Source organism: Stegostoma tigrinum, chromosome 11, assembly GCF_030684315.1.
Source record: "Stegostoma tigrinum isolate sSteTig4 chromosome 11, sSteTig4.hap1, whole genome shotgun sequence".
Lineage (NCBI taxonomy): Eukaryota > Metazoa > Chordata > Chondrichthyes > Orectolobiformes > Stegostomatidae > Stegostoma > Stegostoma tigrinum.
In genome coordinates this window covers 68,322,661-68,444,556 of record NC_081364.1, presented here as the reverse complement: position 1 = coordinate 68,444,556, position 121,896 = coordinate 68,322,661, and the positions used below count along the sequence as shown (strand labels likewise).

At 44.5% G+C, this 121,896-nt stretch overlaps 1 protein-coding gene across 1 annotated transcript; it reads right to left on the bottom strand.

Annotated features, from left to right (window-relative positions):
• Positions 1-2,378: 2,378 nt before the first annotated feature.
• LOC125460617 (FYVE, RhoGEF and PH domain-containing protein 5-like) lies at positions 2,379-104,686 on the bottom strand. The gene is made up of 20 exons (XM_048548274.2): positions 103,224-104,686; positions 87,707-87,821; positions 85,549-85,607; positions 85,410-85,440; positions 83,264-83,415; positions 71,315-71,474; positions 58,471-58,558; positions 49,830-49,880; positions 48,640-48,698; positions 46,385-46,456; positions 41,557-41,625; positions 38,442-38,525; positions 35,237-35,316; positions 30,261-30,360; positions 25,436-25,576; positions 22,359-22,461; positions 13,894-14,027; positions 13,435-13,563; positions 6,001-6,155; positions 2,379-3,452 (listed from the first exon to the last, which is right to left on the bottom strand). The coding sequence occupies exons 1-20, from the start codon at positions 104,603-104,605 to the stop codon at positions 3,416-3,418; spliced, it is 3,201 nt and encodes a 1,066-aa protein (XP_048404231.1). The 5' UTR covers positions 104,606-104,686; the 3' UTR covers positions 2,379-3,415.
• Between the last annotated feature and the right edge of the window lie 17,210 nt (positions 104,687-121,896).

Below are 121,896 nucleotides of genomic sequence, written 5' to 3'. Positions count from 1 at the left end.
TCTGAAGTGTGAGGTGATGCACTTGAGCAGAACAAACAAGACAAAGGGACCACATGATGAATGGTATGACGCTGGAAAGCACTGAGATTCAGTATGTGCATGTACATCAATCCTTGAAAATAGTGGGGCACAGTACAGTGGCCCTTGTTATCACCACTCCCTCACAATGCTGGGGACCTGGGTTTGATTCCACCCTGTGGTGACTATGTGGAGTTTGCACATCTCTCCCTGTGTCTGCATGGGTTTCCTCCAGGTGCTCCAAAGATGTTCCGGTTAGGTGGATTGGCCATGGGAAATGCAGGGTTACAAGGATGGGGTGGGGGAAGTGGGTCTAGATGGGATGGTCTTCAGAGGGTCAGTGTGAGTTCAATGGGCTGAATGGCCTGCTTCCACATTGTACTGATTCTATAATTACATAAAGTAAGGTGATGTTGGAACTGTATAAAACATCAGTTAGGCCATTACTTGAGTACTGTATACAGTTCTGGAATCCATTATAGAACATAGAAAAGTACAGCACAGTACTGGCCCTTCGGCCCACGATGTTGTGCCGTGGAATAATCCTAATCCAAAAATAAAATAACCTAACCTACATTCCCCTCAATTCACTGCTGTCCATGTGCATGTCCAGCAGTCGCTTAAATGTCACTAATGACTCTGCTTCCATGACTACCACTGGTAAACTATTCCATGCGCTCCCAACTCTCTGGGTGAAGAACTGGACACAATATTCCAATTGTGGTCTCACCAGGGTTTTGCAGAGCTGCAGCAAAACCTCACAGCTCTTAAACTCGACCCCCCTGTTAATGAAAGCCAAAACACCATCTGCTTTCTTAACCTTATTCACTTGAGTGGCAATTTTGAGGGAGCTATGCACTTGAACACCAAGATCCCGCTGTTCTTCCACACTGCCAAGAATCCTGCCTTTAATCCTATGTTCAGCATTTAAGTTTGACCTTCCAAAATGCGTCACTTCACATTTATCCAGGTTGAACTCCATCTGCCATTTCTCAGCCCAGCTCTGCATACTGTCAATGTCTCGCTGAAGCCTGCAATAGCCCTTGATACTATCAATGGCACCTCCAACCTTTGTGTCATCAGCAAATATACTAACCCACCCCTCAACCTCCTCATCCAAGTCATATATAAAAACTACAAAGAGCAGAGGCCCAAGACCAGAGTCCTGCAGGACACCACTCAGCACTGACCTCCAGGCAGAATACTTACCATCTACAACCACTCTCTGCCTCCTGTCAGCCAACCAATTCTGAATCCAGACAGCCAAATCACTCTGTATCCCATACCTCCTGACCTTACGAATTTTATAGGAGCGATATAATAGTACTGAGGGAAATTTACCAGAATGTTGCCTGGGCTGGAGAGTTTCAGTTTGAAGAGGGGTTGGGTTATTTTCAGTAGAGCAAAGGTGACTGAGGGCAGACATGATTGAGATGTATAACTTTTGAGTGGCATAAATAGGTAGACAAGAAGGAACTTTTCCCCTAGATGGAGGATCAGTCAGGGATAGAGGTTTAAGGAAAGGGTCAGGAAGTTTAGAGGCGATGTGAGAAAAGGTTTTTCTCACACAGGGTGGTGGGAATCTGGAACTTGCTGCCTACAAGGATTGAGAGAGGCAGAAACCCTAATGACACTGAAGAAGTATTTCATTGTTACTGTGATGGCAAGGCATTTAAGCCAATGGTCCAAGCGCTAGAAATGTAGAAAATAGGAGCAGGAGCAGGCAATTCGGCTCCTTGAGCTTACTTGGTCATCCATCATTTTGGCCAATCAGCAAGCTAATTTTGCCTTCCTCCCAAATCCCTTGATTATTTTCGCCATAAGAACACTAGCCACTTCTTTCTTGAAAACACAATATTTTGGCCTAAAAATGGGATTAGAATAGTTAAGTGCTTATTGACCACTGCAGACCCAGTGGTCTGAATGGACTTTTTGTGTACTATCAACCTCTATGATTCTAACTTACTGGTTCCAACCAGACCATGACATAAATGTGGCAGTCCCAATTTTTAAAAAATCCATACACCTGACAACTGGTCAGTTGGCTCAAATTAACTGTTGAGTATAGGCTGTCCCTGTGTTGTGGATGGGTACCATTTTTGAGTCCATCTGCAAGTTGATTTTGCACACAAGTCTGAAAACAACAGCAGATTGTATGTTGGATCTTTAAAATTACATCCCTGTATGTTTTGGGATGACATACCCAGCTCTGGGAAACACAACAGTGAGAAACCGAAGACTGCAATATACTTGGATTTTATAACAATGATTATTTTCAGAGTTGATAGTCAATAAATGACAACATGATTTAAAAATGTTTATTGATTCTAAATATTTTCCTTTTCAGATTTTCTCATTTTTCTGAACATTTGGTCATCAGGTGTTGGCATAGCCTACAGTAGCCTGTGATCACCATTATTTATAATAATATTATACATTTACAATTCCTGCTCAGCCATTGTCAGGACTTCATTTTGAATTCCACTTCTCTTTAGTGCACTTTATTAAGTTTCTGCTGTCTTAGAATCTCTAATATGTAGAGGACCACTTTACAAGTTCACCAATGCAACCCTAATCCAGAGGGCTCAGCTTATTTCTAGAGAGCATTAAGACACTGACCTCTCAACACCAAACCCATCCCTTCATCCGCTTCTGATGTAATACAGTCCCGAGGAAGAGCTTTGCTGTAGTTCCAATCGAGGGATGAGAAACTTGACCTACTTTGTACACGCAAACCTAATTTATCTTGATTGTTTATCCAGCAAGCTAAAAATAGTAAAGTTCTGTCTCGATATCAAGACAACTCAAACCCCCTGCAAAAGCCAAACTATACTTGCTGGTCTCTGTACGGTGGGGGGTTACTAGACCCCAATTGCTTCACAGCATCCACACTGTCTCAAGAGGGATTGCACTTGGAAGTGACTGATACCTGCTCTCCCAGCCTCACTTTGATAACTACACACTCTGCCACCTACACCCTTCCCTACTTCACCATAAACCTTATTGATTATCCAGGGTGGGGAAATCATTCGCTCATCAAGATCTGACTAAGCCTCAACCACCCAGTGGGAACATTTTTAAATCCGATATCAAGTATTTTAATTTTCCAAGTGCTCCAGGCGTAGGTAATGCGAGAGTTGGTTTCTCCTTCTCATATTGCCGAGTGAAGGACAATTTGTTGCATTAGTTGTTGGAAGTGTAGTACTTGTTTAATAGTGAAGTCAGAAGAAAAATTGACTTGTGTGGAATGAACAATTGAGATGACATGGTGAGTACAGTCAGAAACTTTCCTTGCAGCACAAGACAATTAATTGCAGTGAGTCACAACTGTTTCCTCACATCTCCACTGGGGGACAGAGCAGAAAGAAATATCTCACACTGGCAGGACCCACAAATGCTATAATATGGTGGCTTCAAACATGGCTTCAATCCATCTGAAACACAAAATACGACCACAGTTCAACAGATACAGTGAGCAATTAGTGAAGTGAGAACAAATGTTAGAAACAGTAACGAGCCGGTTCCACTATTCAATAAGATCGTGGTTGATTTTGTGTCCTAACTCCATATGCCTACCTTGGGCCCATATCCCTTGTTACTTTGTGCTTAAAGAAAATTAGTCTTTGATTTAAATTTAACAATTGCATCAACATTGGTTGTTGTTCCTGGAACAGAGTTCCAAACCTCCACTACACTTTGCATGTAGACATGCTTGGGTAACATCTATTCTGTATGGTCTGGCCCTAATTCTTAGACTTTGCCCCCGAGTTCTAGAATCTTCAATCAGTGGAAATAGGTTACCTTTGTCTAATCTTTCTTTCCATGTCAACATGCTGCAGACATTGATTAGATCAACCCTTAACCTTCCAAATTCTAGACAAAATAGAGGCCTAATTATCTAATCTCTCATCATGTAACCCCTGAAATCCAGGTATCCTTGTAAATCTGCATTGTATTCCCTTCAGGGCCAAAACACCCTTAAGGCGTGGTGTCCAGAACTGCTCACAATACTCTTAAGCGAAAAAGTATTTTGTATAACAGCAGTATTTCTGTACTCCAGCCCCTTAGATATGAAGGCCAGCATTCCATTTGCCTTCTTGACTAATTTCTGTATCTGTTCATGACATTTTAAAGAGCTATGCATGTGAATGCCCAAAATCTGTTGTACATTCACTAACATTTAACATTGTGACCTCTGAAGAAATTCCAAGCTATCCTTTTTTTTTGGTCTGAAATGCAAAACCTCACATTTGCTTATGTTAAAATCCATCTGCTACTGCTTTGCCCAATCACCTAATCTATCAGTGTGCAGCTGGAGGAACACAGCAGGCCAGAGGAATATCATTTTCTGAAGAAAACGTCAACTTTCCTGCTCCTTTGATGCTGCCTGCCTGCTGTGTTCCTTCAGCTCCACGCTGTGTCAACTCCAACTCCAGCACTGGCAGTTCTTACTATCACCTAATCTATCATGGCCTGTTGTAATTTTATGTAGTTGATACTGTCTGCAATGTTGCCCAAATTCTGTATCACTAGCAAATTTGGATAAGTGACTTCTAATGCCATTATCCAAATTGTTGACGAATATTGTGAAATATTGAGACCCCAACAAAGATCCCTGTAAAAACCAGTCATGTCCTACCAATTAGAATATTTACCCATTATTCCAATTGTTTCCTGCCACTCAACCAACTTCCAATTCCAAATCAGCAATTTGCCCTCAGTTTCAAGGGTTTCTATCTTAGCCATCAATCCCCTGAATCTCTTGTGTGGGACATTTTCAGAAGTCTTCTGGAATTATCAACATCCATAAACTTAGCTCTATCCACCACCTTTGTCACCTCTTCAAAAAAAACAGATTTGTTAGGCACATGAAGCCAAGAGCATAAATGCTTGCACTGCATGCACCCTGGAGGGTGACATGGTGGCTCAGTGGTTAGCATTGCAGCCAAATAGCGCCAGGGACCTAGATTTGTTTTCAGCCTTGAGTGACTGTGCAACCTCCACACAGACATTCTCCATGTGTCTGTGTGGGTTTTCTCCCACAGTCCAAAGATGTGTAGGTAGGTGAATTGGCCACGTTAAATTGCCCATTCTGTATAGGCTAGGTGGGCTAACCCTTGTAAATACAGGATTACAGGGCTAAGGAAGGGGCTGCCCTTTGGAGGGTCAGTGCAGACTCATTGGTCTGAATGGCCTGTTTCCAAACTCTTTCCATGAATGTGTTGGGAACAGGATGTGGTGAATCATCTGGACAGGAGTGGGCTGCAGCCAAGTCGAAAGAAAGAATTGTCCATTTAACGCCCCCCTCAGGAGTGGGGCAAACAGCATCCATTGTATAAGTGTCCATTCAGTATCACACCTCCTGCCAAATTACGGTCTTTTCTAAAAATTTATGCAAAGATACTGGGTCTATGGACTGGGTGGTCAGCCATCACCTGGCACTGTCAAGAAAAATGGTGAATCTGGCTCCAACTTGGTACGGGGAATGGTGAGACTTTGCCCAGTCGGCATCCTCTTTTCCAGCTCCATTTTGTGTTGCAAGCCCGGAGTAGTGCCACCACTGTCCTCCCTATTTGTTGCAGCCTATGTATGCACTGTTCAGGTATTACAAGGTATTTAAGATCCTGCATCTTCCTGTAATAACACCAGTCAGACTAGTGATTTTTAGTTCTTCTTTTTGGTCAGGTAACATGCATGCCAATGTCTTATTCTGACTGTCGAGCATTCATATGTGAAACCAAACTATGGTATCTTTTTTTCAGTTTTGCACTGCACTTCAGTCTGATTGGTATGGGGGTCTACATTCGGAGCCGGAAAGACTGACTGTGTGGCAGCACATCCCAGCCCATCTTAAGCTCAAAGCTAAATGTGAAAACATGTCAGAGGACCTCAAAGTGAAGAAAGCACAGATCTCAATTCTGTTTTTCAGTATGTGCTCCTGGTCTCGGCTGAAGAACCTTGCTGGGTAAGAGCAACACTTACCTCTGTGCTGTGTGTGTGTCCTCGGCTTTGAATGTGTAGTAAAGGACGTTCTTGTGGTGAAGCTGAAACAGTACACTGGGTCCAGAGTGGTCATCATCCTTTGATCCCTTGACAGTAAAGCCCAATAAAGGCAAGCTCTCTGCAGCAACTTTGTTCTGTCACAACAAGATGAGCACACTCATGGTAAATTTTTATTGAAGCATTCCAACCTACGTTCAGTATCCCAATTATACAATTCCCATTCTTATTTTACAGTTCTGCCCTGGTTTTTCCCCCACCGTGTCCTTCTGCAGCCCTCGGGTGTCTCATTCCAACACTATTTACTCTGGCCACCACCCCAGCGTCAGCTACCTGGGTATCAAGCTCTGAAATTCCCCTACTTAATCTCCTGGATTTCAATTCCTTCTCTGCTAAAAGTCTGAACTTTTTTTAAAACAAACTTTTTGATCAAGCATTTGACCACTCCTCCTGAGAACTCATTCTTTATGTCAGTGCTAGAACATAAAACATAGAACGTTACAGTACAGCACAGGCCCTTCGGCCCTCGATGTTGTGCCGACCTGAAGCCAATCTAACCTACACTATTCCATGTATGTCTATATGCTTATCCAGTGACGACTTAAATGTACCTCAAGTTGGTGAATCAACAACCGTTGCAGGCAAATTGTTCCATTCCCTTACTACTCTCTGAGTAAAGAAACTACCTCTGACATCTGTACTATATCCTTCACCCCTCAATTTAAAGCTATGCCCCCTCGTGCTCGCCATCACCATCCTAGGAAAAAGGCTCTCCCTATCCACCCTATCTAACCCTCTGATTATTTTAGATGTTTCAATTAAGTCACCTCTCAAACTTCTTCTCTCCAACGTAAATCTCCTCTGCACCCTTTCCAAAGCTTCCAAATCCTTCTTATAATGCGGTGACCAGAAATGTACGCAATACTCCAAGTGCGGCCGCACCAGAGTTTTGTACAGCTGCAGCATAACCTCTTGGTTCCGGAACTCGATCCCTCTATTAATAAAAGCTAAAACACTGTATGCCTTCTTAACAGCCCTGTCAAACTGGGTGGCAACTTTCAAGGATCTGTGTACATGGACACCGAGATCTCTCTGCTCATCTACACTACTAAGAATCTTACCATTAGCCCTGTACTTTGCCTTCCGGTTACTCCTACCAAAGTGCATCACCTCACACTTGTCTGCATTAAACTCCATTTGCCACCTCTCAGCCCAGCTCTGCAGTTTATCTATGTCTCTCTGCAACCTATAGCATCCTTCGTCACTATCCACAACTCCACCGACCTTAGTGTCGTCTGCAAATTTACTAACCCATCCTTCTATGCCCTCATCCAGGTCATTTATAAAATGACAAACAGCAGTGGACCCAACACCAACCCTTGCAGTACACCACGAGTAACTGGTCTCCAGGATGAACATTTCCCATCAACTACCACCCTCTGCCTTCTTTCAGCAAGCCAATTTCCGATCCTAACTGCTATATCTCCCACAATTCCATTCCTCCGCATTTTGTACAATAGCCTACTGTGGGGAGCCTTATCGAATGCCTTGCTGAAATCCATATACACCACATCAACCGGTTTACTCTCATCTACCTGTTTGGTCACCTTCTCAAAGAACTCAATAAGGTTTGTGAGGCACGACCTACCCTTCACAAAACCGTGCTGACTATCCCTAATCAATTTATTCTTTTCCAGTTAATTATAAATCCTATCCCTTATAACCTTTTCCAATACTTTACCAACAACTGAGGTAATGCTCACTGGTCTATAATTACCAGGGTTGTCTCTACTCCCCTTCTTGAACAGGGGAACCACATTTGCTATCCTCCAGTCGTCTGGCACTATTCCTGTAGACAATGACGAGTTAAAGATCAATGCCAAAGGCTCGGCAATCTCTTCCCTGGCTTCCCAGAGGATTCTAGGATGAATCCCATCCGGCCCAGGGGACTTATCTATCTTCACACTCTGTAGGATTTCTAATACCTCTTCCTTGTGAATCTCAATCCCAACTAGTCTGGTAGCCTGTATCTCAGTATTCTCCTCGACAACATTGTCATTTTCTAGAGTGAATACTGTTGAAAAATATTCATTTAGCGCTTCCCCTATCTCCACTGACTCCACACACAACTTACCACTACTATCCTTGATTGGCCCTTAATCTTAGTTTCGTCATTCTTTTATTCCTTAAATACCTATCGAAAGCCTTAGGGTTTACCCTGATCCTATCCGCCAACAACTTCTCATGTTTCCTCCTGGCTCTTCTGAGCTCTCTCTTTAGGTCTTTCCTGGCTACCACATAGCCCTCAAGTGCCCTAAGTGAGCCTTCACATCTCATCCTAACATAAGCCTTCTTCTTCCTCTTGACTAGAGATTCCACCTCCTTCGTAAACCACGGCTCCCGCGCTCTACAGCTTCCTCCCTGCCTGACAGGTACGTACTTATCTCGGACACACAGGAGCTTTTCCTTGAATAAGCTCCACGTTTCTAACGTGCCCATCCGCTGCAGTTTCCTTCCCCATCCTATGCTCCCTAAATCTTGCCTAAACTCATCGTAATTGCCTTTCACCCAGCTATAACTCTTGCCCAGTGGTATAAACCTATCCCTTTCCATCACTAAAGTAAACATAACAGAATTGTGGTCGCTATCACCAAAGTGCTCACCTACTTCTAAATCTATCACCTGGCCGGGCTCATTACCCAGTACCAAATCTAATGTGGCTTCGCCCCTTGTTGGCCTATCTACATACTGTGTCAGGAAGCCCTCCTGCACACACTGGACAAAAACTGACCCATCTATAGTACTCAAACTATAGTGTTCCCAGTCAATATTTGGAAAGTTGAAGTCCCCCATGACAACTACCCTGTCTCTCTCACTCCTATCGAGAATCATCTCTGGAACTATTCGGAATCCTATAGAAAACTCCCAACAGGGTGACCTCTCCTTTCCTGTTTCTAACCTCAGACCATACTACCTCAGTTGACGAGTCCCCAAACGTCCTTTCTGCAACTGTAATACTGTCCTTGATCAACAATGCCACACCTCCCCCTCTTTAACCATCTTCTCTGTTCTTACTGAAACATCTAAATGCCGGAACCTGCAACAACCATTCCTGTCCCTGCTCTGGCCACAACATCGAAGTCCCAGGTACTAACCCACGCTCTAAGTTCACCCACCTTATTCCGGACACTCCCGGCATTGAAGTAGACACACTTCAAACCAACTTCTTGCTTGCCGGTGCCATCTTGCGTCGCTGAAACTTTATTTTGGACCACCCTACTCTCAACCTTTTCTATAGTCAAACTACAATTTTAGTTCCCATCCCCCTGCTGAATTAGTTTAAACCCACTCGAATAGCCTTAGCAAATTTCCTCCCCAGGATATCGGTACCCCTCTGGTTCAGGTGAAGACCATCTTGCTTGTAGAGGTCCCACCTACCCCAGAAAGAGCCCCAATTATCCAAGAATCCAAAACCCTCTCTCTCCCTATTCCTCGCCGCACTAGCACGTGGCACGGGCAACAAACCAGAGACAACAGCTCTGTTCGTCCTAGCTCTCAGCTTCCATCCTAGCTCCCTGAATTTCTGCCTTAAATCCCCATCTCTCTTCCTACCTATGTCATTGGTGCCAATGTGGACCACGACTTGGGGCTGCTCCCCCTCCCCCTTAAGGATCCCTAAAACACGATCAGAGACATCACGCACCCTGGCACCAGGGAGGCAACACATCAACCGTGAGTGTCTCTCGTCCCCCCCCAGAACCTCCTATCTGTCCCCCTAACTATGGAGTCCCCAATGACTACTGCTCTGCTCCTCTTCCCCCTTCCCTTCTGAGCAGCAGGGATAGACTCTGTGCCAGGGACTTGTGCCCCACTGCCTTCCCCTGGTAAATACCCCCCGCAACAGTATCCAAAACGGTATTGTTGAGGGGAATGGCCACAGGGGATCCCTGCACTGCCTGCCGGTTCCCTTTCCGTCCCCTGACCGTAACCCATCTGCCTTTTTCTTGTACCTGAGGAGTGACTACCTCCCTGTAATTCCGCTCAATAACCCCCTCTGCCTCCCGAATGATCTGAAGTTCATCCAGCTCCAGCTCCAGTTCCCTAGCGCGGTTTTCAAGGAGCTGGAGTTGGGTGCACTTCCCGCAGATGTAGTCAGCAGGGACACTAGTGGTGACCCTTACCTCCCACATTCTGCAGGAGGAACATTCAACTGCCCTGACCTCCGTTCCCATTATTCTAAATTCCCAAGACTTAAAAAATAAAGAATAAAAAATAAACTAGTTACCTTACCAATAAGGCACACAGAACCTTTTTTTTTGGTTCGAGGAGGAGGATGGGTGGGAGACACTACTTGAGTAGTGTTTCAGGCAACGCAACCACAAATATATTACCTCACTTACTCACCAGTCCTCATCTATGTTTCTTTTGAAGTGCTTTGTCTTGGTTTGCTATATAAATGCAAGTTGATGTTGTTGGCCAAGATGCCATATAAATGCTAGTTGTTCTTGTTGTTGGCGGCCAGGGATTGCTCGCCCATAAAAACAGCAGCTTGTGAATAGAAGAAACCTGAGTCCCAGCTTGTGCTGGAATCCATTGGAACTGGCTCGGTTCAGAGGAGTGCAAGGGAAGTGGCATAAGGTACAAATCCCTATTTGGTGGAAGAGTAATCAGATAATGTTACCAGTGTCCTGGGGCTAGAACCTATAATGAAAGGACACAGGCTCGGCAGGTTAGCCAGAGCCAACAAAACCAAGACACCACAGTTCAGGGAAAAGTGATAAAAATGAAGGATCCGGGCAAAAACGCCAAAGATCAACCTTTGTGGAAGTGGCAGACTACATCAAGCACCCAAAGGATCGCCTGGCCAGTGTGAACTCCTCTACTTAGGTATAAACCTTTATATTCTGAGACTGATCAGGGAATGTCAGAGAAACTTAATGGATGCGTGCAGAGATTTTAGTCTTGTATGAATTGCATGCCTGCTTTTAACCCTTCCTTGTCCGAATAGCTGTGTCTTTCATTATTTAGCCAGAGACCCTCTTGAAAACTGTTAGCAGCAACCAGAGAGAAGGATGATGAAAAAGAACCATAGAACTACTTTTCCAGTGTTCCTTCCATCATAACTCATTTTTCTCCTGTTTCTGTGTGTATAATAGGCTTTTGTGTCAACCTGGGTCTGAAAAATCAGGTAAATTGGGACGTCATTGCATACTTTTAAAATCTTTTAACTTTTGTGATGACTACAGGGCTTGATTTCCAGCACAATATTCCCAGTGAAGTGTGACATTTCCGAAGTACGACATGTGTTTCCGGGTTCATAAAATTCCCTACATTGTGGGAGGAACCATTCAGCCCATCGAGTCTGCACTCGTCCTCTTAAGGGCATCCCAACCAGACCCACTGCTTCCCCCAACCTATCCCCGTAACCCTGCACACATTGGCTAATCCGCTAACCTGCATGTCTCTGGTCTGTTGGAGGAAACTGGAGAACCTGGAGGAAACCTATGCAGATGCAGGGGGAATTCACATGGACAGTCACTCCAGGCTGGGATCAAACCTGTTTCCCTGACACACTAAGGCAAAAGTGCTACCAGTCACTGCCACCCACACCATCGGAAAAGCTTCCATTTTACTCATGGACATTAAAAATGACATCAAAAATGAATGATAATCTAACAATAATCCCCACATCACCTGACGCAGGCTCAAATCACACATTGCAAGTTTATTTACTAAACATGAGCTTTAATTTTCCTTACTAATCTCTTGCATTGAACCTTGTCAAAAGCCTTTTGAAAGTCTAGATATAAAACATCCACTGATTTCACCCTTGTCCACTCTACTGGTCACATTCTGAAAAAACTGAAGATTTGACGAGCATGATTTCGCTTTGGTGAATCCATGCTGACCAGAACCAATTCTGACAGTGCTTTCCAAATGCTCAGTTATTGCACCCTTAACTGACTCGCGCACTTTCCCCGCCACCAATGTCAGGCTGACCTGCCTATAATTCCCCATTTTTACACTCTCCTTTTTTTAAAAGAGTGGTATTACATTAGCTATCGTTCAGTCCATTGAAACTGTTCCAGAGTCTGCAGAATGCAGGAAAATGATCACCAACACATCTGTTATTTCTAGGGCCACTTCCTTAAGTATTCTGGGATGCAGAGCATCAGGCCCTAAAGATTTATCAGGTTTTCCCAATATCATTTCCTGAATAATAAGTATTTCCTTCAATACCTCCTCCATGTTGACCCTCTGTCCCCTCGCATTTCCTGAAGATTATTTATAGCCTCCTTAGTGAAAACAGATTCAAGTATTTGTTCAACTGGTCTGCCATCTCTTTGTTGTCCATTACGAATTCACCTGATTCTGACTGCAAGGAACCTACATTTGTTTTCACCAATCTTTTTGTCTTAACATATCTATAGGAGCTTTTGCAGTCAGATTTTGTTTTCCACAAGTTTACTTTCATATTCTGTTTTCCCTTTCCAAATTAAACCATTTATCTTCCTTTGCTGAGTTTTATATTTCTCCCTGTGGGGATCCCGTTGGAATGCAGGGACCTTGACATGGAAGATTGATTGGCTGGGGGCCAGGTGCAGCAGGGAAGGGACACCTGGCAACCAGTCCCCTTAGTGAAAACTGGAACTGACCCAGCAGCAGAGCTCCAACCACCTGGAGAGAGGGAGAGAGAGAGAGAGAGAGAGAGAGAAGACAACCAAGTGCGAGACCAACCTTCATCAAGAGCATCAGAGCTGACTACACAGCCTGGCCAAGTGTGACTGCGTGGTTAGTGTGTTGTCATAGTCTGGTAGCCAGTACTAATTTAGATAAGGATTGTAACAAAGACTTAATTGCTCTTTCAATTACAACATTAATGTAAGAATCGGACATTTTACTGCAAAAGAGAGGGTTTTGGATAATATTCAGCCTTTGTATCTTCAGTATGCTTTATGAATAAATGTGTCGAATTTCAAGTCAACTTTTGACCATTTTGTTTGTGTCACAAGTACCCAAGTAAGATGCGTTTACATAGAATCTGGCTGGAGTATGCAAAGCAGGGACTTAGATATGCTGTATGTGAAGATTTGTATGTTTACCCAGTTGGCTTTAATTCATTGCTAATCCCAAGAAACTACATTTGCAAAACCTCCGCTCACTTGTCTATGTTCCTTTCTACTCTCTTTATGTCCTCTTCAGAATTTACTTTCCTACCTATCTTTGTGTCATCTGCAAATGTACCTGCCGTACCTTCAGTCCCTTCATCCAAGTCATTTATATGATATGTAAGAAGTTGAGGCCCCAGCCCTGATCCGGGTGGGGGGGCGGAGTTGAGGAGTAAAGGGAGAAATAAGAGAGATGAAAGGAGAAAGTAGAGGGGTAAAGGAAGAGAATTGTGCTGACAGTACTTACACCACTCGCTCTGTATGTGTACAGCACCTTCTCATGGATGACAAACCAGAGTTTCTTCCAATGTCTCTTGTTCCTCTTACACCTCTGGAGATATCCACTCATTGACACTCCCTCGGCTGAGGCTTCAACCTGACAAGCACCAAATATCTCATTAGAAAAGAAGGCAAAGAACAGGGTTTGGGTCAGTCTGACATAGGGAGGGCTCTCCCCCTTCAAGTTCAGTCTCAGAGAGAGGTGTCCCCCCGCCCCCCACCATGATCAGTCTCTCACACACATAGAGAGGTCTCCCCCGGGGTCAATCTCACACTCAGAGAGAGGGTTCCCCCAGGGTCAGTCTCAGGGAGAGGTTCACCCCCCCACCAGGATCAGTCTCACACATTGAGGGAGTTCCCCCCCGCCACCCCCTCCCCTGTTGGGGTCAGTCTCACGTGGGAGATAGGTGTTGTGCGATTGGCCTACCTCCTTCAGAGCCATTGGAACCCTCTTCTGTTTGCGGAGGGAGGATGTGTGGAAACTGTGAAACACTGACGAGATGGTAGTGCCTGGTGAGCGAGTGAACAACGATGCGGCCTTTTCATTCACTGTCATTAATTCTGCAGACAAGATTCAAAAGGCATGTTCAAGTGAGGATGGCTAACAGGGTGGTGACCGTGGCATTCGGCACACTTGCCCGCATCAGTCAGAGCATCGAGCACAAGAATTTAGATCTCATATTACGGCTGTACAAGACATTGGTAAGGCCACATTTGGAGTACTGCATACAATTCTGGTCACCCTGCTACAGGAAGGATGTCATTAAATTGGAAAGAGTGCAAAAAAAAATTTACAAGGTTATTACTAAGACTGGAAGGTTTGAGTTATTAGCAGAGGTTGGATAGGCTGGCACATTTTACCCCTGGGTGTAGGAGGCTGAGGGCTTACCTTATAGAGGTTTATAAAATCATGAAGGGCATGGAATAGGGTGAATAGCCAAGGTCTTTTTCCCATGGGTGGGAGAGTCTAAAGCTAGAGGGCATAGGTTTATGGTGAGCAGGGAAGTATTTAAAAGGCCTGGAGGAGTAACCTTTTCACACAGAAGGTGGTGTGTTTATGGGATGAGGTGCCAGAGGAAGTGGTAGAAGCAGGTATAATTACAATATTTAAAAGACATTTGGACCGGGTACATGATAGGAAAGGTTCAGATTAGATTCCCTACAGTGTGGAAACAGGCCCTACGGCCCAACAAGTCCACACCGTCCCTTGAAGCATCCTACCCAGACCCATCCTCCCATAACCCACACCCCCCTGAACACTACAGGCAATTTCCCATGGCCGATCCACCTAGTCTGCACATCTTTGGACTGTGGGAGGAAACCCACGCAGACACGGGGAGAATGTGCAAACTCCACAACCCAATTGATACGGGCCAAGCACAGGCAAAATAAGACTGGTTTAATTTAAGAAACCTGGTTGGTGGACAAGTTGGACTGAATGGTCTCTTTCCGTGCTATATGATTCTATGACTCTATAATAGTTATAGCATAGAATATAGTCATTCTGCCAGTCATTTCACTGCTGGCTGTCTTCAATAACCAACTCCTGCTCCCCAAACTCTGCCAATCGCTTTCTCTTTGGATAACAACCTGATGGTCTTTTGAAAACAGAAATTATTGGAGAAACTCGGCAGGCCTCTTGGCATCTGTGGAGAGAAAGCAGAGTTAATATTTTCGTATCAGAGATAATAGGAACTGCAGATGCTGGATAATCCGAGATAACAAAGTGTGGAGCTGGATGAACACAGCAGGCCAAGCAGCATCCTAAGACTTTGTTATCTCTTAATATTTTGGTAGTAGTTTGGAAAAGCCGGTATATATGTTGATAATAGAGAATGGTGGAAGGAATCCATGTGAAGTGTCCAGCAGATAGCAATTATGCTGATTGGCTGTTGGGTTGAAGATTTGCATTGGCACAATCAACTAAACAGGACTATGGAGGAAGTGTTGTCAAGGAATGGTTGTGGATGCACCAGGCGGTAAAGAAGGTAAATGGTATATTGGCCTTCATCTTGAGAAGTTTCGAGTACAGGAGCAGAGATGTGTTGTTGCAGTTGTACAGGGCCCTGGTGGGGCCACACCTAGAATAGTGTGTGCAGTTTTGATCTCGTTTTCTGAGGAAGGATGCTGTTGCTCTCGAGGGAGTGCAGTGAAGGTTTACCCAGGCTGATTCCAGGGATGTTGGGACTGACGTATGAGGAGAGATTGACCAGGTTAGGACTGTTTTGGCGGGAGTTCAGACGAATGGTGCGAGGGAGTGGGGAATCTCGTTCAGGCGAATGGGGTGGTGGGGGCGGGGAATCTCGTTCAGACTTATTGAATTCTAACAGACTAAACAGGGTAGGTGCACGGAGGATATTCCTGATGGTGGGTGTGTCCAGAACCAGGGGTCATGGTATGAGGATTTGGGGCCAACAATTTAGGATGGAGATGAGGAGACATGTCTTCACCCATAAGAGCGGTGAGCCCGTGGAATTCATTACTACAGGAAGTAGCTGATGCCAAAACATTGAATGTATTCAAGAGGTGAGTAAATATAGTACTTGGGGCAAATGGGATCCAAGGTTATGGGGAGAAAGCAGGATTAGGCTATTGAGTTGGATGATCAGTCATGATTGTGAAGAATGGTGGAGCAGGCTCAAAGGGCCGAATGGCCTCCACTTGCGCCTCTCTTCGATGTTTCTATGTCAGCAAGGAAAAGGAGGGGAATATGTATCTGGTTATAGCATCCTATTGGAGGTGGGGGTAATGGCAGCTTTTGATTTTTTATATGTAGATGGTAGTGAGGACAAAACTGAGGACCAGGAGGACCTTAATGATGTCGTGGGAGGGAAGAGAAGGGGTCGAAGCAGAAGAATGGGAAATGGGTTGGATATAGCCGCACACCCCACCTACCCCTGCCCGCCCCAATCAGAACAGCTTTAGGATCCTCAGCTTCTTTGTGAAATAAAGGCCTGAACCATCACATTTACCAACTCCTCCACCTGGCTGGAGTCGTCCTCACTTTGAGCAACTTCTCCTTTAATTCCACCTCCTTTCTTCGGATCAAAGGTGTGCCAGTGGGTACCTGCATGGGCCCCAGTTCTAGCTGGCTCATTCTGGGCTATGTGGAACATTCTGTTCCAGTCTTACTCGGGTCCCTCTCAACTCTTTCTGGTGCATCAATGACAGCAATGTTGGTTTCTTCTCTCATGAAGAATGGAAAAAACTTATTAATGTTGCTTCCAATTTCTAGCCTGGTCTCATCTTCACCTGGTCCATCTCTGACTCCTCCCTTCCCTTCCTCGACATCTCTGTTTCTGGGGATAGAATGGCCACTAATATCCACTACAAACACACTAACTCCCACAGTTAATTACTTTGACTATACATCCTCACACCCTGCTTCCTGTAAAAACTTCATTCCATTCTTCCAGTTTCTCTGGCTCTGTCATATCATACGATGTCACCTTCATGGGGCAGGCTTGGGGCTTGAGAAATATTCATCTTTTTCCTCAACTAAGGATTCTGGGTCATGAGGTTCAGAGGGCTCTCAGCTCATCTGATCCATTTCTTGCACTTCTGCCCTCACCTCTTCTCTTCCCTCCCACAACACCAACAGGGTCTTCTGGCCCTCACTTTCCACCCCACCAGCATCCACATCTAAGGATTTTTAGTTGCTATTTCTGCCACCTCTAGTGAGATGCCACAACCAGATACATATTCCCCTTCCCTTCCTCATCAGTCTTCCACAGGGACCATTGCCTGCAGAACACCACAGTCTACTCCTCCTCTACTCCCAACATCACCCCACACCCCCATGGTACACTCCCCTGCAATCCTCCTCCCTCTTCATTATCCAAAGCTCTCTAGTCTACTGTAACATGGTTTCCTTTACACTGGGGAGATGAAATGCAGACTAGACAACCACTTTGTGTAAAACCTACATTTCTTCCTCAAAAATGACCTCAAACTTCCTTTTGCTTGCCACTTCAACATTTCTGTCTTGGGGTTGCTGCAGTGCTCCGGGGAAGTTCAGTGCAGTCTAGAAGAACAGCGTCCCATCTTCTGCTTGATGACCCTGCAGTCTTCAGAACTCAACGTCGAATTCAATAATTTGATAATCTGACCACCTTCCTTGATGTCCTTTACCTACCACCACACTTCAGGCCCCATAATGACATGGGCTGCTTTCAGCGGAGGCAAGCTATTTTTACCTAATTATGATCCCACTATCTTTTGTTTTTTTCTGGCTTATCCATTATCCATTCTTTTGTCCACCTGATTATTTTTCTCTCTCTCCGGGCTCCATCTCCAACTATTTGCGCACTCCTTCCCAGTCCTCATCCTCTGTCCTCGATAAGTATAACACTTTTTTTTCATAACTATTAATAGTTCTGAAGAAGGGTTACTGGACTCAAAACGTTAAGTCTTCTTTCTCTCCACAGAGTCTGCCAGACCTACAGTCGTAGAGTCATACCATGTGGAAAAAGGCCCTTTGGTCCATTAGTCACGCCAACCATGTTCCCAAACTAAAGTAGTCCCACCTGCCTGTTTTAACCATATCCCTCCAAACCTTTCCATATTCACGTATTTATCCAAATGTCTTTTAAACGTTGTAACTGTACCTGCATCCACCATTTTCTTTGGCAGTACATTCCACACACTAACCTCTCTGTGTAAAAAAAAGTTACCCTTCATGTCAATTTAGAATTTTCCTCTTCTCACCTTAAAATATCGCCCACGTTTTGAATTCCCTCACCTTAAGAAAAAGACCTTGGCTATTCACCTTATCTACGCCCCTCATGATTTTATAAACCTTGATTAGGTTGCCTTTCAACCTCCTACACACCCGTGAAAAATGCCCCAGCATATCGAGTCTGTCCTTATAACTCAAACCCTCCGTTCCTGGCAATGTCCTGGTAAATCTTTTCTGAACCCTCTCCAGTTTAATAATAACCTTCCTATAAGAGGGCAATCAGGACTGCACACAGCACTCCAGAACAGGCCTTACCAACGTACTGTACAACGTCAACATAACATCCCAACTCCTCCTCTCAAAGGTTTGAGCAATAAAAACAAGCCTGACTGCTGAAGTTCTCCAATAATTGCTGGCTTTGTTTCAGATTTCCAGCATTCCTAGAATTTCTTTTATCTCTTTTGCAAAGCTATGACTGTATTTACCTGCATCACGCTTTGACAGGACAAACAAAGCAAGGTAATACAGTATAATAAAATGTGAGGCTGGATGAACACAGCAGGCCCAGCAGCATCTCAGGAGCACAAAAGCTGACATTTCGGGCCTAGACCCTTCATCAGAGAGGGGGATGGGGTGAGGGTTCTGGAATAAATAGGGAGAGAGGGGGAGGTGGACCAAAGATGGTGAGAAAAGAAGACAGGTGGAGAGGAGAGTATAGGTGGGGAGGTAGGGAGGGGATAGGTCAGTCCAGGGAAGACGGACAGGTCAAGGAGGTGGGATGAGGTTAGTAGGTAGGAGATGGAGGTGTGGCTTGGGGTGGGAGGAAGGGATGGGTGAGAGGAAGAACAGGTTAGGGAGGCAGAGACAGGTTGGACTGGTTTTGGGATGCAGTGGGTGGAGGGAAAGAGCTGGGATGGTTGTGTGGTGCAGTGTGGGGAGGGGTCGAACTGGGCTGGTTTTGGGATGCGGTGGGGGAAGTGGAGATTTTGAAGCCGGTGAAATCCACATTGATACCATTGGGCTGCAGGGTTCCCAAGCAGAATATGAGTTTGCTGTTCCTTCGGGTGGCATCATTGTGGCACTGCAGGAGGCCCATGATGGACATGTCATCTAAAGAATGGGAGGGGGAGTGGAAATGGTTTGCGACTGGGAGGTGCAGTTGTTCATTGCTAACCGAGCGGAGGTGTTCTGGAAAGCGGTCCCCAAGCCTCTGCTTGGTTTCCCGAATGTAGAAGAAGCCACACTGGGTACAGTGGATGCATATACAGTAATTCTGGAGTACTGTGTACTGTTTTGGTCACCCTGCTGTAGATAGGATATTATTAAACTGGAGAGGGTGCAGAAGAGATTTACAAGGATGTTAGCGGGACTGGAGAATTTGTGTTGTAAGGAGAGGGTGGGTCCTTTTTCCCCTGAAGTGTTGAGGTTGAAGGGTGACCTTTATACATGTTTATAAAATCATGACGGGGATGGATAAAATGAATAGCAAAGGTCTTTTTCCTAGAGTAGGGGAGTTCAAAACTGGTCAGTGTAATTCTAAGGTGAGAAGAAAGATTTAAAAGGGACCTGTGAGGCAATTTTTTTTCACACAGGGTGATGTGTATGTGGAATGAACTGCCAGAGAAGTGGCAGATGCAGGTACAATTACAACATTTAAAAGGCATTTGGACAGGTACATGAATAGGAAAGGTTTAAAGAGCTATGGGACAAACGCAGGCAAGTAGGACTAGTTTAGTTTGGGAAACTTGGTCAGCGTGGATGAGAAGGGTCTGTTCATGTGCTATATGGCTGTGGGTCTATGATTCTATAATGAACAGTAAGATTCTGGGAAGCACCATGCATCAGAGGAATGTTACTGTGCATGTCCATCAGTTCTCAAGGTGTCGGAACATGTGAATAAACAGTTAAAGCGCACATGGCATGCTTACCTTCATTAGTCAAGACATCGATTTAAAGGACAGGGAAGTTCTTGGTTAGGCCACTGCTGGAGTATTGTGTGAAATCCACAGTATTAATGTGACAGCACTGGAGAGGCTGCAGAGACGTTTTGGTTTTCCTTAGAGCAGAGGAGACTGAGAGGGGACATGATTGAGCTGTACAAAATTATGAGGGGCACAGTCAGGGTAGACAGGAAGAAACATTTCCCCTTGATGGTGGGATCAATGACCAGGGGAAATAGATTTAAGGTAAGGGACAGAAGGTTTAGAGAGATGTGAGGAAAAGCTTTAATACCCAGAGGGCGGTGGGAATCTGGAACTCACTGCCTATAAGGGTGGTAGAGGCAGAAGCCCTCGTAACAGTGAAGAAGTATTTAGATGTGCATTTATGATGCCAAGGAATACAAGGCTATGGGTCAAGTGCTGGAAAATGGGATGAGAATAGTTAGGTAGTTATTTTTGATGGGTGCAGACTGGATGCGTGCTATAGATCGCTCTCACTTTATGACACACTCCCAACAGTCTGTTCCTGAATCTAACCACTCACTGCAATCAAACATGTTTCCTCATGCAATCTTTAGTTCTATTTCCATTCATCTTACATCAACATCATCAATTCTTTCCTGTTCCTTCTATCAACTCTGTCCAGACCCATTCTGGTTTTGTATACCTGTATAAAATCTCTCCTCAGCCCGCTCTTCTCACTTGAGAGAGGAGCTTAGAAGAATAAGAGGAGATCTGTTAGAAATCAATATTCCAATTTAGAAATTCTGACAGGGATTGACGGAATAAACACTGGAAAGATGTTTCCGATGACAGTGGAGTCTGGAACAAGGGATCCATGGTATAAAGATACAGGGTGGGGCATTTAGGACCGAGCTGATGAGAAATGTCCTAACCCAGAGTGGGCTGAACCTGTGGAATTCTCAGTTGCAGAAAATGGTTGAGGCCGAAACATTAAATGTTTTCAAGAAAAATTTAGATAAGAGTTCTTCGGGCTAAAGGGTATGGGCAGAAAGCAGGATAAGGGGACTGAGTTGGATGATTGAAAATGATCATTTTGAATGGCTGAGCAGGCTTGAAGCGCTGAATGGCCTAATCCTCCAATTTCCATGTTCCTATGTTAAAAGAAAAGTTAGTTGCTCCAATCAGGTGACATAACAGACGTTCCTCATTGCTGGGAATCTCCTTAATGAGTTCATATACTTTCGAAAGTATGGCACCCAGAACAGGACACAATCAAGTGCTTGAGTATATAATACAGAATGCATTAAAGAGGCCATGCGTTATATTGTGCCCTCCCAGCTTTTTCACATTGCTACAAGCCTTCGCCCCTGCCCCCCACAGATGACAGGGAAACAATGGCCGAGTGGTATTATCACTGGACTGTTAATCCAGAGACCCAGAAAAAAACTTGGAATTAAGAGTCTAATGATGATCATAAATCCAGTGCAGATTGTTGGGAAAACCCAGCTAGTTCACTAATGTCCTTTACGGAAGGAAACTGCTATCTTTACTTGGTCTGGCTTACACGTGACTCCAGAACCACAGCAATGTGGTTGACTCTTAACTGACCTCTTGGCATTAGAATTAGAAATGGAATTAGAATCCCCATAGTGTGGAAACAGGCCCTTCGGCCCAACAAGTCCACACCAAACCTCAGAGCATCCCACCTAGACCCATCCCCCTATAACCCACCTAATCTACACCTCCCTGAACACTATGGGCAATTTAGCATGGCCAATCCACCTAACCTCCACATCTTTGGACTGTGGGAGGAAAGCGGAGCATCCAGAGGAAACCCAAGCAGACACGGGGTGAATGTGCAAACTCCACACAGACAGTCGCCCAACTCTGGAATTGAACCTGGGTCTCTGGCGCTGAGAGGCAGCAGTGCTAACCGTTGTGCCACCGTGCCACCCATTAGGGATGGACAATAAATACTGGACTAGCCAGTTATGCCCTCATCCTGTGAAATAATTAAAAAGTCGGAGGAAGTGGGAGAGGTGGGTACAATTACAACATTTAAAGAACTTTTGGACAGCTACATGGATTGGAATGGTTTAGAGGGATTTAGGCCAAACACAGGCAGATGGGATTAGTTCAGTTCCAGAAAATTAGGCTGAAAGGCCTGTGTACGTACTATGACTCTATGACTCTTCCTCCTCCAGCATAACAGTGTCCTGGCTCCTCCCTCATATCACAGGACTCCCTCACCACTCCCACCTCTCAAGTAATTGCTCACCTCAACCCTGTGCTATGAGATACTGGTATTACCTTTTCTCTTCAGCTCCCTGTGGCACTGGTCACACACTCTGGCCATCCTGCCTTTCAGATACTTGAGTGGATACTTGTTCCTGGAACATGTTCGACATATAACCTGCAATAGGCAGACCAGAGAGATTGTGAGTACAACTATATTTGCTTTTACTCTCTAAAAGTCCTACCTCCAGTCTTTCCCCTCCAAAGCTTTGCGTCCTTTCAATGCATCATACCTCCCAATGCCACCTTCACCCAAACTCTATGTTTAAATCCCTCTAATTAGGTACCTGCCCCTGCCACAGTATGGAAGCAAAATCACAAATGGCATCTTGTGTAATTGACAAGGATTAACTTTCCTTCTTTGTCATTTTTAACCTGTCTATAGCACTTGACAAATTGACCACAATCAACTTGCTTAACACATCTCTCCTATGGTCCAAGATAATAAAATGTGAGGCTGGATGAACACAGCAGGCCAAGCAGCATCTCAGGAGCACAAAAGCTGACGTTTCGGGCCTGGACCCTTCATCAGAGAGGGGGATGGGGAGAGGGAGCTGGAATAAATAGGGAGAGAGGGGGAGGCGGATCGAAGATGGAGAGTAAAGAAGGTAGGTGGAGAGAGTATAGGTGGGGAGGTAGGGAGGGGGGAGGTAGGGAGGGGATAGGTCAGTCCAGGGAAGACGGACAGGTCAAGGAGGTGGGATGAGGTTAGTACGTAGCTGGGGGTGCGGCTTGGTGTGGGAGGAAGGGATGGGTGAGAGGAAGAACCGGTTAGGGATGCAGAGACAGGTTGGACTGGTTTTGGGATGCAGTGGGTGGGGGGGAAGAGCTGCATCCCTTCCCCTCCACCCACTGCATCCCAAAACCAGTCCAACCTGTCTCTGCATCCCTAACCGGTTCTTCCTCTCACCCATCCCTTCCTCCCACACCAAGCCGCACCCCCAGCTACCTACTAACCTCATCCCACCTCCTTGACCTGTCCGTCTTCCCTGGACTGACCTATCCCCTCCCTACCTCCCCACCTATACTCTCTCCACCTATCTTCTTTACTCCATCTTCGGTCCGCCTCCCCCTCTCTGCCTATTTATTCCAGCTCCCTCTCCCCATCCCCCTCTCTGATGAAGGGTCCAGGCCCGAAACGTCAGCTTTTGTGCTCCTGAGATGCTGCTTGGCCTGCTGTGTTCATCCAGCCTCACATTTTATTATCTTGGAATTCTCCAGCATCTGCAGTTCCTATTATCTCTCCTATGGTCCATTTGGGTGGGACTGGTCTCACCTGGTTCCATTCTTGCTATTGCATCATAGCTTGAGAATCATCGGAAATGGCTCAATTTCCTGTTTCTGTACCGTTAACTCTGCTCCCCCATGAAATTGTCCTTGACCCCCTGCTGCATCTCATTGGCAAAGCCTTTCAACTATAGACTGTCAATTTTCACATGTACACTAATGACATCCAATCCTACGTCTGCCACCGCCTCCATCAGTCCTTACACTGAATCTAAATTGTTACATTGCTTGTCTGACATTCGATATCAGATAAACAAAAACCTTCTCTAATTAAACAATATCAAAACCATTTTCTTTGCTTCCTGCCACCAGCTCCAGATCTCTCCCTGATAACTATTTGAAGCTGATCCAATGTGACAAACAACTTTAGAATCAAAGAGATCTACAACACACATAAAGGGCATTAGGCCCATCATGTCCACCATGACACCAGTCAAGACAGACGCATTACTAATCTAATTCCATTCTCCAGTATTTGTCCCTTAGACTTGTGCCTTGGCTTTGCAGGGGCACATCGAAATACTTCTTCGATGTTATGAGGGTTTTGCCTCTACCACACTGATGGGCAGTGAGTTCCAGATTTCTACCACCTTCTGGATGAAAATGTTTTTCCTCGCATCTCCTCTAAACCTTCTGCCCCTTACCTTAAATCTATGCCCCCTGGGTCATTGATCACTCCATCAATGGGAAAAGTTTCTTCCTGTATATCCCAACTATTTTCTACATCTCAATCTCCTCCTCTCTAAAGTGAACAACCCCAGTCTGTCCAAACTCTTTACAATACCGAAAATCTCCAGCCTAGCCAACATCCTTTGGTCATATTGGACCCCAAGCTGATTTCCAATCACATATTTGTTCCATCACTCTGACCACCCATTTTCAGTTGTATGAAGTTCCTCAACTTCACCCCATCTCAGCACATTACCTGCTGAAACCCTCGTTCCTGTCTTCATTACTTCGGACTCAACTATTCCAATCCTCCTATATTTTGCTGTCTGTAAACCTGAAGTCACCAAAAACCTACCACCCTTGACCCCTGTCAAATCCTGTTTCCCAACCAGTTTTGAGGAAGGGTCACCAGGCCTGAAACGTTATCTCGGTTTTCTCCTCCACAGGTGTTGCCAGACCTACTGAGCTTTTCTAGCAACTTTGTTTTTGTTGCTGATTTACAGCATCCACAGTTCTTTGGTTTTTACACTGATTCCTGGTCAAGCAACACTTCCTTTTCAAAACATTACTCCACATTTCCAAATCTCTTCATGATCTTTCCCTCTGTATCTCTGTAACTTCCCCCCAGCCCCACTTTCTCTGATATATTTGTGTTGCTCTAGATCAGGCCTCACGTGCACCCCGGAATTAAACCACTCCCACTCTAATCTCTATAAATCTCTATGACGTTGTGCCTTCAACACTGTGCCTTGAGTTTCCTCTTTAAGTAACCTTTGGCCTCAAATTGCCGTTCAAAGCAAAGTACCACAGATGCTGATGATTGGAAATAAAAGCAGAATGACTGGAGAAACTCAGCATCTGTGGAGAGAGAAAAATAAAGTTTATATTTGAGTCCAGGGACTCTTCTGAAGAACAGGCCATTCAAAAAACAGTCAATTCAGATTTGAAATGCTAACTCTGTTTCTCTCTCCACAGATGCTGCTAGACCTGTTGAGTTTCTCCAGCCATAGTTCCACGTCAGATTCTATTTGCTCCAACGAATCATGTTGCTACATTTCACTTATGTTAAAGTCACTATATAAATGCATGCAGTAGTTTAAGTGGCTTCTGATAGGGCAATGATAGAGTTGACCTACCTTCCCACATGCATTGCAGTGTTGACGTCTCCATGTCAGGGAGAAGTCACTTGAGCAGATCATACACATCCCCACTCGGGAGTCAGGGATCAGCATTGGAGGCTTGGCACCCAGACCGCTGTCAGTCTTCTCTGAGAACAGCTGGAGAAAGGGCACACAGTAAGGACAGCCATTAAATTCACAGAGATCTTGGGAGGAAACAAGATTGTAGTTGGATCAGAGTACAGTGAACACAGAGGGCTATAACTTCAAATTGGCTCAGAGTCCAGACCATTGTCCTACCCCATCATCAAGAATGTGTGTATCTGTTTCTTCTGGAAGTGTGACTGATTTTGCAGTTCAGTGGGAAAAATGGGTCCCACATTTTAACCATCAGAGACAATGGGAATTGCAGATGCTGGAGAATCCAAGATAACAAAGTGTGGCACTGGATGAACACAGCAGGCCAAGCAACATCTTAGGAGCACAAAAGCTGACGTTTCAGGCCTAGACCCTTCAACCTGAGTCAATAGATGTGAGGCTGAAAAAGAATAGCAGGTTAGACAGCGTCAGGGGAGCAGGCACATCAATGTTTCAAGCTGTCTGACCTGCTGAGTTCCTGCCTACTAACCAGAAATGACTGAGAGATTCAACTATTTTCTGACAGGTGGTTGACATATCTGAAGTTTTCTTGTGTGGCACAGAAGGACTGCTAAAGGTCCTTCTTCCTGGAGATTATTTCCCGTCAGCTTTTGTGCTCCTAAGATGCTGCTTGGCCTGCTGTGTTCATCCAGCTACACACTTTGTTATCCCACATTTTAACCATGTTGTCTTAGCCTTGGCTCTTTTTCTAGTTGCAACATACGACAGGATCAAAAGGATTTGGCAGTCTAGCCTGGAGGAGCAATCTCAGAGATGTGATAGGACATTTACTAAAGAAACGCAAGCAGGTATTGTCCATAGTCATCAGTTCTCTGCTTGTGCATTATTTTCTGGCTTTCCTGATGCTGTGATCCTGTCGGATGCCCTTGGGGAAAAAGGTCAGGTGTGTCAATCCTCAGTCAAATAGGAGTTACCCCATCCTTTAATGCAGCAGCTCACTCACCAACTGTGTCAGCACTCTAATGCTTCTGCACAGCTCACACCAGGCCTGCCTCCTTATCAGAAGACAATAAGGATGCAAATGCTGGAAACCTGAGTCGATAGATGTGAGGCTGAAAAAGCATAGCAGGTTAGACAGTGTCAGGGGAGCAGACACATCAATGTTTCAGGCTATCTGACCTGCTGTGTTCCTGCCTCCTCACCAGATCTGACTGTGAGAGATTCAACTATTTTCTGACAGGTGGTTGGCATATCTGAAGTTTTCCTGCGTGGCACAGAAAGACTGCTAAAGGTCCTTCTTCCCCACAATACACAGAAAACATAAGAAATAGAGCAGATCATTCTGCCCATTAAGCCTGGTCCAACAGTCAATGAGATCATGTCTGATCTTGGGTTTCAACTCCACTTCCCTACTCCCTATATCCATGGAGTTCCTGAGAGATCAAACATCAGCACAACTCCGCTTTAAATATGTTCAACGTTGGAGACTCCACAACGCTCCAGGGTAGAGAATTGCAAAGATTGTCAACTCTTTGAAAGAAACTTCTCATTTCAGTTCCTAATCAGTCCCTAATCTTTGTGGGAAGATGATATCATAAGATGGATGCAATGGAGACAGAAAAACTGGGAGAATGGGAATGGAGTCCTTCCAGGAAGCAGGGTATGAGGAGATGTAAGGTCAAGGTAACTGTGGGAGGCAGTGGGTTTGTGGTGGACATTGGAGGACAACCTATCATCAGAAATGCAAACAGTTAAGTCAAGAAATGAAGGGAGGACTCAGAGATGGAACAGGTGAAGGTGAAAGCAAGATGGAAACTGGAAGAGGTAAAGGGAACTGCAGATGCTGGAGAATCCGAGATAACAAAGTGTGGAGCTATATGAACACAGCAGGCCAAGCAGCATCTCAGGAGCACAAAAGCTGACATTTCGGGCCTAGACACTCCATCAGAAAAGGGGGATGGGGAGAGGATTCTGAAATAAATAGGGAGAGAGGGGGAGGCGGACTGAAGATGGATAGAGGTGAAGATAAGTGGAGAGGAGAGTATAGGTGAGGAGGTAGGGAGGGGATAGGTCAGTCTGAGGAGGATGGACAGGTCAAGGGGGCGGAATGAGGTTAGTAGGTAGGAAATGGAGGTGCAGCTTGAGGTGGGAGGAGGGGTTAGGTGAGAGGAAGAACCAGTTAGGGAGGTGGACTCGAGCTGGGCTGGTTTTGGGATGCATTGGGCGGTGGGGAGATTTTGCAGCTGGTGAAATCCACATTGATACCATTGGGCTGCAGGGTTCCCAAGCGGTTGCTGTTCCTGCAACCAACGGGTGGCATCATTATGGCACTTCAGGAGGCCCAGGATGGACATGTCGTCTAAGGAATGGAAGGTTGATTTAAAATGGTTCGCCACTAGGAAGTGCAGTTGTTTATTGCGAACCGAGCATAGATGTTCTGCAAAGCGGTCCCCAAGCCTCCACTTGGTTTCCCCAATGTAGAGATAGCCACAACGGGTACAGCGGATGCAGTATACCACATTGGCGGATGTGCAGGTGAACATCTGCTTGATGTGGAAAGTCATCTTGGGGCCTGAGATGAGGATGATGGAGGAGGTGTGGGGGCATGTGTAGCACTTCCTGCGGTTGCAGGGGAAAATGCCAGGTGTGGTGGGATTGGAGGGGAGTGTGGAGCGGACCAGGAGGTCGCAGAGAGAGTGGCCTCTCTGGAAGGATGGAAAAATGTCTTTAGTGGTGGGGTCAGATTGTAGATGGTGGAAATGTCAGAGGAGACATTTCTTCAGCCAGAGAGTGGTGGGCCTGAGGAATTCATTGCCACAGAGCACAGTGGAGACCGGGCCATTATATGTCTTCAAGGCAGAGACAAATAAATTCTTGATCTCTCAGAATTAAGGGCTACGGGGACAGTGCAGGGAAGGGGAGTTGAAATGCTCATCAGCCATGATTAAATGGCGGAGTGGACTCGATGGGCCGAATGGCCTTACTTCCACTCCTGTGTCACATGGTCTTATGGACTAAGGGGATTCTCTTTTGGCGGCGGTAGCTGTGGGAGTCGACTCCTAGAATACACCTCCTCCCATCCACCTTCCTGCAAAAATTCCATCCGCTATTCTCAATTCCTTCGCCTCCGCCACATCTGCTCCCAGGATGAGGCATTCCACTCCTGTACATCCCAGATGTCCTCGTTCTTCAAGGACCGCAACTTCCCCACCACAGTGGTCGAGAACACCCTCGACCGTGTCTCCCGCATTTCCTGCAACTCATCCCTCACACCCCGCCCTTACAATAACTGCCAAAAGAGAATCCCCCTAGTCCTCACATACCACCCCACCAACCTCAGGATACAACGCATCATCCTCCGACACTTCCTCCTTAACTTTAGGTCCTAGAAGCTGTAAGGTGCCTGAACAGAAAATGAGGCGTTGTTCCTCCAGCTTTGTTGGAACCCTGTGACAGGCCCAGCACAGAAACAAGGTGGTGTCTTGAAAGGGCAGCATCTGAAAGGCCAGAGCTATTCCCAAGGACAGTGTGCTGGGTGCTCTGCTAAGTGGTCACCCAATCTGTTTTTGGTTTCCCCACTATAATGGAACTGCATTGTGAGCAGCAAATGCAGTAGACTAGATTGAAAGGAGCACAGATAAAACACTGCTTCATCGGGACAGTGAGGGAGGCAGGAAGGGAAGGGGTGAATACTACACCTTCTGCAATTGCATGGGAAGGTGACCTGGGAGGAAACTGGATGAGGAAGTGTTAGAAGTGATTGAGAAGTGGACTAGATTGTTACAAACAGAATGGTTCCTGCGGAATGCTGACAGTGATTTAAACCTTCAAGTTTGGGAGAAATCATATCAAACTTAGAACGTTAACTCTGTTTCTATCTCCACGGATGCTGCCAAACCTGCTGAGGTTTTGATTTGATTTCGTTTGATTTGAATTTTGATTTTTGATTTATTATTGTCACATGTACTGAGACACAGTGTTATTTTGCATGCAAATCATATCTTACATAAGTATATCAGGGTAATAGAACTGAATACAGAATATAGTATTACAGCTGCAGAGAAAGTGCACAGAAACATCACAGTCTGTGTGTTTTTGAACAACCTCATTTTTGCCCACATTATAACACAGTTGTCACCTTGTTGCCCACTGCCTGAACCCTGTCTACATCTCTTCGAAACCTCTCTGTGTCCTTCCTACAATTTATTTTCCACTTAGCTTTATATTCTCAGCAAGTATAAATGCAGCTAGGGGAAGGTGGTGGGATTGTTATAATGTCATTGAATTAATCCAGAGGTCCTGGCTAATACTCAGAGTTCAAGTCCTACCATGGTAGTGAGTAGAATTTAGTTTATAAAGCTCAAATATAAAACTAATCCCTGTGATGGTTGACATAGCAGTTATAATTGATTGTTTATAAAAACCCACCCCATTTGTGCACATTCTTTGAGGAGAGAAATCTTCCATCCTTACCTTTTCAGCCTACGTGTGACTCCAGACCTATAGCAACATGGCTGACTCTTATCTACGCTCCAAAATCGCAAAAGTTGCCACTAGTTTGAGGGCCATTTGAGATGGGCAACAAATGTTGATCTTGCCAGGAATGACAATTTTGCATTGAGGAATAAAGAGAACAAAATCACTTTGTCTGTTTGCCTCACACAATGAAATGTTTGCTAGAACTATGATCTGTATCAACACCGGGAAATAATGATGATAATATGATCTCTATTGCAACACTAACCTCAGCATTCCCTCTCAGGCCCAAGAGTGTCTGTGTCCTCTGATAATCATCTACTACTTTGCTGATATCAGCTAGCCACTCATCGCGCTCTGTAGAGGAACTGACAAAAGAAAAGTTGGATCAATCATGATTGACTAAATAAAAAAGAATTACTGATATCAAACTGGACACACTCTACAATTGTTTCAACTAAACAAAGCCATACATTTCTCTGAACAGAGTAAACCTGCCTGGTTTACAATTTAAGCAATGCCTGGCAGTGAACTGTCAATCATCATTAGCTGTTGCATTCACCTGGGCAAGGCCTCTACCAATCAAGTTCCATTTTCTATCAATCAGCACTCTCTTGTCGTACAGTGTAAAATATTGGATTTACTCTTTATTGGCATTCCTATCAATTTTCTTGATGAGTGGAAGACAAAATGTGTTAGCAAAATATGCTTTTTTCAGCAATAATTCAGCACTATATTACCAAACAACTAGCTGACTGCTAATTCATGGTGACAAGTTCTTGCTGGAATTTAAGAGATAATGAGCTTATATCGAGATGGACTACAGCAGCTGTTGCATACCAAGAAAGATAAAATCTAAAGACAGGGTCCCTGTTAACTACGTCAGGGGAACCTAATTCACAGCAAGCATTAGAAGCTAGCAAGAAGATTCCTAGCTGTAGAGCTGACTGAAAGACAAAAAAGGTCTATTAAAAGTTGCTTCCAGATTGAATGTAAACAGGAGAAATAACAAGATCTGAGTGACACCTAAGGACAGGACCAGGCTGATTAGTTTGTAAGGAACAATCTTGAGGGATTAAGTGTACATATCAGTTATTTAAAAAGTGTAAAAACAAAGATGAACTGAAAAGAGAAAAGCCCTAGAAATATGTCATAGTCAGCATACGAAAAGGAGAATCACAGAGGAAAGGTAAGGGGAAGCATCTTTTAGATGAAGTATTGAGAAAAGTTAATGGGTAAGACTAACTTTGAGTTTGGATCATGGTAGGCAAGGACATCCAAGTGGAATGTATGACCTCTCATATGACAGGACCCTACTGGTATCTGCCATGACCAAGTGTGCAGGAAGAGGTCTAGCTGCACAAACCTGAGCTCCGGGTTTCAGAGCCCCAGTGGCAGCTGGAGAGACAGTGGCACATCCGCAAGACTGGGAGGTATGTGGGTTTTATGTTTAGAGAGGTGATGGGACAGGAGGAAAGAAGGGAACAGGTGAGCACAAGGCAGTCAAGGAGAGACAGGCAGGAATCCCCTGGGGTCTCCTTACAAATCAGTTTTCTGATTTGGAAGCTGAGGAGGGTACTGGTTCCTCAAGGGAGTGCAAACAGTGCCAGGCTTCTGGCGCCATGAGTGGCCTGACTGTACAGGAGGAAGGAGAAAGCAGGAATGGTAGAGATAAGTGATCCATTAATTAGGGAAAGAGACAGGCATTTCTGCAGCCACAGATGAGACTCCAGGATGGTGTGTTGTCTCCCTGGTGCAGGGTCAAAGCCATCAATGAGCAGCTGCAGGGGTTTCTGAAGCATATGGGTGTCAAAGCTGAGGATGTAGTGCACATTGGTACTAATAATATTGGCAGAACAAGGGATGAGATCTTGCATCAAGACTTCAAGGAGCTGGGCAGTAATTAAAATTGTGGTTTGGCCACATTTGGAGTACTGTGTACAGTTCTGGTCACTACATTACCAAAAGGATGTGGATGCTTTGGAGAGGGTGCAGAGGAGGTTCACCAGGATGTTGCCTGGTATGAAGGGTGCTAGCTATGAAGAGAGGTTGAGTAGATTAGGATTATTTTCATTAGAAAGACGGAGATTGAGGGGGGAACCTGATTGAGGTCTACAAAATCATGAGGGGTATAGACAGGGTGGATAGCAAGAAGCTTTTTCCCCCAGAGTGGGAGACTCAATTACTAGGGGTCATGAGTTCAAAGTGAGAGGAGGAAAGTTTAAGGGAGATATGCGTGGAAAGTTTGTTACACAGAGGGTGGTGGGCACCTGGAACGCGTTGCCAGCGGAGGTGGTAGAGGCAGACACGTTAGCGTCTTTTAAGATATATTTGGACAGGTACATGGATGGGGAGGGAGCAAATGGACACAGACCGTTAGAAAATAGATGACAGGTTAGACAGAGGATCTTGATCGGCGCAGGCTTGGAGGGCCGAAGGGCCTGTTCCTGTGCTGTAATTTTCTTTGTTCTAAAAAGCAGGACTTCTCGGTGCCATCTGCCAACAACAACAGAAATGGAAGAGAGCAGATAAATGCAAGGCTCAAGAGCTGGTACTGGAGGGAGGGTTTTAGATTCCTGGATCATTAGTATCATGTCTGAGGAAGGTAGGACCACTACAAGCAGGACCGTCTGCACCTGAATCAGAATGGGACCATTGTGGGAGGGTTTGCTAGTGCTGTCAGCAGGAGTTTAATTTGCTTCAGCAGGGACAGGGAACACAGTGTGTTATTTTAACAGCAAAATCATATAACTTGGTAAAGGAGCTTAGGCAGAAGGAATTCAGCCACGTGGTGTCTCAAAGGCGTAAGGTGAGGCTGGATGGCCTGTACTTGAAAGCTGGAAGTATTAGAATAAAGAGAGATGTATTAAGCATGTGGATTGACGAGTCGAACTGCAATGTTGTTGTCATCACAAACTTGTTTGAGGGATAGGAGTGACAACTCAATATTCCAGACTACAGGATCTTCAGGCAGCATGGGGGCAGGCTGTAAAAGGGTAGATAGTATCAGATTATTAATTAAGGAGTCAGTTACTGCAATAAAGAGGATATCTTGGAAGAGTCTTCAAATTAGGCTTTGTAGGTAGAGTTTCAGACTTAAAAAGCAGGCAGTCCCACTTATAGGAGTGTACTGTAGGCCTTAAAACAGACAGCAGGCTGCTCCTGGCCCATAACCCTCCAAACCTTTCCCATTTATGTACTTTTCAAATGTCTTTTAAATGTTGCAATTGTACCTACTCCTGCCACTTTCTCAGGAAGTTCATTCTACAAGTGAACCACCCACTATGCAAAAAATTTGCCCCTCATCTTTTATAAATCTCTCTTATCTCACCTTAGAAATGTGTCCCCTAGTCTTGAAATCCCCCAATTTAAGAAAAAGACACCTACCATTAACTCTATCTATACCCTTCATTATTGTATAAACTTCTATAAGGTTGCCTCTCAACCTCCCAAGCTCCAGTAACAAAAGTCCCAGACAATCCAGCCTTTCACTATAACTCAAACCTTCCATACCCAGCAACATCCGAGACTAATGCCAGGAATGAGGGATTTTAGATACAGGGAAAGACATCATCGCTCTTTATTGCAGTAACTGAATCCTTAGTTAATAATCTGACACTCTCTCCCCTTTTACAGCCTGCCTCTTTTCTGCCTGAAGATCCTATAGTTGGAATATTGAGCTGTCAGTCCTATCCCTTCCTCAACCAAGTTTCACTGCTCTCTTTGAGATGGGTAATCAGCACAGACATGATTAGCCTCCTTCTTACCATAAAATTCTATGATTACAGAATTTCTACAACCCCAATATTAATTGGGATAGTCATGGTTAGAACTTTTTTTTAATTTCAATATGTAGATGGACTTAGAATGGACGGTGCAACAGTGGACCTAATTCTGGCGTACAAAGCCAGACAGGTGTTTGAGGTAGCAATGGAGGAATATTTTAGTGATAGTGACTATAACACCATAAGTTCATTATAGACAGGAAAGATGAGGGTCTGCAGAAGATTTTGGATTGGGTAAGGCAGAAATTATTAAAATAAGGCAGGAAGTGGCCAAAGTGGATTGGGAATAATGGCTGCAGGATAAGTCTACAGAACAGTGGGCGGTGTTTAAAACTGGTACTGGGGAGAGTACATGCAACATTGGGGTGAAATGTAGGAGCAACAGAGAACATTGGATGTCTTGGAATATTCAGATCTGGATAAAAAGGAAAAGAGGGCATACAATAGGAACAAAGGCAGTAAATCAAAAAATCCCAAGTGGGATATAAAACGTGCAGGGGGATCCTTAAGAAAACAGTTAGGAGAGCAAAATGTGGATATGAAAAATCATGGCAGGTAAAATCAGACAGAATCTCAAGATATTCCACACGTGTATCAAGGGGCAGAGAATAACCAGATAAAGAGTAAAACCCATCAGGGACCAAGTGGGAGATCTGTGCTTGCAGTCAGAGGACACTGGTTGTGTATTAAATGAATATTTAATTCCTATGAGTCTTCACTCGGGAGAAAGATGTTGCAAGTACAGAATTCAGGAAGATGGATTATATGGTCCTTGAGCATTTTGATACATGAATGAGGAGGAATTAGAAGCTTAGGCAGACTTAAAATTGGACAAATCCCCAAGTTCAGATGTGTTGTTTACCAGGCTGCTGGGAGAGATGTGGGAAGAAATCAAGGGGCCCTGACCCAAATTTCTAAACTGACTCTAGCCAAGGAAGACATGCCAGATGGGTGGAAGACAGCTAATGTGGTTCCAGTCTATTAAAAAAAAGTGTGGTTGAGATAGACCAGGGAACAATAGACAAATGAGTCTAACAACAATGATAGAGAAACTACTGGAGAAAATTCGAAAGGAGAAATTTAGAGAGGTAAGGTTTAATCAGAGGTAGTCAGCATGGCATTATCAGAGGGAGATCATGCCTAACAAATTTGGTAGAACATTTCGAAGAGATGACTAAATGTTTAAATGTGGATAGTGCAGTTGATACAGTTAATATGAATTTCGCACAACCTTTGACAAGGTCCCACATGGAAAACTGATGAAGTAGGCAAAAGCTCGTGTGATCCAGGGTAACTTGACAAGATGGATCCAAAACTGGCTTTGTGATGGGAGATGAATGCTGGAATAATTCATCAATTGTCATGTCTCTTGCTTCACGTTTAATGTTACATTTTTATGAGAGCGGCCTGATTAGCATGGAAACCAGGATTGATTATTTTGTCATGGTATTGCAGTTACCTGGCACAGAGTGTGATGGAGCCTCGCACACTCTGGATCCTCAGTAGCTTCTCAGTCTCTTCGACAGGCACTCTGTTCACCTGCCAATACAACAAACGAGGGAATCAAGGCTTCAGAGCATACATCTTGAGCAATCTTCCAGTGATAACACCTATCCACAGCACTCTTCCAAAGGAGGTATCAGGAAAAACCTGTGACTAGCACAGCACTAGTCTGGCTCATTTTGTACACTTCAAAATGAAGAAGAATGTTCAATTCCATGTATTACTGTCTCTTTTTCATCTGGGTCTAGTAAGATTCCAAACTAGGCTTCTCTTTTCCCAATAAAATCCAACTCCTCCCCCTGCTCCTTGTCACCTAACTCCCAACATCCCCACATCCTTCCATCTGTCACTATATCCATATTGTCTTTATGTACACCCCACATCTTGGGCGTACATCTTGTTTTGTAATGTCTTTTTCTCAAGTGTTGTACCAGTTCATTTACAAACTTGATTTCATATTCCCGATGACGCATGAAGCAGTGCAATTAACATGTTACTGGGAATGGCCAATCAGATCTCAAGTTTGAGAGATTTGGAATTGTTTGCGGCACAGAAAGTGAAAATTCAGGTAACCGAACCCCTGACAGCAGCCTGCTGAGCATTCCAGTCAATCTCACTCTGCTCAGTCACTACACCTAACCATAAACATAAAACTAAACCCTGACCCTGAATCTAACCCTAACCTAACTGTAAACCTAAAACTAAACCCTGACTCTTAACCTAACCCTAATCCGAGCGTGAGCCCTATCTCTAGCTCAAACCCTTACTCTGGCAGTAACATTAGCATTAGACCTTGCAAGTCTATCAAACTTTCAGTTGAAATCATTGATCATTTACTATTCCACTACGACAAATACTCTGGTTAAATAAGGCCCAATCAAAACATTTTGAATTCATAGTACAGTTCAATATTCTTACCACTGATAGTCTGGAAAGAAATTTGAAAGAGATATCTAGGTTGGTTATCCTCTGTGAGACTAAAAAGGCAAGGTGGGGCATCTGGTATCAGGTCTATGTGGGAAAGCTGATGTAATATGTTTCACAGTCTGGGACTCTGGGTCATCTTTCAGCTCTGACTGAAAGTTGGTAAGACCCGCACAAAGTCTCCCTGTATGAGTTAACCTAACAAGAACTTGCAAGCTAGTGTCCTCAAGACAGCAAGGGATCACTTGAAAGTGTCACCTTGGCCTGAGAACTAGGAAAACATTGAAGTTCACATGAAGAGTGAAAAGGACACCTCTCTCTGAGGAAAATTTGATGTGGCCTGAAATTCTGGGTGATTAGTCCTTGTGGTAGAGAGAAATTTCAGAGTTTTGTACTCCATAGTGCTAGAGACAATACTGGTCTGATTGTTTCACTCTATCATTCTTGTTAAACCAGGAAGTTCTAAGTGGTTACTGTTTCATACAATAAACCTGCATTTAACCTGATAGTAATTCAAAATTAATTTAAATCTAACGCAAAATTGAAGAACAGTTAATGGCACAAAGTATTGATTCAAACCGCATTCCAACAATTACTTGTTGTAGAATAATGTTGGATTCTGGAACAATTTACCAGATAATCAGAACATATTGTGAAATTCTTTACATGCAGGTAAGAAGATGAAAGACTGAATGGAATTCTCACAAAAGTATCCATGCTGATCTCTGGATGCAGCACAGCAACAAATCATAGTGAGCGCACATGCCACTGAGGAACAAAGGCCTGAGGAATGATAACCCAAACCCAACACTAAGCTCATGGTGTACACAGTAGTAGTGTTATCCCTGGAGGAGGCATGGACAATGCCCAGCAGATATCTCAAATCCTCAGGGAGATATCCCCAGTGATGGCTCCGCAGAATCCTGCAAATCCACTGCAGGACAGCACTTCAAAACAGACCCCAGTCTCATTGTTAATCAGCTGCATTGGCCAGATTGCACCTTCCGCATGCCTGCCATGAAACTTCCAGAACAAGCTCTCTGTCTCTTTCCAGAGCTCCATCACAGCAAGCAAGCCTCCCTGAACAATCACAATACTCTCAATGATTTATGTGAATGTCCGGACTGACAGTGTCCAAATTGGAGATGAAAGGAAAAGGCAGGGTCAAAGCTCACACAGTAGGAAGGAAAAAGCCAAAGCCCCAAGTAAACTGTCTAGCTGTCTGCTCAAACATCAATGTGATCATTGTAATGGATTCAGTGAGAGGGACCTGACAGAATGCGAGTTTGCTGATTGGAACTATTAACCTGGTCCAATCAGGGACCCCTGGCTGATAGATAGAAACAGGAGCGTCAGAGGTTCCATTCATTCTAGGAGTTGGCTCTGAAGGGGTCAGGTCAGTGTCAAGAACTTTCTACATAAAAATAAAGGATGATATGGGGACAGGGCACCTCTGTGGAGTTATTTCAGTATCTAAGGGACAGTCATGTCAACACAGATTCCTCAGAATCAAACACACCACAAGCAGACTCGAAGGAATGCGGACGGAATGACCTCCAAGTTCAGGGTTTCAAACTTCTCATGTGAAACGTTTGAAGTAATGTTTGTTTGCGGTACTGACTTCTTTAAATGCACGGTTACAATGTAATACTGAAATTTTCTACACCTCACTGTTGTCTCTGAATTGCTAAAAACAAAATGCTGTTGAATTAGAGCAGCAGACTGAAGAAATATTCTTGAACAGTATATTTATTTAGGCAGCCAGTTAAAAATCATAGCTTTTATAAAGCCACATTGATGTTTAAGATGTCACATCAATATCTTTCTTGTCCCAGAGTGGGAGTAGGATTGAAATGTGGCTGGGAGGGGGATATCTTCTCCATAAACAGTATGGTGTTAGACAGAAAAGACACCTCTGGTGATACTCAGCTGCTCCACGGTCTGAAATACAATGATTAACTCAACCAGCACTTCTGAGCTATCCAGGTCAGATCTTCCTTCAGCGTTAGAGCTGCACCCATATCAGGCAGGTGCAGAGTTATTCGTTGTGGGGCTTCCAGCTTCTGACCTGCTCTTGTATTTTATGACTGGTTTGTACTCTCAAGCTCCACACTCTAATAGAGTATAATAGAATAATCTCTAATATCTCCTTTGTTTCCTTCCAGTTCTCACACACAAGTCGGGGTTCTATTCTACGAATTATTTCTCCAGGTGGCAAGGGGGAATCTGTCTCTTACCTTCATGCCATGGAGCGGCAGTGTCTTGTTCAGTTGATATTTCCGGCTATGCTGGGGCGCAGTGTACAGGAATATGTCACTGAGCTGTGGAGGAAAATCAAATATTACTGACACTGCCCCGTTACGGTGCGTGTCAAATCAGGGGTTTCAAACACAACACTAAGGACCAAACACAATTACAGGAAGGTCAGAGGGTAGCTGAGAGCTGGGGACATGGCAGGGCCGGGGGGAGGAGAGAGAAGGCACTCATTAGGAAGTGAGGAGTGGGACACCTGGGTCCTTTTGTCTTTACCTCAATCACTCACTATCCTTATTCATCCATTGTGTGCTTTGAAGACCTCGTGTAGTGATCTTTCTCAAAATTCCTCTCAATGATGATATTTGTCGCAATTCCAGATTAAAAAACAGGAATTGCCTCAGTTCAGTGTGATGTACCTAACAGTGGGGAATACAATAAGAACACAGAGCCAGGGGGAGAAGAGGGGCAAGTGAGGACCCTGTGACAGGCAGTCAGCGTCACTGAGAGGAGCTGGTCACCCTGTAAGTGACAGTCAGCCAGCAGGGGGCAGCTGTCAGAGAAGACCACCAACTTGATGCTGGTGGATCTGACCAAGAACGTGCGGGACACACACAGGGAATCTATCCTTGAGAGGATCGACCCTGTCTAGACACAACCAGAGGACCCAGTGACAGGCAGTCAGCACCACTGAGAGGACCAGGTGAGGTGAGGATCCTGTGAGAGGCAGTGATCTGGAGGGGTTGACAGCAGATTGCACTCCATGTCCTGATTGCTGATGGAAACAGTTAAAGTTGGCAAGCTGTACGATGTCTGTAGCACCCTCTGTAGACAGAGTGCTGTGTGGAAATAGCCAGACAGCGGGTGAGATGAGGACTCTGTGATGGGCAGGAGGCATCAATGAGAGCAGCAGGTGAGATGAGAATTCTTGGAGCAAAGCAAACAGATCACTAACAGAACAAAAAGGTATGATGGTGCTGGTGTTGGACATACATGTGAATTAGTCTCAAGTGAGCATTTTGCCACATAATATCTTCTACAAGGAAGTGCCCGCCCACCAAGTCCTTAACTTTGAAGATCCTAGGCCAAATGTCCTTGACTGCTGAAATGTTCCCCCACTGAGAGGGATCATTTGTATCTGGCGATTGTTGCAGAGTGTCCATTCATCTGTTGTCATAGCATCTGCATGGTTTCACCAATGTACTATGCCTCAAGGCATCCTTGCCTGAAGCGTACATGATATACAATGTTGGCTGAGTCACAACCTCTGCAACACATGTAAGCTTCTTGACATGGATAGTACCATCACACGTGGGAACATCACCCACCACATGCAGAGCAGACACTCATGTGACTCAGCCAATGTTGTCGATCTCATTCGCTGCAGGCAAGGATGCCTCGAGGCATGGTACATTGGTGAAACCATGCAGATGCTATGACAACAGATGAATGGATACTCTGCAACAATCGCCAGACACAAATGTTCCCTCTCAGTGGGGGAACATTTCAGCGGTCAAGGACATTCGGCCTCGGATCTTCAGGTAAATGTTCTCCAAGGCAGACTTTGGGATACACAACAACCCAGAGTCGCCAAGCAGAGGCTGATCCCCAAGTTTGGTGCCCATGGGGACAGCCTCACCCAGGATCTTGGGTTCACATCACATTATAGGTGACCCCGCCACACTACACACACACACAAAACTCTCTCTCCCACGCGCATGCACACAAACACACACTCTCTCTCTCTCTCTCTCTCTCTCTCACACACACACACACACACACACACACACACACACACACGTGAATCTATGGAATGAATTGTTATTTGCAAATGCATTTTATTTTGTTCGAAAAGCACACAATTTTTAGTCAGTAAATGTAATGCCTTATAAATCCTACTTTAGAAATAAAACCAGTCTGACTCCAAACCAAAACACAAACAGATTCTAAACAAGGCCACACACCCAACATGCATTGTCTGACCTAGAATATCACCTCTTCTTCACACTGATAAAACTTTTAGTTCTCTCTGGTCAGTGGCTTAACTGGAATTTGGGGATTTACATATTCCGATTAATCAATTAAACCCTTCTAACTAATTAACAATTTTACAGCATTTTAGGTTTGTTTAATATATCCTCATCGGTAGTGTGAACCTTTGATCTTGAACTTACAAATTCTGTATCTGATACTACCTCTCTCACTAACACCTGAAGAAGGATTTACAAGGGATTTTGGACATTATTAGGAATAAGATTTTCAAGTCTACACTTAAGTAGCAACAAGAGCAAAGGATCCGCACTGTATTTTATTCAGGTATGAAATGGAGAGCTCAGGCCCGTGATTTGCAAACCCTGCACTACGTGAGATATCCTAGACACTTCTTGCAATCTATAAGGCTATATGTGCAGGAGATACCTCCAGCTGGAGCAACTCAAGCTCCAGATTTTGTGTAGTTAGATCTCTGTGGATTACAGCATACACGATGAGCTGAATTATGTGTTGTAAAAGACTATGAGTCTAAGAGACGTACATGTGTCTGAGCAGGGGACAGCTGCTGATGCCTTGGGAGGGGTCTAGGCATCCTGACAAACACCCACTTTATAAACAGCAGTGTCAATATTGCCCGCAGAATTCATCTCATGGTTTGAGTAGGCAATAGCTCTGGGTGACACAGTGACTCAGGGGGTTAGTACTGCTGCCTCACAGCACCAGGGACCCGAGTTTGATTCTACTCTCTGGTGACTGTCTGTGTGGAGTTTACACATTCTCCCTGTGTCTATGTGAGTTTCCTCTGGGTGCTCCGGTTTCCTCCAACAGTCCAAAGATGTGCAGGTTAAGTGGATTGACCATGCTAAATAGGGCTAGGCAGATTAGCCATGGAATGGACAGGGTAGCACGGGGCGGGGGAGGGGAGGGGGGGGGGTTGCTCTGGGCAGGTTGCTCTCTGGAGGGTCAGCGTATGACCTGAATGGCCTGTTCCTACAGTGTTAGATTCTATAATTTTATGATATCATTTGAAAACATTTACACAACTTGTGTTTAATATCATCTAATTTGGATCTGCAAAAAAATCAAAATAAGCCAAAACTGAATTACCAGGAAACAGTATCGAGGCTGTAGTGTTCCTTCAGTCACTCTCAGCAATCCTCCTTCCTTGATGAGCACCTAATGGGGTAAAGGGATTGGTCATATGCATCCAAAGCACAGAAAAAGGCCATTCGTCCCAACGTATCCGCATTACTCAAAAACAATCACTTGAACATTCTAATCCCATTCTCCAGCCAGTGTCTCAGCATTGCAAGTGAATATCTAAATACATCTGCAATGTTATGAGTGGTTTTGCCTATATCGCTCATACAGACAGCAAGTTTCAGATTTCCACCACCCTCAGGGTGGAAACGTTGTTCCTCACATCTCCTCTAAACCTCAAATCTATGCTTCCTGATGACTGATCCCACCATCAAAGGGAAAAGTTTCTCCCTACCTAACCATACCTTATGTCTGTCATAATCTTACTCATCTCAATCATGTCATCTCTCAATCTCCTGTGTTCTATGGAAAACAACACCAGTCTCTCCAATCTCTCTTCATAACTGAAACACTCCAGCCTGGGCAACATCCTGATAAATATCCTCTGCACCCTGACCACTGCTATCACATCTCTCCCGTAATGTGGATTCCAGAGCTGCACAGAGTGATCTAGCTGTAGCCAAATTAACATTTCATACAGTACCAACACAATCTCCCTGCTCTTAAACTCTATGCCTTGGTTAAGAAAAACAATTAGCCCATTTGCCTTCTTAACCACTTTATCCACCTGCTCTCATACAATAGGGACCGGAGTACACGTACTCCAAGGTCCCTCTGATTCTCTGTGCTTTCCAAGTTCCTAACATTCGTCAAGTATTCCCTTGCCTTGTTTGTCCCCCCCGAATTGCACCACCTCACACTTATCAAATTGAATTCCATTGCCACTGACCACCACATCTAACCAGTCTGTCTTTGTCCTGCAAGACTATCTTGCTTACTATTTACACCCGGTAATTTGTAGAACATAGAACATAGAACAGCACAGCACGGGAATGGGGCCTTCAGCCCATGATGTGATGCCAAATTAAACCAGTCCCTTCTGCCTGTCCTTGGTCCATAGCCCATGATTCTTACATATTCATCTGCTTAGCTAACGGTCCCTTAAACACTCCTATCATATCTGCCTCCACCACCCTCCTACCACTCTCTGCGTAAACAAACTTGCCCCTCATATCTCTTTTGTACTCTCCCCTCTCACCTTAAATGCATGCCCCCTCCTATTAGAAGTTCAACTCTGTGGAAAAAGATTCTGACCGTCAGCCCTATGCACCCCGTAATTTTATAGACTTCTATCTAGACACCCCTCAGCCCCGGGTACACCAGTGAAAACAACCCGAGTCTCTTCTCATACTTCTTACCATCTAATCCGGGGCAACATCCTGGTAAACCTCTTCTGCACCCTCTCCAAAGCCTCCACATCCTTCCTGTAATGTGGCGACCAGAATTGAATGCAGTACTCTAAATGTGGCCTAAGCAAAGTCTTATAACGCTGCAACATGACATCCTGACTCTTGTACTTAATTCTGTAACCAGTAAAGACAAGTTTACCACCCAATCTATTTGCATGGTCGCATTCAGGGAGCAAAGGACTTGAATCCCAAGATCCCTCTGTATATCAATGCTTTCAGGGTCCTGCCATTAACTGTATACTTTTCCTTAACATTTGATCTCCCAAAGAGCAGAACATCACACTTACCTGGATTAAACACCATCTGCCATATCTCCGCTGATATCTGCAACTGATCTGTATCCCACTGCATCTTTGGCAACCTTCTACACTATCCACAATGTCACTGATCTTTGTATTATCTGCAAACCTACTCAAACAACTGTCTACATTTTCATCCCAGTCATTTGTATATATCACAAACAGCAGAGGTCCCAGTACGGATATCTGTGGAACACCACCAGTCACGGACCTCCAGCCAGAAGAACACCCTTCCACAACTACTCTCTGCCTTCTATGGGCAGGCCAATTCTGAATCCACGTGACCACGTCACTGTGGATCCCATGCATCTTAATCTTGTGGATGAATTTACCAAGAGGGACTTTGTCAAAAGCCTTACTAAAATCCCTGTAGACAACATCCACTGCTCTACCCTACCTTAGACAATTGCTCGAAAAATTAAATCAAGTTAGTAAGACATGAGCTACCCTGCACAAAGCCCTGCTGGTAGTCCCTAATTAGATCATGCTTTTCCAAAATGTGTTTGAATTCTACCCCCAAGAACTCTCTCCTATAGCTTACCAACAACCGATGTGAGACTCACCAGTTTATAGTTTCCTGGACTGTCCCTGTTTCCTTGTTTGAACAGAGGAACAACATTAGCTACTTGCCAGTCCTCCGGGACCTCTCCAGTGCCTCGCGAGGATACACAGATCTTGGTCAGGGCCCCAGCAATTTCCTCTCTTGCCTTTCTCAGTAACCTGGGGTAGGCAGCATCGGGCTTTGGGGACTTATCTACCTTAATGCTCTTCAAAAGACCCAATATCAATTCTTTCTTGATCTCAAAATGCTCTTTTTCTGAAGAATTTGTACTTAAGAATCTGTACCTAGGTACCTTGATACCTAAGATGGTGCCGTAAGTGGCAACTTGTAAACTTTTCACTGTACTCAGTGAGTAAATGTGACAATAAAGCTAATTTCTATTTATTATTTAACTCTACTTACTCCTGGGCAAGGCAGTAGTGAGCTGGCATTTTGAACTATTGCAGTCCTTGGGGTCTAGGGGTACTCTGAGTGCCATAACAAAGGGGTTTGTATCCAGTAACACTGATGGATGGTCTGTGGTTTGGAGAGGAATTTACGGGGGGTAGCTTTCCCAAGTAACTGCTGTCCTGGTCCTGTTGGATGTTATAGGTCATGGATTTCAGAGGTGCTGTTGGAAGATCTTTACTGCGTTCCTCCATTAGACTTTGTAGATGGTACACATTTCAGCCACTGTGTTGATGGTGAAGGGGTGGATAGTAAAGATGTTTGATGTGGCACAAATCAAACAGGCAGTTTTGTCCTGGGTAGTGTTGAGATTCTTGAAAGAGTGCTTGGAGTAGTATACTGCATTAATCATTTTGTGATTCAATCAGATAAATCAGCAGCCTTTAAGACGCCCATTTGCTAAAGAGATTAACAAGCATTCTGAAGAAGGGTCACTGGACCCAAAACATTCACTCTGCTTTCTCTCCACAGGCGCTGCCAGATCTTCTGAGTTTTCCAGCAATTTCTGTTTTCCAGTATCTCCAGATCTTTGTTTTCTTTTCAATACTGGTTGTCTGCTCTCATGTAGTTGTTTGCAGTCTTAACATGTGATCAGAATTCATCTTTCACAGCATCCCAATGCAGTACCAAGAGGAATCATGAGGGTCCAGGCCAATGGACAGCCACATGGTCTAAGGATTTGCCAAGCAGTCTGAGGTCAGCGTTGATGGAAGATTGCACTGCAGGAGGGTAAGTCAGGAGGGCGGGTACTACACTCTGCCAGGAGACCACTGAGGGATGGCTGGACTGCGAGAGTCAGAACAGAGGGAATGCAGCAGGATTCTGATTACTCAGATCTTTCCATTGCCTACTGTCTGCAGGCAAAACCTTCCTAAAGCCACCTGTGAAGCTTCAGATCTGCACTGTTTGCAGTCTAATTACAAGATGAAGCGATGCCCACATTGACAGCTTGGAGTATGATGATCCTCAATGCAACACACTACAGTGAAAGCTACATTCAGCAGATTCACTGTCACCGGGGGATATACAGGACTTGGCTGGTCTGATATGGTGAGGAAACCACTTAGCAGTCTAACAGGAGGAGGGTCTTGTCTTCAATACAATGTAATTCATTGCACTTTAGTTATTAACTCCAACTTATATCAACATAACAAACGTTCTCAAAGAGATGATGAGGGAGACTTGAATGTGTGATCTTGCTTCTTCAAGATTCTAAGTTATTCACTCTTGAGTCCATATAACATCATCAAATGGGCTTGTGTTTATTGCTGTCCTTAACCCTTTCAGGCTTTTATACATTTCTCTGACACTATCGACCCCTATCCCTCCCCTCTTCCCCTTTCATAACCCAAATACCTGAGCTTCTGCTGCTGGACCAATACGAAGCGGGTATTGGGGCGGCATGGTGGCTCAGTGGTTAGTACTGCAGCCTCATTGCACCAGGGACCTGGGTTCGATTCCCGCCTCAGGCGACTGTCTGTGTGGAGTTTGCATGTTCTCTCCGTGTCTGTGTGGGTTTCCTCCGGGTGCTCTGGTTTCCTCCCACAGTGCAAAGATGTGCAGGCTAGGTGGATTGGCCATGCTAAATTGCCCGTAGTGGTCAGGGGTGTGGGGGTTATAGGGGGTTGGGTCTGGGTGGAATGCTCCAAGGAGCGGTGTTCAAAGGGCCTGTTTCCACACTGTAGGGAATCTAATCTAATCTAAAGGAGAGAACAGTGGAATTTCCTGTTCATCAGTCCCTCACTGATGGACCCCATCCAGTCCCTCCCTCACTGAGGGACCCCATCCAGTCCGTCCCTGACTGAGGGCCATCCCTTCCAGTCCTTCCCTCACTGAAGGTGACCCCCGCTCCAGTCCCTCCCTCACTGAGGGGGGGGGGGCCCTCTTGACCCTCCCTCACTGAGTGGGCTGTTAAAACACTGAGCTTTTACAATGCTGCCACTTATAGATTTATGACTGTAAGTTCTCTCTGTTTGCTAAATCTTGGCAGCTGTTAAACTTTCTGTCTCAGACTGATATTGAGCTCCAACTGATCTCATTGCAGCTAAGCAAGGCCAGAGTGTGGCAGACTCCCATTAGTGACACTGACTCAATGATTTACATGCCACAGTACTCACCCTGCCAGGCCATGAGAGCTGATGCACTCCATTCACTCGGTGCTCAACGTCTAACAGCTTCTGTAGATTCTCCTAAGTACAAATTAAACATTACAGAGACATGGCACATAGCTCCGAGAGGCAGCACGTTTACTAACAGAAACCTACCAGTGTCCAAATTAGTACAGACAAATGAAGCACAGAATTCCTAATGGCTGGCCTCTTTGTCATTGGGATTGGTAGAAGTGATGAGCTGGACCAGACCGTTAACGCAGAGCTCTCTTGTCAATGGTTTGTGTCATTGAGTGTGCATCAATGTCTGTATGTGTGTGCCTGTGTGTGTGTGTGTGTGTGTGTGTGTGTGTATATGTGTGTGCCTGTGTGTGTGTGTGTGTGTGTGTGTGTGTGTGTGTGTGTGTGTATATGTGTGTTTGAAACATGTCCGTGTGTGTATACGTGCATGCATGTTGGATGTGTGTGCGTGTGTATGTGTGCATATATGTGCATGCGTGTATGTGTATATATTATATATATGTATATATATTATATATGTGTGAGTGTGTGCCTGTGTATATGTGCGTGTATGTGTGTGTGTGTGTGTATATATTGTATATATGTGTGTGTGTCTGTGTGTGTAAATGTACGTTTTTGTGTCTGTGTGTATGTGTGTATATGTGCGTGTGATTATATATGTGTGTGTATGTGTATGTATCTATTATAGATATGTGTGTGTGTATATGTGTGTGAGTGCCCATCCTTGTGTTTGCATGCAAATCTACTTGTGAGAGATGGCACATTGATGGCAAGCATACCAAACATCGGACAGTGCACTGAGTTTCGGAGTTGGGACGTCATGTCATTGGTCAGGCCACTTTTAGAATACTGTGTTGAATTCTATTCACCCTGCTATAGGAAGGATGTTGTTAAAGTTGACAGGTACAAAAAGATTTACTAGAATATGGCTGGGAACGGAAGGTTTGAGTTTTTGGGAGAGACTGGATAGACTAGGGATTTTTTTCCCTGGAGCATTGTCAGTCGAGGGGTGACCTGACAGAGGTTTATAAAATCATGAGGGGCATAGAGAAGGCAAATAGGCAAGGTTTTTTTTCCCCAAGGGTAGGGGAGTCCAAAACTAGAGCGCATAGGTTTAAATTGAGAGGGGAAAGATTTAAAGGGGATCCGAGGGGCAACTTTATGTCACACAGGTATGGAATGAGCTGCTAAAGGAAGTGGTAGAAGTGGGTACAAGAACGACACTTAAAAGACATATGGAGGGTGCATGGATAGAAAAGGTTGAGAGGGATATGCGCCGGATGGGACTAGTTTGGTTTAAGAAACTCGGTCAGCATGGACGAGTTGGACTGAAGGGTCTATTTCCGAGGTGTATGACTCTGTGACTCTATGCGAGGACACTCCCATAAGCACATGTGCACGTCTGCAAATGAGCAAGTGTGCAGGTACTTCTATGGAACACGTATGAACTCTGAAAACATCCAAGCAGCAGCTCTGGGAACTGTTCAGTGTAAAAAGGCTCAGAGAACAGTGCACGAAGTTGCTGTTGTGAAGCAGCTGTGGGATGAAGTGCTTTCATCTCATGGATAGAGGCTGCAGGTGATTACAGTACGAGGAGTGTTAGAAACCAGCTTTGGTTGCTCAATCACCACTGGTTTTCCTCTGTTGGTCAGATGTTGACAATAATAAGGAGAACTAGTTCCCACTCTGCAGGTAAATCACACAGAATAACCACGGCGTTCCCGCTTACCCTGAAAGAGGACGACGAGAAATCTGACACTGATCTCAACAATCATGACCCCAACACTGATAGTGACTATCCCAGCACCACCCCAGTAAGCTGGATAACACCGGGCCCCAGAACACAGCAATGGCTCCCTGGTGAATCCAACATTAAGGCTGACATTAGTTAGATACAGTTCTTAAGGTATGAAAGGGTACGGGGAGAAAGAGAAAGCAGGGGACTGAGGTGTATGATCAGTCAGGACCTAATGAATGGTAGAGGAATCTTGAAGAGAGCAATGGCCCATTCATTCTTCTATTTCCTCTGTTTCGATCAACTCCAATTTGCCAGTGATCCTGACCTCTTTGATCTAAGCAACAATCCCAATGATGCAGTGAATGAATCACCTTCCCAGTGACCCCAGCGATAACCCCGGTCACATTGACCCAAGAGTAAGTCACCCGGGCAACAACCAACATTTAGAATCTGAGCTTTCACGTTCAGACGAATGGGCAGACGGCAAAGGGTCAGTTTAACTTACTGCTTGGTTCACATACGTTCTCAGCTGCTCACACAACGTCCTCACAACACAAAGAGCAGCTGCAGAGGAAGAATACAGGCTTTAGTAACTAATCGAGGACAGACCCCACTCTCCATCAATACAGCACCACGGAAAGAAGCCCACTCCCCATCCAACGCCGCACTAGAGACAGGCCCCCACTCCCCATCCAACGCCGCACTAGAGACAGGCCCCCACTCCCCATCCAACGCCGCACTAGAGACAGGCCCCCACTCCCCATCCAACGCCGCACTAGAGACAGGCCCCCACTCCCCATCCAACGCCGCACTAGAGACAGACCCCCACTCCCCATCCAACGCCGCACTAGAGACAGGCCCCCACTCCCCATCCAACGCCGCACTAGAGACAGGCCCCCACTCCCCATCCAACGCCGCACTAGAGACAGGCCCCCACTCCCCATCCAACGCCGCACTAGAGACAGGCCCCCACTCCCCATCCAACGCCGCACTAGAGACAGACCCCCACTCCCCATCCAACGCCGCACTAGAGACAGGCCCCCACTCCCCATCCAACGCCGCACTAGAGACAGGCCCCCACTCCCCATCCAACGCCGCACTAGAGACAGACCCCCACTCCCCATCCAACGCCGCACTAGAGACAGGCCCCCACTCCCCATCCAACGCCGCACTAGAGACAGACCCCCACTCCCCATCCAACGCCGCACTAGAGACAGACCCCCACTCCCCATCCAACACCGCACTAGAGACAGACCCCCACTCCCCATCCAACGCCGCACTAGAGACAGGCCCCCACTCCCCATCATCACTGCTCCAGTCCAAGATAGGTTTGAATACAAAACTGAATCTGAGAATCCAGAAATCAAAATAAAAGCAGAATATGTCAGAATTACATGTTCTGCTTCTTTTGTAGATCCTTTTGATGACTGTCCAAGATATTACTGAATCCACTGTCACTAAGCTTTCAGGAACATAGTCAGAATCCACCCCACCCCTCAACAAACCATTCCCATAAATCCCCAGTATCGCTTTCACCTACCATCCACGCAGTTTGTGCAATATAAAAACTTAGAACAGCGCAGCACAGGCCATTTGACTCACCATGCCTGTGCTCATCATGATACCAGCTAAACTAATCCCTTTTACCTGTCTATGGTCCTGTGTCTGTAAACTAATTTGTAGCTCTGTGTTTACCTTGAGTATCTTCATACTCGGAATTGTCTGGATGCAAATTATTCAAGTAATCTGAAAGAGAAATAACTGATTGCTGATACATTCAAAGAATCAGAGTATGTTGTGCCATGAAGCAGCATGCAAAGATATCTTTCTGTATTTCTGCATTTGAAAGCCGGCACGATCACTGAGGAACATCATTACGGTGACAAACTTCAAACTGCAATCAGCCGGTCAGTCAACTTCCCTCTACAACATCAAAGCAAGCACTCCGAGCACAAATGGAAGATTGAGTAATTTACAGAGTAGAGCTCCTTTGACACTGTCCTCATTAAACTGCACCAGGACAGGTACAGCACCAGATTAGATATAGAGTAAAATGTTTTCTGATCTCTCACAGAATCACCAAGTATTACAGTGTAATAAGTGGCCCTTCAGCACATCACGCCTCCATCAGATCTCGTACCCTCCTCCCCAACTTTCACTCTGACTCACTCATTGATATGGGTGTTGCTGGCTGGGGTAGCATTTATTACCTGTCCCTAGTTGCCCTTGAGAAGGTGGTGCTGAACTGCTGCTGTCCATGTGCTTCATGTAGACCCACAACACCCTGAGGGAAGGAATTCCAAGATTTTGACCCAGCGACAGGATGGCGAGTGCCTTGGAGGGGAACTTGCAGGGGTGGTGTCCCATGTATCTGCTGCCCTTGTCCTTCGCGACGGTCATGGTTGGGAAGGCAGGAATGGTTGTTGGATGTTCCAGGGTTTGGATGCTTCAAAAGAGAGGTGGGGGTGTGGCATTGCTAATCAGGGATGGTATCACAGCTGCAGAAAGGGAGGTCGTGGAGGAGTGTTTCTCCACTGAGTCAGTATGCAAGTCAGAAACAGAAAAGGAGCAGACACTTTATTGGGAGTTTTCTATAGATTCCCCAGTAGCAACAGAGACACTGAGGGACAGATTGGGAGACAGATTTTGGCAAGGTGCAGAAGTAATAGGGTCGTTGTCATGGGTGACTTCACCTTCCCCAATATAGGCTGGAACCTCCCAAGTACAAACAGTTGGATGGAGCAGATTTTGTCAGGTGTGTCCAGGAAGGATTTCTAACTCAATGTGTAGACAGGCCGACTAGAGGGGAGGCCCATATTGGATTTAGTGCTTGGCAACGAACCAAGTCAGGTTTCATATCTGTTGGTGGGAGAGCATTTCAGTGATAGTGATCACAAGTCCCTGACCTTTACTGTAGCCATGGAGAGGGATAGGAGCAGACGGTATGGGAAAGTATTTAATTGGGGGAAGGCGAATTATAATGTTATTAGGCAAGAGCTACGGAGCACCAATTGGGATCATATGTTCTCACGGAAACGCACAACAGAAATGTGGAGATTGTTTGGGGAGCATTTGCTACAGGTATTGGATAGGTTTGTCCCACTGAGGCATGGAAAGGATGGTAAGGTGAAAGAGCCTTGGATGACAACACATGTGAACACATAGTCGAGAGGAAGAAGGAAGTTTACCTAAGCAAGGATCGACAGGGCTCTAGAGGTCTACAAAGTAGCCAGGAAGGAACTGAAGAGTGGACTTAGGAGAGCTAGAAGCGGATATGAGAAAACCTTGGCAGGTAGGATCAAGGAAAACTCCAAGGCTTCTATAACTATGTAAGGAACAAGAGGATGGCCAGAGTGAGGGCAGGGCCAATCAGGTATAGTGGAGGGAATTTGTTCATGGATTTGGAGGTGGTAGGGGAGGTCCTTAATGAATACTTTTCTTTAGTATTCACCAGTGAGAGGGACTTTGACATTTATGATGACAGGTTGATATGCTCGAACAGATTGACGTTAGGAAGGAGGATGTGCTAGAAATTTTGAAAAACATGAGGATAGATAAGTCCCCTGGGCGAGATGGGATATACCCAAGGTTTCTATGGGAAGCGAGGGAAGAGATGGCTACCCCTTTGGCGATGGGTCTTTATGTCCTCACTGTCCACTGGAGTAGTACCAGAAGATTGGAAGGTGGCAAATGGCATTCTCTTGTTCACAAAAGGTAACAGGGATAATCCTGGGAATAACAGACCAGTCAGTCTTACTTCTGTGGTAGGAAAATTATTGGAGAGGATTCTGAGATATAGTATTTATGATTATTTGGAAAAGTACTCTTTGTTTAGAGATAGTCAGCGTGGCTTTGTGAGGGACAGGTCATGCCTCACAAACCTTATTGAATTCCCTGAGGATGTGACAAAACACATCGATGAAGGTAGAGCAGAAGATGTGGCGTATGTGGATTTTAGCAAAGCATTTCATAAAGTTCCACATGGTAGGCTCATTCAGAAAGTAAGGAGGCATTGGATTCAGGAAAATTTGGCTGTCTGGATACAAAATCGACTGTCCAATAGAAGGCAGGGGGTGGTTGTAGATGGAAAGAATTCAGCCTGGAGCTCAGTGACCAGAGTTGTTCCACAGGGATCTGTTCTGGGACCTTCGCTCTTTGTGATCTTTATAAATGACTTGGATGAGGAAACGGAAGGGTGCTTGAGTAAGTTTGCCGATGACACTAAGGTTAGTGGAGTTGTGGACATTGTGGAGGGCTGCTGTAGGTTGCAATGGGACATTGACAGGATGCAGAGCTGGGTAAAGAAGTGGCAGATGGAATTCAACCCAAAAAAGTGTGAAGGTCAAATCTGAATGCAGAATACAGAGTTAATGGCAGGATTCCCAGCAGCGAGAAGGAACAGAGGGATCTTGGGGTCCACATCCATAGATCCCTCAAAGTTGCTACCCAAGTTGATAGGATTATAAAGAAGGTGCGTTGGCTTTCATTGGCAGGGGAACTGAGTTTAAGAGCCACGGGTTATGCTGCAGCTCTATAAAGCCATGGTTAGACCACACTTGGAATATTGTGTTCAGTTCTGGTCACCTCATTATATGAAAGATGTGGAAGCATTAGAGAGGATGCAGAGGAGAATTACCAGGATGCTACTGGGACTGGAGGACAAGTCTTATGAGGAAAGGTTGAGGGAGCTAGGGCTTTTTTCATTGGAGCGAAGAAGGATGAGAGGTGGCTTGATAGAGGTGTGCAAGATAATGACGGGCATAGATAGAGTGGTTAGTCAGAGATTTTTTCCCAGGGTGGAAATGACTATAACGAGGGGACATAATTTTAAGGTGATTGGAGGAAGGTATAGAGAAGATTTCAGAGGTAGGTTCTTCACACAGAGAGTGGTGGGTACGTGGAATGTGCTGCCGGCAGCGGTAGTGGAGTCAGATACATTAGGGATATTTAAGCAACTCTTGGATTGGCACATGGTTGATAGTAAAATATAGGGTATGCAGGTATCTTAGAATAGGATAATAGGTCAGCACAACAACAACAGGCATTTCTGTGGCTCCAAGCAAGAGTCCAGGATGGTAAGCATCCTGGTGCAAGGGTCAAGGATGTCTCTGAGAGGACACAGGACACACTGAAACAGGAGGGTTGGCAGCCACAGGTCGTGGTCCACACTGGTACCAACAATATAGGCAGGAATAGAGATGATGTCCTGTGAAGGGAATGTGGAGAGTTAGGTCACAGGTTGAAAAGCAGGGCCTCTAAGGAACCCTAATTTTCCATTCACTGCCTAATACTGTTGTTATTGGTTTTCCTCCATTTTCACGTAAGGACCGAAGTTATCCTTAACCACAATGATGTTTAAACTCATGGAATAATGATTGTTGTTCCCAAAATGCTCTCTGACTGAAACTTTGATCACCTGGCCAGCCTCAATACTAATGTAAGGTCTAGTACAAACCATTCCCTAGTTGGAGTATCTACATATTGATTCAAGAAATGGGGAAGCACGGTCGGTCAATGGTTAGCACTGCTGCCTCACAGCACCAGGGACCTGAGTTTGGTTCCACCCTTGGGTGACTGTGTGGAATTTACACATTCTCCCTGTGTCTACATGGGTTTCCTCCAAGTGCTCCGGTTCCCTTCCACAGTCCAAAGATGTTCAGGCTAGGTGGATCGGCCATGCTAAATTCCCCGTAGTTGTTCAGGGATGCGTAAATTAGGTGGGTTACTGGGGGATGGGTCTGAGTGGGATGCTCTGAGGGTTGGTGCAGACTTGTTGGGCTGAAGGGCCTGTTTCCACACTGTAGGGATTCTGTGTGCCAAACAAATTCTGCCCCATCTAAGCCCCTGCAGTGAGGGAGTTCCAGCCAATATCAGGAAAGTTAAAATCACCTACTACAGCAACGCTGTGGTTTTTCCATCTTCCCATGGTCTGCTCATAAATGCATTCTTCTATCTCCTGCTGGCTACTGGGAGGCCAACAGAATAACTCCAACATAGTGGTTGCACTTTTCTTATTCCTGAGTTCTACCCGTACAGCCTTGCTGGATGAGCCCTCCAAGATGTCCTCTCCTAATGGAGCTGACATTCTTCTTAACCAGTAATGCAATCCCCCGTCCCTTTTACATCCCCCTCCAATATGCCTGAAACATCTAAAACCTGGAACATTGAGCTGCCAGTGCTGCCCTTCCGTCAACAAAGTTTCTGTAATGGCTACAGCATCGCAGTCCCATGCTCTAAACTCACCTTGCATTAAAATCAATACATTTCAGACCACCAGTCTCACCATTGTCATTAACCTGGCCCTGCCTGTTCTTCCTTTTAGACTTAACCTCTACCTTCTCCACAACCACCACGCATGCTGATCTGCTGCCCTGGCTCCACACCCCACCACGTGACACTAATCTAAACCATGCATATCTAAGCAGTCCTTGTTCAAATGCATCAAGATCTGGACAACATCCAGGCTTGGGCTAACGACACAAATGCCAGGCTACTGCCATTTCCATTAAGAGACAACTTAACAACCACCCCTGGGCATTCAATGGCATTACCATCACTGAAGCCCCCACTATCACCATCCTGGGGTTTACAATTGACCAGAAACTCAACTGGACTTGACGTATAAATACATTGATTACAAGAACAGGTCAGAGGTTAGCAGTACTGTACAAGTAAGTCTTGAATGCAATAGGCTGTCCATCATCTACAAGGGACAAACCAGAAATGTGCCAGGCTTTTGCTGGCCCTTCTTCCTGAATCGCAAAATGATAAGTTTCCAGGTCAGTGGGTAACCAGGGAGACAAATGGAATGTTGGCCTTTATTTCAAAGTGAATGGAGAATAAAAGTAGGGAGGTCTTGTTAAAACTCTATCAGCCACTAGTCACACCACAGGTGAAATACTGTGAACAGTTCTGGTCCCCCGATCTAAGGAATGATATCCTGGTATCGGAGGCGTTCACTTGGCTGATACCAAATCTGGAGGGTTTTCTCACAAGAAAAGGCCAAGCGGGTTAAGTTTGTGTTCGTTGGAGTTCAGAAGAATAAGATGAGATATTATTAAAACAGATAAGAATCTTAGGGAGCTGAACAAGGTAGATGCTGAGAGGTTGTTTGTCCTTGTGTTAGAGTCTGTAATCTCAGAGTAAGATAGGACAGAGATGCGAAGGATTATTTTCTTTCAGAGTGTAGTGAATTTGTAGAAATCCTTACCACAGGGGTCTATGAAGGCTGGATTGGTCAGTACATTCAAGAATGAGATAGATGGATTTTTAATCAGCGAAAGAATCAAGAGTTGCAGGGATAAATCAGGAAAGTGGGGTTAAGGATTACCAGATCAGTCAAGATATCATTGAATGGCAGAGCAGACTTGATGCACTGAATGGCCTACTTGTGCTCCTCTGTTTCATGGGGCTATGGTCTAACAGATGCATGGAAATAGGATTAAACTATTCAGCCCAAAAAGTCTGCTCCACCATTGAGAATCATGGAGATCTACAGTACAGAAAAAGGCCCTTCAGTACATTATGTCCATGCTGGTTAAAAAAACCACCACTTAACTATTCTAATCCCATTCTCCAGAACATGGTCCATAGCTTTGTAAGTCTTAGCATCACATGTACATCTAAATACTTCTTCAATGTGATAAGGGTTTCTGTCCCTACCCCCCTTCCAGGCAGCGAGGTACAGCTTTTCCTCACATCCCCTCTAAACCTTCTACCTCTTTCCTTAAATCTATGCCCCCTGGTCATTGATCCCTCCATCATTTCTCCTGTCAACTCTATCTATGCCTTTAATAGTTTTATACATCTCAATCATGGCCCTTCTTTCTTGCCATCTTTTAGCTTTCCTAATCTCCTTTAATAAGTTCCTTCTTGCATATTCTATTTTCCATTTGGGCTTCTGCTGTTTTGAGCCCTGGCCATCTGCAATAAGACTCCCTTTCTCCCTTAATCCAATCCTGCATATCTCTCGATACAGGGTATAGACACCCTGGCTCACTGTGTCTCCTAACATTGAACATTCTCTCAGGATCCCAGCCTCCTGTTATGTTAGTTGAAATCCTCCCCAACAGCAGTGGCGAACCTGCCCACAAAGGTGCTGACCCCAATCCAATTCTGGTATGACCTGTACCCCTTATACTGGTCCCACAGACCTCAAATATGGTCCCAAAGTTGCAGAAATCTAACGCTCTCCCTCCTGTACCATTTCTTGAGCCACACATTCATCTGGTTTAACTCCTAACTCCAATACTCACTTGTATGTGATCTCGGCCATAATTCAGAGATTACCACCTTTTGGATCCTGTTCTTTAATCTACTTCCTAGCTCCCTAAATTCTACTTGCAGGTCCTCATCCCTTTTTCTACCTGACATAAATATGATCATGGCTGATTGAGCACTTTTATTCAAAATAATCCTTTTAAATGGAACATAGAATAGTACAGTACAATACAGGCCCATGATGTTGTGCTGACCTATTATCCTACTCTAAGATCAAGCTAACCTACATACCCTTCATTTCAAACCATTGGCATCGGCAATCTACCAATCTCTTCTTTAAATATACTCAAATACTGACCTTCATCAGCCATCCTGGGAGAAAATCCCATGGATTCATAAACCTTTGAGTCATGGGAATGCTTCTCATTTTGATGATAATTGGCATTTCCCTTATTTTTAAATTGTGCCCCATCAAACAAATCTGACCTGCATCCTTGCGATGGTTTCAATGAGGCCACCTCCCATTCTTCAAAACTGTGGCAATTCTAGGCCCAGTTTGATCAATCTCCTGTCATCAAGACTTCACCACTCCTGTACTCAAGCCCTCTTTCAACAAAGATCAACATTCCATTAGCCTTCCAAATAGCTTGCTGCACTTGCATGTTAGCCTGCAAAGACTTGTCCACAAGGACATCTGGGTTACTTCTGCACATCTATATTTCCAACCTCTCCCCATTTAAGAAATATTCCACATGTCTGTGCCTCCTACCAAAGTGGATAGCCTCAAGTTTTTCCACATTATATTCCATCTTTCCATATCCTTGCTCATTCACGAAGATTGTCCAAGCTCTCTCAAAACCATTTTACAACTTCCTCACAACACCCAATCCTGCCTAGCTTTAATAACCTACAGCTTGTAAATATTATATTTTGTCCCTGCATTCAAATCAATGATATATATTATGTATAAAATGAGTCAAGGTGTTTTTGAGATCTACAGGACACAAAAAGGCCATTCTGCCCAGCTCGTCCATTTTGGTCAAACACAACCACCCATTCTAATCCCATTCTCCAGCACGTGGCCTATGACTTGGTATGTCTTGGCATCATAAGTGAACATCTAAATACTTCTTTGATGTTATGAGGATTTCTGCCTGTACCACGGGCAGTGAGTTCCTACCGCACTCTAGGTGAAAAAAATTTTCTCACATGCCCTCTAAACTTCCTGAGCTATCCCTTCAACCTGTGCCTCTGATCACTGATCCCTCTGTCTACCCTATCTGTACCTGTCATAATTTTATACATCTCAATCATGCTCCCTCTCAATTACCTCTGCTCTAACGAAAACAACCCCAGTGTGTTGAACCTCTCTTCATAACTGAAACTTTCCAGACCGGTAACATCCTGATAAATATCCTCTGCACCTTCTCCAGTGTTTTTATAAGGCCATCAATAAACACACAGAATTAGACCTTGTATACAAACCAGTGCAAAGTAAAACTGGAAATGAGGTAATCAATGCCAATGAAGCCCAGAGTTTAAATAACAGGCAGGAAAACACAACACCGCTTCATCGCAGGCTGCACTGATAATGTTACACAGCACAGCAATGAAATGTCTGTGAACTAATGAATCAGCTCGGTAAGCGAACCAACCGCAGGATCTACAACCCGAGCTACAAATCTACTCACGAATATTGGATTTGAAAATAATAAGGAAATATCGAGCCTTAGAGGATGTTGGTCCCTCCACAATCTGAAGAGATTTCATGCAACATGATAGTAATATAAACTGTTATCATCTTCATATCAATTATTTTCACAGTGAATAAAGATCTTCCATTTGCCTGAGCTCAAAATAATTTATGAAGTTGCACATCACCTATTCATCTGCGGCATCTGTGAGAGTCACGTGGGCAAGAGCTCCCTGTAAGAGCACTATCACCCTGTAACTTCTGTCTTGACATGACTGTATTCTGCTCAAGCTCACAATGACTTTGTATTCTTTGGTTCCCATTCATTTCACAATTCAGAACAGGGTGTTCCAGTCCCATTGCAAAATGAGGGAGAACGGGAGGTGTAGAAAGCTGGTGCAATTCTGTGAATAATGTACTCACCTGTCAGGTAAAGGTGATATTGAGGGACTCGCAATAGCAGCATGTAAAGACACTGCTTAACAGTCAGCCTGTTGGAATCAGGATGGACCTAGGAACCATGACACAGGGGAAGAGAGATCAATTAAAATCAACACTCAAAAATAAATCCGACAATTAATTTCACAGGATTGACACAGAGAGACCACAAAACAAAAATTGTCAACATGGGATTCCAAATAATCACGCTCAGAAAGAACAGCAACAGAAACACAGACCCACAGATGCACAGTAGGCTGTGAATACTGCAAACGCCACCTCTACCTTGTGCATAGAGTGTGCAAGTGTGAACAGAAACCAGATATCAGTTGGAAAATAACAAAAGCAGCAGCCACTGTTAAAGATGGCAATGCAGAAAATGGGTTAATTGAAGGAAAAGAAATCCAGGCAACCTGAAACATACGCTGACTGGGGGAGAGTAACTGGACTCAGATCGTGAGGCCTTGAAAAGGCTGTTGCAGGACAGAAGCCTAGCAGTGACTCTGTTCCAGTGTTTATCCACAGATAGTGACACGAACCAAAAGCAGAATGTGGATCACTCCTTACTATATGCGCGAATCAGCCACAGAAAAACAAACCCACAGAAACCGCAAAATAAACACAAGCCGGAAGAAATAGCAACACAAACACAGACCCACAGAAACACCAAAAATCAACAAAACCTGCAGAAACAGCAACACAAGCACAGACCCACAGGAACAGTAACACAAGCACAGACCCACAGGAACAGCAACACAAGCACAGACCCACAGAAACAGCAACACAAACACAGACCCACAGGAACAGCAACACAAACACAGACCCACAGAAATAGTAGCACCAACACAGACCCACAGAAACAGCAACACAAACACAGATCCACAGAAACAGCAACACAAGCACAGATCCACAGAAACAGCAACACAAGCACAGACCCACAGAAACAGCAACACAAGCACAGACCCACAGAAACAGCAACACAAACACAGACCCACAGAAACAGCAACACAAGCACAGACCCACAGAAACAGCAACACAAGCACAGACCCACAGAAATAGTAGCACCAACACAGACCCACGGAGACAGCAACACAAACACAGACCCACAGAAACAGCAACACAAACACAGACCCACAGAAATAGTAGCACCAACACAGACCCACAGAGACAGCAACACAAACACAGATCCACAGAAACAGCAACACAAACACAGACCCACAGAAACAGCAACACAAACACAGACCCACAGAAACAGCAACACAAACACAGAACCACAGAAATAGTAGCACCAACACAGACCCACGGAGACAGCAACACAAACACAGACCCACAGAAACAGCAACACAAGCACAGACCCACAGAAACAGCAACACAAGCACAGACCCACAGAAACAGCAACACAAACACAGACCCACAGAAACAGCAACACAAACACAGACCCACAGAAATAGTAGCACCAACACAGACCCACGGAGACAGCAAGACAAACACAGATCCACAAAAACACTAACACAAACACAGACCCACAGGAATAGTAGCACCAACACAGACCCACAGAAACCACAACATTTAAACACTAATGCAAACACAGGCCCACAGAAGCACGAATGCAAACACGGGCCCACAGAAGCACGAATGCAAACACACACCCACAGAAAAACGAACATAAACACAGATGCACAGAAGCACTAACACAAACACAGACAGACAGAAATACTAGCACCAACACCGACCCACGGAAACCACAACACAAATATGGACTCATTTAAACACTAATGCAAACACAGATCCACAGAAACACTAACACCAACACCAACAAAACCCCCCAGAAATTCTAACACCAAAAATTCACAGAAACCCTAACACAGATACACACCCACAGAAACACTAACACAAACACAGTCTCACAGAAACTCTAACGCAATCATAGGCCCACAGAAACAGCAACACACAGACCCACTGAAATGCCAACACATAAAAACACTACTTCAAACACAGACCCACAGAAACAGTAACACAAATGCAGACCAGCAGAAACAAACACCAACAGAGACCCACAAAAACGCTAACACAAATACAGACCTACAGATACACTATCTCAAACACAGACCCTCAGAAACACACACAGCCAGAGTAACACTAAAGCAGACTCACAGAAACAGCAACTCCAACATAATCCCACGGAAATGTTAGCACCAACACAGACACATAGAACACTGGAGGTCCAAAATAAAATTTCAGGGATGCAAGATGGCACTGGCAAGCAAGAAGTTGGATTGAAGTGTGTCTACTTCAATGCCAGGGGCAGCCGGAATAAGGTGGGTGAACTTGCAGCATGGGTTACTACCTGGGACTTCAATGTTGTGGCCATTTCGGAGACATGGATAGAGCAGGGACAGGAATGGTTGTTGCAGGTACCGGGATTTAGATGTTTCAGTAAGAACAGTGAAGATGGTAAAAGAGGGGGAGGTGTGGCATTGTTGGTCAAGGACAGTATTACAGTTGCAGAAAGGATGTTTGGGGACTCGTCAAGTGAGGTAGTATGGGTTGAGGTTAGAAACAGGAAAGGGGAGGGCACCCTGTTGGGAGTTTTCTATAGGCCTCCGAATAATCCCAGTTATGTAGAGGAAAGGATAGCAAAGATGATTCTCGATAGGAGTGAGAGAGACAGGGTAGTTGTCATGGGGGACTTCAACTTTCCAAATATTGACTGGGAACACTATAGTTTGAGTACTATAGATGGGTCAGTTTTTGTCCAGTGTGTGCAGGGATGGGCACATTAGAAATGTGGAGCCTATTCAAGGAAAAGCTCCTGAGTGTCCTAGATAAATATGTACCTGTCAGGCAGGGAGGAGGCTGTAGAGCGCGGGAGCCGTGGTTTACGAAGGAGGTGGAATCTCTGGTCAAGAGGAAAAAGGCGGCTTATGTTAGGACGAGATGTGAAGGCTCAGTTAGGGCGCTTGAGATCTACGAGGTAGCCAGGAAAGACCGAAAGAGAGAGCTCAGAAGAGCCAGGAGGAGACATAAGAAGTTGTTGGCGGATAGGATCAGGGTAAACCCTAAGGCTTTCAAGAAGTGTTTAAGGAATAAAAGAATGACGAAAATAAGATTAGGGCCAATCAAGGATAGTGGTGGGAAGTTGTGTGTGGAGTCAGAGGAGATAGGGGAAGCACTAAATGAATATTTTTCAACAGTATTCACTCTAGAAAATGACAATGTTGTCAAGGAGAATACTGAGATACAGGCTACGAGACTAGGTGGGATTGAGATTCACAAGGAAGAGGTATTAGAAATCCTACACAGTGTGAAGATAGATAAGTCCCCTGGGCCGGATGGGATTTATCCTAGGATCCTCTGGGAAGCCAGGGAGGAGATGTCCGAGCCTTTGGCATTGATCTTTAACTCGTCATTGTCTACAGGAATAGTACCAGACGACTGGAGGACAGCAAATGTGGTTCCCCTGTTCAAGAAGGGGAGTAGAGACAACCCTGGGAATTATAGGCCAGTGAGCCTTACCTCAGTTGTTGGTAAAGTGTTGGAAAAGGGTATAAGGGATAGGATTTATAATCATCTAGAAAAGAATAAATTGATTAGGGATAGTCAGCACGGTTTTGTGAAGGGTAGGTCATGTCTCACAAACCTTATTGAGTTCTTTGAGAAGGTGACCAAACAGGTAGATGAGAGTAAACTGGTTGACCTGGTGTATATGGATTTCAGCAAGCATTCGATAAGGTTCCCCACAGTAGGCTATTGTACAAAATGTGGAGGAATGGGATTGTGGGAGATATAGCAGTTTGGATCGGAAATTGGCTTGCTGAAAGAAGACAGAGGGTGGTAGTTGATGGGAAATGTTCATCTAGGAGACCAGTTACTAGTGGTGTACCGCAAGGGTCGGTGTTGGGTCCACTGCTGTTTGTCATTTTTATAAATGACCTGGATGAGGGCGTAGAAGAATGAGTTAGTAAATGTGCACTAAGGTCGTGGAGTTGTGGAAAGTGACAAAAGATGCTGTAGGTTGCAGAGAGACATAGATAAGCTGCAGAGCTGGGCTGAGAGGTGGCAAATGGAGTTTAATGCAGACAAGTGTGAGGTGATGCACTTTGGTAGGAGTAACCAGAAGGCAAAGTACTGGGCTAATGGTAAGATTCTTGGTAGTGTAGATGAGCAGAGAGATCTCGGTGTCCAAGTACACAGATCCTTGAAAGTTGCCACTCAGGTTGACAGGCCTATTAAGAAGGCATACAGTGTTTTAGCTTTTATTAATAGAGGGATCGAGTTCCGGAACCAAGAGGTTATGCTGCCGCTGTACAAAACTCTGGTGCAGCCGCACTTGGAGTATTGTGTACAGTTCTGGTCACTGCATGATAAGAAGGATGTGGAACTTTGGAAAGGGTGCAGAGGAGATTTACTAGGATGTTGCCTGGTATGGAGGGAAGGTCTTACGAGGAAAGGCTGAGGGACTTGAGGCTGTTTTCGTTAGAGAGACGGTTGAGAGGTGACTTAATTGAAACATATAAACTAATCAGAGGGTTAGATAGGGTGGATAGGGAGAGACTTTTTCCTAGGATGGTGACGGCGAGCACGAGTGGGCATAGCTTTAAATTGAGGGATGAAAGATATAGGGCAGATGTCAGAGGTAGTTTCTTTACTCAGAGAGTAGTAAGGGAATGGAACGCTTTGCCTGCAACGGTAGTAGATTCGCCAACTTTAGGTACATTTAAGTCGTCATTGGATAAGCATATGGACATACATGGAATAGTGTAGGTTAGATGGGCTTGAGATCGGTATGACAGGTCGGCACAACATCGAGGGCTGAAGGGCCTGTACTGTGCTGTAATGTTCTATGTTCTAAAACAAACACAGATCTTCAGAAACACTGATACAGAAAGAAACCCACAGAAGTGCCAACTCTAACACATACCAATAGAAACACAAATACAGACGAAACGAAACAGCAACACAAACAGCACCACAGAAACACTAACAGAAATAAAGAAACACTGAAACATAGCAGCATATTGCAGCGAAATGGCAATATGACCCAAGCAATAATTAGGACTCTGGGCTAGTGCCTGGTCACATGGGTTCAAGTCCCACCATAGCAGCCGTGGAATTCAAATTCAGTGAATAAATCTGGAATTGGAAGTATCTTTATAATAGTGCCATGAAAAATTCATAGTTGTAAACAAAAACCCCATCTGGTTCATTAATACCCTTAAGGGAAGGTAATCTGCTGCTCTTACCTGGTCTGGCCTACATGTGACTCCAGACCCACTAAGTCTTAATTTTCCTCTTAAAATGGTTGGGCATATCATTTAGTTCAGGATTTGGTGCCCAAGTTAGGTATCAAATGCTGGTCTTGCCATTGATGCCCACATCCCATGACAGAACAAAGGGGGGGGAAAAGACTTGCTAAAAGCACTCAGACACAAATGCAGACCAACTAAAAGACAGACCCAGAGAAACAATAAAAAAACACACAGCCAATACAGACCCCATAGATCTGGAGAAACACAATGACCATCTCTTCTCTCTCAGAGCCAAAACAGAATTTCCTTTCTACCTTACCAATCTCTACAGGGAAAGAATCATGGAACCCTGTTCCCACCAGCAAATCCAACATGCTGCCACAACAAACACATCTTCGCCTTCCCGTCAGCGTTCCCCAGGGCTCATTCCCACCCCACCCACCACACCTTGGTCCACTTCTCTATCACCTCCCAGGACCTCATCCCCCTTCCATGACACCTTTCCATAAAGAATGAGTATTGTTTGTCCTTTTCCCCTCTCTCCTCACTGCCCCAGGCTCCAAGTCTGTGAAGCAATGATTTATGTGCGCTTCATTTAATCTACCTCACTATATTCAAGCCTCACAATGTGATCTCTCCTACATTTGAGATACTATTCTAATTCTCCACCTTGCTCTGACAGTGACATCTCTGTCCTTGATCTGCTGCATTGCTCCAGTGAAACCAAGTGCAAGCCAAAGGAACAGCACCTCAACTTTCAATTAAACATATTACAGTCTCTGGACTCGACATGCTAGTCAACGACTTCAGACTACAAATGCTGTCCTTTGTTTTTTTTTGCTATGTGTCAGACTTAATCTTATTTTACATGTTTGTATTTGGACACAGAAGTATGTTAGTTCAACAACATTCAATCTACCACACTTCTAATCCCCCTTCAGTCTTGAAGAAATCATATTTGAATCTAACTGTTAGCTCTATTATTCTACTCAGATACTGCCAGACCTGCTGGGTAGCTCCAGAACTCACTGTTTTTATTTCAGATTCCCAGCATCTGCATGATTTTTTTTTATGCAGATCACTTAATCTGGTAGGAGCTTAAGCCCAAACACGCTGAGAGGCAGAAAGTTGCAGAATGCAAAGAAAACTTTAGATAATTAACCATTCACCACTTGGAATCAACTAACAGTAGACAATTAAGTCAAATGCACCAAAGTGCTGAGGTTAGTTAAACTGAAGAGAAAGAAAAAAGGATTACACTCTAAGGCCAACCATCCAGACGGACAAGATGGACAGATGGAAAAGCAGAAAACTCACCCAGCTAATGATTAGAAAGCCCAAAGCTTCAATCCCACTCACAACCTTGCACCCTGATCATGACTCTATCGCCCCCCCCCCCCTCCCTGGCCATGACTTAAGCCTTAAAAGCAAGATTGGGTTCTGATTTGCAAAGGAGATGAACTTCCAATATTCTGGGGTCTTATCTAAACTTCAACATGATTATGGCTGATCCACAGCAATCAAATATTTGGTCCTTTCATCTGAGTCACCGATATAGGTTGAGGCCCCAGCACTGATGCTTACAAAATTTCTTGAAACTTTCCAAAGAGATGACCCGAGTATTTGGATGAGGGTAGGGCAAATAATGTAGTTTATATGGATTCCAGCAAGGCCTTCGACAAGGTCCCATGTGACAAGGAAAACTAGTGAGGAAGGTAAAAGCTCATGGGATCTACAGTAACTTTGCAAACTTAGCTGAGTGATAGGAAAGGGAGGATAGCAGAGAGGACTATTTGTGTGACCGGAGTTCAGTGAGCAGTGGTGTACCACAGGGATATGTGCTGGGTCCCCTATTTTACAGAGAATGTGGGAGGGGAGGTAAGTAGGTGTGCGGATGACACAATAATTTGCTGGGTGACTCACAGTGAAGGGAGGTGTCACATTACAGAAGGATATAAACAGATTGGTCAGTTCAACCGGTCAGTAATAAATGTGAGGTGACGCACTTTCCAAGAGGGAGCAAGACTATGGAGTGCTTAATGAATAGCAGGACACTAGGGCGCTCAGAGTAACAGAGGGATCTTGGGGTGCCAGTCCACAGATTGCTGAAGGTGACAGGAGAGACCAATAGGATAATTAGGAAGGCATACAGGTCACTTTCCTTTTTCAGCTGTGGTTATAAGAGCAGGGGAGTCATGTTGGAGCAGTACAGAACTTTGGTTACACCATAGCTGGTGTACTGTGTGCAGGTCTATACTATAGGAACGATGTCACACTATAGGAACGATGTGTTCACAATGGATGGGGTACAGAGGAGATTCACCAGGATGTTGCCTTAGATATAAAATTTCAGCTACAAAGAGATACTTGGTGATCTCGGGTTATTATCTTTGGAGCAGGTTGGTGGAGGTGACTGAGACAAGTGTATAAGATCAGGAGCAGCTTGGACAAGGTGAATAGAAAGCAACTATTTCCCTCAGTTGACTTGGTCAGATGTGTGGCAGATGAAATTTAATAAAGTATGATGTGATACATAATTTGACACAACTTTATTCAGTTCCTCTGTAGCCAGGAAATAAATCGCAGCGTATCCAATTTTTTTCTCATGGCAGCAATTCTCTGATCAAGGCTATGTCTTGGCAAATCTACCCTGTAACCTCACTTAGTGCGACCACATTCTTCCTGTAATGTAGTGGACAGTGCTCTGCTGTTTCATAGTTCCAGCAAAACCTCCCTGCTCTTATACTCTAATTCATGGCCAATAAAGGAGGAGATTCTGCCTGCTACCTTAAACAAATTTTCTACCTCTCCTGGTACTTTCAGGGGACAAAAGTCCCTCTGTCTCTCTACACTTCTCAGTATTTATTGTGGATTCTCTTATCGAACTTCCTGAAATCACATCACCTCACAATTCTCCAAATTACATTTGACAGTTTTCTACCCAGCTGATCAGTCAATTGATAACTTCCTCCAGTCAATTATCTGACCAATTTTTGTACGAACTGCAATTTTTTGAGCCGAGCTGGCTCTGGGGAGAGATTTTACTGCAGATTTATGACAGGCTTTGAGCAAGCGAATGAGTATGTGTTTCCACTGGCAGGTCTCAAAGTGCTATCGAAAAAGACAGAAATGTTCACAAGGCAATTGGATAAATATTCAAAAAAGGAAATACTTTGCAAGCTTTTCCAAAGAGCTGGTACAAACATAATGTTCACAAACTACTCTTTCTGTTCTACATTGCTCTGGCATTCTGGGGCTGAGTTATTCCCAGAAGACCCCAGACCAATGACTCATATCTGCAGGAGGGACAATTTTCACATCTTTGATTAAGGACAACATGACTGTGCATCAAGAGAACGAGAAGGGAATTAGAAACTGCCAAAAGAGGTTTTAAAACAGAAAACCTGGCAAACTTGATGGAATTCCTTAAGGAAGAAACAGCATTGGAGATGGGAAATGGAGTGGATGTGGTGTGCGTGCACATCAGGAAAGTCATGGACAAAGTAATACATTAGGAAATGACTCCAGGAGATGAAGAGGGTGAAAGGGAGGGAGAGTAAACTGTATTAATACATCAGGCAGGAGAACGACTTTCAGAGCAATGTTTCAGAAGTAGGTACGGTGTCCCACAGGGTTCAGTTCTGGAATCATCACTGTTCAATGTCTGTGACAATAGCTTGCTTAAGATTTAAATAAGGCTGACATTGAATTACTTCAGACATACAATGCAGAGAAAGACTGTGTTGGCCAAACAGGTCTCTGTGCTCCCTTCTGAGCTGCTCCCATCCTCCCACCCCTGACTCAGTCAGCGCAATCCTCCATTCTGTTCTCCCTCATATTCTTGTCTAGCTACCCCTTAAAAGTGACAATAAGATTCACTTTAACCACTACCTGTAGGAGCAGACTGCACATTCTCAACAAACCCTGGACAAATGCTTCTTCACACAAATGCACCCGTACTTCTCCTAGCCAATACTCCTCATTTCTGCTCTCTCCCCACCCAGCCAACATTTATTTACCCCAATCCCCATTATGCCAATACACATTTACCTCCACTACCCATCTACTCAACAATCCCTTTTTAATCCCCAATCAACCAACATTCCTTATTTTACCCCATTCTCCACCCAGCCGACACTCTTCATTTATGACCGTCCCCCATTGGCCAACACTCTTATTTCAGCCTCATTACCAATCCAGCTAACACACCTCAATTACAGACAGCAACAACTGCAGATGCTGGACTGAGAGTCAATACAGGGTGGAGCTGGAGTAACACAGTAGGTCAGGCAGCATCAGAGGAGTAGCGAGGTCAACATATTAGGTCAACTTTCCTACTCCTCCAATGTGCCTCATTTATCCACTTTCCCATCCAGACAACAATCCTCATTTAGCCCATTACCTATCCAGGTAATACACCTCAGTTACCCCCTTTCATAATTGGCCAACACTAATTTACTCTCTTACCCTCCGTACATACTCCTCATTCACCCCCATCTCCCAACCAGCCAAGGTATTTCATTCATCCACATTCCGTATCCATTTACCCCAAGCCCAATCCAGCCAACGCTCATCATTTACCCCCATTCGGAACCCAGCTAACAAACATTCCTCTTTCAACCACGTTCTCCATCCAGCCAGCGGTCCTCTTTTACTCTAGCGTTCTTAAAGAAGGGTCTGAAGAAACAGTAACTCTTGCTTTCTCTCCACAGATGCCGGCAAACCTACTGAATTTCTCCAGCAATTCTGCTTTTGATTAATTTACCCCATTCACCCACACAGCCAACTCTCATCATTTATCCTCTATCCAAACCCAGTCAATAGTCATTTACCCCCATCAACAACCAGTTCAAACCCATTCTCTACCCAGTCAACACTCCTCACATACCCCTAATCGTTATCCAAACAAAACTCATTTACCACCATTCCCCAACCAAAAACTCCCCTCTGATCCCTTTCCCCATCCAGTCAACAGTCCTCATTTAGCCCCATTGCCCATCTAGACAACACTCAGCATTTACCCCATTCCCCATCCAGCCAATACTCTTCTACCACCATTATCCATCTAGCAAATACTCCCTTTTTACCCACATTCACCATCATTTATCCCTATGCCCCATTCAGCCAATATTGATATTGAGGTAAATGAGGTAAATTAGAAGTGTTGATGAGATTTACATTCCCAATCTAGTCAACACTCCTAATTTACTTCAATTCCCCATCCAACAAACACCCCTCTTTTACCCCCCTTTCCCACCAGCCACCACTCCTCAATTATCCACTTTCCCCACTCAGCCAACATTCATTTACCCCACACTCCACTGGCCAACAGCCATCCAGCCAACATTCCTCATTTACATTCATTCACCGTCCAGCAAATACTCCATTTTAAGCTCATTCCCCATTTAGCTATTACTCCTCATTTACCTCCATTTCCCAACCAGCCAAAAATCCCTCCATTACCTCCATTCCAGATCCAGCCAAAAATCCCTCATTTACCTTTATTCCTCATTCAGCCAAAAATCCCTCCTTTACCTCCATTCCTCATCCAGCCAAAAATCCCTCATTTACCTCCATTCTCTATCCAGCCAGCACATATAATTTACCCCTATCCCGCCTGCACTTCTCTTTTACCCACATTTCTCACCAACCAACGCTCCTCATTTATCCACTTTTCTCACTCAGCTAACAATAATTTACCCCACAACCAACAGGACAATGCTCTACATCTATCCCAATTGCCATCATTTACCCTCATTCTCCAATCACTCCTCATTTACCTGTACTCTGCATCCAAACAGAATTCTTCATTTATCGTCATTAATCAACCAGTCAATTATTGTGAACAAGGGCTACTGGACCTGAACGATGCCTCTGTTTTCCTGTTACCTCTGCTTTCTCTCCACAGATTCTGCATGACCCATTGAGTTTTTCCAGCAATATCTGCTCTTGTTTCTGATTTACGACATCTGCAGTTCTTTTTGTTTTGTTTATTCCTCAGTTACCCCTTTCACAACCAGCCAACGCTCATTTAAACTCTTCCCTTCCATGCCAACACCTGTCATTCACCCCCATTCTGCACTCAGCCAACACCTGTCATTCACCCCCATTCTGCACTCAGCCAACACCCCACATTCACCCACATTCTGGACTCAGCCAACACCCCTCATTCACCCCCATTCTGCACTCAGCCAACACGCCTCATTCACCCACATTCTGCACTCAGCCAACACCCGTCATTCGCCCCCATTCTGCACTCAGCCAACACCCCTCATTCGCCCCCATTCCGCACTCAGCCAGCACCCATCATTCACCCCCATTCTGCACTCAGCCAACACCCCACATTCGCCCCCATTCTGCACTCAGCCAACACCCCTCATTCGCCCCCATTCCGCACTCAGCCAGCACCCATCATTCACCCCCATTCTGCACTTAGCCAACACCCCTCATTCACCCCCATTCTGCACTCAGCCAACACCCCTCATTCGCCCCCATTCTGCACTCAGCCAACACCCCTCATTCTCTCCCATTCTGCACTCAGCCAACACCCGTCATTCGCCCCCATTCTGCACTCAGCCAACACCCCTCATTCGCCCCCATTCCGCATTCAGCCAGCACCCATCATTCGCCCCCATTCCTCACTCAGCCAACACCCCTCATTCGCCCCCATTCCGCACTCAGCCAGCACCCATCATTCACCCCCATTCTGCACTCAGCCAACACCCATCATTCACTCCCATTCTGCACTCAGCCAACACCCCTCATTCACTCCCATTCTGCACTCAGCCAACACCCCTCATTCTCTCCCATTCTGCACTCAGCCAACACCCATCATTCGCCCCCATTCTGCACTCAGCCAACACCCCTCATTCACTCCCATTCTGCACTCAGCCAACACCCCTCATTCTCTCCCATTCTGCACTCAGCCAACACCCATCATTCGCCCCCATTCTGCACTCAGCCAACACCCATCATTCACTCCCATTCTGCACTCAGCCAACACCCGTCATTCTCTCCCATTCTGCACTCAGCCAACACCCGTCATTTGCCCCCATTCTGCACTCAGCCAATACCCGTCATTCGCCCCATTCTGTACTCAGCTAACACCCATCTTTCATCCCCATGAACCATCAAACCAACACTCCTCATTTACCTGTATTCCCAAGCCAGCCAACACCCCTCATTAAAACCCTAATGCCCATTCAAACAACATTGCTCATTTATCCCCAAGGCAACATTCCCCGTTTCTCCCCTTTTCCCATCCAACCAACAACTCCGTCAAATCAGAAGGAGAAATATTTCACGGTGTGAAATGGCAATGTAAGCTGCAAGGAGATGATATTAAGGTGGTGAAAAAGACTCAAATGTCACAGCTGGAATTCTGGCTTTAAGAATATGAAGTGATTTATCTCAGTGGATCTGATAGTGGCAATGATAGTGTTAATGAGAGCTAGTTCAAGTCTCGGGAAGAGGAGATGGATGGTAAGCAGACATGTCATACGCCAGTAAAGGTTAATAAAGGTGTCAAAAGGTATTGAGGATTTGAGTGAATTGTTGGGAGACAATTTGCAGAATGTTACCTCGAACTCCAGCAGCCTTGTGGAAAGCTCTTGTGAGTTGCTACAGGATTGTTCCAGGATTGCGAGGTTATGTTCAAATTGCTCAATATACCTGGAGTACACACTCAGTCTGGGCCCTCGGGCTAAGATCACATGTGCCAAACATGGACCTGCCTGCTCCCTGATGGTAGAAAGGTATGGACTCAGTCAAATAATGCAACAGTCACTCTTGGTTGACCATCACCACTAACCACCCCCTCTCCCCCCACCAGTCCCCCTTCACAATGCCCCACTCCCCCCACCATTCTCCAGATTCCCCACCCAATGAAAAATTTTATAATCCTCTTTGAAGTGCTTTGTTTGTGGTATGTGGGGGCCACTAGCTGGGGCAGCTGCATTTCCTGTCCTTCACCAATAGCCTTTGAATATTTGGTGGTGATCCTCTTGATCTGCTGCAATCCATTTGTGTAGGAATTCTCTTGGAAGGAACTTCAGGATTTTGACTCAGCAACATATCAGGATACCACTCATCCCATGTCAGGACAATGCATGGCCTGGGGAGAACTTACAGCTAGTGGTGCTCTCATGTATTTGCTGTCCTTGTCCTTCTGGATAGAAGTGGCTGTGAATTTAGAAACTGCTGTTGGACTAATTTGGTGAATTTGTGAAATGCATCTTACAGATCATACAGATGGTACACACAGCTGCTACTGGGCATCAGTAGTGAAGGGATGGATGTGGTGCCAATCAAGCAGGCTGTTTTGGTCAGATGGTGTCAAGTGTCTTAAGTGTTATTGGAGCTGCACCCATCCAGAAACATGGGAAGTATTCCATCATATTCCTGACTTATTCCCTAGTGCCTGGGAAGGAAGTGAATTAATTGCTGCAGAATTTCCAGTCTCTTGACCTGCTCTTGTAGTCATTGTATTTATGTGACTAGTCCAGTTCAGTCTCTGGTCAATGGTAACCCCAAGATATTGATAGTGGGGCAAAGTTATTTAACATTAATGCGGAGACAATTGGACTCTCTTTTGTTGGTGATGGTCATTGTCTGGCATTTGTGTGGCACAAATGTAAGTCGCCACTTATCAGCCCAAGCCTGGATAGTGTCTGGGTCTTGCTGCATGCAGACATGGACTGCTCCAATTGCAAATGACATTAACATCCCCACTTCTGACGTTTATGATGGAGGGAAGGTCATTGATGAAGTAGCTGAAGGAGGTTGGACCTCTGAAGGGCCCCTGCAGAAATGTGCTGGAGCTGAGATGACTGACCTCTAAAAGCAACAATCATTTTCCTTTGCACTAGGTATGAGAGGTTTCTCCCAATACCCACTGACTCCTGTTTTCAAGGAGACATTACATTCAGTCAGACACTGCCCTGGATGTCAACAGCAAAGACTGTCACCCCTGAAGTTCATCCCTTTTATCCACTGTTTGGACAAAGGCTGTAATGAGATCAGAATCTAAACACAGCATCAGTGAGAATGACATTCATTTGCAAGTGCTGTTGATAGCACCATAACCTTCCATCACTTTACAGGTGATCAAGAGTAGATGAATAGAGCAGTGATAGATGTGATTGGATGTTTTAGTGTACAGGACATCCCAGGGCAAGTTTCCCATATGGTTGGTTTTGAGCCAGCACCACCATTCATTATGATCATGGCTGATCATCCACAATCAGTATCCTGTTCCTGCCTTATCTCCATAAACCTTGCTTCCACTATCTTTGAGAGCTCTATCCATCTCTTTCTTGTAAGTATCCAGAGACTTGGCCTCCACTGCCTTCTGGGGCAGAGCATTCCATATATCCACCACTCTCTGGGTGAAGAAGTTTCTCCTCAACTCTGGTCCAAATGGCCTACCCCTTATTTTTAAACTGTGTCCTCTGGTTCTGGACTCACCCATCAGCAGAAACATGCTTCCTGCCTCCAGACTGTCCAAACCCTTAATAATCTTACACATCTTAATCAGATCCCCTCTCATCCTTCTAAACAAGTGTGTACAAGCCCAGACGCTCCAATCTTTCAACATATGATAGTCCCGCCATTCTGGGAATTGATCTCGTGAACCTACGCTGCACTCCCTCAATAGCAAGAATGTCCTTCCGCAAATTTGGAGACCAAAGCTGCACACAATACTCCAGGTGCGGCCTCACCAGGGCCCTGTACAGCTGCAGAAGAAGCTCTTTGCTCCTATACTCCTATACTGGGCAAGCATATGGCCGTACATGGAATAGTGTGGGTTAGATGGGCTTGAGATCGGTATGACAGGTCGGCACAACATCTAGGGCCGAAGGGCCTGTACTGTGCTGTAATGTTCTATGTTCTATACTCAATTCCTCTTGCTTTGAAGACCAGCATGCCATTAGCTTTCTTGACTGCCTGCTGTACCTGCATGCTTGCTTTCATTGACTGATGTACAAGAACACCCAGATCTCATTGTACTTCCCTTTTACCTAACATGACTCCACATAGATAGTAATTTGCCTTCCTATTCTTGCCACCGAAGTGGATAACCTCACATTTATCCACATTAAACTGCATCTGCCATGCATCGTCCACTCGCCCAACCTGTCCAAGTCACCTTGTATTCTCATAACATCTTCCTCACATTTCACACTGCCAGTCAGCTTAGTATCATCAGCAAATTTGCTAATATTACTTTTAATGCCTTCATCTATGTCATTGATGTATATTGTAAACAGTTGTGGTCCCAGCACCAAACCTTGCAGTACCCCACTGGCCTGCCATTCCGAAAGGGACCCGTTTATCACTACTCTTTGCTTCCTGTCAGCCAGCTAAGTTTCAATCCAAGTCAGTATTTTGCCCCCAATACCATGTGGCCTAATTTTGCTCACTAATCTCCTATGTGGGACTTTATCAAAGGCTTTCTGAAAGTCCAGGTACATTACATCCACTGGCTCTCCCTTGTCCATCTTCATAGTTACATCCTCAAAAAATTCCAGAAGATTAGTCAAGCACGATTTTCCCTTCGTAAATCCATGCTGACTCTGACCTATCCTGTTACCTCTATCCAAATGAGTCATAATTTCATTTTTCATAATTGACTCCAGCATCTTTCCCACCACTGACATCAGGCTAACCAGTCTGTAATTTCCTGTTTTCTCTCTCTCCTTTCTTGAAAAGTGGGACAACATTAGCCACCCTCCAATCTGAAGGAACTGATCCTGAATCTATAGAACATTGGAAAATGATTACTAATGCGTCCACAATTTCTAGAGCCACCTCCGTAAGCACCCCAGGATGCAGACCATCAGGTCCCGGGGACTTATCAGCCTTCAGACCTAACAGTCTATCCAACACGATTTCCTGCCTAACATAAATACCCTTCAGTTCGTCCATTACCCTCGGTCCTTCAGCCACTACTACATCTGGGAGATTGCTTGTGTCTTCCCTAGTGAAGACAGATCTAAAGTACCTATTCAACTCTTCTGCCATTTCCTTGTTCCCCATAATAAATTCACCCATTTCTGTCATCAAGGGCCCAATTTTAGTCATAACCATTTTTTTTCTTTTCACATATACCTAAAAAAACTTTTACTATCCTCCTTTATATTTTTGGCCAGTTTGCCTTCGTACCTCATTTTTTCTCTGTGTATTGCCTTTTTAAGTTATCTTCTGTTGCTCTTTAAAAGTTTCCTAGTCCTCTGGCTTCCCGCTCATCTTTGCTATACTTCTCTTTTATCTTTATACAGTCCTTAACTTGCCTCATCAGCCACAGCTGCCCCCTGCCTCCCCTGAGGATCTTTCTTCCTCTTTGGGATGAACTGATCCTGCACCTTTTGCATTGTATCCAGAAATACCTGCCATTGTTGTTCCACTGCCATCCCTGCTAGGGGATTGTACCATTGAACTTTGGCCAGCTCCTCCCTCATAGCTCCATAGTTCCCTTTGTTCAACTGCAATACTGACACTTCCGATTCTTCCTTCTCCCTCTCACATTGCAGATTAAAACTGCAACATCTTCAGTACTATTCCTGGAATGCTGTCAGGGATCACAAATTTCACAGTATCCAATGCCTCCAATTGTTTCTTGATATCACGTGAAACGAATCAAACCGGCTAAAGGTATTTGTGATTCTGGGGATCACTGGAAACGGCCAAGATGAATGCTCCGCTCAAAATGTTTGGCTGAATGTAAATGCAATTTCTTCATCCTTGTCTCTTGCACCCATCACTGAGGGTGGGAATACTTACGGAGCCTCCCTCACAGGTGAGTTGTTTAATTCCTCACTGACTCGGGTAGGTCTGCAGAGCTTAGATGTGATCTCTGTACTGTTAGATCCTTTGGTTCTGTCTACCACTTGATGCTTCTTCTGTTGGACACACAAGGAGTCCTTGCAGCTTCATCTCACTTTTAGGTCTTGGCTCTGCACGCTTCTTTGAACCAGGGTTAATCTCAACATCTCCTTAATATGGTGGCTGAGTGGAGGATACAGATTCTGCTTGAATGCAATTTTGCTGCTGTGAATGACCTGCAGTGCCTCACAGATGTTTTCAATTGCTAGATCTGTTCAAAGTCTGTCCCATTCTGTGCCACATGAAACAATGGAAAGCATCCTCAATGTGAGGATGAAAATTTGTCTCCACAGGGCTGTGCAGTGATCACTCCTACAGATACTGCCACATGTTTATGTGATACATGGATTGGTGAGGCTGAGGGGAGTTACATACCTGGCCATACCCCACTCAACTTCTTTTACTTCAACCTGGAAAACCTATACATCCTGAAGATCATTAGAACATGAGAGACGGGAGCAGGAGGAGGCTGTACAGGACCTAGAATGTGTTCCACCATTCAACACACTCACGGCTGATCTGATAGTGACCTTAACTCCACCTCTCTCCCATTCCCCATAAACACGTGTCAATCAAAAATCTACGTAGCTCAGCCTTGAATATATTCCGCAAATCAGTCTCCCCAAGGCACAGAATTACAAAGGTTGATGATCTGCGAACTGGGGTAAATCCTCCTTTTCTCCATTTCAATTGTGAGACCCCTTACATTTAAACTGTGTCCCCTAGTTCTAGATTCCTTCATGTAGAGAAACACATTCTCAGCATTTATCCTATAATGCCCCACAGAAGTCTACGCATTTCAATAAATTGATCTCCAAAGAATCCAACTTACTAAACCTTTCCCCATGACATCATCTCTTTATAATAGGAGTCTCTGAACTGCATCCAATGCGAGTATGTCCCTTGTTAAATAAAGAGACTAAAAATGACTGTCTTTGGATTTTTCATACTGCCTCAAGCCTTTGCTGTTGCCAATCTTCAGAGTCAATTCTTCACTAGTGTCCAATTCTTTTTGGTGGAATGCAATATCATGTTGATAAACATATTACCAGAGGACCCTCTAGTCACATGTCAAAACAGTAACAACGCTTTTTTTGGAAATAGTTTTCAGCAAACTTGGCCTTTTTTTTCTGATGCAAAACTTGCTTTTGGCTTACTCTGCCTTACCTCCTTTTAACACTCCTCTGTAACGTCACATTTCAAATACATTGACTCCTTCAGTTTCTTGTTTTTATTTCATGCTCAAAATATCCCTATCATACCCCATGATGAACATTATGCTGCATAGTGCATTGTTCGCAGCAACTTATACCTAGGTGCACATCCTAACACAGACTACATTATTCACTAAAGTACAATGCATTTTACACCATATATCCCCCAGTGTCAGCACAATAATTCAGCCCATTGAGTCAAAAACAAACACCCCTAACTATTTTAATCCATTTTCCAGCATTTGCCCATTAGCCTTGTATGCCTTGACATTGCAAGTACACATCTAATTACTTCTTCAATGAGGATTCTACTTCTATCACCCTCACAGGTCAGTGAGTCCCAGGTTTCAACTACCCACTGGGTGAAAAGATTTTTCCTCACATCCCCTCCCTACCTTGCCTTACATTTATGACTCCTGGTCATTGATTCCTGCATTGAGGGAAAAAGTTTCTTCCTGTCCAGCCTATCTATGTCCCTCATAATTTTATACATCTCACTCAGGTCCCTTCTCAATCTCCTCTGCTCTAAGGAAAACAACACCAGTCTGTCCAATCTCTCTTCATTACTGAAACTCTCCAGCCCAGGCAACATCCTGGCAAATCTCCCCTGCACCCTTTCCGCTGTTATAATGTGGATTCCAGAACTGTGCTCAATACTCTTGCTGTGGCCTAATCAACATTTTATACAGTTCCAGCATCACCTCCCTGCTCTTAAACTCTATGCCTTGGCTAAGAAAAACAATTATCCCATTTGCCCTCTTAACCACTGTCCTGCCCTGATACCTTAAGGGACCAGTGTACATGCACATCAAGGACCCTCTGATCCTCAGTGCTTTCCAGGGTCCTACAGTTCACTATGTTATTCCTTAGCCTGTTTGCCTTCCCTAAGTGTATCACCTCACCCTTTTCCAGACTGACTTCCATTTGAAAAGCCTTGTTGGAGTTCAAATAAATCAGAAGTACTGCCTTCATCAACACAGCTGATCACCTCTTTGAAACTTCCAAATCAAGTTCATAGCTCAACAGCATTGTGGATCTCGCAGCTGATCCTGAGACTGCAGGCTTAATTACAGGTTTAATACAGTTTCATTATAGTTATTATATTTCACTAATATAAGATTTTTAATCATTTTGTTTCTTTAACATTCAAGAAAAACAAAAAAACGCAAGCTTTATTCAAACTAACTTTTTTTAACAAGCATTTCAGAGACATATAGTGATTTTTTTTTAATTTTTAGAAGCTTAAAAAAGCTATGCATGTTTTAAGGGGAGTTTTCTTTACATCGCAAGAGCTTTTTTTGAATGGGCAATGAGATTTTAATATAAGTGGAGTTGTGTTTTTGTTTTGAAGAATCCTACATGTGGTCAGTTCTGGAGACCTTTCTTTGAATGAGGAATTTATTGAATGAAGAGGAGTCATCTTAATTCAGTGAATCAGCTAAGTGGTCGATTTTATTTAAGATTTTTACGTTTTATTTTTAAATTTTCTTGCATTTCTGTAGATAATGAAAGGTAGTTTATTTTATGTATAAGGTATTGTTGAAAGTTGCTTTTTGTTGGGCTTACTGTTACTGAGGGCACAGTAGGTTTAGAAAAATGGTTACACAGCAAGATCAGTCAGATAGATGGGTGACTGTCAAAAAAGGTAAGACAGTCGTTCAAAAGTCTCCAGTGGCTATTCCGCTATCAAATAGATTTTCAGTTTAAGGTACTATTGAAAAAGAATACACTCTCAGAGGAAAATATAAGGGCTGGTCAGTTATTGGACACTAGGAATGATTCTTAAGTTAGGCAGTGTTTGATAAAGCGTAATAAGATTGTAATAATGGGGGATTTTAATGTTACAAACATTGACTGGGGCTACTATAATGTTAAAGGTTTGGATGGTGAAGAATTTGTCAAATATGTTCAAGAAAATTTTCTTTAATCAATACGTCGATGTTACTAGAGAAGGAGCAAAATTTGTCCTACTCTTGGGCAATAAGGTAGGGCAGGTGACGAAGTAAAAGTGGGGGTAAACTTTGGGTCAGGCAATCATAATTCTATTAGTTTTAAAATGGTTATGGAAAAAGCTAAGTCTTTCGTCAAAGTTGAAGATTTTAATTGGAGTACGGCAAATTTTAATGGTGTGAGACAAGAACATTCAAAAGTCGATTGGAGTACACTGTTCACAGGTAACAGGGCATCTGACAAGCGGGAGGCTTTCAAGATTGTGATTATGGGAGTTCAGAGGCATTATGTTCCTGTTAGACTGAAGGGTAAGGCTGGTAAAATTAAGGAATAATGGATGAATAGAGTCCATAATTAAGAAAGCGAATGTAATGTTGTTGTTTATCTCAAGAGGGTTGGAATATCAAAACAGCGATGTGCTCCTGAGGCTTTATAAGGCTCTAGTTAGGCCCCATTTAGAATACTGTGTCCATTTTTGGGCCCCACACCTCAGGAAGGACATACTAGCCCTGGAGCGTGTCCAGCGGAGATTCACATGGATGATCCCTGGAATGGTAGGTTTAACGTACGATGAACGGCTAAGGATCCTGGGATTGTACTCATTAGAGTTTAGAAGGTTGAGGGGAGATCTAATAGATACTTACAAGATAATGTATGGTTTAGAAGGGGTGGACGCTAGTAAGTTGTTTCCGTTAGGCGGGGAGACTAGGACCCGTAGGCACAGCCTTAAAATTAGAGGGGGTAAATATAAAACTGAAATGAGACGACATTTCTTCAGCCAGAGAGTGGTGGGCTTGTGGAATTCATTGCTGCAGAGTGCAGTGGAGGCCGGGACATTGGATGCCTTCAAGGCAGAGATCGACAAATTCTTGATCTCAAAAGGAATCAAGGGCTACGGGGAGAGTGCAGGGAAGTGGTGTTGAAAAGCCCATCAGCCATGATTTAAATGGCGGAGTGGACTTGATGGGCCGAATGGCCTTACTTCCACTCCTATGTCTTATGGTCTTATGGTCTAATAAAAATATTGAGGTTCTAGTCAAGAATAAAAGAGAATCTCATATTAAATATAGCCAACTGGGTTCAAATGAATCCTTTAATCAATATAAAGAGTGTAGAAGCTTTCTTAAGAAGGAAATTGGGAAAGCAAAGTGTGGATATGGTGAAGGATAACACAAAGAGATTCTACAAATACATTAAGAGTAAAAAGGTAACTAGTAGACAGAGTCGGGCCACTTAAAGATCAGAGGTCATATTTGTGCTGAACCCCAGGAGATGAGAGATATATTAAATGAATATTCCGCATCAGTTTTTAGTGCGGAGAATGAAATGGGAGCTACAGAATTCAGGGAAATAAATCAGTTCTAAAATTAGTTCACATTACACAAGAGGAAGTTCGTGAGGTTCCTAGAGAATATGCAGGTAAATATATCGCTGGGACCTGATCTAATGTATCCCAGAACATGTGGAAAGTAAGGGAGGGAATTGCGAGACTCCTTGCAGAAATATTTGCATCATCTATAACTTACAGTGAGGTGCCTGCTGACTGGAGGGTGGCTAATATTGTGTCTTTGTTTAAGGAGGGATGTAAGGAAAAACTGGGGAACTGAGTCTGACTTCGGTTGTGGGTAAATTTTTGGAGGCTATTCTGAAAGAAATGATTTATAAACATTTAGAGAGGCAAAAATTGATGAGGGATAATCAGCATGGTTTTGTGCGAGGCAAGTCATGTCTCACAAACCTTTTGAGGAAGTTCCAAAAAGACTGATGAGGGCAGAGCTGTAGACATTGTTTATTTGGATTTTAGTAAAGCCTTTGACAAGGTTCCGCATGGTAGACTAGTTGGTAAAGTAAGGTCACATGGGATTCAAGGTGAGGTAACCAATTGGACACATAATTGGCTTAACAACAGGAGACAGAGAGTGGTGGTCGAGGGCTGCTTTTCAGTACGGAGACGAGCAGTGGTTCCACAGGGACTGGTTCTGGGTCTTTTTTTGTTTGTCATTTATATAAATGATTGGGATGAGAATATAGAAGGCATGGTTAGTAAGTTTGCGGATGACACCAAAATTCGCGGCATTGTAGACAGTGAAGAAGGTTTTCTAAGATTACAAAGGGAACTCGATCAAATGGATCAATGGGCTGAAAAATGGTAGACAGAGTTCAATTTGGATAAATATGACGTATTGCATTTTGGTAAAACAAACAGGGCACGACTTTTACAATTGATGGTAGGTCCCTGGGTGGCATTGTAGAACAGAGGGAGCAAGGGGTTCAGGTACACAATTCATTGAAGTTTGCATTACATGTAGGCAAGGTGGTTAAAAAGGCGTTTAGCACATTTGCCTTCACTGCTCAATCCCATGAGTAGCAGAGTTGGGATGTCATATTAAGGTTGTGCAGGATGTTGGTGAGACCTCAGCTGGAATACTTTGTCCACTTCTGGTCATCCTGTTATGGGAAGAATATTATTAAGCTGGAGAGGGTTCAGAGGATATTTACCAGGATGTTGCTGGGTATGGAAGGTTTGAGTTATGAAGAAAGGCTGGATAGGCTGGGACTTTTCTCACTGAAGCATAGGAGGTTGATAGGGTTTATAAAATCATGAGAGGTATTGATAGGGTTAATGGTCAGTATCTTTTCCCTAGGATGGGGGAATTTCAAGAATACAGAGCACATTATTAAGGTGAGAGGAGTGTGATTTAAAAAAGACATGAGAGGCATATTTTTTCTACACAGAGGGTGGTTTGGGTGTGGAATGAACTTCCGTTGGAAGTGTTTGAATGCAGGCACAGTTGCAATGTTTAAATGACATTTAGCTAAGTACATGAATAAGAAGTGTTTGGGGAGATATGGGCCAGGAGCAGGCAGGTGGGACCAGTTTAGTTTGGGATTATGTTCAGATTGGATGAAAAAAGGGCCTGTTTCTATGCAATGTGATTCCATGACTCTATAAGTTCATGTCTGCCCACACCTTCACAAAACATGCTGACGGTTCTTGATTAATCTCTTCTGCTCCACATGCAGATTAATTCCGTCCCTCAGAAGAGCATCATTAGTTTCCCCACCTATTAGCTGATATTTTGCAACCTGATAAGGTTTAGGTTCGACTGTCTGGCCTGCAGTTTCCTGGTTTATTCCTTGCTCTCTACCTGAATAACGCTGTCACATTTGCTGTCCTCTAGTCCTCTGGCATTTCTCCAATGCTCAGGATGCCTCAGCGGTTAGTACTGCTGCCTCACAGCATCAGGGACCTGGGTTCAATTCCACCCTTTGGCAACTGTCTGTGTGGAGTTTGTACATTCTCCCCATGTCTGTGTGGGTTTGTTCCAGTTTCCTCCCGCAATCCAAAGGTTAGGTGAATTGGCTGTGCTAAATTGCCTGGGATGTGCAAGTTAGGTGGATTCTCCATGGGAAATGCAGGGTTTCTGGGATTGGGTAGTGGGGCAGGGCTGGGTGTAATGCTGTTTAGGGGGTGGGTGTGGACTGAATGGCCTGCTTCTCCACACTATAGGGACTCTATGATTTAAACACTTGTTTTTTTGCAAACACCCCTGTAATTTCCTGACATGCCTCATGCAACAATCTGGGATGCATTTCATCCAGCCCTAGGAGATTTGTCTACTTTTAAGCCTGTCAGACCTCTCAGAACCTTCCCCCTCAGTCTTTGTACCAGCAGCAAATTTCATCACAAAACATTTGAACTCCCCTTGCCCCTGACGCTGCTTGCCATAACACGTTGTGTTCCGACACACCCTTGCCCTGACAGCCCTTCGCCCAGACTGTCTATTGAGGGACGAGGGCCTATGAGACTGGATTCTGTATTGAGATTAGGGTATGGTAGCTGGACCTTTGGCAGTAGGTGGTGACAATGATGATCTGTACCTACCATTCTCTGCTGCATTCTTCACTTTGCAAAGTAACATGTGTTTGTGTGTCCTGTATTCCCTCTTTCAGTCATTTCCCACAGACCTGAAAGCCAGCCAATTATTTTTAATGTAGCCTCCTGAACATCCAGGATGATCTAGGGGCGGCACGGTGGCTCAGTGGTTAGCACTGCAGCCTCACAGCACCAGGGACCCAGGTTCAATTCCAGCCTCGGGCAACTGTCTGTGTGGTGTCTGCACATTCTCCCCGTGTCTGCGTGGGTTTCCACCTGGCTCTCCGGTTTCCTCCCACAGTCCAAAGATGAGCAGGCTAGGTGAATTGGCCATGCTAAATTGCCTGTAGTGCTCAGGGGTTTGTGGGTTATAAGGGGATGGAGATGGGGATAGATCTAGGTGGGATGCTTCAAAGAGCGGTGTGGACTTGTTGGGCCAAAGGGCCTGTTTCCACACTGTAGGGAATCTAATCTAATCTCCTCATTCCTAGGGAAGTGGTATTGAACAACCAAGCGCACAGCAACATGCAAGAGGCCTGCTTCTAGTCACCCCAATCATCCCCCACTGTCAGGCTTCCAATAGTGATGGAGGATTACTGATGTACCATTCAGTCACACTCTGCTCCAACTCCTGCAGTATTTCCTGGTGGAGATCAAGGAGCTCAGAAACAGCACGCAGGATGAAAGTGACTACTTCCCGGTCCAACACAGGGCACACTTCACCATCAACAGCCTTCAAGGCAACTCCTCTGAAGTCCTGTTGGAAGATAAAACAACCCAAATTGAATGTGTGAACTCACCCTGGTTATTCAGATTGAACTGAAGGACTGATGGGGAATAATACATTCATTCCTAAAAGTGAGGAGAGGAATGTTTTGCTGTATGAGCTCACTGAGAGAAGCTAAGCATTCCTTTATAGTGACATCCTCTTCCTGACACTCATTCTCGTTCAGTGTTAACTGCTTCACCAACACTCAGCAACAACTTAAGGTGCCCTGATCAAAATTACTGTTATTATGTGAAACCAGTTCTCAGCATCATAGAATGCTCTCAGCAAGAATGTTCCATCTTGTGTTCTCTTTGGCAACTGGTCATGCCCTCGTCTTCTGACTCATCTCCTGCTTCCCACCTCCGTCCCTATTCGGACCCGCTCACAAAAGCAGGCTCATTGCTAACCGCGATCCCAGCCAACAAGGCCTCGGTGGAAGCAGGGCTGTGGAAAGAGCTCACTGTGAGGGGTCAAGAGCCAGGTGAAAAGTAAGAGTGAGGGGGTGTGGGATGATGGTGACTCAGTGCTGGAGAATGGGTCAGGGTAAGATGTGGGGCAAGGACATGATGAAGGTACATGGCAGATTCGGATGTCTGGTCAGGATAAGGGGTCAGGTCAGAGAAAGAGTTCAAGTGCAGGGTGAAGGATCACGGCAGGGGGCTGGGTCCAGGATTCAAGGCAGGATAGGGGTTTGGGTGGAGTGAAGGCCCATGATCAGGGTCAGGGAGAAGGGTGAGGGTCAGGGAGAGGGGTGAGGGTCAGGTGGGGGAGGATCAGGGAGAGGGGTCAGGGTCAGGGAGGAGGTGAGGGTCAGGGACAGGGAGAGGGATATCAGGTCTGACTAGGGTAGTATGCTGTAAATCAACATCTGCTGCTCCCTGAGTCATTACAGAAGTTTTTTTTTAAAAAAACACAGAATTTCCCAACTTTCAGGCCCAGATTGACTGAAAGCTCAGACCAGGTTTCTATCCTTAACACAAAATAACTTTGACACAATTGGACTCCAGCTCCAGGTCAGCCATTATTACTCATTGCAACATAGCTGAACAACTTAAAATTGCAACTCACACAGTGATAGGCTAAATAATGCCAGTTAATGAGCCTGGGGTGGCTGAGAAAACTTTTCAGTTATTTCAGTTTGTATGATCTGCTGGGATGATTCTTACACCAAGCAGAACTCTGCTTTTCAGTCTTCCTTTCCCAGATACTTTCACTAGCTTTGCAGAAGATACAGGGTGGTTGGCTCATGCTTGTAAGAAGAGTCTAACTTATTAGTCATAACAACTTCTGAAAAGCCTTTTTTTTTGTCAAGATTAAACTACTCTGAAGTAACAGAACTGAAACAGCTCCTGAACTTGGAGGTATATGATGGCTTTTCACTATTTTGTTCATAGCACTAAGCTATTCAGGTTCCTGGGTCCTAAGGTTTTGGCAGGCAGATGGCCTTTGTCAATTATAACTGGTCACTAGCCCACAAACCAATCAGCTACTTGTTACTGCCTGAATCTCCATTTGTACATGGCCCTCGGCCCAACTCATCTGAACTGTCATCCGCTTGAACTAGCAGCTTTGTAAACAGTACTTACAATGAGCGTCAGGTTATTTGCTTTTATAAACTGCAGTAGTCCTTCAACACTCCTTGCTTTAAAATGAGTTCTTTTCTCATCTAAGTCCACAATCAAAACCACAGAAAAATTAAAAGACATGGTCTTTACAGAGTTCAGAAGCAGGGTGAGGGGTCTGACGCATTATGAGAAGTCAGAACAAAGTGAGAGTTCAGGGCTGGGCAAGTGATCTCATCAGGTGCGGGGGGGTGTTCGGTGCAGGGTGAGCACTTAGGTCAGGGAAAGGTATCGGGGTGAGAAGTCAGGGCAGGCAGAGAGGTCAGGTAGGATGATGGATGGGAGTGATAACCCCTGATCCACGCACATTCCACGTACACACCAAGGAACAAGCCTGTCAACAATTAAGCTCGTACTCACTGTGTGTAGGAGCTTCAGCACACTGACGTACCTATGAAAGTCAAACAGAAAGTAATAGACTGATACAAACTTGTAAAACTCAGTGCATTCAAAGTAACTTGCAGGTATCAAAATCACATTGACAAAGGTTACTACTTACATTCTCTCAGAAGTTGTTAGGGCTTTCACAATGTGATAGGCTTCCATTTCAACATTACTCTGTAGGAAAATGAATGAATATTTAGTTCCGGTGGTTATACTCACTCCCATAAACTGCAAGGTGATCACAAGGTCCAAAAAATCTCCAATCTGTTCATGTGATTGTGATGATCCACAATGATGGAGCTCTGTATGCCTGTCCCTGAAAACACTGGTTAATAAAATCCCGAGCAATTTCAGATTTCAAACTTACAATTATCCAGACACCAGTTACCATTGTTGGGCAACAGCATAACATTGTAACCTCTCTTACAGGTGAAATGTTTCTACAATCACTGCTGGAGGAGGACATGAAACGAATTCACACGGCTATGTCCCCTCTTACTTGACAACCCAGCCCATCGCAATACTTTCTAATGTAGCACATCAATTCCATAGAATATCCCAAATTACTCCATCAAGTTTTTGTCAAGATGTGCTAATTTCCTGGCAATGCAACGCATATTTAGATTATTGAATCCCTAAAGTGTGGAAACAGGCTCTTCGGCCCAACAAGTCTGTACCAACGCTCGCAGCATCCCACCCAGACCCATGTCCCTATAACCCGCCTAATCTACACATCCCTGAACACTATAGGCAAATTCCCATGGCCAATCCACCTTAACCTGCACATCTTTGGACTGTGGAGGAAACTGGAGCACCCAGAGGAAAACCACACAGACACAGGGAGAATGTGGAAACTCCACACAGACAGCCACGCAAGGGTGGAATCGAACCCAAGTCCCTGGCACTGTGAGGCAGCAGCGCTAACCACTTGAAATCCAGGTACCATTTTAGTCAATCTTTGCTCCACTGACTCCCAGGTCAGGGTACTGTTCCTGAACTGTGAGCCCAGAACTGATCACCGTGTGGTCTAAGGTAACAAGGTATACAGCTGGATGAACACAGCAGGCCAAGCAGCATCATAGGAGTAGGAAAGCTGATGTTTCGGGCCTAGACCCTTCTTCTGAAAATGGTCTTGGTTTAACCAAGGTTTGGGTACAGCTTAATACCCTCTTGTACTCTAGATGTTAAGTTATAAAGGCCAGCATTTCATAGGCCTTTTAGACAACTATCTGTTTCTTGTCATGTCATTTAAATGACAGTGTACCTGGAACGCCCAATCTCTTTGGAACTGAATTGCTTCAAGCTTTTCACAGTTTAGAAAATCTCTTGTTCTATCCTTTTATAGGTCCACAGGGGTACCTCACCTTTGCCTTGGCTTTGTCCATGAATTTTGTTCCATGAATAACAAAGACTCCAATACAGATCCTGGAGGGACAATGTGTTCCTATACTGTCCATTGTTCCCGTTCCCTACCCCCAAATGCTGAACCAATTCTTAAATCAGGTCAGTAAACTTACCTTCAAATCTGTCAGCTTCAACATCAGGTTCAAAGACTATTATCAAGTGCCTTCTCAAAGCTAAATAACATCTAGAGATATTCCCTTGTGCACCTACTCTTGCCACAACTCTAAGATTTTGTCTGATATTTCAGGCATGTTCAGCTCTATGATTAGCTGAAGATTTTTAACATCTTCAGACAATCTTTATTACAGTCATGAGGAATTTCCCAATGACACATACTAGACTAACTGATCTGTCAGTCCCTGATTTTGTTCTCTCACCTTTCTTAAAGAGCAGAATGACGCACACAATTCTCCAAGTGAAAGGAACAGCTTCCAGATTGACAGAGATAATGGGAACTGCAGATGCTGGAGAATCCAAGATAATAAAGTGTAAAGCTGGATGAACACAGCAGGCCAAGCAGCATCTCAGGAGCACAAAAGCTGAAACATCAGCTTTTGTGCTCCTGAGATGCTGCTTGGCCTGCTGTGTTCATCCAGCTTCCAGATTGAAGTAACCTTGTAAAATTACTGATAAGGCCTCTGAAATGTGCTCAGCTGCTTCATTTAATACCTGGGATATAGAATCAACTACTGTTGAAGAATGCCACCCCTTCAATATCAACGTTTTCTACATTCCTATTTTTCTTCCATTAACTTGTGAGAGTTAAAATACTCCATCACTATGAGATTCCCCGGCATGTTTAGCATACTATCCTTCTCCTGACAGACAGACCATCCCAGTTAGTCATACATAACCCGTGCCACACGTACCTGTTCAGCCAGGTCTCTATTGATCTCCTCAGACTCTGAACTGTTTCCAATCTCCACATCTGATACGAGCTCGTCTCCACTAGGTGTACATGCTGTCAGAGTCTCACTCTCAACACTGCAACAACAAGCACCACTTTAAACTTTACTGCTTTAGTTCCAACCTGCAGATTCTCTGACAGTGGGCTCTCCCCATGTACTCACAGTAAATTGCCAAGTAGTTCCACTTTGAGAGGGAGGGACTAGAGATACAACATATGGAGAGAGACAGGATGAAAAGCAGAGGGTGCTGGATGTGCAATGGCCAGTTCATGAATATATACAGCCATGTCACATCTGTTACTTTCACAATGATGTGGAATTTACAGTCAGAATGTAGTTAAAGTCCATGGCATGTGAATCTTCAAAAAGAAAAGATCTCTGTCGTGAAGAGATTTAAATGCATCATTTAACACGAATTTGGAATTTTCAAATTCTAGGTTAAACATATGGATTTGAGAAAAAACCGAAACAACTGCAGATGTTGGAAATCTGAAACAAAATCAGAAATTGCTGGAGGAACTCGGCAGGTCTGCCAACATCTGTGGAGAGGAAACAAGAGTTAACATTTCAGGTCCAGTGTGTATAAAAACAATATCCATAATTCTAAGCAGAAGTTACTCAGAGCTCAAAGGGAACTACCCAGTGGTATAGGGAGAGAACTTCCCAGAGTCTGTAAATTCTCTTGGAAACTCTTTTCATTTTCAGTAGGTACTGACAAGACCTTTGACAGAGATGTGTATCAAGCCTGAGGTACTGAGAACTCTTGTGATGGCATAAAATGGGCAAAACAGAAAACTTAAAATATAAAAGAGTTGAAAGGAATAAAATGATTGTAAAACAAGATGTTATTAGTAATACTAGACTGGAGTGTCAGGATAAAGAGAAGTTAATTTTTTTGAGTTAAAAAAAAACAAATGAATTGAACCAGCATCAGGGATCATGTAGAATTGGAATTAGATTAAGTTTAAACTCAGGCTAAGTATCACAATGGAATCAAGTGGAGATTCCATACTTTGGTAACAGCATTCTCAAACCGTATATTCCAACAGGTTTATCTGAAATTGCCTGACAAAACAGCAGTGCTCCAGAAGCTTGTGATTTCAAATAAATCTGTTGGACTATAACCTTGTGTTGTGTGAATTTGTCTACCCCTACACCGTAACATATAAACCTCCACATAGAAACATACAATATCCTGATGGTATTGGACAGGTTAGATGTGGGGAGAATGTTCTCAATATTGGGAAAGATCAGAGCAAGGGGCCACAGTTGAAGAATAAGGGGTAAGCCATTCAGGACTGAAATAAGGAAGAATTTATTCACTCTGGAAGTGGTTAACCTGCAGAATTCTCTCCAACAGGAAGCTAATGGGATTAGATATATTCAAGAGGGAGCTGGATGTTGCCCTTGTGGCTAAAGGGATCACGGGGTATGCGGAGAGGGCGGGAATGGGATACTGAGATTACATGATCAGCCATGATCATATTGAATGGTGCTGCTAATTCGATGGGCCGAATGGCCTACAACCTGCAGCTATTTTCTATGTTTCAATGTAACTTCCAGATCTCTTAGCTCCTCTAAAGTTGAAACCTTTATTTTGTACTGTCTCTATCCTACAAAGATGCATTATTTCACACTTCTACCAGACCCATAAGTCTGAGGAACGGAAAAAATCTTCAGCCCATTGAGTCTGCTCTACCATTCATTAACATCATTACTGCTTTGATAATCATCAACTACATGTTCTTACCATGTCCCTCTAACTCTTGATTCTTTCAGTGATTGGAAATCTATCTACCTCCTCAGAAGACAGATATGAGTTTCATCTAACAGGGTGCCCTTCGTTGTCCTGTATTTCTCAGGATGGAGAAACTACGCCATGTTCTTCACAGCCATCAACACATTACCAATGATGGTAAGGACCTCACCAGGATCTTCCCCACACTGCCACTTCTCACCTTCAAACAACCACCAGACTTTAAACAGACCATTATTCACAGCCTTCAGGACAACATCAACCATGACACTGTACAACCCTGTCATGACAACCTCTGCAACACATGTCAGATCTTCAACATGGATAGTACCATCACACGTGGGAACATCACCCAGCACATGCAGAGCAGATAGTCATGTGACTCGGCCATTGTTGTCGATCTCTTATGCTGCAGATGAGGATGCCTCGAGGCATAGTACGTTGGTGAAACATTGCAGATGCTACGACAACAGATGAATGGACACTGTGCAATAACACAAATGTTCCCTCTCATGGGTAACACTTCAGCGGTCAAGGACATTTGGCCTCGGACCTTCATGTAAACATTCTAAGGGCGGACTTTGGGATATACAACAACCCAGAGTCACTGAGCAGAGGCTGATACCCAAGTTCAGTCCCCGTGGGGACAGTCTCACCCAGGATCTTGGGTTCATGTTACACTACAGGTGACCCCGCCACACTACACACACACACAAACACACACACACAATGGGGTGAATTTGGATTTACAGATACATTCTATTTTGTATAGACAGTCAGTCAATATGGTGTTTTATAAATTCCTTGTTTAGGAATAAAGTTTAAATCCAAACCAAAACACAAACAGATTCTAATCAAGGTCTCACACCCAACATGCATTGTCTGACCTAAAATATCACCTCTTCTTTACATTTCAGTGGTTAGCACTGCAGCCTCACAGCGCCAGGGACCCAGGTTCGATTCCAGACTCGGGCGACTGTCTGTGTGGAGTTTGCACATTCTCCCCCCGTCTGCATGGGTTTCCTCCCACAGTCCAAAGATGTGCAGTTTAGGTGGATCGGCCGTGCTAAATTGCCCGTAATGTTCAGGGGTGTGTGGATTATCAGTGGATGGATCTGGGTGGGATGCCTCAAGGGGCGGTGTGGACTTGTGGGCTGAAGGGCCTGTTTCCACACTGTAGGTAATCTAATCCAATCTAAGCTAAAAGTTATAGGAAATGAACTCCCCCCACATTAACTGGGGTAGTAATAGTGTGAAAAGTTTGAAGGGAGTAGAATTGTTAAAAAGCTGTTCTGGATGCATTTTAAGCCAATATGTAGAAAGTTCTACAAGACAAGGGGCAGTCCTGGACTTAATTTTAGGCAACAAAGCTAGACAAGTGCTTGAAATATCAGTGGAGGAGCATTTTGGAAACAGCGATCATAACTCCCTTAGATTTGTGAGTGTTGCAAAAAAAGGACAACGATCGGCCTGAGATCTCAACTAGAAGAAGGCTGATTTTAATAAAATTCGATATTATTTGGTCAGAGCGGACTAAGTACAGATACTTGCAGGTAAATCTCTCTGAGAACAATAGGAGGCACTCAAGAAGGAAATAGGGAGAGTACAGAGCCAACATATTCCAAGATAAAGTAAGAGTGGGACCACCAAATAATAAGGGATATACCGGATTGGATAAAGAGAAAAAAAGGAGGCTTTTTGCAGATGTCCAGGGCTCAAAACACCGAAAAGTCAAGAAGAACATAAAACGTGTAAATTGGAAATAAAAAAGAAAATCAGGAGAGCTAAAAGGGGTATGAGAGAACACTACAGGCAAAATGAAGAAAAATCCAACGTTATTTTGCAAGTACGTTAAGAGTAAAATGATAACGCAGGAGAAAGTAGGGCCCATACAGTATTTGTTCACAGTGTCCACAGTAACTCTAAGTACAAAACTCTGGATAAGAGGGGGACTAATGTACCCACCATTTCTGATGAAGGGTCTAGGCCCAAACCGTCAGCTTTCCTGCTCCTAAGATGCTGCTTGGCCTGCTGTGTTCATCCAGCTCTACACCTTGTTATCTCCATTGCCCTGATTCTGATGGCCACCTTTGTGAGCAGCTGCATCAAGCTGTGTGTAGACACTTAGTGCACAAACAACAAGTGTCACTACGTACTGAGGTTCTCACTGTTCACCAATGAGTGAGACAGACGCCAATGAACCAGACAGATGCCAATGAACCAGACAGACGCCAACGAACCAGACAGACGCCAACGAACCAGACAGATGCCAATGAACCAGACAGACATCAACGAACCAGACAGATGCCAAAGAAGCAGACAGACGCCAATGAAGAAATCAGACACTAATGAACAAATGCCACACTATTGAATGAATCAGGCATTAATGAACGAGACAGACAGTAATGAATGAGACAAAATCAAATAATTAGACAGATATTAATAACCTAGACAGATAGTAGTGAACAATATAGACATTAACGAATGGATCAGACGTGAATGCATGAATGAGACATTAATGAACAATTTAGGCATAATTGAATGAATCAGATACAAATGAACAAATCAGACACAATGACTGAATATGACACTAATGAATGAGACAGACACCTTTGAATGAGACAGTAATATATGAATCAGACATTACTGAATGAGACAGATGCCAACTGACAAATCAGACATGAATGACTAAGACATACTCTGATGAAAGAGCCAGATGTTAATAAAAATACGGAGATCAATGAGTGAATCAGGCACCAATGAAGGAATCAGACATGAATGAACAAGACTGACACTGATGAATGAGACAGACACTAATGATTAAGACAGAGCCTAATGAGCATGACAGATATGGATACATGAGGCAGACAAGAAAGAACAAGTCAGGTATTAATCAAGGAGACAGACATGAATGAACAAATCACACATTAATTAGCAACTTGGACTTTCACGAACAAGAATGAAAATAATGAAATGAACATAAAATACTGAACGAGTCAGACACTGATGAATAAATCAGCAACTAGTTCACACTAACGAGACACTTGCTAATGTACGAGACAGACATGAATGAGTGAATCAGACACTAAAGGATGAGGCACACACAAATGAATGACACAGACTCTAAGCAACGAGACAGACACTAATGTAGGAACAAGACATGAAAGAATGATTCAGAAATGAGTGAATGAACCAGACGCTAACGAAAATGTCAGAAAATCACCAAAGATCTTTAGACAGCACCTTCCAAACCCACGACTACTTCCAATAAGAAAGATGAGAGCATCAGATATACGGAAACTCCACCACCTCCAAGCCACTCGCCATCCTGACTTGGAAATATATCACCGTTCCTTCACTGTCGTTGGGTCAAAACCTTGGAATTCCCTCCCTAAGAGCATTGTGGCTCAGCAGGAGGTCTGCTGCAGTTCAAGAAGCCAGCTCACCACCACCTTCTCAAGGGCAACTAGGGATGGGCAAGAAATGCTGGCCAGCCAGCAACGCCCACATCCCACAAATAAATAGAAAAAAAAATCAAATAAACAAATCAGATACTTATGAAGGGAGTAGACAGTAATGAATGAATGAGACACTACTGAACAAGACAGACAAATCAGACATAAATGACCAAAATATGGAAAAACTAGATATTAATAAAAATAATCGAAGATTGATGAATAATTCAGTCATTAATGAACAAGTCAAACATTGTTGAATAAGGCACACAAATGAATGAATTATACACTAGTCATCAAGGCAGACACTAGTGAACCAGTCAGAAATTAATCAATAAGATAGATTCCAATCAATGAGATATACAAAGAACAAAGAACAAAGAAACCTACAGCACATGAACAGGCCCTTCGGCCCTCCAAGCCTGCACCGATCAAGATCCTCTGTCTAACCTGTCATCTATTTTCTAACAGTCTGTGTCCATTTGCTCCCTGCCCATCCATGTACCTGTCCAAATACACCTTAAAAGACGCTAACTTGTCTGCGTCTACCACCTCCACTGGCAACACGTTCCAGGCACCCACCACCCTCTGTGTAAAGAACTTTCCACGCATATCTCCCTTAAACTTTCCTCCTCTCACTTTGAACTCATCACCCCCAGTAATTGAGTCCCCCACTCTGGGAAAAAGCTTCTTGCTATCCACCCTGTCTATACCCCTCATGATTTTGTAGACCTCAATCAGGTCCCCCCTCAATCTCCATCTTTCTAATGAAAATGATCCTAATCTACTCAACCTCTCTTCATAGCTAGCACCCTCCATACCAGGCAACATCCTGGTGAACCTCCTCTGCACCCTCTCCAAAGCATCCACATCCTTTTGGTAATGTGGCGACCAGAACTGTACACAGTACTCCAAATGTGGCCGAACCAAAGTCCTATACAACTGCAACATGACCTGCCAACTCTTGTACTCAAAACCCCGCCCAATGAAGGAAAGCATGCCATATGCCTTCTTGACCACCCTATTGACCTGCGTTGTCACCTTCAGGGAACAATGGACCTGAACACCCAGATCTCTCTGTTCATCAGTTTTCCCTAGGACTTTTCCATTTACTGTATAGTTCGCCCTTGAATTTGATTTTCCAAAATGCATCATCTCGCATTTGCCGGATTGAACTCCATCTGCCATTTATCTGCCCAACTCTCCAGTTTATCTATATTCTGCTGTAATCTCTGACAGTCCTCTTCACTATATGCTACTGCACCAATCTTAGTGTCATCAGCAAACTTGCTGATCAGACCACCTACACCTTCCTCCAGATCATTTACATATATCACAAAACAACAGTGGTCCCAGCACAGATCCCTGTGGAACACCACTGGTTACAGGTCTCCAATTTGAGAAACTCCCTTCTACTACTACCCTCTGTCTCCTGTTGCCCAGCCAGTTCTTTATCCATCTAGCTAGCACACCCTGGACCCCATGTGACTTCACTTTCTCCATCAGCCTGCCATGGGGAACCTTATCAAACGTCTTACTGAAGTCCATGTATATGGCATCTACAGCCTTTCCCTCATCAATCAACTTTGTCACATCCTCAAAGAATTCGATTAAGTTGGTAAGACATGACCTTCCCTGTGCAAAACCATGTTGCCTATCACTGATAAGCCCATTTTCTTCCAAATGGGAATAGATCCTATCCCTCAGTATCTTCTCCAGTAGCGTCCCTACCACTTACGTCAGGCTCACTGGTCGATAATTACCTGGATTATCCTTGCTGCCCTCTTTAAACAAGGGGACAACATGAGCAAGTCTCCAATCCTCCGGGACCTCACCCATGTCTAAGGACACTGCAAAGATATCTGTTAGGGCCCCGGCTATTTCCTCTCTCGCTTCCCTCAGTACCCTGGGATAGATCACATCCGGACCTGGGGACTTGTCCACCTTAATGTCTTTTAGGATACCTCACACTTCCTCCTTCCTTATGTCAACTTGACCTAGACTAAGCAAACATCTATCCCTAACCTCAACATCCGTCATGTCCCTCTCCTTGGTGAATACCGATGCAAAGTACTCATTAAGAATATCACCCATTTTCTCTGACTCAGCTCATAACTTTCCTTCTTTGTCCTTAAGTGGGCCAATCCTTTCTCTAGTTACCCTCTTGCTCTTTATATATGAATAAAAGGCTTTGGGATTTTCCTTAACCATGTTTGCCAGCAATATCTCATGTCCTCTCTCAGCCCTCTTAATCCCTTTTTTTCAGATTCGCTCTACATTCCTGATATTCTTGCAAAGCTTCGTCTGTCTTCAGTCGCCTAGACCTCACGTACGCTTTCTTTTTTCGCTTGGCTAGTCTCACAATTTCACCTGACATCCATGGCTCCCTAATCTTGCCTTTTCTATTCCTCATTTTCATAGGAACATGTCTCTCCTGCATATCAAATGTGGATTTACCTTCAAACAGTTTCTCCCAATCTCCATTCCTCAGATCCTGCCGAATCTTGGTATAGTCAGCCTTCCCCCAGTTTAGTACTCTTCCTTTAGGACCACTCCTATCCTTGTCCATGAGTATTGTAAAACTTACGGAATTGTGGTCGCTATTTCCAAAGTAGTCCCCTACTGTAATATCAACCACCTGGCCGGGTTCATTCCCCAGCACCAGGTCCAGTATGGCCCCTTCCCTGAGTTGGACTACATACAACATACTGCTCTAGAAAACCCTCCTGGACACACCTTACAAATTCTGCTCCATCTTGACCCCTAACACTGAGTGAATCCCAGTCAATGTTGGGAAAATTAAAATCCCCCATCACCACCACCCTGTTTCTCCTACACCTTTCCATTACCTATTTGCATATTTGTACCTCTATCTCACGCTCGCTGTTGGGAGGCCTGTCGTACAGCCCCAGCATTGTTCCTGCATCCTTCCTATTTCTGAGTTCTACCCATATGGCCTCACTGCTTGCGTCCTCCATGGGGCCCTCCTTCAGTGCGGCTGTGATATCGTCTTCGACCATTACTGCAACTTCTCCACCCCTTTTACCTCCCTCTCTATCCCGCCTGAAGCAGCAATATCCTGGGACAACTGCCAGTCATGCCCTTCCCTCAACCAAGTCTCAGTAATAGCAATAACATCATACCTCCAGGTACCGATCCAAGCCCTAAGCTCATGAATGACACAGACTCTAACGAGCAAGTCACACCCTAATGCGATGAACTTTCTGTTTCTTTTCTTATTTATGGCTTCTATCATTAACTTAAACAATGTGATGTGGTGACTTACAAAACTTTTCACTTTCTTTATAAGATTATCTTTATAAGATTGCTATTCTATTCTAATGAAAGAAACACAATCTGAACAAATCAGACACTGATCCTCAAACCAGACATGAATGCATGCATGAGACACTAATGAATATGACAGACACTAATGAAGAAAATCAGACACTACTGAATGAGACAGACACCAAATAATGGAACACACACTCATGAACGAGAGAGACACTCACGATCGATACAAACACAAACGAACAAGACAAAAAAAGACAGTCACTAATGAACCAATCAGAAACAAAAGAACAAGTCAGATATTAATAAATTCAACAGCCATTGATGAATCAGCAAGTAAGGAATGTATCAAACACCGGTGAGCGAATCAGATACTGATGAACAAGACAGATACAAATGAACAAACAGTAATGATTGAATCAGACTGTAACGAACAAAACCAACACAAATGAACAAGATAAAGAATTAGTAAGACACTAATGAATGAGACAGACATGAAAGGACAACCAGACATTGGTGAATGAACCAGTGAATGAGACAGACATGAATGATCGAATCAGACCCAAAGAACAAGTCAGACCCTATTGAATGAATCAGACACTGTTGTACAAATCAGAAAATAATGAATGGGACAGGCACAACAAACGGGACAGGGACGAATAGAACACAGAACATAGAACATAGAACATAGAACATAGAACATAGAACATAGAACATAGAACATAGAACAATACAGCGCAGAGCAGGTCCTTCGGCCCTCGATGTTGCGCCGACCTGTGAACTAATTCAAGCCCCTCCCCCTACACTATCCACTAATGGATGATATAGACATGAATGGTCCAATCAGACACTAATGAACACCACTGACATTAATGAACTGAAAAAGATTGAGTTAGATACCAATGAATTAGACAGACTTTAATGAACAAGTCAGACACTAATGAACAAAACACTAATTAACAGATGAGACACTAATGAAGGAGACAGGCACTGATAAATGTAACAGGCACTGAAGAAGAAACAGATGATAATGAATGAGACAAACTTCAATGAATGAATGAGACACCATGAACAAGAGAGATACCAATGAATGAGAGATGCTAATGAACAAGGGTGAATGATTGGAAGGGCTGAATGGAATGACTAATTAGACACTAACAAATGACGCAAACACAACTAACAAGGTACAGTCAGACACTAATGAACAAATCAAATACTACTGAATGAGGCAGACACAAATAAATGAGTCAGAGACTAACGTATGAGACAGACACTTTTGAACAATGCAGATACCAATGAAAAAGACACTCATGAACACGAAAGACATTAATGAATGAGTCAACAAACGCTAATGAAAAAGCTAAATGCTAAGAACAAATCACACTAATTAAGAAATCAGGCACTAATAACCGAGACAGACAGTAATGAACAAGACAGATAAAAATGAATAAATCAGACATTAATAAAAAGATGAGCCACAAATGGATGAGACAGACATGAATGGACAAATCAGAAACTAATTAATGAGACAGACAATAACGAATGAGACAGGCACTGATGAATGAATTAGACAATAAGGAATGAATCAGACACTACTAAATGTCAGACAGAGATTAATGAATCAGACACTGATAGATGAAACAGATACCAAGACCCATGGCACCTTCCAAAACTATGGCCACTAATATCTACAAGGGCATGGGCAGCAGATACGTAGGAACACCCCCACCTGCAAGTTCCTCTCCGAGTCATTCACCGTCCTGTCTTGAAATTATATCTCCATTCCTACAGTATCACTCTATTGAATGAATGATATACAGATGAAGGAGATGGACACTAATGAACGTGACAGAAACTGATGAACAAATCAAAGACGGATGAACAATGCAGACACCAAGTTCAATGAAGAGTGCAGGAGGGCATGCCTGGAGCAGCACCAGGTATGCCTAAATATGAGGTGTCAACCCAATGAATGTACTAAAGCCCTAAGACTCAGGGTAGTGTCCCAGGCCCAACCATCTTCAGTTGCTTTATGAATGACCTTTCTTCCATCATAACATCAGAACTGGGGATGCTCACTGATGACTGCACAATGTTCAGCAACATTCACAATTCTTTAGAGACAGTCCATGTTCACATGCAACAGGACCTGGATAATATCCAGGGTTCGGCTGACAAGTGGCTAGAAACATTCTTACCACAAAAACGCCAGGCAATGACCAACTCCAATAAGAGACAATATAACTACTGTCCCTTGACATCACTGATTCCCCCACTAGTAACATTCTGCTGGTTACCATAGACAAGAAACACAACAGGGCTTGCCACATAAACACAGTGGCTACAAGAGCAAGTCAGAAGCTGGGAATACTGTGGCAAGTAACTCACAATCTGACTCCTCAAAGTCTGTCCACCATCTACAAGGCACAAGTCAGGAGTGTGATGGAATACTACCCACTTGCCTGGATGAATTCAGGCCCAACAACACTCAAGAAGCTTGACACCATCCAGGACAAAGCAGCCCTCGCTTGATTGGCACCAGATTCACAAACATCCACTCCGTCCACCACCAATGCTCAGTAACAGCAGTGTGTACTATCTATAAGATGCACTGCGGAATTTCACCAAAGATCCACAGACAGCACCTTCCAAATGCACAGCCACTTCCATCTACAAAGGTAAGAGCAGCAGATACATGGGAACACCATCCCCCTGTAAATTCCCCTCCAAGCCACTCACAATCCTGATTTGGAAATATATCATCATTTCTTCACAGTCACTGGGTCAAAATCCTGGAATTCCTCCCTAAAAGCATTGTGGGTCAACCTACAGCACATGGACTGCAGGAACTCAAGAATGCAGCTCACCACCATTTTCCTTTGGCCAACTAAGGACGGGCAACAACTGTTCTCCCAGCCACAAAATTCATACTGTACAGTTGAATTAAAAAAAAGTCCCATTTCAAATCTGTGAAAACTAACACCTCGGAGGGAAATGGCAGCAGATACATAGGAACACAATCATCTGCAAAATAACCCCCAACCCACTCACCATCCTGGCTTGCAAATATATCGCTGTTCTTTAACTGTGCCTGGGACAAAATCCTGGAATTCCCATCCTAAGGGCATTGTGGGTCAGCCTATTGCACAAGGGCTGCAGCGGCTCAAGGAGGCAGCTCATCACCACCTTCTCGATGGGCAATAAATGCTGGGCCACCGAGCGACACATCCTGTTAGCAAATTTTTAAAAATCCATAACTTCATATTTCCCTACATTTTAAAAAATTCATTCATATGCTGAGTGTGTCACTAGCTAGGCTGGCATTCATTGCCCATCCCTAATAGCTCAGTTGAGAGGCAATCACATTGCTGTGGGTTTGGAGTCACACGCAGGCAAATGCCAGGTTTCTCCAACAACAACAAGAACAACAACAAGAAAGTTGCTGGAAAAGCTCAGCAGGTCTGTGAAGGTAAAGGCAGAATTATCATTTTGGGTCTGGTAACCCTTCCTCAGAACTGTTCTGATGAAGGATCACCGGACCTGAAACATTAACTCGGTTTTTTTATGATGCTGCCAGACCTGCTGAGCTTTTCCAGAAACTTCTGTCTGTGTTCCTGATTTACAGCAGCTGCAGTTCTTCAAGAATTGATAATGAATTCATGGTCATCACTTAGACTCTTAATTCCAGATGTTTTAATTTGAATTCAAATTCCACCATCTGCCTCCCCTTGTATTCCATCTGCCAGGGTTTTGTCCACTTGCTTAGCTTGTCCGTAACCCTCTTGGTATCACCCTCTTCAATTGCCTTCCCACCAATCTTTGTGTCAACCACAAACTTGGCTGCAGGACTCATGCAAGTCATTAATGCATACTGGAAATGACTGTGGCCCCAACATTGATCCCTGTGGCAAACCACAGGCTGCCACTCTGAAAATGCACTCACTTTTCCCTCACTCTGTCTTCTATTAATTAGCCAATCCTCCATCCATGCTAATATACTACTTGCAGCACCAGGGGCTCTTATCTCATTAAGTTGTCTAACATGTGGTACCTTCTCGAATGCCCTCTGAAAATCCAAATATATTATGCCCACTGCTTCTCCTTTGACTATCCTGCTTTTTCCTTCCTTCCAGGAATTCTAATAAATTTGTCAGACGTGATTTTCTCTTCATTAGACCATGCTGTTTGTGCTCCATTTTAATGTGCATTCTGAAATGGTTTATTATATCATTTGTAATAGACTTCCAATTATATTTTCCCAATAATGGATATTAAGCTAAGTGGTTTGGGCAGACATTAATAAGCAAGACAGATACTAATGATTGAGACAGATGATAATGAATGAATCCATCAGAAATCATTAAGGGAGTCACTAATTAACTAGACAGACATTTATAGACAGGGCAGACGCTATTAAATGGTGCAGACACTAACAAATCAGATAGACAACAATGAAGGAATCAGGCAGCAGTGACTGAGGCAGCCACTTAAGGGTAATACTGAGCGAGTTGGACACTAATGGCAGAGATGCTAATTACCAACAAACAGTATTGTAGATCCACAGATAATACAGAGTGGAGCTGGATGAGCACAGCAGGCCAGGCAGCATCAGAGGAGCAGCAAAGTTGACATTTCGGTTTGGGACCCACCTTCAGACTCCAGCATCTGCAGTTCTTACTATATTTTAGACCCACAGTTTGGTTCGGTCCTCAGAAAATCTGCAAGTCTGCCTTTGGTCTGGTACCACACACCCTTGCTCTGAATAGGATCACACACAATAAAACCTATCTGTGGCCCATTAATCAGTGCATTTAAACAAAATGAATACAAATTACTATTTGATACAGTGTTTGAAAAGATCTGATTGGCATTTTTGTATTGACCACCTTCAATGAAGTCAATCATATAACAAGGTCATTACCCACCTCACTGAATTTTATGGCCTCAGTAGCATTCTTAATGGAATACTTAGCTGATTGAGTATTGCTGAGAAAGGATAATTCGGTTAAAGCTTTTTGTCTTGCACTCATTAGGACAATTCACAAGAATATGAAACCAATAAGAAATTCAACATTATACTGCATGAGAGGAGACAGCTGATTGGCTGGCAAGCAGACACTGACTAAGAGAGCTAACATTTTCGCAAATGCACTAGTTAACAATGATTGATAGTCAATTGCCAGTGGATGTGCACTGTACCTATTACAACCCAATGCAATATGTTACAGCTCAGGATAATGTCCTAATCAATCAGACTTATCCAGTTTAAATTCAAACAGGTCTGTTAGTTAACCTTCACTTAGCATTCTCCATGGCAACATCTCTACCAGAACCCACTTGCCAAGCCATAAGAGCCACCCCCACCAACCCCATAAGAGGAGAAGCAGGCCATTCAACTCCACAACATTCAGTAAGATCATAACCGATCCGATAGTCCTCACCTTCACTTTCCCCATAACCCCTCATTCCGTTGCTGATTAAAAATCTCCCTCTCTCGGGTTTGAAACTGTTGAATGACCCAGCCTCAACAGCTCTCTGCAGTGAAGACTTCTACAGACTCTCCGCCCTCTGAGAGATGAAATTCGTCCTTATCTCTCATTTAAATGTATGACTCCTTACTCTGACATTGCTCCTAGACTTTCCCACAAGAGGAAACAACTTCTTTACATCTACTGTCTACATCAAGAATCTTCATGTTTTAAGAAGGCTGCCTCTCATTCTTTGATGTTCCAATGAGGCCCAACCTACTCAAACTCTCCTCATAAGACAGTCTTTCCATATCTGGGATCAGTCTAGTGTTCCTTCTCAGAACTGCTCCAATGCCAGCATATCTTTTCTTAGGTAAGGATAATAAAACTGTTCACCGTATTCCAGTTGTGATTGATTACTGCGTTGTGCAGTTTTAGCGAAATCTCTCTCCAGCCGGTTCTGCTATAACGCATGGTCTGGCTACACAAATTGGCTATAACTCGAGAGACGAACAGGGGAATGCTATTTTCAAAACGCAAACTTGTGTTGGCTATAACGCGATTCCATTGGTGCGTGCTGACATCACACGATCGTTTCGTGAGCTTCGTCCTGAGCATGTGCAACGTTAGCACTGAAACAGTCTCCACGCCAGCACCACATGATAAATATGAACAACAGAGCAACTTCAAAACCTCCCCCCACCTCTAACAAGTCTTCTTTACATTTCTTCAAGGTAAGGTGTTAAATTTACTTTTATTTCATTATTAGACATGAATTAAATGTTTATTCAAACTGAGCTACCCTTTGTGTTAAGCTTTTGGCTAATTTTGGAGCGATTTTGAGTGATTTTTCTGGTGGTTTGCCCCAAACCTCGCTATTCCCATAGGCCCCAGTATTACTATAGTGCAATTTTCTATCATGCGACTTTGCGCAGGAACGCAACTATTGTGTTACAGCAGAACCGACTGTACTTTTATGCTCCACTCCCTTTGAAATAAAGGCCAACATTCCATTTGCCTTCTCTACCACCTGCTGAACCTGGAGGCTAGCTTTTTTTGATCAGCCGATGAAATCTCACAACTCCTTCTGTCCTGAAGCTTTCTGCAGTCTTTCTCTATTTAAACAATACTCTTTTCACTCCTCTGTTCTCCCTGCCCAGAGGCAAAACCACACATTTTCTCCTACATTCCACATGCCAAGTTTTTTCTCTCACTTATTTGGCCTGCATGTCCATAACCCTCTACAGTTTTTTTTTTGGGAGGGGTCATCTTGGCCTTCCACCTATTTTTTGGTCTCATTTGCAAATCTTGGGCTGTGATAATATTTACTTTTTTCATTCCAGTGTGTTTGTCAGGCATGTTTTGCCCTTCGCAAACAGTTGGAGCTCTCCTCACAGAGCGGTGAAGTTTTAAATTGGCATTCTAGCGAACCTCCCTAACAAACGCCAGGCAAAAAGCTCAAACAAACTGTGTCAGCTTTCATTTGCGGGGAGGAAGGAGGGGCTCACCTCTCCAGCTCCTGCTCCACGTTCTTGCGGCTCTCGAAAGGCCTGAAGTTGGTCATGTCCACATAGCCATCATTCTCCGAGGCGGAGTTAAAAGCTCTACTGGGGTCATCGAAGAATTCGGTGAAGGTCCCAGAGCGACCATTCCTCCTGGGCGGGATCTGTACATTTTCATAGTCCGAGCTGACGGCTGGAATGTTCTCATAATCAGATGTGTCGGCGTTGGGGAAGGAAATGGATCTGGGTTTGGTTAACGGGAGAGACGTGTAAGAGAGCCGTGACCTGTCCTCGAAGGATTCGACCCTTGTCACACTTCTGCTGAAAGGTTTTGCCGTCCCTTTCCTCTTGCTGTCCTTGCTGATGAGGAAGGTGGAGGGAGAGTCCCACACTCGGATCTTCCCGGATCGCGTCCTAATCTGCGGCGAATTCCCCAAACTCCTGCGGTCATGGTCAAGGACCTTGGCTGTGTCCAAGGCAGGCTTGCACACATTGACCTCGACTGCGATCTTATTTTCGATCTTCTTCCGAAATTTCATGGGCAAAAAGCGCTTGAAGGATGACTTTTTCTTTGCGTTCTGTTTTAAATGCTTATCCAGAGATTCGTTTTCGAGCAGGAGTGACGGCGAACTTTTGGTGATGGGCTTTTTGGTGATGCTGGCCAGTTGAAAGGGAGGAGGGATATCCACCACGGAGGAGGGACTAGAGGCTGCAGAGGTAGGGGGAGGATTCGGTTTTAGCAAACTGCCTGAAGATAGGGAGAGGTTATCTTCCATTCTCTCCCACTTGTTATCAGAAAGTCTCTCCGTTTGTCTGTAAATAGAAATGGACAGATTCTTCGCTTCGACAGAATATGAACGGGGATAGAAAGTATAGCGCCTGTGCTTTGCACTAAACTGCCTCATGTTTCCAGACACTTCACCGAATTTGCCATCTTCTCCTGCTGCTCCGCCTGCCTTTGGAAACGGGATCCCAGCCTCTTCCAACACGGTACCAGGCACTTTCACACTAACAGACCGTGCTCTTGTTCTCATGTTGTTCCAGTCATCGGTAATAGGGGTTTCAACACCCACCGTACCATCCGACTTACTCACTCGTTCCAAACCAGCTCTTCCCAAGCACAAAGGCAGCATCCCACCTCTTCCCTCACAGTCCTGTTCCAAGAGTCGCCTGCGTTCACTGTCAGCTGCAAACCCAAGGACACAGTTGGAGTCTACAGGATTGGCATTCTCCGCGATATTTTTGGAAGAGATACTGGGATCGTCCCTTTCAGATATCTCCTCCTGTTCTGCAGTTATAGAGGCACATGGGAATTCCACTCGTCCATCATTTTGTCCAAGTTCTTTCTTTTCATCCCAGGATTGAATGTTTGGTAACAATGTACTCATGTTCTTTTTCCCTACAAAATTCAGCAACTTGGATTTTCCAGTTAATGGTGTTCCAACACATCTGTCTACCTCTTCCCCATCTCCCTCAGGCCCATCTCCCCCAGGCCCATCTCCCTCAGATCCACCTCCCCCAAGCCCATCCACCTCTTCCCCATCTCCCCCAGGCCCATCCACCTCATTCCCATCCACCTCTTCACCATTTCCCCCAGGCCTATCTCCCTCATTCCCACCTACCTCTTCCCCATCCCCCTTGTTCCCACCCACCTCATCCCCATCCCCCCCAGGCCCATCCCCCTCATCCCCATCTCCCCCAGGCGCATCTGCCTCATTGTCACCTGGCCCAGGGTCATTTGCTAATCGCTCACCTTCTCCGAGCCCACCGGCAGTCTCTCCGTCTGCAGCATCCCCATCTATAGTGATTACAACCACAGTGCCTCCGGCTGCAGTGTCCTGGGCCTTCTCCAGCTCGTTTGCCCTGAATCCATCTCTGGCCTCCCCATTGATTTTGGCCCACACTGCCCAGTCTGCCCCATTTCCATCATTCACTAACCCTTCATCTGTGTCCTTGGTCTCAGCGACCTCCTCACCGGGACCCTCTTCGTCCTCCCTGGGACCCTCTGCAGCTGCCTCCTCCTCCTCCTCCCTGGGACCCTCTGCCTCCTCCTCCTCCTCCTCCTCCCCAGGACACTCTGCTCCTTCCTCCTCCCCGGGACCCTCTGCCCCTTCCTCGTTCCCGAGACCCTCTACCTCCTCCCTGGGACCCTCTGCCTCCTCCTCCCCAGGACCCTCTGCCCCCTCCTCCTCCTCCTTCCCCCCGGGACCCTCTGCCCCTTCCTCATTCCCGAGATCCCTTACCCCCTCCCTGGGACCCTCTGCCTCCTCCTCCCCAGGACCCTCTGCCCCCTCCCTGGGACCCTCTGCCTCTTCCTCCTCCTCCTCGGGACCTTCTGCCCCTTCCTCCTCCTCCTCCCTGGGACCCTCTTCCCCTTGCTCCTCCTCCTCCTCCTCCTCCCTGGGACCCTCTTCCCCTTGCTCTTGCTCCTGCTCCTGCTCCTCCTCCTCCTCCTCCTCCCTGGGACCCTCTTCCTCTTCCACTTCCTCGTCCCCTTCCACTTCCTCCTCCTCCTCCCTGGGACCCTCTTCCCCTTCCACTTCCTCCTCCTCCTCCACCTCCCTGGGACCCTCTTCCCCTTCCACTTCCTCCTCCTCCTCCTCCTCCCTGGGACCCTCTTCCTCTTCCCCTTCCTCCTCCTCCTCCTCCCTGGGAGCCTCTTCCCCTTCCTCCTCCTCCTCCCTGGGACCCCCTTCCTCCCTGGGAGCTTCTTCCCCTTCTTCCTCCTCCTCCTCCTCCCTGGGACCCTCTGCCCCTTCCTCCTCCTCCTCCTCCCTGGGACCCTCTTCCCCTTCCACTTCCTCCTCCTCCTCCTCCTCCTCCCTGGGACCCTCTTCCTCTTCCCGTTTCTCCTCCTCCTCCTCCCTGGGACCCTCTGCCCCTTCCTCCTCCTCCTCCTCCCTGGGACCCTCTGCCCCTTCCTCCTCTACCTCCCTGGGACACTCTGCCCCTTCCTCCTCCTCCTCCCTGGGACCCTCTGCCCCTTCCTCCTCCTCCTCCTCCTCGGGACCCTCTGCCCGTTCCTCCTCCTCCTTCTCCCTGGGATCCTCTGCCCCTTCCTCCTCCTCCTCCCTGGGACCCTCTGCCCCTTCCTCCTCCTCCTCCTCCCTGGGACCCTCTGCCACTTGCTCCTCCTCCTCCTCCCTGGGACCCTCTGCCCCTTCCTCCTCCTCCTCCTCCTCCTCCTCCTCCCCGCCAGGGCCATCTGTCCCTTCCTCCTCCTCGGGATCCTCTTCCCCCTCCCAAGGACCCTCTGCCTCCTCCTCTGGACCCTCTACCCCTTCCTCCTCTTCCCCGGGACCCTCTGTCCCTTCCTCCTCTTCCCCGGGACCCTCTGTCCCTTCTTCCTCCTCCCCGGGACCCTCTGTCCATTCTTCCTCCTCCCCGGGACCCTCTGCCTCCTCCTCCTTCCTGGGGCCCTCTGCCCCTTCCTCCTTCCTGGGACCCTCTACCACTTCCTCCTCCCCGGGACACTCTGCCCCTTCCTCGTCCCTGGAACCCTCTGCCTCCGCCCTGGGACCGTCTGGCTCTTCCCAAGGACATTCTGGTTGTTGTGCTGTAATGCTTACATTGTCTTCTTTGCTGTTTGCATTGTTACAATCATTGAATGAGGCAGGCAGTTCAGTTTGGCGTGTTTCCTTTGAGTCCTTTTCCTGGCCAGCCTCAATAGTAGCAATCCCAACACTACTGTCCTCGCTGCCTGCACACACCACAATTTGGTGCCTTTTAAGACAGTCCTCCTCTGCACAGCTGCACAGACAGCAAAGATCCGTACTTGTTAAGCCTCTGTCTTGTGGCTGCACGAAACCATCGTCCTGTAAAATTACTTGACAGTTACTGTCGCCGTACGTCGGAGTCCCGTTTTCGTGGTTTTTTGTGCTTTCACCTTCCCAAAGAGTATTCGCCTCATCCGTATCAGTCTCTGCGGTCTGTTGTCGTTCTGGATACATGACAGTGACTTTGGCTTCATCCAGGGTATCAGCAATAGAAAGTCCATCAATGTTCAGCACCTGCTTTGCATCAGCGAGTAACAATTCACCACCCGAGTATCCACTTAAGCTGTTCCCACATACAGCCAGCTTGACCTCAACCTCCTTGTTGACCAAGTTTGGTTTTGGGGCAATTGGTGGTTTCACACCCTTAGAACCAGGAGCTGGGTAAGAAACAGCACCTGACTTTGGGGTCTGAGAAGGAATCAGCCTTGAAACAGCCACTGACGCAAGTTGATTCTGGAGTTTTGGTTTGGGTGCCAAGGGGGGCTTCTTAACTTCTAGAATAAGAAAAAAAAACTTGTATAAGCCAAGTTGAACATTGCAGAGGTCACCCGCAAAATCTATGGCATAGAACGTCAACACTGGGCCCCATTACACAGAGTAATAACTGAGCTGACAAAGTGGGTTTAGGCAGTACAGCTAATGTTCTTTTCTGTCCATTCATGGATTGCAAACATCATTGAAAACATCACATATTTATTTCCTATCCCTAATTGCCCAGGAGAACCTACCTTTATGAACAACAGCATTGCAGGAAGCGTGTTCCGAGATTTTGACCCAGCATGCAGTGAAGGAAAGGTGATATATTTCCAAATCAGCAAGTTGTGTAGCTCAGAGGGGAACTGGCATGGGGTGGTGTTCCCATGTATCTGCTGCCTTTGTCCTTCTGTGTGGTAGTAGGAATGGATTTTGAAGGTGCTGTTGAAGTTTTCATAGTTAACTGAAGTTCATTTTGTTCACAGCACAGACTGCTGCTACTGAGCATCAGTAATGGAGGGAGTGGATGTTTGTGAATGTGGCAACAATCAAGCGGGATGCTTTGTCCTGGATGGTGTCAAACTTCTTGGGAGTTGGGGCTGCACCCATCCAGGCAAGTGGGGAGTATTCCATCACACTCCTGACTTGTGCCTTGTAGATAGAAGACAAGCTTTGGGAAGTCAAGAGGTGGATTTACTTCTGACCTGTCTCTTATAGCCTCTGTATTTATATGGTCGTCAGCGAAAATTACTGCAGATTCCGGAAGCTGTACTGAAAACAAAAAAATTGCTGGAGATTACTATAAATCAGGCAGCATCCATGGACAGAGAACAAGCTAACGTTTCAAATCTAGATCCTCTTCTCTGCTCTGATGAAGAGTCATCTAGACTGAAAATGTTAGCTTGCTCTTCTCTCCATGGATGCTGCCTGATTTGTTGAGATCTCCAACACTTTTTGTTTTCAGTATTTCTATGGTTTAGTTGAGCTCAGTTTCTGGTCAATGATAGCCCCTATGATGTTGATAATGGAGGATTCAGTGATAAAATGCTATTGTACATTAAGTGGTGATGGTTGGGCAGTGTCTTTTTGGAGATGGTTTTGCCTGGCACTCTGTGGTGTGAATATTACTTGCTACTTTTCAGCCCAAATCTGGATATTGTCTAAGTCCCCCACTTGTGACGTTATGATGCAGGGAAGGTCACTGATGAAACAGCCGGTTGGACCAACGATACGACCCTGAGGAACTCCTGCAGAGTTTTTCTGGAGCTGAGATGACTGACCTCCAACAACCACAACCATCTTCCTACGTGTCAGGTATGACTCCGACCTCTGGAGAGTTTACCCCCTGATTCCTGTTGACTCTGATTTTGCCAGAGCTCAATGCGACATTCAGTGTGAGCTTGATGTGAAAGGCTGCCACTCTGACCCACACGTCTGGTATTGAACTTTTTGCTCTGTGTTTGAACAAAGGCTGAATTGAGGTCAGGAGCTGACTAGCTCTGGCAGAATCCAAAACTGGACGCCAGTGAGCAAGGTATTGCCGAACAAGTGTCATTCAATGGCAACGTCAATGATATCTTCAATCCCTCTATTGATGAAGAAGAGTAGGCTGATGCTGCAGGTTTGGGAGAGTGGGGGCGTTCCATTTGTCCTTTTCTTATAAAGAGTTAACCTGTTTGGTTAAGTTAAACATATGTCCAGGCCCATGGCATCTTGAGGTGGAACTCGAGCCTTAACATCCTGACTCAGAACTAGGGACACTGCCATTGCATAACAAGACGGCTTTGTGATTTCTTTCTGCAGACAGGATAGATCTGGAAAATTTTCCACATGCATTAGCAGGGAGAAAAGGATACAGTTGTGGCTGGAGGAAACATTGAAACAGGCTGTCAGCAGCACCGAGAGATGCAAGTGAGAAAAGAACTCCAAAACAGACAGAGAGAGCTAGAATGAGAATAATTGGAGCTAGCTGCTGGGTCATTTTACCTTTTTCCTTTGCTGTCATCAGTTTAAAGTAAATAGTTTGAAAGCAGGCTTAAAGAATGATCGGACATCTCGGGTACCTGTGGAGTACTTCCCTGTGTCAATGGGAGCCATTGTGGCTGTTTCACATGGTCCAAATGAGCATGTGTGGGAAGTATGTCCAGCTGCAAAAGTGTGAGCTCCAGGTTTTGAAACTACAGCAGAGGGCGCTCTTGTGGTGCAGTGGTAGTGCCCCTTACCCCGATCGAGGGAGGCCCAGGTTCAAGCTCGACCTGCTCCTGGAGGTGTGTAATAACATCTCCGAAAAGGGTTGATTAGAAAATAAGCCAAATCAAAACATTCAAAATTTGAAACTGCAACAGGGAGCTGGAGTACTGTAGTGCATACGTGAGGCTAAGGGCCATGCTGACAGTACCTTTAACAAAACGGGGACATCACAGATTAAGACTGGTTGGGCAGAGAGGGAATGGGTGACCACGAGGTGGTTCTGAATCACCAAGAGCTGGTGCCAGAGTCTCCAGCATTTCTCCCACTTGTGAAGTGGTTTCTGCCTTTTGGATTCTGCTGATGGCAATGGCTCATCAGAGACATTTGCAAAGAGCCAAGCCATGGTGGGTGATTCGATGGACAGGTGTGAGTCCAGGATGGCATGTTATCTCCCTGATGCCAGAGTTAAGGATGTCACAGAGTGGCTGCAAGATTTTCTTCTCAGGATCAGTAGCCAGAATCATGGCCCACATTGGCACAAGGGCAAACAACAGTTCTGAGGAAGGGTCACCAGACCAGAAATGTTAATGCTGGTTTTTTCCTTCACAGATGCTGCCAGGCCTGCTGAGCTTTTTTAGCAACTTCTGTTTTTGTTCCTGATTTTCTGGAGCAATATATTGAGGAACCAATAGGCTGTTTTAATACAATGATGTGGGACTTATTTATAATCTTGTTCTAAAAGAAATAGTGACATAGTATGTCAGAATGTCGCATTATTTGAAAAAGATGCAATTCAATCTAAAACTAGGGTCTCAAATCTACAGTAATTATGAAGGTAGGGAGAGGAATTTGACAGTGGTGGATTAGAAAAATACATGAGAGGTTTGACGATAGGCAATGGCTAGTATTTCCATGATTAATATGTGGTTTCTGAAAAAAACAACATACATTCCTTTAAGGCAAGAGCCCTAACAGGAAAAGTGAAGAGCTGTGGTTGAGGGAAGGTAAAGACAGTACCAAATCAAAAGAGGAGGCTCATAAAGTTGCCAAAAAAGTGCAAGTCTGAAGATTGGCAACATCCTAGAAATCAGAAAGGAGGGTCCTGAAATTGAAAGGAAGACAGAATAGCATTATGAATGTAAAATAGCAGGAAACACAAAAAAGACTGTAAAAGTTTCTGTAGGTATGTTGCAGAAAAGATTAGCAAAGGACAAATATGGGTCCATTACAAGCAGACACAAGACAATTTAAAAACAGGAAATAGAGAAACGGCAGAGAAGCTAAATATGTACATTACAGCCCAAGAAATGTCCGTGAAATAATTAAGATCAAAGGCTCTGCCGAGAATGTGGAACCGAAAGAAACCGGTATTAGTAGGAAATACTGGAGAAATGAATAGGCCTGAAAGTTGACTGATCCATGGGTTTGCTTACTGAATGTTGAGAAAATAGTTGAACAGAGTCAACAAGGATTAATAAAGCAGTTTTTTGAGGATATTATAGCAGAATCGATAAAGTGGAACCATATTTGGATTTTCAGAAAGTTTTTGATAAAGTCACATTTTAGGTCTCCTGGCTGAAGGAACGACATACTTACTATTGGGGCAACACAGTGGAGATTCACCGGAATAATTCCTCGAATGGTGGGATTATCATAGAATAAAGAATATAATATAGAATAGAATAGAAATGTATTGTCGCATGTACTTTTACATGAAAGATACAGTAAAATATTTTATACTTCACTCTACCACAGTCTGGGTCTGGGCTCTTCAAAGTTTACAAGAGTATGAGGTGATCTCATGGAAGCTGATAAAATCCTTGAAGGGGTAGACAGAGCAAATCTGAAAAGGATGTTCCCCCAGCTGTAAAGTCTAGAACAAATTCTCTGTATAAAAAGGTGACAAATCTGTGGAATTATCTTCCCCAGGGGCTGTGGAAGCCCAGTCATCAAGGAGGTTCAAGGGAAAGATCGATAGATATCTGGAGACATCAAAGGTTATGGGGATAGCATGGGAATATGGTGTTGAGGCTGACAATCTGCTATAATGTAAATGGCCTATGTTCCTATGGTGAAATTTACTTAAATAAAAAGAGAAAATGCTAAAATAAAACAAGCAGCTCAGGAAATAACAATGGAGGGAAACAGACTAGCAGAGGCAGGAGAGGACAGAGGAGCAGGCACAGAGAGAGAGAGAGAGAGAAATTCTGAGAGAAAAGAAAGAGGCAGACACACACACACACACATACGAGAGAGAGAAAACAGAAACAGAGACAGAGACACAGAGAGACAGAGATAGAGGCAGACAGGCAGAGGGGAGAAAAAGACAAAAAGAGAGAGACAGACACACAGATAGAAATAAAGAAGACACAGATGGAAAGACTGATAAAGAGAGTGCGAGACAGACAGACAGACAGACACACAAAGAAACAGCAGACAGGTAAATAGACATGAGAGAGACAGACAAACAGAGAAGCAGAGACACGGGGAGACAGACTCACTCAGATCATTAGCACATGACTCCAAGTGATGTACAAGTACAGTTATTTCACAACTCAACACACAAAAGCTCTTCCTGTCCTGTCAGAGTTTTCAAAAAGTGCACAAACTGAGCGACTGAAAGACATTCTAGTTCCTGCTCAGCCCAAGGAAATAGTCGAAGAATGGGAGAATCACACAGGAGAAAGGAAGTGAGACAGCAGACTCTTCCTGAACATGCTGCACATCTACAAGAGGTATAAATCACAATCCCAGGGCAGAACATTGGAATTTCTGTCTGCAGCAGAATGGCTGGATATGAAGCGATATGGGCTGTGGTCATCAGTGGCAAGACAGTAGATGATGCGGCAGATTTATGAAAAGGGATAGATTAAATTCATGGATCAGGAGCACGATGGCACAGAAGATGCCAATCCAAGTAGAAGACAAAAATATTTCAATATCACAAGTCTGTGATGAAGGCGAAGAGAGAAAACTGCTTTTTGAACCTGGACAGATAGGGAGGCCATACCCAATCTCTGAAATAAGTGCTGGAGAAATTCAGCAAGTCTGGCAGTATCTGTGGAGAGAGAAACAGAGTTCACGTTTCGAGTACGGAATCCAGAACTCTGATTCCATGAATAGGAGAGCTGACAGTGAGGGCTCTCAATCGATACCGATCACACCTGGACAAGTTGGGCCGAAGGTCCTGTTGCCATGGTCTGTGGCTCTAAGAAATATCAGTCACAAGTAGCCAGGTGTTTCAACATGTTGTTCTGACAACAAAGTACTCAAGTCGTTACAGACCATGACAAATCAAATAGTTCTCAAAGCTGAAACTTGACTTCTGTTCTTGTTTATCCTAAAGGCTGGATAAATGGAAAAGGAATGAAATTTGAACAAAGTCAGTGTGGTTGTAGCATTTAGACAATATTCTTGACAAACCACAGCCTGATTAAGGTGTGATCAGCCCTGGGTGCATCAAACTGAAGGAAAAGAAGGGCTGGGAATTGAAGATTCAGTCAGTAATTCTCAGTGTCTGACTGGGCATTTCAATCAACAATAAAAATAGAAATTGCTGGAAAAGCTCAGCAGGTCTGGCAACATCTGTGGACAGAGCTCATAGTTATTGTTTCAGGCTGAGTGACCCTTCTTTTGAACCCTTCCTCTGAGGAAGGGTCACTCGACCCAAAACATTAACACTGATTTCTCTCCACAGATGCTGCCAGACCTGCTGAGCTTTTCCAGCAATTTCTGTTCGGCTTATGGTAAATGAACATAGAAGAGGGACTATGTCCAGAGAAACAGACTCATGACTCAAAAGATAAGAAGGCCCTGCCACTATTTATAAATGCTGCCCCCTCCATACTTCATTTCCGCTCTGATTAACAGTTATCTGGACTCAAAATGTTAGCTTGCTCTCTGTCCATGGATGCTGCCTGACGTGGTGTGATCTCCGATGTTTGTTGTTTTCAGAACAGATTCCAGCATCTGCAGTGAAGTGCGCCTTCTCGCAAGGAGACCAGTTTATGGAATGGGTACAGATCGTACGATGATAGGGTGTCAAATCAAGACAAACATCCAGAGTATTAGGGCTGAAGGTTAAACAGAGTGAGACCTGTGGTCACGGTATATCTCTGATTGGTTAATGGGATCTTTGTTCCAAATCAGTGATTGATTATTGGATTTGACAGATCCGGATCCTCAGTAAGGTTATAAAAAATAGGCGATTATATCTCTGAGAGATCTTTAAGTCACATCTCCTTTGTGAATGTCAATGCAACTCAAGTCAATTCTGCACTTTGAATAAATAAAGATAATTGCAGACAATATCTTCAGCTGCTTCATCAGTGACCTTCCTTCCATTATAAGGTCAGAGGAAGGCATGTTAACTGACGATTGCACAATGTTCAGCACCATTCGGGGCTCCTCAGATACTGAAGCAGTCCATGTTCACATGCAACAAGATCTGGAAAATATCCAGGCTTGGGCTGACAAGTGGCAAGTGACATTTGCGCCACACAAATGTTGGGCATTGACCATGTCCAACAAGAAAGAATCTAACCATCACCTGTTGACATTCAATGGCATTACCATCATTGGATCCCCCACTATCTATAGAGTGGGGGTTACCACTGAATAAGCCATATAAATACTGTGCCTACAGTAGAAGGTCAAATTCTGGTTCGCGTAACTCACCTCCTGTCTCTTCAAAGCCTATCCACCATCTGCAAGGCACAAGTAAACTGTGAAAAAATCTCTCTAGTTTACATCCAGGACAAAGCAGCCTGTTTGCGTGCCACCCTATCCACCACCTTCAATAGTCACGCCCTCCACTATGCAAGCACTGTGGCATCAGTGTGTACTATCTATAAGGCACACTGCAGAAATTCACCAAGGCTCCTCAGACAGCACCTTCCAAACCTGTCAATGGTATTATCCGAAAGGACAAGGGCAGCAGATAAATGCTACCTGCAAATTCCCATCCAAACCACTCAACAGCTGTATTTGCAAATATATCAACTTCCCTTCACTGTCACTGATTCAAATTCTTGCAACTGCTCATAGCACCTTGGGACCCAAGGACTGCAAGGTTTATGAAGGGAGCTCACCACCACATTTTCAAGGGTAACTAAAGATGGGCAATAAATAATCAGTGATTCCCACATCCTGCAAAAGAATTTAAAAAGTAGAGACATCAGTAAATAAATGCTATTATCTCAAATTAAGACAGTGTATGAGAAGTACAGAACTCTTAGCCACTTCATCTAGCCCAGCAACTAAACAGAAGTCCCAGAGTGCATTTGAGTTTGACAAAACAAACCCCTTAAAGCACGCCTTAATGTAAATTCAGCGAAATTCATCCTCCTGGGATGAAGTCAGAAGTTTTGAGCATTTGAAAATTTATCATCCAGTCTTGTACACTATGTCTGTGCTTAAAAAACTAAAACTGCTGCTGTTCATGTTTATGTTTCACTGTCCTGAGGGTGTGGGGGGGAGGCAGGTTCACTCAGGGAGTGGTTAGGGTTGGGATACACTGTCTGAGAGTGTGGGGGGGGGAGGCAGGTTCACTCAGGGAGGAGGTAGGGTCTGGGATACACTGTCTGAGAGTGTGGGGGAGGCAGGTTCATGAGGAAATTGGATAATTATCCGAAAAGAGGGAAGGTACAGAGCAATGGGGAGAAGGCAAGAGAGTGGTGCTAAATGAATTGCTCAGTCAGAGAGCCAGCACACACATAGTAGGCAGAGCAGCCCTCCGTTTGCACTACAACCAAACTGTGATTCAGTAATTTGAGGATTTATAGATCTAATCCTTATATCTCTGTTCATCCATTTTAAGAATTTTTCTATTGACTTGGAATCATCCAAAACTCTCTTAACTCACCAAAAATCCCCAAATTCTGTTTCCCCAAACACTCTTCTGCTCACTGACCTATGTGACGCATAGTGAAGTAAAATTTTGATTTTAAAATGCTCACCTTTGTTTGCCAATTCCGTTACGGCCCTGCTCCACCTTATTCCTGTCCCACCATTTTCTGAGACAGATCCCTGTGTTTCTCTAATTCTAACCCCTTGCGTATTCCTGATCCAATTCTCACTCCAGCTGCCTCAGCCTGAGCTCCAATTTCCCTTCACACCCCTCTACACCAACTTCTTCCTCTAAGTCATTCACTCAAGCCCTACTCTTTGACCATGACATTGACATCCGATAACCTCTTATGTATTTTCATAACACATTGATGAAGGGCCCATGGGTTGTTTAAGGGTGCTATCCAAGCTGTTGTTGAGTGTACACGCTCACTCCAGGTCCTTCTTTCTGAAGTGTCCAACTTTTCCACATTAATTTGAATGCACCTACTTCCACTAAACCCCTTAGTGCTTCTGAAAACAGTAATGTTTCACTTGCCAAGGCTTTAGTTTTCTGTTCAAAAACAAAGTTGCCGGAAAAGCTCAGAAGGTCTGGCAGCATCTGTGAAAGACAGTTAATGTTTCGGGTCTGGTGACCCTTCCCTAGAACCCTTCCTCTAGTTTTCTGTTACTGTCTCAACAAATAGAACAGAATAGAATCCCTACAGTGTGGAAACATGCCCTTAGGCCCAACAAGTCCACACTGACCTTCAGAGCATCCCACCCAGACCCATCCCCTTATAGTATCAGAGATAATGGGAACTGCAGATGCTGGAGATTCCAAGATAATAAAATGTGAGGCTGGATGAACACAGCAGGCCAAGCAGCATCCCAGGAGCACAAAAGCTGACGTTTCGGGCCTAGACTCTCTGATGAAGGGTCTAGGCCCGAAACGTCAGCTTTTGTGCTCCTGGGATGCTGCTTGGCCTGCTGTGTTCATCCAGCCTCACATTTTATTATCACCCCATCCCCTTATAACCCACATAATCGACACCTCCCTGATCACTATGGCCAATCCAACTATGTTGAGGGTATTTTCCTGGAGTCTGATCCTGAATCCTATACAATGGCCAAAAACAAAACTGGCTGAGCACCAGGAGAGTATTCCAGAGCAGAGAGCCCAGGCAGCTGAGCTCATAAGCATCAATACTGGAGTGATTAAAGCCTGGGGCACTCAAGAGGCCACATAATGTTCAGCACAGAGATCTTGGAGGGTAATGACACAGGAAGAGCGAATAGAGTCAGGGAGAAGCCAGGTGATTTAGGATTGGAAAATGACCCTGCTTGTCCAGAGGGATGATGGCAGAGAATTACAAACACCCTATATCCTTGTCCAGGGAAGAGTATAAGGATGAAATGAGTGATAAAAAAATGGACCAGTTTAAATGAGACAATAAGCTCAGACAAAATAAACAGTCATTTCAACTGCACATGTGGATTCATTAAGGAAAGGCCACACGACCTGTCAAAGGAAAATTGTCTTTAACAAATTTGATGGAGGTTTTTTCTTCAATGAGTGAACAGGAAGGGTCGGTGGTGGTAATGTGATATTACAGAAGGTTAATAAACTGCCATATAACAGGCTCTTACAGAAAAATAATGTGGGAGTATGGTAGGCTGTTTCAGCCATCAAGCCTGCGCTGCCATTCAATAAAATATTTTAAATTTATGTGCCAAATTCTGCAATGCTGCTTGATTTCCTGCCTGACCAGAATCTATTCACTTTTATCTGCAAAACAGTCGATGACCACCCCACACCCCTGCCCACCCAGCTCCACCATCTTCCTGAAACACAGAGTTCCAGAGGCCGCAAAAATTGGAAGTTCATGGAATGGAGGGGATAGTGGCAGTCTGGAGAGACAAGAAACAGGGTGCCAGGGTTGGAGATGTGAGGTGGTATTCCATAAGGGCTGGAGACAGGAAACACTATTCCTGTTGATCCATATTAATCACCAAGACCTGGGTGTGCAAGGAACATCTGTGAAATTTACAGATGAAGCCTGTGACCAGTGGTGTGCCACAGGGATCAGTGGTGCTGGGTCTACTGCTTTTCATCATTCATATAAATGATTTGGATGTGAACATAGGAAATATGGTTAGTAAGTTTGTAATTGACACTAAAATTGGAGATGTACTAGACAGCAAAGGTTACCTCAGAGTACAACAGGATCTTGATCAGGTGGGCCAATGGGCCGAGAAGTGGCTGATGGAGTTTAATTTTCATAAATGTGATGTGCTGCATTTTGGAAAGGTAAATCAGGGCAGGATTTACATACCTCATGGTAAGGTCCTGGGGAGTGTTGCTGAACAAAGAGATTGTGGAGTGCAGGTTCATATTTCCTTGCAAGTGGAGTCTCAGGTAGACAGGATAGTGAAGAAGGCATTAGGAATGCTCTTGCCTTTATTGGTCATTGAATTGAGTATAAGAGTTGGGAGGGTCATGTTGCAGCTGTACAGTTGATTAGGCCACTATTGGAATACTGTGTGCAGTTCTGGTCTCCCTGCTATAGGAAGGATGTTGTGAAACTTGAAAGGGTTCAGAAAAGATTAGTAAGGATGTTGCCAGGGTTGGAGAGTTTGAGTATAGGGAGAGGCTGAATAGGCTGGGATGATTTTCGCCAGAGCATCGGAGACTGAGGGATGGCCTTACAGAGGTTTATAAAATCATGAAGGGCATGCATAGGGTAAATAGACAAGGTCTTTTCCCTGGGACGGGGGAGTCCAAAACTAGAGGTTATAGGTTTAAGGTGAGATGGGAAAGATTTAAAAGGGACAGCTTTTGCACGCAGAGGGTGGCGCATGTCTGGAATGAGCTGCCAGAGGAAGTGGTGGAGGCTGGTACACCTATAAAACATAAAGGGCATCTGGATGGGTATATGAATAGGAAGGGTTCAGAGGGATATGGACCAAATGCTGGCAAATGGGACTGGATTTATTTATGATATCTGTGATGGTCGGCATGGATGAGTTGGACCAGAGGGTCTGTTTCCGTGCTGTACATCTCCATGACTCTATGAGGGTAGTGCTGTGGATGTTGTATATTTGGACCTTCAGAAAGCATTTGATACGGAGCAACATAGCAGATTGGTTAGAAAATTAGAAATATTTGGGATTGATAGGTCTTGGCAACATGGAAACAGACCCTAGGTGCAGATGGGCATTTCTCAGATTGAAAACAAGTTGAAAGTGATGTTCCACAGGAGGCAGTATTGGGGCTTTTGTTTTTTTTCTGATTTATGTAAACAATTTGGAGATGAATGTTGAGGGCAAAATCTCTAAATTTGCAGATGAAACTAAGCTAGGGAGAATACTGAATTGTGAGGATGTTACTGAGCAACTTCAGAGGGACATCGACAAGTTGGTCAAATGGGTAGACACCTGGCAGATGTATTTCAATGCAGGGAAATGTGAGGTAGTGCATTGTGGGAGAAAAAGCACAGAGCAACAATACAGGCTCAATGGTACAACTGTGAGGGACCTCAGAGTTCATGTGCATGATCCCCTGAAAGTGGCCAGGGAAGCTGAAACAGTCGTTAAGGTGGCTTATAGGATCCTTGTTTATAAGTAGGTGCACAGAGTCTAAAACATGTAAAGAAGTGATGCTATACCTCTACAAATCAATGCCAGATCACATTTAAGAGTACTGCATTCAGTTTTGGGTACCTTACTTAAGGATGGATGTTAAAAGCCTGTACAGAGCGTAAAAGAGATTTATTGCAATGATGCTGGGAATGAAGGGTTTTAGATACAAGGAAAGATTAGAGATCAAAAACAAAGTTGCTAGAAAAGCTCAGCAGGTCTGGCAGCATCTGTGATGGAAATAAATAAGAGTTAACATTTCAGGTCCAGTGATCCTTCCTCAGAACAAAACATTAGAGAGATTGGGCTTATTCTCCTTGGAGTAGAGAAGATTACGCTGTCATCGAGCAGCTGCCACATATTCCAGCCTCCCCACCTCCACTCACCTTTACTGGTTTCATCCCCGCCTCTTTGACCTTTCTGTGTCCTCTCCGACCTTTCTGTGTCCTCTCCATCTATCTTCTCCTTTATCCATCTTCTACCCACCTCCCCCTCTCTCCCTATTTATAACCCCCTTCCCCTCCCCCATTTCTGAAGAAGGGTCAAGGCCCAAAATGTCAGCTTTCCTGCTCCTCTGATGCTGCTTGGCCTGCTGTGTTCATCCATCTCTACACCTTGTTATCTCTGTGCAGAGTATTTCTTCAATGATAAGTGATTGAAAAGTGTAATATATAAAGGGGCCCAAGCGTTCTTGTTGGTTAGTTGCTGCTAGCTAACATGCAGATGCAGCAAGCTATTAGGAAGGCTAATGGAATGTTAGTCTTTATAGCAAGATGATGACTACAGGAGTAGGGGAAGTCTAGCTTCAGTTGTATGGGAACTTGGTTAGGACACACCAGGATTGGTGTGTGCAGGTTTAGTGTCCTTATTTCAGGAAAAAGATTACTTCCATAGAAGAGTGTACTGAAGGTACACTAGGCTTATTCTCAGGATGACAGGACTGTCATGTGAAGAGAGAATGAACAAATTGGGATAAGTAATTGCTGGAAAAGCTCAGCAGGTGTGGCAGCAGACAGTTAACTCTGATTTCTCTCCACAGATGCTGCCAGGTCATCCGAGCTTTTCCAGAAATTTCTGTTTTTGTTTCTGATTTATGGCATCCACAGCTCTTTCAGTTTTCAATGTGCAAACTGGGCCTGTATTCACTAGAATTTTGAAGAATGAGAGGTAGTCTATGCAAAACTCTTAAAGGGATGGACAGGTTGGAAATAGGTAAGATGTTTATCTTGCTCAGGGAATCTAAAACCAGGGGCGTAATTTTAAAGTCAGGAATTTGTCACTTACGTCTAAGATAAGGGCATTTTTTTTTGTCAGTCAGAGAGTGGTGAATATTTGGAATTTTCAACTCAAGAACCTGTGGAAGCTCAGTCTTTTGAGTATATTTAAAGTAAAGGTTAAAAATTTATTTTGTTATCAATAGCATAAACAGGTCTGGGGACCATGGATAAAAAGCACTGAAATGTTTGATCAACTGTGATCATATTAAATGGTGGAACAGGCCCTGTGGGCCAAATGGCCGACTCCTATTCCAATGATTCTGTGCTATGTATCTGCTCAAGTAGACTGTCCTGTCCGCTTGACATCTCTTGCTATTCTCCTCATGGTCTTCTCCTCATAGTTCCGGGTTTTATGTCATAAAATCAAAGAACCTTATGGTACAGAAGGAGGCCTTTTGGCCCATCCTGTCAGTGCCAGCTCCTGTACGAGCTACCCAGCTAGGCCCACATTCCAGTCCTATCTCTGTAGCACTCAAAATTCATTAATTTCAAATACATAGCCAGCTCTCCTTTAAAAAACTCCTATGGAACCCCCATCTCCACCACTCTCCTAAGCAGCACACTCCAAATCCTAACATCTCCCTGAATAAAGAAGTTTCGCCTCATTTCACTCCTAGCTCTCTTGCTGACAGTCTTGAAATTGTGAACCCCTAGTTACCAATATACTGGCTAGTACAATCAGAATATCCTTCTTTACCCTGTCAAAACTGTGCAGAATTTTGAACATCTTATTAAGGTCACCTCTAATCTCCTCTAATCCAAGGCAAATCAGTCCAATTTCTTTAATCTTTCCTTGTATCTAAAATCTCTCGTTCCTGGTATCATTCTAATAAATCTCCTTTGAACCCTCTACAGGGTTTTAACGTGCTTTCTTAAATAAGTTGCCCAGAACCGTGTACATTTTGCCAGACGTGGTCTTATCCACCAATTTGTAGAAGTGCAGCTCCTGATTTGGAGGAGAACGTAGGTGGTCTGACTGGTAAGTTTACAGACACGAAGTTTGGAGAAACTGCGGATAGTGAGCGAGATTGCCAGACAATACAACAAGACATTGATAGTCTGGACATTTGGATGAAGAAATGTCAGATAAAGTTTAATCCAGATAAATATGAGGTATGCATTTTGGAAGATCTAACACCAGAGGGAAGCATACAGTAAGTGGCAGTTACCTTTACCAGCAGCGAATTAGAGAAGGATCTACGCACATAGGTCCATAGTTCCCTGAAAGTGGCAACATGACTGAATAAGGTGGTCAAGATAGCATACATGACATGCTTTCCTTCATCAGTCAGGGCATTGAGTACAAAAATTGGCAAGATATGTTGCATCTGTAGACAGCACAAATGTAACGCTACAATTGGAATATTGTGTACAGTTCCAGGAACCACACTACCAGAAGGATGAAAAAGCTTTGGAGATGGGGCAGTCAAGGTTTCTCAGGATGTTACCTGGTTTGGAGCATATTAGCAATGAGAAAAGATTGGATAAACCTAGTTT

What these genes read in the sequence shown, in the direction of transcription:
- LOC125460617 (XM_048548274.2), bottom strand. Translation starts at nt 104,605, where the DNA reads ATGAGTACATTGTTACCAAACATTCAATCCTGGGATGAAAAGAAAGAA. An exon ending in CAAGGCTGCTGGAGTTCGAG is followed by an intron (nt 58,559 to 71,314) that starts GTAACATTCTGC and finishes CATGGTTCCTAG; the next exon opens with GTCCATCCTGATTCCAACAG. An exon ending in AGCCTCGATACTGTTTCCTG is followed by an intron (nt 38,526 to 41,556) that starts GTAATTCAGTTT and finishes TTTCCTCCACAG; the next exon opens with CTCAGTGACATATTCCTGTA.